The sequence below is a fragment of the Hippopotamus amphibius genome, chromosome 7 (genome assembly GCF_030028045.1).
Source record: "Hippopotamus amphibius kiboko isolate mHipAmp2 chromosome 7, mHipAmp2.hap2, whole genome shotgun sequence".
In the NCBI taxonomy this organism is placed as follows: domain Eukaryota; kingdom Metazoa; phylum Chordata; class Mammalia; order Artiodactyla; family Hippopotamidae; genus Hippopotamus; species Hippopotamus amphibius.
This window is the reverse complement of record NC_080192.1, coordinates 10,228,232-10,358,146: the sequence shown is the minus strand read 5'-3', so window position 1 is coordinate 10,358,146 and position 129,915 is coordinate 10,228,232. Positions and strand designations below refer to the sequence as shown.

Below are 129,915 nucleotides of genomic sequence, written 5' to 3'. Positions count from 1 at the left end.
CGATGCGGAAGAAGGACGTATGTCACTCCACTTGTAGCTAGAAGGAAACAAAAGAAACAAATAAACATTGAACTTGTACCATTTACCAAGTGTGTGATATATATTTTACTGTTTAGTTCTTCACAAGAGCCTTAGCAGGTAGATATTATTATACCCACTTTGCAGATTAGGAAAGTGTAGTCATATGAATTGTGCAGGGGTAGGGGACTAGAAAATTGGAGGATTGGGATTTGAACCCAGAAAAGTCCTCTCTTTCCATCACACTGCTCTCCTTAATGAAGAACCTACTGGAAACCTACCTCCATAAAATCGAATTAACATCTGGGTATTTATACCTCACTCCTGCGGAATGTACCCTGAAATAACTTTATTATTCATTTCTCCTCTTTTTCCATGTAATAACCTCCAAAATAGTCATTCCTCTAGTGTCTCTTTGAAGAATCCAAGATGTACTTGCTGCCTAAAGCACAATTCTCTTCACATCTCTAGGATCTGCCTGCCCATTGAGCTCAGGCTAAAGTCCAAACCTTTTATCCTAGTAGTCAAGACCCTTGATGGTTTGTGCCTAATTTTCTTTGTAATCAGTGTCTTCCTCCTACCAGTGGGTCTTCAAACCATCTGGTCTACTAAGATGTTTACATTGTCAGAAATCTTTTAATTTAAACAGAATCCCTAAACATCTAGAGGTGGCTGTTACTTCTAATTTTTAAATCAACTTTGTTGAAGTACATAGCCCAGCCCTCTGTGTATTGCAAGAACCCCTTGTTATTTTGTATTGGAAGAATGGGATGTGGGTTGAAATGTGGGGCCAGTTAGCCTCACCAGCAGGGTTTTAGACTGGAACTTGGGTCTATGACGTTGTATTCTCTCAGCAACTGGTACCAGCATATTGTAGCTATTTGACTGACTGATTGAATAAATGAATGAATGAGTAAAGATATAGCATATCCTGTGGTTAAGACCATCAGTTTTGGAGCCATAAATGCGTAGGTTTATGGTTTTGAGCAAGTGACTTTCCTTTGCTTATCTTCAGTTTCCTCATCCATAACATGAAGGTAAGAGTAGTACCTATATCATGTGGTTATCACAAGGACTAAATTATATAATGTGAGTAAAGCACCTAGTACAGAGCTGGGTACAGAATTAGTGCTCAAAATATGGTAGCTATTGTTGTCATTATAAAAAGTTTAGGGACTTCCCTGGTGGTTCAGTGATTAAAACTACATGCTCCAAATGCAGGCGGCCCAGGTTATATCCCTGGTCAAGGAATGAGATCCCACCTGAATGCTTTAACTAAGAGTTCGCATGCCACAACTAAGGAGCCCACGTGCTGCAACCAAGATGCAACCTAATTAATTAAAAAAATAAAAAATAATAAAAAAATTAAAAGTTTAGGATGCAGGCTAGGACCCATGCAAATCCTACACAATTGTGGGCACGTCACACTGGCATGAACTTGACCTAAGGGTGCTGCAAGCATTCATACACAAGTCATTTATGTTTGGTCAACCAGCAAATAGAACATGAAGCACTTAATGGGAGACAAAGAAAGTATGAGGCCAAGTTGAAAATTACCTGCACTCTGGTTGTAGAATTTATTTTAATTAACTTTTAGAAAAGACAAATACATCACGTTTCAGCATAATCTCCTCGCTTTTCAACACACTTTGTCCACCTGTCAACAAGCTTCCATACTCCCTCATTAAACAACATTGTAGGCTGTGCTGTGAGCCACGAATACACTGCTGTCTTCACTTCTTCATCAGAAGTGAATCTTCATCCTGGTAGGGCTGCTTTCAGGGGACCAAACAGGTGAAAGTCCGATGGAGCAAGGTCAGGACTATAGGGAGGAAGCTTTAACACCTCAAATCGAATTTTTTGCAGAGTCGACAGTGTGGGCAGTGTGTGGACTGCACACCCTCAGACCACAAAAAACGAATCACTGCATGCTGCTCTTCTTTTGTGCAAGTCACAAGTGGGGCATCCATTTTTGCTCACACTGCAGTTACAAATGAACTGATGTTAACACATTCACACCTGCACGGCAGTGACTGGGGAGACAGTGGCCTTGAATGGAGTCCTAACCACTGGACAGCCAGGAAATTCCCAGTGATGTTGTTTTCCTTAAATGGAGTTAACAGGAAATTAAAACCTCACTTGTCTTTATCAAATGTGGAATAATGAAAACTAGTGTGGAGGAAAATTTAGTATCTAAAACCATGAAATACAGTGATTGTGTGACTTCTTAATGTCATACTAGAGATTCTCTAATAAACCCAGATAAGGGACATCTGACTCTCTGGGAAAATTTAACTTTGACTAACAATTGACTAGGTCTCAGTGATGTTTTATAAATCTGTAAAGTTAAAGGTTAGCTTTTAGGAGACTGATACAGTGCAATAATTTTTGCACATCCAGTGGAGAAGCTAACCCCAAAGGTTATGGTTTTATTACTCTGTAGGGCAGGAAACAGATTTGGATCTAATTTAGCAATTGTATTTCAGCATTCCTTTGCCCATTAACTATTCTCAAATTCTTCTCAAGCCAGCTCCGTCATACTGTTGTTTTCTCTACTAATGATTATTGGTATGAGAATTACATTTTTAATCTCTTAGTCGTATTAATCTTTTGTCTATTGTGTAAGTTCCAAAAATTTTTGGTTAGTTATTTGTTGTTAATTTTACTTATACTTTTTAAATCAAGTTTATTGAGGTATAAAGTATATACAGTAAAATCCCTACATTTTAAGTGTACAAAGCTGATGATTTTTGACAAATGTATACACTCAGGTGACTACCAGCCCAATCAAGAGATATAGCACGGCAATTATATTTTTGACAATTTGAGAATTGATCTTTTAGACTGCAGAAAGAGGCCCCTGCGTTTTCAGGAAAGTAAGTAAATATTTATTTGTAGGCAAGAACAACTGTCTTCAATATTCTTGGTAAAAGAAGGCTTCAACGTAACATGCATTCAGGAAATATGCTGCTACTTCGTTGTTTTTTCCTATCTCCTGGACTCCTGTACCAGATGATCCCTAAAGACACTCCTAGTTCTGATTTGTAAAGACTCAGCTACTGGTCTCTCAAGGCCTACATACTCCTGCCCCAAAGGGCAGTGAGCAGAGGCTTCTGAGATCATCTCAAGAGAGTGAAACAAACCAGACAGTATAGTGAACTACAAACAAACTCGAGATTCTTGGGAAGTGGGGCTTGAAATGAACATAGCTGAAGAGACCAGGACGACTATAAAACATAACTGATGGCTTTTCTGAGTCAGAATTTCCTGCCTCAATTCCCAAGCAAGAGAACATCAAGAGAAATAGGGTAGCTTTTCAGCTGCTAAACCCTCTCAATAACTCTCTCAGGTAAAATTATTCCAGGAGCTTTGTTCTGCCCACAGTTTCTTTCCCTTTGAAGTACTTTCCATTACCAAGGAAGCCTTGGAAAATCAAACAGCCTGTGATCAGACATTTCATAGTCTACAGTGGGGATCCAGCTGCTCTCAGGTCAAAGTTGGATTTTTAAGCAGACTAAATGTGCTGCCAAGCAGTGTCCTAAGTTTCCATTCAAAGGCAACTCTACAAACAGGGAGAATTGGAAGCAGGAAAGGTGAGGAAGCTGCTACAATATAAATGAGATAATAGTGACTTAGACTAGAATGATAGAGGCAAGGTGCTGAGAATTGAGTCTGGGAAATAAATTAAATACACGTTAGATGGTTATAAACAAGGGATCCACGTTTCTGGTGACTGAAGCTTACATGAAGAATAAAGAACAGAAAATGACAAAACCAAAACTAGGTAGGAAGGAGAATATTTATTTAGAACAAGAAATCACATCACAAATTGTGGGAGAAATCTTGCAATTTGTAATTTAAAAAAACTGACAACACAAACATCACAAAATCCACAATTTGTTAATTTTCTTAAACACCTTCATATTTTTTTAATGTTTCATAAACTTTGATCACCTCTTTATATAACAATTTTTTATAATTTTCCACAATGAGAATGGAAAGATAATTTAATGTTTCCTCTAACATATTAGATCAAAAATTTTTTATTATTGACAATTTAGAAAAAATTTCTTCTGAGTTCACAACTATTTTTTAGTAATGTCATCAACATTTTAAGAGTTGTCAAAATTGAGGGCAAACTGTATCAAATTTTTGTCATTGATTAACTGTAAGATTTCAGGAAATTTCAAGCTTTCTAGTGCCATGATTAACCTTAAATACTTATTTCATTGAGGACACTCATTGATCACAGCGGGTTAGGTGTATCTTACTCACAGAATGCCAGCAATAACTATTCACGTTAGAGCGTCTCATAAACATACCTACTAAACTCAAATATCCCCAACAGGATTTCCTTTACCTGAATCCCAAACGCCACTAGACACAAGGGGGAGTGTGACAGAGACGAAATCATTGTAAAGAGAGGTTCTAAGCGATTTCAATAAAAATATTACTTTTGCAAAATTTTCAGAAACATATGACTATGTGAGCACGTTGCTGGATACCCTCCTTGCGCCGGCGAAGAGTCCCGGGGGCTTGATGGGCCCTTAAGCTTAGTTCCATGATGGTGTCACCTCTCGGTAACAGACAACGGGGGAACGCAGTGCAAAAACGCGGCACAAGGAGCGTGGGCACTGCTATTCTAAGGGGCTAAACTAAGGCCCTTGACCCACATATCGGTTCGTGTTGGTTTGTTCCATAACCTGCCCCTAAATCTAGATTTCCTCTGGACTCGAACCCATCCCACAGCCGGGTTCCGAGCACCACCCACAGAGCTCGACGCTGTACGCGAGGGTGGGTCCCACGACGCCCTTCTCACACCACAGCTGGCTTCATCTTTGCCTGCTCCATCCTTAATGCCCAAAGTCGGGGGGCGCCTTTTCTCAGTGCCCTCTCACTGCACTGTACCAAGCCTCAATTTTTACACCCAATAAATTTTGACTTTTGACGGCGGAACGTTTGAAGCCGTTTTTCGCCACAGGCAAATCGCTTGCGGCCTAAATCCACAGTCAGGCCCCCTATATCCGATTTTCCCTTCACGCGAGAGGGAGGACGAGGAAGCCCTCAGCCATCTTTTGAGTGGCATTACCTGTGGTTTCTCTTGCTTTGTCCGTCCTTTATTACGCCGAAATATTTCACGGTCTCATTTCTAAATGTTTACAAGTACTATAAAATCACCTTCCTTGTAGAGCCTCTATTTGAAGAAGGGAGAATAACATATGTTTGTTGATTTCGCCCTTCCCAACATGGCTGCCTCGGCTTGCCGGCGGCTCCGGAAGAGCTTCCGGTTTCCCGGCGGCCTCGAGGGGGCTGGACTTCCGGCGTCAAGACACAGGCGCGCCCCGCTTTTTCCGCTCTCTACAGGCTGGGTTCGCGAGCGCCGCAGGCATGTCGTATCCCGCTGATGATTACGAGTCTGAGGTAACGTGGTTCTGAGCGTGTGCTGGGCTCCGCGACAGGGGCAGGGCTCTTTGAATGCTAGGCCTCTCGGGGAGACGGTGTCTGGGCCTCTCCGGAAGCCGCGGCGGGCCTCGACCAGCCCCAGCCGGCCTCCTCGCCTGCGCGGTCCTCATGCTGCTGCCACCCACAGCTCCCGGCTCGGGATCAGCCCCGTCTCGGCCCGCCCACCTCGTGTGTCCGGTCCCCTGGTCCTCCTCTTTTCCAAGCCCGGGGACGGAGGCTGGGTATAGGGATCTACGTTTGTGTAACTTACGGCTTGGGCTCAGTCTTGTCAAACCCCGCTGATTCCCGCGGTCTCTTGTGCTTTCTTCTACCTTATTGCAGCCGTAACGCAGTGTTGTCGTGGTCTCTTTATTCTCCCTTTTGTCACCGGCGTGAGTTCCTCAAAGGCAGGGATTGTGTTTTGTCCACCTGTGTATCCTTAGAATCTAGAACGAGCCTTTTGGATTCACGAATTGGTGACTGTCTTGTGTTTGTCTCTTTTGTTAATAGGCTGCTTACGACCCCTATGCTTACCCGGGCGACTATGATATGCACACAGGTGAGTCTACAGGTTTGTGTGGCCAGCGGGGTGCTTCTGAGGACTGGTACCTTTTTGAGTGTCTCAGAGCAGCTCTGACGGGCACCTGTTTAAAACTAGGTCTTGATGGTCTGCCTTTGGAGTTAGTTATTAGCTCTCAGCCAGAGAGTGGTATAGAACTTATTCAACCAGGCCTCTTTAATGATCCACCTCAGAGTCTCAGAAGGGAAGGATTACTGTCCTGGCTGTGGTTTCCTTGTTCAGACTATTAGCTGAAGAAGAAAATCTTGTTGTGAAAAATTAAAGTGATTCATTCAAGCCAAGTCCAGATGAAATCTTCTTGGAAGATTTTTGAGGTTTCCTGAGTTATGTTGACTTGGTTTGTTTTGGCACTTGATAAATGCCATGTGTTGTTCCGGGTACTTCATGTGAAGTATTTCATTTAAAGTACCCGTTTTACAGGTGAGAAAACTGAGTGCAGAGAAGTTTCCTTACTTGCACCAAGTCATATCAGTAGAAGATGGCAATCATTCATTCATTCATTCATTCAAAAAATACTAAGTGCCTACTACTTATTCCCCCTTCCCACAGTTTTCCCCCCCTTCTCCCACACACATATAACTCTTCCACATCCTGAGGGTATACCTGGGTACAAAACACACAAGGTTCTTGTTCTCATAGACTTTAGGTTCTGGTGGGGGAAACAATAAGCAAATAATTAACATAAATAAATAAATAGTGGAAAATGTTCTGAAGAAACAGGCCAATGGGGATTGGGAGTGCTGTGGAGAGGATTTATACTTATGAATGTTTAAAGGGGAATTATGCCCAAGTTTATAGGCTTGAGGTTTGTTTAGGGGGTGGCCTTGCCCTTTTGTTATGTCCTGTCTGTGGCTTTGCAGTGTTGATCATATCCAATCTCTAGGAGATCCGAAGCAAGATCTGGCTTATGAACGTCAGTATGAACAGCAGACCTATCAGGTGATCCCTGAAGTGATCAAAAACTTCATCCAGTATTTCCATAAAACTGTCTCGGACTTAATTGACCAGAAGGTGTACGAGCTACAGGCCAGTCGTGTCTCCAGTGATGTCATTGACCAGAAGGTATATGAGATTCAGGACATCTATGAGAACAGGTATGGGCCATTGGCTGAACTGAGTTCTTACTGGTTGAGACTAGCTTAGTAAGGCAGTTTCTAGAAGGGGGTGATGTTTAATCATTTCTCTGTAAAGAGAGTGCCCAAGGGGTGTCTGTGATTCTTTGGGACCTAGGGACATGTTATTTTTTTGGACTCCATACCCAGAACTTGTACAGGGCCTAAAATAACACCATCACTATCAGTAATTATAGCAGCAATTGTGTGTGTGATCAGTATAGATCAGGCAATGATCTGAGTGCTTTTCTTGTATTTACTCATTTACCCTTTGCAGTAACCCATGAAGTAGGTTCTGTTATTTTCTCATTTTATAGATGAGAAAACAAAGCATGAAAGGATAAGGCACATAGCTAGTCAAGTGGATGTGCTGGATTTTGAACCTGTATAGTCTGTCCCCAGAGCCTAATTTCTAAACTGTGTTGGACAACTTCTCAATGCATAACAGGGTGAGCCCAACTCCGAGTGGTTGCTTCTTCAAGGGAACTGCCTTTGTGTAATGGGCATTAGAAGTGAAACGGGTCAGTCAGAGTTGGATAGTCAGGAAAGGTTTCACCAAGGAAATAGGTTGTGAAGCATCTTGGGCAACAGTGTTTGGGTTGCATGTTCAAGGGCTGTTATGGCATCAGACTGCAACAAATACACTGATTTGCTTCCATGTTTGGAGAGGTGGAGGAGGCATAGTGTTCCAGGAAGTGGAAGGGGAGGTGGGAAGCTAAGGGAGGGGGGTGGGGTGTCTAAAAGGTAGTTCTCAAGTCAGGGAACAGTAAGCAGTGAAATATGACTAGAGTTCATGATACGGAGGCAGGAGATGATCCTGAAGAGCGTGGTGGGTGCCTAACTGATGTAAGAAACATGTTTGACTGTATTAAGAAAGGTTGTCTGAGGTGCAGAGTTGGGTTGAGGGCAGCTGTAGATTTGGAGGCTCTGGCCCTGACTCTGGTTCTGTGACTTCTTCCTTTTTCTGAGTCTGGGTACTTATCTGTAAAATGTGAGGGTTGTCTCTTCTTAGATCCTTCCTGTTTTGGAGTTCTAGAATATTTCTGCTTGGTTTTCAGCTGGACCAAGTTGACGGAAAGATTCTTCAAGAATACACCCTGGCCTGAGGCTGAAACCATTGCTCCACAGGTTGGCAACGGTAGGCGTGAGTGCTTTGTGTCCTGTTTGCTGGATGGGATCTTATGACTGGGGGTCATTAGAAAGCTCAGGGTGATCTGTGTCTGTTTCGCTCACCATTGTACTTCCCCAGGATGTGGTGCGTAGTAGATCCTTAGTAAATGACTTGGTGAATGAAAGGTGGGTGAATGAAAGATGAGTAAATGAAGAGGGGACAGAGGTCTTTCACACGTGATGAAAGCTGACGTTGAGATTTTTGTCTTGACTGGTTTCCTTTTCCCTCTGTAATTTTGGGGTCATTACAGTTGCTCCAGAGTGGACTCTCTGGCCTCCTCTCACATTTCACCTTCTGATGGTTGTCTTTTATATATGGTGTGAAGTAGGAAGAGCACTTCATTCTTTTGCGTGTGGGTATCCAGCTGTCCCAGTACCTATTTTCAGAAAGACCATTCTTTTTCCATTGAATTGTCTTGACACTCATGTCGAAATTGGTTCTCATACAAATGTAGGGGTTTATTTTTGGACTCTGAGTTTGAGCCCATTGATCTATGTCTATCCTTATGTTTGTACCACCACACTGTCTTAATGATTGTAGCTTTGGAGTAAGTTTTGAAATTGGGAAGTATAAGTCTTCCACCTTTGTCCTTCAGAATTGCTTTGGGTCTTCTGAGTCTCTTGAATTTCCGTATGAATTTTAGGGTCAGCTTGTCAGTGTCTGCAAAGAAGCCAACTTGGATTTTGGTAGAGATTGTGTTGGGTCTGAAGATCAGTTTGGGAGAGTATTGCGATTTAAACAATATTAAGTCTTCTAATCCATGGTTTTGGCATGTCTTTCTGTTTATTTAGGTCCTTGATTTCTTTCAGCGTTTTGTAGTTTTTAACGTACAAGTCTTTCACTTTTGTTACAGCTAACATTTTTTGAACACTTAACATTTGTATCATCATCTTTACTCAGGTTTAGAACTTTTTTTTTTTTTTAATATGTATGTATTTATTTGGTTGCACTGGGTCTTAGTTGCAGCAGGCGGGCTCCTTAGTTGTGGCATGCAAACTTTTTTTTTTTTTTTTTTTGCCTGCATTGGGTCTTTGTTGCTGCACGCGGGCTCTCTCTAGTTGTGGCGACTGGGGGCTACTCTTTTTTTTTTTTTTTAATTATTTTTTTGGGGGTACACCAAGTTCAATCATCTGTTTTTATACACATATCCCCGTATTCCCTCCCTTCCTTGACTCCTCCGGGGCTACTCTTCCTTGTGGTGCACCAGCTTCTCTTGTTATGGAGCACGGGCTCTAGGTTAGTGGGCTTCAGTAGCTGCAGCACATGTGCTCAGTAGTTGTGGCTCGCGGGCTTAGTTGCTCTGAGGCATGTGGGATCTTCCCTGACCAGGGATCGAACCTGGGCCCCCTGCATTGGGATTGTGGAGTCTTATCCATTGAGCCACCAGGGAAGTCCCTAAAACCCCCTCTTCAGTGTGTGTTTCCATGTTGCTTAGACGTTATGCTCTGTTTAATATTTTGTCTATAAAGAGTATAATATTGTATAAAAAAACAATAGGAGTCCTATAACGCATGTTTTTAAACAGGTAAGGATTCACAGGACTCATAGTATAAAAGATTTGGTAAAAAAATCCCCCTCCCATCTCCTTCCCACGTCTTCAGTTTTTCTCTCTGGAGCCACCTGTTCCCCATTTTCTTGTTTATCCTTCCTGTGCGCATATAGAAGCAACTAGGAGTTACTTGTTCCTTCTTTTACATTGACTAAGTAGATGCTCGTTTGTTTCTGTTTTTTAAATTTATTATATTTGTGGAGAGTATTCTGCAGCTCCAGGATTCCCAAGACCATCCCCAGATTTGATTATTTGCTAGGAGGATTCATAGGACTGGTCCCTCAGCTGTGGTGTGTTTTATGGAGCTACCAGAGCAGATCATTACAGACTCAATGTCCAGGTATTTTATTGGGGGCTGGTCAGGTAGGCACATGCTCTGCCTTGCATATACTGACATTCCAGACTCCCAGAAGGAGAGCAGGTGTTCAGTATAAACCGTGTTGTTTGCACAGTTTAGGGACAGCAGATCACCCTTATGAGGTGGTAGGAACCCTCCTGAAATCTAGGTTCTCAGATGCCAGCCAAGGACCAACTTTACCAGCAGACCTTTCTAAATAGTCTCAGACCTGTATGTTAACTTCTGCACGACATTGATATCCAAACAGCTTTTTTTTTCTTCCCCCTTCTTTCTTTTTAATGGTTGCATCATATCAGTACGGTAAATTCCTTAAAATAGAACGTCTAAGATCCCCATGTATTTGCAGTTTTGATAGTGTCATATCACCTTCCATGGCGCCATTACTTATTTACGTCCTCATTAAGCAGCTGGATGGCAAAAGTACCTAAATGATGAAGGGAAATGGGCCTGAATGAGATTAAGATGAGGTTGAAAGAATAAAATGGGAAATGAATTTTCTCATGGTGTGTGTTTTTGGGGTGTAAGTGTAGAATTTTGATGTTGTTTAATCTTGAAATCACAGTTACTCCTTTACTTCCTCCAAGGGCTAAAACTGCCAGAAGATGCCTGTCGTTTGGTGGATTACTAAAGCACCTCTCTGCCATCTCTTTCAGATGCTGTCTTCCTGATTTTGTACAAAGAGTTATACTACAGGCATATATATGCCAAAGTCAGTGTGAGTATCTAAATGTTGCTGACAGTTTTTAAACTCTGTCTTTTTTGTCCCTGGAACACAGTTGCTAGTTTATATTGGTTCAGTGTCCAAGAGTGGTTGGTATGTTTTCTGAGTGTTCTTTTAAGAAAGGATGGAGGGAATGATTGAACCCAGAAAGCTGGGTATCTGTTCCAGGCAAATGGTACCACTGTGTAGCCTGTCTGTCCTTTTTAATTTCTCCACCTCACAGTTCTCCTGGCTTGGACACTCATCACATGCCCTGGCTTGAAGGATGTCATCCCAATAGTGTGTTCCCAGGCACCTTCGGATGCCTTCACTTGCAGTGCCCTTGCTTTTTCCTTTCAATGTGTTGCCACTGAGCCTCCTGTCCTCTGAGAAGTACATACAGCTGTTGCTGTGTGCCAGGCACAATTTGAGGCACTTGGCACACATCTGCGTGTCTAATCCCCATGGTGATCCTGAAAAGTAGGCAAACTGAGGTGCAGAGAGGTTACTTTTTCTCAGATTCATGCAGCTAGTAAGTGGCAAAACTCCTAGAACCTAGGCCTGTCTTTCTGTGACATCAGTGTTCTTTCTACCATTCTCTTTCAACTTTGGGCACTTGCTGGATTCTTCTCTTCCTGATTTCTAAATTTTAGAGTGCCCTAAGTCTCTTAAAATACTGTCTACACTGTTTACAGGTATACCTTGGAGATGTTGCAGGTTCGGTTCCAGACCACCACAGTAAAGGGCATATCTCAGTAAAGTGCATATCGCAGTAAAAATAGTCCCGTAAATTTTTTTGCTTTCCCAGAGCATATAAAAATTATGCTACCCTATACTGTAGCTTGTTAGGTGTGCATATAGCATTGCGTCTTTAAAAAATGCACATCCCTACCCTAGTTCAAGCATTATTCTCTCTTGCCTGAATGACTGCCTAGCTGCTCACTCTTGCCCACTTAAGTTTATTCTCAACCTAGTAACCATGGTGATCCTTTTGAAACATAGTCGCTTCAGGTCACCCCCTTCCTCATGATCCTACCATGACTTCCCATCACACTTAGAATAAAATCCCAAGTCTTAGTCATGGTCCTGCATGATCTGGCCCCTGACTTCCTTTCCAGTCTCATTTCCTGCATCTATCCCTCCTTTCCTTGGCTCCTAGCCACACTGTGTGGCACTGCAGAGCACAAATCACTCGCTGACATTGTCTTATTTATTTGGGTTTTGTTTGCTTCCCCCACTAGAGGGTAAGCTCCACCAGGACACGGACTTTATCTTGTTTGCTGCTCTAATCCAGTGTCCAATCCCCCATGATGACATGGTTTTTGTTTGTTTGTTTTTTAGTTAAAGTTGTTTATTTTTTATTTATTGTTTTGCATTGGGTCTTTGTTGCTGTGAGCAGGCTTTCTCTAGTTGTGGTAAGCAGAGGTTACTCTTCATTGCGGTACGTGGGCTTCTCATTGAGGTGGCTTCTCTTGTTGCGGAGCACAGGCTTTAGGCGTGCAGGCTCAGTAGTTGTGGCTTGTGGGCTCTAGAGCACAGGCTCAGTGGTTGTGGTGCATGGGCTTAGTTGCTCCACAGCAAGTGGGAATCTTCCCCGACCAGGGATCGAACCCACGTCCGCTGCATTGGCTGGTGGATTCTCAACCACTGCGCCACCAAGGAAGTCCCCCACCATGATGACACGTTAATTGTTGGAGTGTATATGTGCCTTTGTAAATGGAAGAAACGGGCACCACAGTCTCATTAGGGTATTTCTATCTAAAGAGTTCCCAGCTTCTCACAGTTACTCACTTCTCTCCCTTTGAGGACCGCTTGACCTGACTAGAGCTCTGGCCTCGGCACAGGAGCCACCTACCGTCAGTGGTGGTAGGTGGAGGAGTTCTTGTTGCCAAAGTAACGCAGGGGGCTGTGTTTCTCTGGCATCCCCGCAAGCTCTCTGACTACCTCATCTGATAGACGTAAAGAGTCTCTCCTGCCATTGATGCTGTGGCTCAGGTACTTTGCGGGCCGGGCTGAGACTCTTGCCAGCCTGTATAGCATAGCATGGCTTTGGGAAGACCATGGCATCAGAAGCCATAGTATGGCTGGTTTTGCCACCTCTAATCTTTCCTCTGGTCTGTAGATGAAGATTCAGCAGAAATTTGTTGACCCCATGACCTCTTCGCTAGGTACCAGATGGGGCAGTTTCGCGTACATGATGGGGGTGGGGTGGGGAGGAGAGGAGAGTTTTTCATTGAAAGAGCATTTACTGTGTTAGGCACTTTCACTTCACGATCTCGTTTTTCAGAGAGATTAAATATCTTGTCAGACCCCATGGTTAGTAAGCGGTAGAGCTGAGACCACTACTCTATCACAAGTACACCATTCACATTCATCATGTTGTTGCCCAGCTCAGAAACCTTCAGGGGTTCTCAGTTGCCAGCAACATGAAGTCTAGATCAGGGGTCAGCAGGCTTCTATGTACAGGGCCAGGTAGTAAGTATTCTAGGCTTCGAGGGCTATAATGGTCTCTGCTTTATAGCAGCCGTGGACAGTGAGTACATGTCTGTGTTCCAGTTAAAGTTCTTATTTACAGAAACAGGTGGTGGTGGATTTGCTGACCCCCTGGCTTAATTTTTGTTTGGCACTGAAAGACCTCTTCATTTCTGGCCTGTGGTAGCCCAGTGTAGCATTGTCTGCCTTACTCCCCAGCCTTCAAGCACCATGATTTTATCTCTTGGCCTTTGTTAGTCTTGTTTTTCCTGAAACACCTTCCCCTTGCTCTTCTGCTTTGCCAGATCTACATGCCTGGTCTCTAATGGTCATTTAAGGTTTTTGGCATAAAATCTGACCATTGGGGTCAGGTATTCAGTGCCCTTTGAACTGCTGTAGCTCTTACTGTCTTCCCTGTCACTTTATTGAGTGCTCTTTACATGCTCAACTCTCATGTACAGTTGACCCTTGAACAGCACGGGTTGGAACTGCGGGGGCCCACTCATATGCAGATATTTGCCATAAATACTTATAGTACTATAGGATCCACAGTTGATTGAATCTGCAGATGTGGTGGAACCAGGTATTAGGAGGGCTGACTATAGGTTATACACAGATTTTTGACCCTGGAGTGTTGGTGCCCCTAACCCATGTGTTTTCAAGGGTCAGCTGTATTTGTTTTCAACAGTCAGTGGCAGGCCATGAGTAGAATGCATTTAGATTAAATGTGTCCTCCTGTCTCTGCTTTCTTTGCAGGGGGGACCCTCCTTGGAGCAGAGGTTTGAATCCTATTACAACTACTGCAATCTCTTCAACTACATTCTTAGTGAGTCTGAGGTTATGATGAGACCTAGTATGGGCCTTCAGCTCTTTTTAGCAGGTTTTTAATGTGCAGGTGGGAAGAGGGGGAAGTCTTGTGATTCATAGTTCTTTTTAGAGAGAAATCACAAAATGTGTTCTGCAGCCTTACTGAATGGACGTAGTCATTGATTTGAGTCTGACTTTTCTGTGGTCTCCTGCCCAGATGCTGATGGTCCTGCTCCCCTCGAACTCCCCAACCAGTGGCTCTGGGATATCATCGATGAGTTCATCTACCAGGTACCTGGTCAGCTTTGGCCTAATTTGAAATAACTGGTCCAAATAAGCGGCAGTGTTACCATTGTTTGTGTTCTTAAAAAGATACATGGTGTAAAGCCGCCCCAGGGGAGTGTGAAATACCCCGTGGCAGTGGACTCTATGTCATGTTTTTTTGAAGAATCAGTGAGGTCTAAGAGCTTCATTCTGAACTCGGAAGTCAAGAGAACTGAGCTCGTTGACATTCACCATGTTCTTACCTGACCTTGAGAGGTGGTCTAGCAGGAAGAATACAGATTTCCAGACTTTGGAGTACTCCTCTGGGGCTGCCACCTCGTGGCTCTGTAGTGGTGATGTGTTATTTTAGCTCTCTGAGTCTCACTTTCCTCACCTACAGAGCAGAAAGGTTCTGTATCTTGATTGTGGTGGTGGTGATGTGAGTATATGTTGGATCAAAATGAAAGAACACTTTTATCAAAAGGGAAAACTTACCTATCAGAGTGCTGTTGCTAAAAAACATAAAATAATTTATTTTGGAAAAAAAATCTTTCCCATGTTTTACAGGGATGGCACAGCTCTTACTGGGCATTTCAGGAGAAATCAGTTTCTTAGTAAAGCTATTATTTGAGCTCCATGAATCAGAGAGACTTTGAATACAAAGTACTGATCAAGTTGTGATAGGTGAGCTGAGGAAACCTTCCTCTGGCTCTTTTGAGAAAGAGGCTTCCTGCTTCAAACAGGCTTCAGTGCCTTGTGCAATGAAGGCCACAGACCACACTGGCCTTGTTTGCCCTCTCTGGCTCCTTGGCTTGCTGTTTGGCATAAGTTTAGAAGATTGGTTCTCTTGCTGGCTAACAGCAAGTCAGGGAGGATCATCAGTGCTAAGGTTCTTCATTGTCTTAAGATAATCCTAACTCCCTGGGCTTAACTGCTGTTCTCTTAAGGGGTTTAAGTGCTCTTGATTCTCACAGAGACTGGCCAGTGCCTGCCAGGTGTGATTCCTGCAGCCAGCCTTCCTGTGAGAAGTGAGAGCACTGTAAGCTGCTTAAGAAGAGAACACCAGCTAAACCGCATCGGGTGAGGGCCACTTCCCTTCCCCACCACTGTCTTCTTTATTCTTGTTGTTGTGTTTTGTCTTTTTAAAAATTAAAAAATGAATTTTTTTTTTGCTCTTTATCTTCCACCACTCTTTCATTTATTTGTATTGATACAGTAATATATGAATGTGTTGACATTGATAAATTTTTTTTTAACTGCAGATAAAGTGAAAGTGTCTTCCTTCCTTGCCTTTGCAGAGGCATCAGTTACTGTCTGGAAAGAGAGTCATATAGAGACCTGCCTTGTTTTTTTGTGCTGTGTATATATGATGTACCACTCTTCTGGTGTATGTGTTACACATAAGTTTATTTCTAGGGTTGATTAGAAGTAGAATTGTTGGCTGAGGATATTTGCTTTTAAAATTATTTTAAATCAGGTTTATAGAGTCATAATTTGCCTGCAATAAAGTGTATTTCTTTTTTTTTTTTAGAATTTCTTTCTTTTTAAAATTTACTTATTTGTTTTTGTCTGCATTGGGTCTTAGTTGGGTCCTGTGGCATGCAGGATCTTTTTGTTGCAGCGCTCCGGCTTCTCTCTAGTTGTGGCGCAGGCTCCAGGGTGCGTACGCTCTGTAGTTTGCAAGGCACAGGCTCTCTAGTTGAAGTGCACAAGCTCAGTAGCTGTGGTGTGCAGGCTTAGTTGCCCCGTGCCATGGGGGATCTTAATTCCCTGACCAGGGATCTAACCCACATCCCGTGCATTGGAAGGCAGGTTCTTTATCACTGGACCACCAGGGAAGTCCCAAGTGTACCAATTTTAAGTGTACAGTTGATAAGATTTGACGAAGGTATACACCACTACAATCAAGATATAGAACATTTTCGTCACTTTGAATTTTAATAAATAGTAATTACTGCCTTCCCAAAAGGCTGTGTCAAGTTATACTACTATCAGCAGCATTTTCTGTACTGGATGTTATTCTAATTTTTGTCAGTTTGATAGGAAAGAAATGGTAATCATTTTAATTTACATTTTTCTGAAGAGATTGAGCATTTTCCCTTTGAAGTGATCATCAGTATCCTTTGCCCGTTTTTCTGTTTGATGATCTTGTTCTTTTGGGCTCATGAGACTTCCTTCTATATTCTGGATACTATTCTTTGTTTATTGTAAATTTGGAAACATATTCTCCTGCACTCTTAGAGGAAGGTGATGTTTTAGAGTTGAAGAGTAATCTTAGGTCATCTAGAACCTAGATTATGGATCACTGGTTTCCAAACCTGTGTGCGCACCAGAATCAACCAGGGAGCTTTCAGTTCTGACAGAGCAAGTAGGTCTCTTATGCTAGTTAGTCTCAAGGTGATGGATGGAGCCAGCCCAGTGCTGGTCCCAGATAGAACCCCTGCCCCAGACAAATACCTGTGGTATGTACCCTATATATGCCTTACACTTGGCCAGGTTCTGTGGTTGGGACAGGGGTGACTCAGACTGGGCTCCTGTCACAGGTGAATTGATGGTCAGCTCTGGAAGGGAAGACACACATGTGCAAGTACCTACCCCATCTCTGCCATGTATGAGTAGATCAGTTGTAAGCCACCTGATTCTGGTGGCCAGGCTGATGGCACTGTGACACCCAGAGACAGCAAGTAACTTTAGGCTGTGTTTGACTCCAAATTGAATGTTTTTTTCCACAAACTACTTCTCATTTTAGAGATTTTTTGCTTAGCTGTGAAATAGGTATCATAGTAATGAACAAAATTCATAGCTTAATCAAAGATGGCTTTGAAAGACAGATGGGTGTAGCGGGAGAAGCGGCGCCAGTAGCATTGTGCATTTGTGCTGTCCCTTTGGGGTTTACCCCACTGCTGCATCTTTCCCTTCCTCAACAGTTTCAGTCGTTCAGTCAGTACCGCTGTAAGACTGCCAAGAAGTCAGAGGAGGAGATCGACTTCCTTCGCTCCAATCCCAAAATCTGGAACGTTCACAGTGTCCTCAATGTCCTTCACTCCCTAGTAGACAAGTCCAACATCAACCGGCAGCTGGAGGTGTACACAAGCGGAGGTGAGTGCTGCCCGCATCTGTTCCTCGTGAACAGAGGCCGCAGGTAATGCGGAAGAGCCACTGTCTCAGGCTGCTCCTCTTTGGTGTTTGGGTGTAAACAGGAGCTGAGTGCTGATTTGGGTACTGCTGGACTTGGCACAGTCTGTTGGCCGACAGACTGAACTAGCACTTCCTAAGAGCTGTATTTGTAAACACTTCTTCTGCCTCTCCAGGGCGTTTGTTTAGATAAATACTTCTCAGACTTTCTGGTGTGAGGACCACTTTACAGTCTTAAAAAAAATCACAAAGTTTATCTATATACAAATTTTGTTACAGTGAGAAGAGTAGTGTTTTTGCAAACTTCTTTACTGTCTGGCTTCTTAGAAGAGAGCTGGAGTCTCCTGCTTCTTCACTCAGTCTGTGGCAATGTGCTGTTTTGGTTGAAGTATCTGAGGGAAATCTGGCCTCACACATTTTTAGTTGGGACGGGAGAGAAACGTAATCACCTTTTCAGGGAGCCCAGCTCTTCTCTGATTCGACATGAGAACTTGACAGGGCGTAATTTCATACAGGTTAGTTGCAGTGTGGAATCTGAAACCTTATCAGTGAACTTGTACTTGTTATATTAAAGTTTATTGGTCTGTCCTGCAGCATGAATGAATCTTTACTCATGTGTGATTTTGTAAAATACTGATTCATTGAGCTAGCGAGATTTTCTGAAAGTTGACACATTTTATTAGACACTTTTTTGTTTTGTTTTTAAATTATTTATTTATGTATTTGGTTGCACTGGGTCTTAGTTGTAGCAGGTAGGCTCCTTACTTGCAGCTTGCCGGCTCCTTAGTTGTTATGCGAACTCTTAGCTGCAGCATGCATTTGAGATCTAGTTCCCTGACCAGGGATGGAACCCAGGCCTCCTACATTGGGAGCATGGAGTTGTAACCACTGTGCCACCAGGGAAATCCCTAGACAGTTTTTTGAAACCACATCTGTTACTTTCCCCGTTAACCTCATCAGATGAGTCTTTCCTGGGGAGCTGTTGAGTTCGTCATGGCAGATACAAGTTTTATGAAACTCTAATTTTTAATTAAAAGCTCAAGTTTTCATTGGCAGCAAACACTGTCAGTTGTTTTCATTTAACAGGCTCACTTCATACATTTTTGGAAAAATGTCTGCTAAATACCCATGTCTAAATATTCATAGTTTGTGTCATTCTTTCAAGTGAAAATGGGGTTTTATGGGAAAAGAAGGTGGCTGGTTCTTTTATTGCAAGTGGGTGGTGGTAAAGGATACAATGAGGACAGTAGAGTTTGGTGCCACTGCAGTTACTGGAGTTGTTTTTGCACCATCAGTGCAAACGTCAACTCAGAGAGGCAAATAGTATCTTAGCATTATTAGGAAGATAGCTTTGATCTCATGGACTTCCTGAAAGGAGGGGCCTTGCTGAGTAACTTACTGATGAGAGGGGTCTTCTCATATTCTCAGGTTGCCACCCCATCACGTGACTTAACTGATAAATGTAAGATTAGCATAAGGCCAGGTGTGCTGTTTCTTGGTATTCCTTCCAAGGCAGAGTTATTCCCTATTGCAGGGAGCTTTAGGGACTGGCAGTAGGTGAAGAGTTGACTGAGTGACGTTCAAGGGTCAGGCTTGCCTGTCTTCCCCTGCCTTTACTGAATTGTTCATGGTTTCTGTGTGTCTGTCTCAGGTGACCCTGAGAGTGTGGCTGGGGAGTATGGACGGCACTCCCTCTACAAGATGCTTGGGTACTTCAGCCTGGTGGGGCTTCTGCGTCTGCACTCCCTGTTGGGGGATTACTACCAGGCCATCAAGGTGCTGGAGAACATTGAACTGAACAAGAAGGTAATTAATTCCCTGTTTCTTTGGGTCTACCTTCCTAGAGCCAGAAAGTTTGTCTGCTTTAAGAGAAACTCTGAACTAGTAAGACAGATTTCAGGGAGAAAAAAAGAGAATTCCTCCCCAGGTCAGTGGAGAATTGAGACAAGAACTGGAAAAACCACTGCAGAGAAAATCTGAACCTGGACAAGATGGTTTCTCTTTGGTGCTTAATAGCACTTAAAATTTTCAGCAATCTTTTGATTCTATTTTCAAACCAGGATGATAATGGCAGATTTTTACTTTTCAGCTTTCACTAAAGAATTAACAAAAGACTTAGTTAGTTCTGAGGTGGTATAGATAATGCTCTGTTAGCAGTGGTTGTTTTCCTAGCCATAGAAACATGGTACCTTTTTTGTTTAACGTGTGTGTCTTACCTATCCATTCCTTTATAGGGCTTATTTGGAAAAGCAAGGAGTAGAAAGCAAGAAAGAATATAAAAGTGAGGTGTAGAGAATTTTAGAGCTGAAAGAAATTTTAGGGTCACCTGGTCTAGTCCTTTTCTGTTACGGGCAAGAAAATGGAGTCCTCAGGTCACATAATCAGTAAGTGGTACCATCTGTACTCAGAGCCTCTGACTCCAGAGCCAGGGCTTCCTCTCAGTAGTTCAGGGCCTCTGCAGGGAGCTCTCGGTGCTTCCGCTGACTTTCAGACCCTATCTGGGATGAATTGGCCGTGAGACTCATGGGTGTTGCTTCTTTCTCCTTCCACAGAGCATGTATTCTCGTGTGCCCGAGTGCCAGGTTACCACATACTATTATGTCGGTTTTGCATATTTGATGATGCGTCGCTACCAGGATGCCATCCGGGTCTTTGCCAACATTCTCCTCTACATCCAGAGGACCAAGAGCATGTTCCAGAGGACCACATACAAATATGAGATGGTAAGGAGGCCTCTGACCAGCTCACATACCTATGCCAACAGTTTTGGGGTAAATGCTTTCCAAAATTTTGCTATTTTGTATGCTTTTTCTTTTTAAGATGCTGTGGTTTTTTATTTTTTGGCTGTATTGGGTCTTCATTGCTGCGCGCCGGCTTTCTCTAGTTGTGGCGAGTGGGAGCTACTCTTCGTTGTGGTGCATGGACTTCTCATTGCGGTGGCTTCTCTTGTTGCAGAGCAGAGGTTCCAGGCGTACAGGCTTCAGTAGTTGCAGCACGCAGGCTCAGTAGTTGTGGTGCATGGGCTTAGTTGCTCCACAGCATGTGGGATCTTCCTGGACCAGGGCTCGAACCCATGTCCCCTGTACTGGCAGGCAGATTCTTAACCACTGCACCACCAGGGAAGTCCCTCGTATGCTTTTTCAGTAGGCTGATTTCTTAATGGCTAGCCTGTTCTAAGGGTTTCCTTTGTTACACCTATTACTTCAGATCATTAACACTTTGATGATAAGGACAGTATCTTTTGTCTTATCCCCCAGCAGTGCCTAGAGTGTTCACTGTGCTGCTGGTGTTTAAAATCAGTTAGATATGGGTATTGCCCTCGGGTAGTTTGCCTGGAGGAGGATGGATTCAAAACTTGCCTAGAATTGGGAGGAGGTTTCTAAGCAGAATAGATGTGTTAAGACTAGAAGTATGGTCATGTAGCAGCACAGTAAACGATTTTAGCTGGAAGGCAGAAGGTGATTCTGGGATAACCTTTACAACCCAGGTAAAGTATTTAATCTTTATTCTGTAGGTGTTAAGTGCCATCAGAGATTTCTGGGTGACTTGATCATGTCTGGTGTGGGGGGATTGACCTGTCAATGATGTGTAGGGTGGACTGGTGAGACTGAGAAAGGGGTACCGGTAAAGAATCCAGGAGACAACTAAGGAGGACCTGGAACTAGGCCAGAAGTTCGGTAGAGCTAGAGGGAGATATTGGGAAAGTTAGCTGTTGGGTGTAAGACAAAGGGAGATCAGAAGGTCTGTACAGAGTGTACTTGGGAGGATGGTGGGGAACCTCAGAAAATCCATTTCATTCGACCCTGCACCAATCTCTCCCCCCCCACCCCCAGATTAACAAGCAGAATGAGCAGATGCACGCGCTGCTGGCCATCGCCCTCACCATGTACCCCATGCGTATCGATGAGAGCATTCACCTCCAGCTGCGGGAGAAATATGGGGACAAGATGCTGCGCATGCAGAAAGGTGACCCGCAGGTCTATGAGGAACTTTTCAGCTACTCCTGCCCCAAATTCCTGTCGCCTGTAGTGCCCAACTATGACAACGTGCACCCCAGTTACCACAAGGAGCCCTTCTTGCAGCAGCTGAAGGTGTTTTCTGACGAAGTGCAGCAGCAGGCCCAGCTCTCAACCATCCGCAGCTTCCTCAAGCTCTACACCACCATGCCTGTGGCCAAGCTGGCCGGCTTCCTGGACCTCACTGAGCAGGAGTTCCGAATCCAGCTTCTTGTCTTCAAACACAAAATGAAGAACCTGGTGTGGACCAGTGGCATCTCTGCCCTAGATGGCGAATTTCAGTCAGCCTCCGAGGTTGACTTCTACATTGATAAGGTATGGCTGCCCCCTGGGCTAGGTTCTCAGGGAGCTCTCTGTACATCCATTCAGCAATAATTGTTTACCAAGCACCCACTGTTGTGGGCATTCGGAACATATCATTGAGCAGAATTGACAAAGATTTCTGCCCATGTGCTGGTTTTCTAGTGTTAAAAAAGTAAATGGTAAGCGTTATAATTAAGCAAACCATGGAGTAGTTTAGAAGTTGCCATGTGCCGTGGAGTAAGGGTGGTGTTGGAAGGCACGGGTTGTAGTATTAAATAAGATGCCCAGGATAGATTTTGTTGAGGAAGTGAATTGAAGCTACGATTTGAAAGAGGTGTGGAAATTAGCAAGCCGACATCTGGAGGAAGAGCATTCCAGGCAGAGGGAGCAGTTAGAACAAAGGCGCTGAGGTGGGAGGAGCCCAGGCTGCTGCACCGCGGCTGGAGTGGCCTGAGAGGATGCTGGGAGAGGAGGTTGCAGAAGAAAGGGGGAGGTGCTTTGTAGGCTGTTGGAAGTACTTTGCTGGGTGGGAAGCCATTGTCCTGACTTGTACCACCCTAGGTTGGTGCTGCCTGGTGTTGAATTTCTTGTAATGGAATTATGTATGCAGTATGTGCTCTTTTCCATTTGGCTTCTTTTGCTTAACATTATATTTGAGAGAAGTCACCATCCAGCATTGTCACATGTAGCAGTAGTTCAGTCATGCTTGTTCTATGATTGTCCAACATCTACTGCAATTACTGATTGCAGTGTTTCCATTCTTCTGCTGATGGACCTTTGGGTGCTTTTGGCTGTTGAACAGTACACATATGGTTTTGTAGAGTGGCTGTCAATGGTCCATTTAAGCTTTTTTTTTTGTTTTTAAGTGATACGTGTATATATGTTTGTTTATGGAAAGAGTTATTTCTGGAAAGATGCACAAGCAACAGAGCAGTGGTTTCCTGTCAGGAAAAGAGGCAGTTTGAGGAGCATTGTTAGTTTTCTTTGTTAGATTTTACCTTCAAGTTGGACATTTTAATGTCCTGTTGAGTTTTTCTTCAATAAAACATTCTATTCAGACATATTTGGAACCCTGACATGGACTCAGTCTGTTAAAAATCAATGGATCAGTATCTTTCATCTCTTCTGGAATATTCTTAGTAAGTCTTAGATATTGTTTCTTCTCTATTTTCCTTCTGGATTTTTTGTTTGTTTGTTTTAAACTCTGGTGATTCATTTTATTTTTTGGTTGCGAGGCTTGCAGGATCTTAGGGATTAAACCCGCACCCCCTGTAGTGGAAGCACAGAGTCTCACACTGGACCACCAGGGAAGTCCCTGGAGTTCTTTAGTCTATGCTAGACCTCACTGTATCCTCCGTGTCTCCTTTAAACCCTTCTTCCATTTTTTTGTCTCCTCTATTCTGGATACTTTTGATCATTCTATCCCTTTTAATCTTTTCAGCTCTGTTTCTAGCTTTCTCTGTTTTTCTTTTTTTTAATTAGTGATGTAGTGTTTCCTTAAGTACTTGGTTTTTTTGTGTTTTTTTGTTTTGTTTTGTTTTGTTTTGCTACATATGGTTCATTGTCCTTGAAAAAAAAACTTGTTGGTATTCTTTGAAAATAAGGATGAACATTTGTTCCTCTAGAGGGGATTTGCTTTCGCTTCTTTAAGGTGCCTGGGAATATTATTGGTCTGCAACCACCATAGACTGAACTCACAGCCTGAGGTCCCCTGGACCAGCTAGGTGACAAGGCCAGGCTGTAGACTGTCAGAAGAATAATGTCTCAGAGATGGATCTCTTTCTTTTATGCCTCTCCCCCTGCCCTCAGCAAGCTTTGCTTGGTGTCAGGAATGGGACGGCAGTACACTTCTGGATCACCTTTAGCTGAGGATGTAGCTTTTTCGGATCTCAGCATTACAAGGATGGTCTTCTGTTAGACTGGCCCTCTGTCCAAGCTTTTTAGGATTAGCAAATGCCCTCAGTGCAGAAGGGGGTCCTGTGTTTTGCTTATAGAATGGTTTGTTTTCTCTTAAATGGTTCTTTATTCTTGTCAGTTCTTTGCTGCTGTGAGGCAATTAAAAATATCCTGCAATTTTGGTTGTTTTCAGAAAGTATGTTGGTCTGCAACACACATATAGGTATACAACCCTAAGAGACAAACAACTCACAAGACCTGTACCATACATATGTGTGTGTTTATCCCTTGCCAGCAACTGCATTTTTATTTATTTATTTTACTTTAAATATTTTATTTTAAAATTTGTTGAAGTAGAGTTGATTTACAGTGTTGTGTTCACTTCTGCTGTACAGCAGAATGATTGTTATACATATGTATACATTCTTTTTCATATTCTTTTCCATATGGTTTGTCACATGATGTTGAATAGTTAATTCCCTGTACTCTACAGTAGGACCTTGTTTTTCCATCCTATATATAATAGTTTGCATCTGCTAATCCCAGACTCCCAATCCATCCCTTCCCCACCCCCCCTTGGCAACCACAAGTCTGTTTTCTACTCTGTGAGTCTAACAACTGCTTTTTATTTATTTAATTTATTTATTTTACAACTCCTTTTTTTTTTTAACAACTGCTTTTTAAAATTAACTCTCAGACCCGTGTTCCAACAACAACCACCAATCAACACAATATACAAAAACTCACTTTGAAACTGTCAGATTAAAAAAATAATCGTGTATAGAAAAGTAATGTGTCACTCGACTCACTCACCTTTGTGGCTATTGTTTGTGATAATCGTTAACAAAAGGTAGAAAATCAGCTCTAGCACAGCTGAGGTGGGGCTTGGGGAAAAGGGAAAGAAAATGTGTTGGTCTAAACACACTACTTTTTGCTGACAGTTTTTTAAGGATTTTTTTGTTGTTGTTGCATTTGGGTCCTCTTTGCTGTGTGCAGGCTTTTTCTAGTTGTGTCACGCGGGGGCTACCCTTCATTTCAGTGTGTAGGCTTCTCATTGCAGTGGCTTCTCTTGTGGAGCACGGGCTCTAGGTGTGTAGGCTTCGGTAGTTGTGGCACGCGGGCTCAGTAGTCGTGGCTCTCAGGCTGCAGAGTGCAGGCTCAGTAGTTGTGTCCCATGGGCTTAGTTGCTCCGAGGCATGTGGATCTTCTCAGACCAGGGCTGGAACCCGTGTCCCCTACCTTGGCAGGCAGATTCTTAACCACTGTGCCACCAGGGAAGTCCCAACAGTTTTTAAAAGTAAAATTTACGTAACAAATTTCACCACTTTAAAGGGTATAATTTTGTGAATATTAGTATATTCACCATGTTGTGCAACCATCTCTGTGCTCTAATTCTTCCGTGTTTTCATTATTCCCAAAAGAAACCCCTGCCTGTTACCAGTATTCTTAGTTCCCCCTTTCCCCCTAATCCCTGGCAGATCAGTAATCTGCTTTCTGTCTCTGGATTTGTCTATTCTTGATATTTTCTAAAAACAGAATCATGAAATATGTGGCTTTTTGTGTTTGACTTTTTTTATTGAGCATCTTTTCAAGTTTCATTCAGGTTGTAGCAGATATCAGTACCTCATTCCTTTTTTATGGCTGAATAATATTCCACTGTTTGGATACACCACACTTGTTTATCCATTCATTAGTTGGTGGACAGTTGAGCTATTTTCACTTTTTGGCTGTTATGAATAACACTGCTATGAGTTTTTGTGTACAGATTTTGTGCGAACATATTCTCTTGGGTGTATATACCTGGTTCTGGAATTGCTAGGTCAATTTGGGGAGTTTGTTTTTGGAAGCTCATCTAGCTAAACCAGATCCTCTCATTTTAAACTTTATGGCTTTTCGAAGGCTTGGTGTTCGGCAGAACTTGGCTATCCCTGCCATGAACACTCACCAAAGGCAGAAACATGTCAATAGTGGAAGTTTTTCAATGTTTTAAGTCCTAAAAAAAAATAGTACTGATGAACCCAGCGACAGGGCAAGAATAAAGATGCAGATGTAGAGAATGGACTTGAGGACCTGAGGCGGGGGCGGGGGGCAAAGGGGAAGCTGAGATGAAGTGAGAGAGTAGCATAGACATATGTACACTACCAAATGTAAAATAGATAGCTAGTGGGAAGTTGCTGTATAACAAAGGGAGATCAACTCAATGATGGGTGATGCCTTAGAGGGCCAGGACAGGGAGGGTGGGAGTCGCAGGAGGGAGGGGATATGGGGATATGTGTATAAATACAGCTGATTCACTTTGGTGTACCTCAAAAGCTGGTACAAGAGTGTAAAGCAATTATATTCCAATAAAGAGCTTCAAAAAAAATTAAATAAAAAAATAAAAATAAAAACTGTCTATGCCCTGCAGTATCACATCAACTAGCTAAAGTTCTTTTATGCCAGACATATACATGTTCTTTGGCAATATCATTCATTTGCTCCATCCCTCTTAGTGACCCAGCTGAACACACCTCTCCCAAGAGTTAGCAACTTGATTATTACAGATAAAATTTTGCTGTGAGGTTATATTTAAGTTAAATTAATAATGTGATTTAAAGTTCCTGCATGAAAATGTTTTTAATTGCATGTTTTTATTATTGTTCTTCTTACTGGTTCAGGCTTGTCTTTGGCAAAATGCTGCCTTCTGTTTTTTTGCCTTTTCTTTTTTCAGCCTTGACTTGAAAAAATCCTATCAAAGAGATTCAGAAAGTTCTTGGGTCTTAACCTAGATTATGTAGGAATTTACAAGTAAAATGGTGCTCAACAAAATATTTTGAGCTAAAAAACAGTTTAAAATCTAGACTAATTTGCAATTTTATACTCATAAACAATGTATGTGAATAAAATGCCATTTTAAGTGTTATTATTGGGACTTCCCTGGTGGTGCAGTGGTTAAGAATCCGCCTGCCAATGCAGGGGCACAGGTTTGATCCCTGGTCCAGGAAGATCCCACACGCTGCGGACCAGCTAAGCCTGTGCACCACAACTACTTAGCCTGTGCTCTAGAGCCCGTGAGCCACAACTACCGAAGGCCATGCGCCTGGAGCCTGTGCTCCACAACCAGAGAAGCCACCACAATGAAAAGCCCGCGCACCTCAACAAAGAGTAGCCTCTGCTCACCACAACTAGAGAAAGCCCGTGCGCAGCAGTGAAGACCCAACATAGCCAATAAATAAATAAATAAAATACATTTAAAAAATAATAAAATGTTATTGGGGAAAGATTCCCGTTCATTAAAAAGACTAGAAAATAAAAATAAATGAGTTAAAAAGAAAATAAAAATCAGCCATAAAAGGAAAGCTGCTGTTAACTGGTAATGCTTTTCCATACGGCTTTATCTAGCACTTAGCATCACTGCTATTTGCAGGTCCGTAAGTGGCTCTCCCTCACTGCTCCTCTCTGGCTGCTTTTCCCATAGGACATGATCCACATCGCAGACACCAAGGTGGCCAGGCGCTATGGGGATTTCTTCATCCGGCAGATTCACAAATTTGAAGAGGTGAGGAGTCTGAGAGAGTGGTGTGTGGGCTGGAGACAGAGGTTAGGAACTGGGTGGGGAGTTTCACTTTTTTTATTTCTCATTTCTGTTTTTAAGAAAGCCTGACACTGGCGCTTTAAGTTTCTGAGCTAGACTGGCTGGCTGCTTGGGGTTTGGGGAGCAGGGTTGGGCCTGTAGGAGTTGCTGTGTCAGCCTTCTGCGGAGCATCTCTTTCCAAGATCTCCCGCTGCGGGTGGCCGGCTCCCTTCTCCCTCCCTGGTATTTCCTAATATGGGTGGATTCACTGCCTGCTCTTACCCATTCCTCCCCATTTGGCAGTTACTCTCTGACTTAGACAGGTCTGGCCAGTTTCTGCAGGCAGAGACCGTGAAGCTCTATTTTGACAGACTTGGTGCATTCCACCTCCTGCCCTTAGAGAGGTCTCGTGGGTCACTTTTCGTGGCCGTAACTAGAGCCACTGCGTCTTGGTGCTTTCAGTCCTCCAGCAGAGGTCACTGCTGTTCTGTGGTCCATGCTGCCAGACTCCTGCAGGATAATAATACAGCCGTGGCAAGTCAAGCCGCCCTGAGTCCCTTTCCTGTCTATAAAATGGGCAGAGCTATATAGGGTGTGTGTGTGTTGAGTGTGAAGGGCAGATAGAACAGGCTGTGTGAATTGTGCGGCGCCATAAGAACACTGTGGGGGAGGACTAACCGAGGATTTGCACGTAACAGTAGGCACCCAGGCCCACTTCAGAGGCGGCCTGGGAGTCTGACCTGGTGATCATACGCACTGTAGAAGGAAGAGGTTTGGTGAAAAAGCCATATCTGACTTTGCTTTTCTTTCTTTCTCTTCCAGCTTAATCGAACCCTGAAGAAGATGGGACAGAGACCCTGAGTATATTCACACTTGACACTACTCAGGAACCAATTTTGTTGTCACTGTAGGCGGGGAGTGTTTTTGCCACCATGAAGCCTTTACCTAGCTCAGCCAGCGGCCGGTCAACTGAGATGAAGTTTATTTGAATCAGGGACTGAAGTCTTTTAAATAGGTCTCAATAAAGGATCTTCTTTGGAGTCAGATTTATCGTCTCATTGTTGGGGAGCGTCTGTGGACAAGGGCAGCAATACGTAATTTCCCGTGTGTCATGAGATACTTTTTCCTGATGCATCAGTTATTGGTGTTTAACTTAAATTATTTAATCCTTGTATTCATACAGTATTATGCAGTATACAGGACATCTTCATATTCAGTATCTTATCTGCATCTCACAAGAAGCCTGTGAGCATTAATGACCTGCCGTAATTTGCACACGTGCTTGTGGAAGTGCTGGGTTTTAGGAAGGAACTACTGAAGACCTCTTGCTGGGACTGTGCTGAGGAGAATCCATGTACATTACCTGCACTTTTACAGCTGGGGCTTAGTAGTAGGGTCCCCGTTTCATTGATGAGGAAACAGGCTTGGGGAGTACGGTGACTTGATCAAGGTCACATAGTTATAAAAAAAAAAGCTGAGAGTTGGCTCCAAACTCTGTTGTCTTCCGCTGCCCAGCTCTCCTGATTCTTCACACTGAAAACTTTGGTTTATGCCATGGGCAGCCTCTCCCATCCTCAATGAGTTTGGAGCTACTGCTTGTCTGCCGGAACCTTCACAGCCAGTCACAGCTGAGTTGTGTCTGTTTTTCAGTCTCGGCCATCCCTCCCTTAAGTGGGATCTACCGTCTTGGGGGTTTCTTTGAGATGCATCTTCCACACCTCAGAACCCAGCAGCCCACACTATCATCAGAGCTGATTTCTAATCTTTTCTAACGAAGCACAGATCTATGATAATTGAAAACTTCCCTGAAACTGGTTATCTCAGGTAACTCACCCAACCTACCCATCAAAGATCAAATGTTCCTGGAGCTGTGAAACTATATGCAGGAGTAAGCGCTTCAGAATGATGCATTACCTCACTCTGGAGATGGACAGGTGTGGAGTCCTGATTTTATTGAGGAAAGGAAGACAGAGAGTAATCAAATAGCTTGTCCAAGGCCAAAGTAATAGGTAATGAAGACAGGTCTTTTGTTTCCCAAACTTGTGTTTTTACTTTAGAAAGCCCTACCCTAAGATTGGCAGCAAGAGGTGAAACAGCAGCAGATACCCCATCAAAATCTGCATGGTTGGGACTTACCTGGTGGTCCAAGGGTTAGGACCCTGTGCTTCCATTGCAGGGGGCACGGTTTCAAACCGTGGTCAGGAAACTAAGATTCTGCATGCCGCTCAGCGCAGCCAAAGAAAGTCTGCAAGGTCTATGTTAGCTCCCAAGCAAGGGAGTATTCCCTGGAACTTGGAAAGGCGTGACTGGTGAGGCGTCTCCCTGCCACCTGGTGACAGGGTTGCTGTGAATACTCAAACTTCGTGCTCACTTGGCACATGACTGGTCCCTTTCAAGTTCTTTTTAAGTTTTAAGCTTATAAAACTTGAGAGCTTGAGAACATGGAAAGAGCCACTGACTTGAAGGCATGACACCTAGATTCAAGTCTGAATTGTGTCACTGATGTACTGTGTGGTCTCTGGGCTGGTAGCCTTGTCTGAAAATGAAGATGTCTCCCCAGGTTGAGAGATGAAATGAATGTGAAAGGGCTGTGTTGCCCACTGCTGTGCAGCGCACCTGAGGGTCCCAGAGCCGGCGGCTGAGCAGAGCCGGGCCTGCTCCAGGGGCTCAGCATGGGGACGGCCCTGGCTGGAGCTGGGCGAACTGGCTTCCTTCTTATACGGGGTGTCACCTGTCACCTTGGGATGTACACCAGTATGGCTCTTGGGGCAGAAGCTTCTGCTTGCAGATCACTTTACCATTGAGTCCCGTCCCTTGTATATAAACAAGGATAGTAGAATCTGCCTTACCCAGCAGTCGTGAGGGAAAAATGAGATGCTCAGTTATTTACTTTTCCCCCACACTCGGAATTCATAAGCCCTTCTGTATCCTTGTTTCCTATTGATAGGGTAGTTACTGAAAGCCCGCGCACGGCAATGAAGACCCAATGCAGCCAAAAATAATTTTTTTAAAAAAAGGATCTGGAGATGAGTGCATTCCAGATTATCCAGATGGTCCCTAAATCCAATGACAAGTGTCCTTAGACTCAGAGACACAGGGAGGAGGGGACCACATGAAGACAGGCAGAGATTAGAGTGATGCAGCCACAAGCTAAGGGATGCCTGGAGCCACCAGGAGCTACAAGAGGCGAGGAAGTTCTCTCCCCTAGAACTGACACCTTGATTTTGGACTTTTGGCTTCCAGAACCGTGAGAATAAGTTTCTGCTTTAGCCACCAACTTTGTGGTAATTTGTTACAGCAGCTCTAGGAGTCTCATATCATGCGTGCTGTGTATTAGGCAGGTAAGATTTTACGCACAGAAGATTGGGTCCTTTTTCCCACAAGTGAGCCAGCCAGGCACTGCTAGACAAGAAGGAAAGAGAAGTGGGTAACAAACAAAACCCCTACAAGTAACGATTTAAATTTTTAATAAAAAAAAACCCCAATCCCTGTCCTCATGGAGCTTAAATTCTTTTTTCTAATTAATTAATTAATCTGTTTATTTACTGGCTATGTTGGGTCTCTGCCACTGCACACAGGCCCTCTCCAGCTGCAGAAAGTGGGGGCACCTCTTCACTGTGGTGTGTGGGTTCCTCACTGTGGTGGCCTCTCTTGCTACAGAGCATGGGCTCCAGGCATGCAGGCTTCAACAGTTGTGGCACATGGGCTCAGCAGTTGTGGCTCACGGGCTCAGCTGTTCTGTGGCATGTGGGATCCCCCTGGAGCAGGAACTGAACCTGTGTCCCCTGCATTGGCAGGCAGACTCCTAACCAGTGCGCCACCTAGGAAGTCCCAGGGCTTAAATTCTATTGAGTGGAGACCGATGATGAACCATGTAGAGGATGTTGGATGCTGATGGAGAAAAATCAAGAATAGGAGTTACCATTTTGAATTCAGTGGTCAGAAAAATCACAGTGATTGGCGTCATTTGGGCAGAGACCCAAGGGACAAGGAGGCCGCGTTGCAGATACCTGGAGACAGTGTTAGGAAAAGCAAACTGCAAGTGCAAAGGCCCTGAGGCCAGAGCATGTTTTGTACATTGAGAGAATATAGTGAAAAGGCCAGTTGGAGCAGAGCTAGCAAGGGTGGGGGAGGAAGAGTCCAGAGACCAATCAGTGAAGCTCCCGAACATGCGGAGTCATATAGGCCTTGTGGAGACCCAAGGCTGTGACTGAGTCTGAGTTGGGAGACTGTTCTGCATCAGGGAGGTTACACAGCTCGTCCAAGTCCCCAGAGCTAAAGAGGAGTCAGGACAGAACCCAGGTCAGCCCAGTTCTAAAGCCTGTGCTGCCTCTGGGATGCGATTCTTCCTCTAAAAGGAAGGAAAACCAAAAGCAGCCTGTTAGTTAATATGTAATAAGTCCAAATGTTTATAGAGCTCTTGGTAGCTTTCCAGGCACTTCATCTATTACCTTGCTGGAGTTTAAGAAATGGCAGAATCAGGATCCTGCCAAGCATTTGGATGGCCAGGCCAGTGCCAGCCAGGCCTCCTTACCGCCCCCTGGTGTCTGTCTACTCCCTGGTCCCCTGGCCTCATTAAGAACAGCCCATGGGGATTTCCCTGGTGGCGCAGTGGTTAAGAATCTGCCTGCCAATGCAGGGGACACAAGTTTGATCCCTGGTCTGGGAAGATCCCATATGCCTCGGAGCAGCTAAGCCCGTGCACCACACCTACTAAGCCTGCGTGCCTAGAGCCTGTGCCCTGCAACAAGAGAAGCCACCACACCAAGAAGCCTGCTCACCGCAATGAAGCATAGCTCCCAATCGCCACAACTAGAGAAAGCCTGCGCGTAGCAACAAAGACCCAACACAGCCAAAAATAAAAAGAAAGAAAACGAACGGCCTATATAGCCCCCTCTCTTCTTCACCCACCACCCGTACTGACATTTGGCAGTGGTGGCTCGCAGGATACAGACCCACATGAGCACCATGTGTTAACTTGGTTTTTGTTTTTTTTTTTTTTTTGATGTGGACCATTTTTAAAGTCTTTATTGAATGTGTTACAGTATTGCTTCTCTTTTATGTTTCGGTTGTTTGGCTGTGAGGCATGTGGGATCTTAGCTCCCCAACCAGGGACTGATTGAACCCGCACCCCCGGCATTGGAAGGCGAAGTCTTAACCACTGGACCACCAGGGAAGTCCCTAACTTGTTTTGATTTCGCCACCAGAGTCTCATAGTTCATGTCAGTCTCATAGTTCATGTCTCCCGTCTCCATCATTAAAATTATGCCAGGTCAAGGTGTGTTGTGTCCGACAGCCCCTCAGGTCTCGTCTTACCAGGAGACGGGCCATTTTAGGAGCCCGAGGGCACACAGAGCCGGTGTGTGAGCGCCTGGCTTGGGCCGTCTCCCAGCGTCTTGGCCCACGTCCCGCGGCAGTGCTGGGCAGCTGGCAGCCCTCGTGAGAGGGCCGGCACAGCTGAACTCCGCCTGGTACCGCTTGAGGAATGCAGGGCATCAAGCAGCTGCAGTCGGCTCGCAGGGTTTTTATTCCAGCTTGCCTGGAGAGGAAGAAGCAGGTTCATAATCTGCCCATGTATTAAGGGAGTGAGGGTTTATTAGCAGGGAATGGGGAGCTCTGGGTGTTGCCAGTTACCGAAAGTTCTTGTGCCGGCAACAGAAGGCAGCCCAGCAAAGTGTGTGGGATTGGGTTTGGTCAGACCTGGGTTTGAATTCCGACTTCACATGCTAGCTGTGTAACCATGGGTCAAGTTACTTAGCTTCTCAATGCCTCTTTCCTTGTCTATAAAATGGCCGCTTCCCTTGATTAAATTACCTAAAGTACCTAGCACAGCACCTGGCCATGCTGGGTAATAAGTGAATGAAGTCCATTATTATTGGCTGGCCATGACCTTGGAAATCACGGTCACAGATGAGGTGGATCAGCATGGCTACTTCATGGTGGAGCTGGCACTCAGAGCCTGCAGACTCACCCAGGGGCTTTCTCTACTCCCTATTCCTTGGTGGACCCAAGGCAAGTCTGTGTAGAGGCCAGTTCACAGAGAGGCTTAGGCACTTGTCTGGAGTTGTCCAGCCGTAGGGGAGCTGGGCTCAAGAAGAGTGGTGGCAGCAGGTGTGGAGAGAGCCTGGAGGATTCAAGAGTCATTTGGGATGTCACAGAGGGCACGACTTGGCAACTGGCCAGACGTGCAGTCGGAAGGGGTGGGAGGTTCCCTGTCCTCTGGCTTTTGCAGCTGGGGGTGAAACCACACTTGAGATGGGGGTGGGTGGAGTGGGTTTGGAACAGGAAGCATGTACAGGTGGGTAGAGAACTGGGTTCAGACATGAATTCAAGGACCCTGTGAGACATTCGGGTGGAGATGCCCAGAGCATAAGAACTTGGGCAGATGCAGTGAACAGCTGGGGCCAGAACACTGCTCTTCAGATCCCAAGCCTGGAGCTGGTTCCTCACCACACAGACCAGCCTCTGGTGGCCTTGGCTTCCTTTCCACAGTGTGGACTGGACTGCAAGCCCAAGGTGGGGCTTCTCTTCCCTAGTGGCCTTGGCCTTGGGTAGATACTGACTACCTCCTCATCTGCAAAATGAGGTAGTGGGACCAGCTGTTGTCCGAAGCCTGCAGCCCAGCAGTTCTAGAATTCTGGGTAATATTCTAGGGGTAAATGGGCCAGTAACCCCCATGAATACCTGAGAGAAGGGAGGCAGCAGTTGGGAGCAATGGCCTTTGCAGTAAAGAGAAGCAGTTGAATGAATGAATGAATGAATGAATGGATAAATGATGAATGTGTGAGGAAGTGAGTCACAGGGTTCATCAAATGAAACAATATAAGTTTATCAATAAGTGATGGTGTGCCTAAATCCTTTCTAGAAGGCAGACACATAGAATGAATAAATGATGAATGTATTTACTCTCTTTAGCAAATGAAGTGTGGGTGTGCCTACACTGGCTCTTCCTACCAGTGGCCTTTCATGCCCACCTGCTCTGCACACTGGAGAGGGGCTGACTTGGGCTGTTGCTTGGGGAGCCAGGCTCTGGTGTGGGGGAAGGGCATCAGGAAGAGGTGGAGAGGGAGGCAGGGGGTGGCCCATTTGAAGACCCAAAGCCTGAGCAGCAAATTTCCTGATGTTTTTCCAGAAGGAGGCAGGTATGGGAAGGGGCAAGTCATCCCGGGTCCTGTGGTTCCACCTTCCTGTTAAACCTGCAGCTGAAAAACCCAGCTGTCCGTATTTCTGGCCTCGCCCTTGATTAAGGCACCTCCCTCCTGTCCCCACTCCCACTCCCATATCTCTCCCTGGGGACCAGGAGGGTGGACTTCTCCATTCTCTGATGAGGCAGGGGGCCTAGGTCCAGGTCCTGACGCTGCCCTCTTAGAAGCTGGGAGACTTCAGGCAGGTTGCTTAACTTCTCTGGGCCTCTACTTCCTCATCCGCCAAATGGAGAGAGTAGTTCTCCCCACCGCCCTCCCTGGGGTCCTCTAAGTCTCAGCATATAAAGCTGTCAAGTAGGATACAAGTGTTTGCTGTCACTCTTATCTGTCCCAGTTGTGTCGTATCGTGTCACCTGGAGATGAGGTGTGCCCTTGCTAACCTCTGTTCTAGTTACAGGAAAAACAACTCACTCGGAGCTTCTGCAGGAAAGTCTAACTTTCTGTTTCAGAGGGGAAGAGCTGCCTTGCTCACAGTGCCGTGTAGACTGTCAGGTAAGTGGGAGACCAGTCCTTTTCTAGTGTCTGACAGCCTTGGCAGGTGGTCTGACCGAAACCTCTCCAGCTTGACAGCCCCTTCCTTGTCACTCGGTCCTCAGAGGAGAGGTGACCTTCCTGGGACAGGAAGGCTCAGAAACAATTTCCCACCTTGCCTGCGTGTGACTCGCTGAGCTGGTCAGGTTGATACGGAGGGGCAGTTAAGAAGGCTCCAGCCCCCATGACCTCTCCGGTAACCCCCGTGTCACCCCTAAAGAGTCCAAGCATAAATGGGGGCTGGCTTTGCAGACCCAACTCTAAGTCAGGCCCCTCTGGCCACGCTCTCCCTCCTTCCTGCCAAATTTCTGCCCCTGGGCCCCACTGTGGAGCAACAGGACCCGAACTATTAGGCCTAGAACATTCCATTCACACCCAAGCACCAACCCTGTGAGCTTTCAGGAAGAATCCCAGTACTAGTCCTGTTTATGGCCGTCAGAAACGAGCTGGGAGCGTTGCCAGCCAGGGCTGCCGGGGGCTGTGGACATGGGGTCCCTGGGAAGTTCTTGCTCACCAAGCTCACAGGTACATAGCAGTGAATGAACTTACAGTGAAAACGAGGTGTGCAGGAGTGAACCAGACACCACGCTGGCCCCATCCACCGGCGGCACATCCTTGTGGTGAAAGTTCCTCATGAAGTCAGAAAGAGCCAGACAGTGTCCTGACCACATTTTGACAGCTGTGTGGCTTCAAGAGGGCTTTAACCTCTCAGAATCTTATCCTCATTAGTAAACAGGGATAATGTGAAGCTCACAGACTTGTGAGAAATCAAAGAGGTAATGTATATCAACAAAAAAAACACCACATGGAAATTCCCTGGTAGTCCAGTGGTTGGGACTCTGAACGTTCACTGCAGGGGGCGCGTGTTCGATCCCTGGTCGGGGAAATAAGATCCTGCATGCTGTGAGGTCGGTACAGCTAAAAAAAAAAGAAAAGAGAGAAAAAAAGGAAAACACCGCCCCCACCCCCAACACACACACAATGTCTAGCATACGGTTAGTGTCAGTAAAGGTTAGCTATCGGTATTCTTAAGGATCTCACAGTCCACAGTCCAATGGGGAGAGACACATACGCACAAATAAATGCCACACAGTGTGAGCCACTGTTCAAATGCCATTTCCTCCACGCAGCCTTCAGGGATATACCCTCAGTCCCCAGACAGCAGATGAGAGGCTCCTTGTGGAAGCGCTGGGGCACTTTGTCCATCTCTGTGTCACCTCCATTGTCTTGTCTTTCTGTGACTGTTTATTGTGATTGTTTACATGTGTGTCTCCCACACTGGCCTGCCAGTCCCTCCAGGGTAGGCATGTGGAAATACCTCTCTGAAATTGGCAAGGATATCCTGTCTGGTTTCCATCTAATTCAGTGGCTTCTATCTGGGCCTATCAGGGAAGGCTTCAAGGAGGAGGTGATGTCTAGGCTAGGCCTTGAAGCCTGTGCAGGATTGGAACAAAGCCAATACGTGTTTCAGAGGAAGCCCAAAGGGGCGAGGAACAGTGTGGCAGGCTGAGACCTCCCAAGCAGCCTGTAGCATGGAGAGTGAGAGGCAGGGGGATGGGGTTCAGCCACTGCTCCCCCTCTAACTGCCTCTACCACCCTGGGCAAACACCTCCCCTCCTTGGCTCCAGTCTCCTGTATAGTGAGGGACTTTGCTAGCTACTCCCTACGGGTCCTTTCCGGCCTGGATATTTTAGTGGCTTCTTTGACTGCCTCCCCTTCCTGGGACAGACCCAGAAGGCAAAGTATGAGTATTTCCCAGCTCAGAGAGAACTCTCGCAGTGACAGGCAGCACGTGGTCCTCTCTGCTCTGGGGGGTTTCACTGGAGAGTTGTTTCATTTTGGGGTAAGGATGCAAACCTACTTGCCCAATCCCAGACAAATTTTCCAGAATATACAGTGTGTGGGGAGCAGTAGGGTGTGTGGAGAACAGCTTGGAATAGCTGCCTATCCTCAGACATCTCTGGGATTCCAGGAACTGGGACGGGGATGCAGGGTGCTGTCTTGGCACGCTCAGGGCACGCCTCTGGCCCAGCAAGGACGAGGAGAGCTTCGAAGCCTCCCACATGCCTCCAAGCTCCAGCTTCCAGGCCCCACAATGTTCCTATTGTCCAAGCTCTGCCAGGCTGCCCCCACCTCCACCCCCAGCCCCCGGAGCAGCTCAGAGCCAAGGGCCTGGGCAGGGCCCTGATGCCTGGGGCACAGTGGTCAGACCCACATTGATCTTGGAGTCAGAGAAGCTTAGAAAAATGAAATCCCAGAATTACAAGCTCACAGGTACTGAGGCTCCGAGCTGTTCAGACTGGAAGGATAGCCCACTTCCTAAAATCCTGCTCCCTCACCTGTTAGTTTTTTCATTATGAAGGTATACTTGCTCTACCTGACTTACCTGGATTTCTTGTCTTCCAGCGATCTGCTGTGGCCCTGGTGCTGTGTGAGCAAATGTCCTCATGCTTCTTTGGGGCCGCTTTTGTTTTAAACGTAGAGCCCCATTCGCTTCTAGCACTGTTAATTAAACTGCAAACTATGTTGTGTTGGTGTGAGAAAGTTCATTTGTTTTTTCAAGTGACTGGTTAAGATTATGATCAGAGCAAGAGTCTAAAAATTAATCACCAACAAATATTGGATGATTCCACTTATAGGAGGTGCCTGGAGGAGTCGAATACACAGAAAGTATTCTGTGTTGCCAGAGGCGGGGCGGAGGGGGCAGGAACTGGGTGTGAGTGCTAACAGGTACAGAGTTTGGGGGGGTAATGAAAATATTCTAAATAAAATAATGGTTGCACAACCCTGTGAATATGCTAAAAACCACTGAATTGTACACTTCACAAGAGTGAATCTTACAGTATGTGAATTGTATCTCAAAGCTGTTATTTTAAAAAGTTATGCCCGCTGTTGTTACAAATGCAGACCTTAGTGACTTGTAAAAAGTGAGTTGCCACACCCCCATCTCACTCACAGAGTGAACCATTGACAGCATTTGGGTAGATTTTTTTTTTCCCCAATGAGCATTGTTTTTTTTTAAAAAAAAATTAATTAATTAATTAATTAATTTTGGCTATGCTGGGTCTTAGTTGTGGCATGTGAACTCTCAGTTGCGTCATGCACGTGGGATCTAGTTCCCTGACGGGGATTGAATTCGGGCCCCGAGCATTCGGAGCACGGAGTTTTACCCAGTTGACCATCAGGGAAGTCGCATGGACAGATATTTTCCTTTCTTTGTGATGTTTTGAAATTCCATATATCTAAACATGTAAATGTTTATATATACAAATATATATATGTTTCATATATATATAAATTTTGTTTTGCAAGAATGGAATCCTAATATATCTGTTATTTTGCAGCTTGATTCTTTCACTTTTTTCACTTCTTCTGAGGGTGTATTTCCATGACACTTTTTAAAAAAAATTTTATTTAAGCACAGTTGATTTACAATGTTACATTAAATTCTGCTGTATAGCAAAGTGACTCAGTTATACACATATATACTTTTTCATATTATTTTCCATTATGGTTTATCCCAGGATATTAAATATAGTTTCCTATGCTATACAGTAGGACCTTGTTTCCAGGACACTCTTTTTTTGTGTGTGTGGCCACACCGTGGGGCATGTGGGATCCTAGTTCCCCGACCAGAACCCGTGACCAGAGCCTGTGCCTCCTGCAGCAGGAGCGTGAAGCCTTAACCACTGGACTGCCAGGGAAATCCCCCAGGACACTTTTTAACAGCTGGTGGTTTTCTGTCTTCCAGCTGTGTTGAAACTTAATTACGCCATCCCTCACGAACATTTAGGTTGTTCCCAGTGCTTCGCTGTTAGTGAACAATGACCATCTTTGTATGTACATCTTGGGGCCCCTGGGATAGTATTTCTGGAGGATAGAATCCTAGAAACAGGCCTGCTGCATCATACGGTGGGCAAAGCCCCACCTTTTATAGATGTTATCATTGAATCTTCGACAGGTGACATATTTGTCCAGGGTCTCCCAGCAAGTCAGCGGCAGAGAGGAGGTGGTGGGTGAAATGGGGCCAGCCAGGCATCACCTCCCACGCCCGGAACGCACAGACGCATGTGGACCTCCGGCTCTGAGTGAGAAGCACCCCTACCCCACCCCCCACCTCTGAGCAGATGCAGAGTCAGGTGGAGACGCAACAGCCAGAGATTCCCAGAGGCAATGATGACATGCTTTTCCCCCTCAGCCTCTCCAGGTCCCCTCCACGGCTGTTCCTCTCCCTTTCAACTTTCTGAAATTTACCTGGAGATCTCTGTGTGAAAATAAATGTAACCTGTAGCTCCTGGTCATTCACTCACTCAGCCACTCCCACTAGTTTCTACATTAGCTTCTTCCTCCACGCCGTGGGGTTTTTTTCATCCTCAATTTACATCTCCCTCCATCACAGCCCTTTTGCAAATCAGGCTGGCAGGAAGAATGGGAAGTGGAAAGCATGGCACCCTGTCCCAGGGTGCTCCTCCTTCTTCTTTGGGCTTCCTTTTTTTTTTTTTTAGTTTATTTTGTTTTATTTCATTATTTATGTATTGGGTCTTAGTTGCGGCACACTGGATCATTGCTGAGGCACGCGGGCTTCTTTCCAGTTGTGATGAGTGGGTTTTCTCTTCTCTAGTGAGCTTAGTTGCCCCATAGCATGTGAGATCTTAGTTCCCTGGCCAGGGATTGAACCTGCATTGGAAGGCGGATTCTTTACCACTGGACCACCAGGGAAGTTCCCCCTTGAGCTTCCTTTTCCCTTGTCCTTTATCACGCTGGACGAAGAATAGCCACTTTTCTATCTTACCACATCAGCCAGCACTTCCCTGCCAGGATCCTTCCTCTCGCTGTTGCTGGGAATAAATTAGGATTCAAACTACCTGCAATGACATCTCTCACTGGCTTGAATTCAACTTGCTTTCTTGGGGGATGGGTGTCATTCAGCTCAAATGTCCCCACCACAAAGAGGCCTTCCCTGGCCACCCATCTGTTCCCATGGTTCTCTGTCACAGTGTCTTGCTTTATTTCCTTCCAAGCCCCTTTCACCATCTGAAATGATCTTCGTTGATTTACTTGTTCCCTGCCTGTCTTCCCCATGAAGATGTTAGTTCCATGAGGGCAGGGATCATATCTTGTTCACTCCATTTCCCCTTAAGCTCCCAGCCAAGGAGCAGGTACTTGGTCATATTTGTTGAATCCATGTTTAAATATAAATGCCTGCACAAGGTCTGGAAGGTCCGGTTTCAAACTGACAACCATGGGACTTCCTGGTGGTCCAGTGGTTAAGACTCTGTGCTCCCAATGCAGGGGGCCTGGGGTTCGATCCTTGCTCAGGCAACAAGATCCTGCATGCCACAACTAAAGACCCAGTACAATCTAATAAATAAATAAATAAATAAATAAATAAATAAATAAATAAATAAATGTTAAAAAACAAAAAAACCCCAAAGACTGACGAGCTTAGCTACATCTTAGGTGGGTACTGGGGTTCAGGGACACAGTCAAGCAGGAACTTTAGCTTGTTTTTTAATTTTTGGTAAGGAGAATGTATTTACTTCTTGACTGATAATTAAAAAATAAATACACCAAATGATGGGCCCAAATCCCTTAGTCCCAATCCTGAAATTTTGGCATGATTTTGGGCTGGTGACCTGACTTGCGTAGCTGTTTGTGGCTTCTGACCTCACCTGTAAACACAGTCCCACCTCCCACCCAAACCCTGAATTTACAGTCTGCACAGCATTTTTCCACTGATTATCTCACCAGATTACCCACAACCTTGGGATGCGCAGGCAAGGCAAAGATTATTATCCCAATTTTGCAGGGTAAGAAGCTGGGGTTCATAGGGGGTGGAGCTGTCTTGCCTGTGGTCACACAGCTGTGGTCATGCAGGCCCTTACTTCCTATCATGATGAGCTGACTCAATAAGTTTATAAACCCCAAAATGGCTAATGGGGGCCCAGAGGCTAGCCTGGGTGAGCTATTATCATGGCAAAGAGATCAAGGTCAGATCTGAAACTCTTCAGGGACCTGAAGGGAGCCCCTTAGGCTGGTGAAGACAGGAATATAATCCCTCCTGGGTTTTAATGAAGAGTACTGGTGGTCTTTGAAGGCCAAGGTGGGTGCTGGTGTCAGGGTCCTGAGCCCAAGTTCCTGATTTAATGAGAGTGCCTGAAACCCTCCTTTCTTAGAGTTGCTTTCCCACAGGGACAGGGCCAGGGGTGGTGGCGAAGGGCTGGTGAGGGGCCAAGAGGGCTGGCCAGGCAGCCTGGCTCATGGAAGTCCTTTCCTAGGTAACCTGAAAGTCCGTGTTCTGGGCCAAGAGGGTGGCCTCCCAGCCTTGGACAGATCCGGGGTGGGAGGCTGCCCCAGGCTGGCAAGCTGGGGTCCCCTGAGTCATAACTGTATTCTAAGCTGGGACTCAGTGAACCTTTGAGGAGGTGGGATCCCCCAAGTCGGCCTCTTTCCTCCATAATTTACTCAAAAAAGTCCAGGGGACAAGCTGGGTACAAAATGTTTTCAAGCACGTTTACCAGGCACCAGTACCAATAGCTGGCGTTTATGAGTGATGACTAATGGTGAGGCGCACCTTACCCCTCTCAGTCACTCTGTAAAGCAGGAATTATCCTCATTCTTAAGATGTGGAAACTGAGGTTCATGGAGGCACAAGATCACATGACTGAGTGAGTGGGAAAAGCCAGGATCCGAGCCTGGGTTGGCAGACTCCCAACCCCTGCTCTTTCCATTCCTCCAAGGGCTGATGGCTGACAGAGATGACTAGGACCCTGTTCCTTCCTTTGGGGAGTGGTGTGACAGACCCATCCCAGCTAACTATTGCATTGGTCAGAGTGATGTCACCACCAACGGCAGCCTAGTGGAAGCTGATTCATCTCCTGGAGGTCAGGAGAGGCTTCTGGGGAGGGTGCCTAATGCAGGTCTGGCTGGGGGAGCTGGGGATGTTACAAGGCCAGACACCCAATGCCCCACTAGACAAGGGCCTGCTTCCCATAGGTCCTTCCCATGGGACCCCAACCCCCCCCACCCCCGCCACTCTAATCAGGATGCCCCAGTGTGGAGGGGTCAGATCCCTGAGCCCACACGGGGGCTGAGGAAAACTCTGCAGAAGCCGATGTCAGGCTCAAAACATTGCTGAGTGGACACCTGGACTGACAGTGGTGGTTGGGGTGGGGGTGGGTGGGAGCATGGGGTCTCCCCGTCAGGCTCTTGGGGGAGGGGAAGGTGGTAGACAGAACTACCTGGAGATCAAGGGTGTTTTGGAGTGGTGAGACAGAGTGAATGAAGCTAGTGGTCATCCGGGGGTACTTTGGGGTCTGCAGGGGAACTGCCTGATTGGCCTGAGGTGGGGGGAATGCCTCCCCCAAATTTCAGGCCAGGGGAACGTGGGGGATTTGCAGGTCCTTAGGCCAAACAGAGGGAAGCACTCAGGATGGGAGCAAGAGAGCTCCCGGTGGGCAGCGTAGTGGAGGTGGAGGAAGTCACTGTGGGGAGGGGCTCGTTTGCGGTGGGCGAGGGGTTCAGGGGCCATCCCAGAGTTCTTCGACGGGGTCCACGGTGGGGGGGTGGGGAAGGGGTGACCAGGATCGCCGAGGAGAGGGGCGGTGTGGTGCTGGGCCCGTGGCGGGGGGCGGGGGGGGGGGGGTCCGCGTCTAGGGGGCGGAGCCGCCGCTGGGTGGGGCGCCAGGCCGCCGCCCCCTCCCCGCTCCCCGGCGGCGGCGGGCGGGGACCGAGGCCAGCGGGACGCCCGCGCCCGCAGCCGGCCCACTGCGAGGGGAGCCGGCGGCGGTGAGTAGGCGGCGGCCGGCCGCGCCGGGCCGGGCCACTCGGGCGGCGGCGGCTCGGGCAGGTCCGGGCAGGGCCGGGCGGGCAGCAGGCAGCCGAGCCGGGACCCCGCGCCGGAGCCGCAGCGAGGACTCCGAGGCCGCGGCCCCGCCTCCTCCCCGCCCCGCGCCCGCCGCCCGCGGGTCGCGCCCCTGAGCTCCGAGCGGCGCCGGCAGGGCCGCGCCGGAGCCCCGCCGCAGCCGGAAACCGTCCCGAGCCGGGCCCGAGGGGGAAGCCCGGTGCCGGCGGCGCCCGGAGCCGGGCCCGAGCCCCGCGCGGCTGATGGCGGGGCCGCGGGGCGCGCTGCTGGCCTGGTGCCGCCGCCAGTGCGAGGGCTACCGCGGCGTGGACATCCGCGACCTGAGCAGCTCCTTCCGGGACGGCCTGGCCTTCTGCGCCATCCTGCACCGGCACCGGCCCGACCTGCTGTAAGTGCCGGGAGGGCGGGCGGCCGGGGCGCAGGACGGCGCGGGCCCCGGCTGGGGACCCCCGCCCCCCTCAGTGACGCGGAGCCGGGGCGGCGGCAGGCGCCGCCCCCGGAGGCCGAGACGCCCACCCTCCCGCACGCCCCCAGCGCCTCGCGGGACGCTGAGACCCTCTGATCCAGGGCACCCCTCCCCCACTTGGTCTCTTTGACCCCGCCCACTGGAACACAGTCTGGCCCCCATGCTGGTCCCTTTGCAGGGGCCCTGGCCCCGCCCACAGGGCACTGATCTCCGCCAAAGGGACACCGAAGCCCCCAAGGCCTTGACTCTTTGAAGGGGCACCGAGCCCTCCTCCGGGACCCTGGGCTTTTCTTATGCTAAACTCTCAAACGGGCTCTCTGAGCAGCCCCCTCCCCGTGGGGCATTGAGGCCTGTTCCCTCCGTGGAGCCCCCTGGCTTTGATTCCCCCATGCCATCTAGTCTCCAGGGCAATAGCACAGTGCCTGGCAGAGAAGAGACCCTCGGTTAGCAGAGGTCGGATGAGTAGATGGAAACCACCCCACCCCCCACCCCCTTAGGACACAGACCTGCCTCCCCAGGTGTGGGCCCCAAGACATTGTTGTCCTTAGTGGGGCAGGGAGGCTGAGTGAAGACTCCTAGGGTCCGACTTCCAGCCCTAATGGGGCTGCTCCCAGTGAGGTTCCATGGGAAAATTTATTCAGACCCCAGAAAAGTTGACGGCATTTCTATCTCAGTTCCCTCTGCCTTGGGCCCTGGAACCTCTTTCATTCATTCATTCACTCATGAAACCCTGAGTGCATGTTTATCTGGTACCTGCCATTCCTTGTCCTTCCAGTCTCATCTGCAAACTGGGGACAAGAGTCATGGTCCTTGTCTGTCTTGCTTACAGCCCCTTGGACAGGGCTCCCCAAACCTGGCAGGTTTTGGAGTCTTTGTGTGTCTGTTCCACCTCCAGACCTGCGCTCCCCAAAGACAGCATCTGGGAGGCTTTGATGAAGGCGGGAAGGAAGGATGCACTTAGTTTATTCTGAGCCACGTGGTACAATGTCTGTGGGTGGTGGATTGGGCCCTGGGGTGGGCCCTGGAGGAGCGGGTTTTGGGAGTTGTGGACGCAGAAGTGAATGAGGTGAGGTGGAGATGTAGGTGGGCTGCTGCCTGCTGCGGGGCATGTGACACGGGGTAAGGGGGCCTCAGGAGCTGGGGCTTGAAGGATGGAGAAGAAGGGCACCCAGACTGGACGCATGCATTAGAGTGGAGGGCTTGAGGGGTCTTCTATTTTGGCTGGGGAGCAGGCAGTGAGGGAGAGCACGTGTGTGACAGGACTCTGGTGTCAAGCTAAGCCGCACGATGGACCTGAGCCTGCCAGCACAAAGTGAAGGCTGCTTGGTTTCCGGTCTGCTCCTCCGTGTCCTAGGTGTGCAACCTTGGGAAAATCACTGGATCCCTCCAGGCATCAGTTTCCTGGTCTGCAAAGTGGGGTTGATAGTAAGACCTACCTCAAAGATTGTTGTGAGAATTAAATGCGACGATGAACATTCAATTAACATTAGGTATTATAAGTAGTGTTATTAGGCAGGAAGGGATGATGAAAGTGTCTTATTCCTTCATTTATTCCACAAGTGTCTGCAGAGTTATACAGTGCTGGACACTGAACCTGGTAATGGAAATAGCTAGCAACGAACCAAGAGACAAACCCCACACAGTTTCCCAGGCCGGTGGGGGTAACAGATACATAAACAGTGCTGATAACTCCACGTGGGAAGTGCTATGTCAGAGGGCCAGGCTGGGAAGGCCTCCCAGCTGTCACATAGTCTTCACGGAGATAGCAGGAGCCCATTCAGGGCCGAGGGAAGGGCATTCCAGGGCAGAGAGGACCACCTGAGCAGAGATACAGCCAGCGCTATTGGAGCCCATAGCACAGGGCAGGGAGGGCCAGGAGATGTGGCTGGGACAGAGTGCTTGGGGCCTGCTGGCTAAGGAGGGTGGATGGGGCCACGGGGAGGGATGTGGCTTCCCTCCTGAGAAGAGATCCAGAATCAGGTCCAGGCGTTCATTTGCAGGGCAGGCTGGCATCTGGGCTGCCAGCCCATTGCACAGGAGAAAAACTGAGGCCCAGGTCCTACATGAGGCATAGAGAGGACCTCAGTGATGGGAAAGAGAGGATCTCCATGAGAGCAGGGCTGGGGTAGGGGCGAGGGCAAGCACCATCCTCTAAAGTGGTTCAGGCTCTTGGAGCTGTGGGCTCAGGCCTCTGCTGGGGGTGGGTGAGGGCACCGGCTCAGTCCCCCTCCCCCAATCCAGGCATCTTTAAGCTCCCTTGAGGGCAGGAACCATGTGGGTTTCAATTCTGTGCTCCTCATTGCCCCCAGAACCAAATAGAACTTCCCAGGCCTTTGAAAACTCTCAGAAAATATGTTTCCAAAGCCCAGATGTTGATTAGGGACAAAGGTAGGGGAGGGAGAAGAAGTGGAGGAAAAATCGTAGTATTGTGGAGACCTTTACAGTTTTCACACTGTTTCCGGCGTTTATGCATCCAGTAGACATTTATGGAGTACTGGGCACTGTGCAGGGTGTTGGGTGCACAGGGCAAGCACAACGTGACCCCAGCCTTCTAGGAACACTGCTAGGGAGACAAACGGCCCAGACAAGTTGCTTTTGTCTCATTTGGTCTCAGGGCAAGCTTTTGTTGGGGGCTGGGCTGGTGTCACAGTGTCCCCGAGGTTTAGAGAGGTTGCGTAGCTTGCTCAGGGTGACACTGAGCCAGTGGCAAAGCAAGGGGAGGAGTTAGGGACCCAGCTGAGGGGAGAAGGAAGCGGCCTGGCCAGAGGTGGCAGTACCCCTCTGAAGTACGTATACAACGCCCCCCCCCCCGCCCCCGCCCCGCCACTCAGCCTTGGGGGCACCTCCTGGGGTTTGCAAGCTGCCCCTGCCTGCCTTGGCCCACAGTTCACTGTACCTTGGACTCTGCCTGGATAAGTTAGCGGGCTGGTAGGCAGGAGGAGGAGGGCTCTCTTGTGTCTGTGAGGCCTGCCTCTGCCAAGCCCAGTCCTTCCCACCTGAGCCTGGGAGGTGGTACAAGGGCATCCCCCAATTTGCAGATGGGAAAATGAAGGCTGCAAGGACTGCTGACCTGCCTGGGACCCAGCTTTTGAAGGTCATGCTGCCTGCCTGCCTCTGGGCCTGTCTCAGGCAGTCAGTATGCAGTTTTCAGCCATAGAAGGACAAAGCTTCGGGCGGGTGCCCCCGGGAGGCTGCTGAGCAAGAAGGCTGGGCCTCCTCGGCTGATTTCAGCCACTCTCGCAGCTGGAGGGGGAGGTGAGGAGGGGATAAATAAAGCCAGGGTCCCCCGGCAGGCCCTGCCACTTCTCACCTGTCCCAGCTTAGAAACTGGGACACCCTCCACTGCTCCCCCAAGGATGGTGCCCCCAGGAGTGGCCCCGCAGGGTCGGCCAACCGTTCAGTGCCAGCAGCTCTGGAGAACGTATGATTTCCAGGCTGGTTCAGACTTGTTCTATTCCTGGTCCCATTAAAACAACATTCCTCTTTGGGTTGGGTTAGGGATTCAGCAAGTTGATGTGGCTTCTCCAGGTTTGTGACATGCAGTGGAAGGACTAGAAATGTGGATTTCCCAGGGCAGCTTCCTCTTCCCAGGGTGGCTTCCTCTCTCTGGGCCTCAGTGTCCCCTATCTGTGAAGTGGGGTAAATACCCGTTGAGTAGAGTTGAAAATAAATTCAAGATAGGAGCTCAGCGCAGTGCCCAGCGTGAGGTCAGCAATCTGTGGGTGTCCCTGTCGTTAGCAGCGTTGGTCCTGGTCGTAGTTTTGTCTTTGCCTCTGAGTTAGGACATGGCTTCCTGGGGGATAAACTTGAAGCTGGGACTTTTCAGCCCCGCCCCTTCTGAGTGATTTCCAGCCTCTGCTTGGAGGCCTCCAGGGGCCATGAGCTCATCCTCTGCCCCACCTGGCCGCCGCTCTATTAGCATGTGCTTGTTGCCTCAGTTTCCCCCTCCACAACCCACAGACCCCTCCCCCAACCCTGCTGAGGCCCAGGCTGGCTGGGATGAGGTCACCTCCACTGGTCACATCGCTGCCCCAGCCCCTCCTCAACGCTCCTCCCCCGCTTTGCCTCTTGCAGAGATTTTGATTCACTGTCCAAGGACAATGTCTTCGAGAATAACCGTTTGGTGAGTTCCCCAGACTGATGGGAGCGCGCGAGGCTGTGTGTTTTGGGCGGGGGTGTGTGTGTGTGTCGGAGGGCAGGGGTCTTGCAGGGCAGGAGCCGAGGCGAGGGGCTCGTGGACCAGGTCCTGGAGCAGCTGCCTTGCCCTGGGGCCCTGGCTGCTGCTCTCCCCACCCCCTGCTCCCCTCGGGCCCGCTTGTGCCTGAAACACCAGGCCTTCCCCTTCTCCAGGTCACAGTGTGTGGCCAGCGCTGAGAGGGGGCCACAGTCACCCCTGCCCTGGTCCCCCTCATCCCGCTGAGCGAAGCTGGGTCTGTGCAGCGTGGCGCCCACTGGCCCTGCCTCCTCTTCCTCTTTGTGCTTGTGGCTGTTTCTGTGCTCACCCCCCATCCTTGTGGCTGTTTCTGTGCCCACCCCCCCCTCCTTCTCCCACCCCTGTACCTGCCCCCAGCCCACACCTTTTCCCCCTCTGCCCCAAACCTTCCCCCACCCTAACATCTGCCCCCACCCCAGGCCTTCGAAGTGGCCGAGAAGGAGCTGGGCATCCCTGCTCTCCTCGACCCCAGTGACATGGTCTCCATGAGCGTCCCCGACTGCCTCAGCATCATGACCTACGTGTCCCAGTATTACAACCACTTCGCCAGCCCTGGCCAAGGTGAGAGGGGTGCAGTCCTTCGGGAGGGCTGGCCGTGGGGGCGGGGCTGGCGGTGTGTCACACTTTTCTAAGCTGCAACCCGGCACAGGAAGGCAGCTCATCAGTCATTCACTCACTGAAATATTGAGTAAAATAACACCAGGCTGGGCCCTGGGCGTACAGCAGGGAGAGATTGCTGCCCTCGGGGAGCTCACGGTCTGGTGAGGGAGACAGACAGCAAACACATGAGCCAGTCACTGAGCGAAATAACGTCAGAGGAGGGACTTCCCTAGTGGTCCAGTGGTTAGGACTCGGTGCTCCCAGAGCAGCAGGGCGTGGATTTGATCCCTGGTCAGGAAACTAAGATCCCGCAAGCTACGTGGCATGGTAAAAAATTAAAAAAAACAAAAAAATTAATAATATCAGAGGAGGCAAAGCAGGGCGCGTTCATCCGCTGTCTGTGAGTTCACCTCTCGGGCCCCCACCCTCACTTCCTGTTTGCAGACACTTCCCTGGGGCTTTTTCCTGCAGCGGGGAAGTGGTCCTATAGGGCTATTGTGCACCGTCTTCCTCAGCAGTGACCTTCAAGGCCTGAGAACTTAGAGGCTGGGGAATTGTGGGGGGTGGGGCGGGGGGGGATGAGGGGCTGCAAGGGCATTTCTCTGCCCTGAGTCAGGTCACTGGAGGGTTTCTGAGCCTCCTGCCTAGAGAGTCCCCACGTGGGAATCTCTCCTGGGCCTTACCTTCTGCAGAGAGGAAATGGACTCAGAGAGGGGAAACGAGGAGCTCAAGGTCATACAGCAGGAAACCCGAGTCCAGGTGTCCTGACTCCTGCGCTGTGTCACTGCTGTCAGGGGTCCTGTGGGGGTGGGCGCCTTGCCCCTCCCCTGCCACGTCAGTCCTTCCTCCTGCCTCTGCTCTCCATGTGGTTAATCTCAGCCCATCTCTTAAAAAGAAAAGTATTCTAGGAAGTCTGTGGTTTTTTTTTTTTTTCTCTCTTACTAAGAGTAAAACATGCTTACTTTAGAAAATTTAGAACATAGAAAAAAGCATAAAAATTAAAAAATTAAAATAATCTGATACTTCCCATCCCCCCCATAATGCTAGGGATTAAGATTATAATTGAACAAATACCATCATGTGTATTTTTCTAGAAATCACAATGAAAGTATTTCTCAGCTGCTGGGTCTTTGGTGAGGCAGCATGGACTGAATGTTTTTGCGCTGCCGTTTACTGTCTGGGTGACAGTGGGCCACACGGTCACCTCTCGGCTTAGGGTCCCCTTTGCAGTGAGGATAAAACGGCGCATCTCACCGGGTTGATGGGTATAAATGAGGAAGCGTGAACCTGTGTTTGGCCCTTATTTAGGACTCAAGGCTACTATTATTATTACTTTTTTATTCCATTGGTTAGAGTTTAGGTTGCCCACCTAGAATCACAATTCAGTCTTATCTTCTGGAGGGTTCCCTGTGGCCAAACCCCAGTCTCCCTGTACTAAACTCTTCTCTGGAGGGCCACCTTCCCGGGACCTGTGGGGCGGGGGGGTGGGGGAGGGCCCTGGGTAATACTGTTGGTGGTGCCCACTTTGTTCCCGGGTCCTCACCAGGCACCCTGGGGGTGAGGTCACCTTGGTGGCCCAGCTCCCCATGCTGTGCCTGGGCGAGAGCACCCCCTGGGCCTGTGGGGAATTCTTGTCGCTAAAGGCACAGCTTGTGCTTTCAAAACAACTTGGCCCCTAAACGCAAGCCATTTTTATCCCACCTGCTGCTCAACCAGAGGAAACACAGCGAGGTGTTCCAGCGCTGGAGGCGAAGCTGGCTCTTAGCCTCCCCCAGATGGTCCTGTTCTGTACTTTCTGGGCGAGGGGAGGGATTTCAAGGGTTGACTTTCACTGGACTGGGTAACTCTGGAAGCTGGCCGTGGCTGAGACACCACCGTGCCGTGCTGTCTGTTCATCTCGTGCCAGGCTCTGTGGGGGCCGGTGACCCTGGGCATATCAGCTGACCCCTGACCTGCAGGAGCCACAGCCTAGTCTGGAACCAGAGTGTGAGGGAAGGAAGCCCAGAGGCTGAGGGAATCAGAGGAGGGGTACCTCCCCCCACCCAGGGTTCCAGGGGTGGTATCATCAGGATGAAGCCCAGTTTCTTAGCAGGGCCCCTGAGGGCCTCTCCCCACTTAGTTTAAGCCACTTACTACCCCAGCAGTAGTCATAACTGAATTTCTGGTGCTGCTTTGAATACATCACATTCCTTTACTGCTAAGCCTTTCTTCTTGGTGATCCTCCAGTCCCTGTTCCCTCCCTCACACCCTGATACATTCTTTCCTATTCATCCTCTCATCTCCACATTTTGCCTCCTCCAAGCAGACTGCCCTGATATACTCCAGGTATTCTTATAGCCCCCTGCCCTGTGGTGAACATATAAGACTCTGGTCGTAGTATCTCAATTACTCCTCTCTTTTCCCCTGTAGACCATCTGTCTAGTTCACAGCTATGTGACTCCAGCACCTGGCACTTATTCATTTAACAAACATTTATGGGCCTCTACTGTGTGCCAGGTACCGTGCTAGGTGCTAGGGAGAGAGCTGAGAACAGTACAGACTGACAGAGCTTGCAGTCTAAAGAATGGGGGAGGGAGAGAGAGAACAAAGTAATTAATATAATTTCAGATGAGTCCGATGAGGAAACAAAATAAGGTAATGGTATAAAAAGCAACAGGAGGAGGAAGTGGCTGTTTTAGGTGAGTAGTCAGGGAGGGCCTCTCTGAGGAGGTAACATTTGAGCTAAGCCTTGAACAAGGAGGAGGAGGCGGCCATGTGAAGATCTGGGGAGGAATATTCCAGGCAAGGGGCCAGCAGGGGGCCTGTATGCTCCAGGGGAGTGAGGGGGAAGGAGGAGGTGAGGATGGTGGGGGGCGGGGGCGGGGGTGGTGGGGGTGGGGGTGGTGGTAGGGAGTAGGCCCCAAATTTTTGACCATGACTCATGGTAAGAAATATGTTTCCCATTAGAATCCACGTTTATGTGCACATATATCACTGAAACACGTTTCAGGAAATGATTCTTCCCCTTTACAACATGAGATGCCTGCAGATATTTTCTTCTAATTCATTTTTACCATATGCTGTTGCAATCCACTCAGTTGATTTCAGGGTCCGTTCATGGATTGTGACCTGAGGTTTGGTCAATGCTATCGTAGACCGCAGTAAGGAATTTGGATTTATTTATTTATTTTTTATTTTTTTATTTTATTTTTTTGCCGGCCCACACGGCTTGCAGGATTTTAGTTCCCCAACCAGGGATCCAGTGCAGGGCCCCCTGCATTAGAAGTGCAGAGTCCTAACCACTGGACCACCAGGGAAGTCCCTGGATTTTATTTTTAAGAATTATCATACTTGGACTTCCTAGGTGGCGCAGTGGTAAAGAATCCGCCTGCCAATGCAGGGGACACGGGTTCGAGCCCTGCCCTGGGAAGATTCCACATGCCACGGAGCAACTAAGCCCGTGCGCCACAAAAAAAAATAAAAAGAATTATCATACAATAGCATTGACTTTTTTTTTTTTCTTTTTTTTTTGGTATACAGTTCTCTGATTTGGAGGGTTTTATTTTAATCACTGGGTACAGAGTAGGTGCTCAGTAGATATTTACTGAAGTAATGAAGGAGCAGAGTCTTGGAGGAGGCGGGTGTGGTGGAGGGTGGGTTTCTTCTGATTCGAGGGCGTGCAGGCAGGCTTCTGGGCTGCATCTGCCCCCTTGGGCACGGGCGAGGCAGCTCCTCAGTTCAGGGAACCAGCCCATCTTCCTGAACCTTCAGGCCGGCGCCATATGGTTCCTCTCCTTTCCTCCCCTTCACCCACTTAGCCTGGTGGGAAGGAAGCGACCCGTCCTTTCACATACTGGGTGCCTTTGGTTCTGTGATTGTCCTGGTGCCTTATTGTTCACACCGCCCTGTGTGGTGGGAGTCACTGTCCCACTTTGTGGAGGCTCAGCAGGGTTGGGTAGCTTGTCATCGGCACTTAGCTTGGAAGTGGAGGCGTCCCCTGCCTGTGTGAAGCGGGGTCCCACGGCGTCTCTCGGTCTGCCCTCGGGGTGGCCATGGAGCTCAAAGCTCAGGCCAGGTTGGGCCTCCAGGGTCTTCAGCTGCCTCAGGGCCTCGTTCTGATCTCTTGGCAGCTGGTGTGTCATCACCCAGAAAGGACCTGGCACTGTCCTCCCCTCCAGCCGAAGCACCGATTCCCACGGAACCAGGAGACAGGGCTCAGGTAGGCAGATGCTGGGGGTGGGCAGGCGGGGAGGGAGGACAGTGGCCACTGCCGTGTTCAGTGGGTGTTCTTGGTCCCTTTCCCATTGGCTTTGGAAGTAGAGTCTGATAGGCCAGGGCAGGGGGCAGGGGCAGGGGATGGCAGGCCTGGGGGTGGGGCACAGGGCATCTATGGCACTGACTTTCCATCATGGGACTGACAGGACTCACCCATACTATACAGCAAATTCTCCCCTTGATTCCGGTGAAACAGAGCTTTTAACTTCCTAGCGTGATTCCATTTACTCCTCAACAACCCTGGGAGGTGGCAGGTATTGTGTCCTGATGTACAGATGAGGAAACTGAAGCTCAGAGAGGTTTGGTCATTTGTCCAAGATCTCTCAGTTGGGAAGTGGGGGCCGCCCTGCCAGTCCCCTGCTCCAAGATGCTTAGGGGGTGACACCAGCCTTTCACATCTGGACAGCACTTCACAGTGTGCAAAGGGCTTTTCCCAACTGATCCCATCTGCACCTTGCTGGAGGAGCTCTTGCGGGACAGGGAGCCTGGCCCGGAGTGGATGTCCAGTGACCATGTGTGGGGCTGAGACAGGCAGGGGTTCTAGGATTCCATGTGGCAGGTGGGAACCCATGGATTAGAGACGAAAACAGCTTGCTCAAGGTCACAGTGCTTAGAAGCTGAGAAGCTGGGACTTAAATCTCCTTGGTTCTAGTTGGGCAGACAGAGAAGGCAGATGAGATAGATCTAAGAGGACAGTCACCTGTCGGAAGGCCCACCTGCTGGGACAGGAGAGGGGCAAGAGCAGCTCGGGGGAAGGGATTATACAGCTGGTACAGCCAGAAGCTGCCTTTCTGGCGGAGAGGGCCCCGGAAACTGAAAGTCAGGATTTTTCTGTCTCCATCCTGACTCAGTGACCTTGAGCAAGTCTTTCCCCCTTTCTGGGCTTCAGTTTCCTCATGGGCAAAGCAGTGACCGTCCCCACCCTCTGCCCCTCCAGGGCTCTGATGGAATGTGTTAGCACCGTGCACACTTGGGGGATGGCCACCAGTGGGGAATGTTCTTGAACAGGATGGCTGGTGACCCCGACCCCAGCCCCAGTCTGTCTACCCCACTCCCTGCAGGGCGAGGAGTGCTCCTCGGGCAGCCTGTCGGAGCAGGGCGCCCACCGGACCCCCAGCAGCACGTGTGCAGCCTGCCAGCAGCATGTGCACCTGGTGCAGCGTTACCTGGCCGATGGCAAGCTGTACCACAGGCAGTGCTTCCGGTGAGTGGTGGAGGACCCTGGGGGGCAGGGGAGCTTCCCGGGATTCAGCACCACGCTGTGCCAGGCCCCGTGCCAGGTTCTTCATGCCGGAGCATCTGCCGTATCCCCATTTTACTGATGAACAAACAGAGGCCTAGTGAGGGGAGAAGACTTGGTCAGTCAAAGAATTAGAGGCAGAAACGGGGCCAGAGCTCTTAGAGACTAAGTACCTGATGATGATTAACGAGCAGAATATCCTTTAAAAGCAGTTGAAAAAAGAAAGCACTTTTTAAATTTTATTTTTTCTTCCTTTTTTTCCTTCCTTTTTTTTTCCCTTTTGTTTTTTCCTAAAAGAAAGCAGTTAAAAAAAAAATCATAGTAACAACTTGCTTTCAGTGTGTGGGTCCCAGGGGAAGCCAGGTCTAAAGAAAATGGAATAAGAGGCAGGAAAAATATAAATGGCTTAGAGAATGTATGAAAACGTTTTACGTGTTAGAAAAAAAATCAGCAAAGCAAATTGAATAGTCACTGGAAACCAGTGACTGGGAGTTATAGTGTGTATTCAGTCGTGGTTTAGAGAGTGTGTGTGGGGAGGGGGCGGGAGGGGTTGGTGGTGGCGGCGGTGGTGGCGGTGGCTGGACTTGGAACCCCAGGCACCTGACTGCAGAACTGAGGTGTCACGGGGGAAAGGATCTCGAGGAAGGGAACCATTGCACCAACACAGTCACATCTGGCCATCAGGGCAGTGTTTTAAAAACTTCTTATGGTGACATCTGTTTGACACTGTGACCAGTTGTACTACGTACATCCCTAAAATCAAGCTTGATAAACAGATGCACAACTGAAAGTAGAGTTTCATAAAACAAGTGTGGTACATTCTGATATATTGTATCTTATTCTATTTTATAACAAAACAACAAAAAAACCTCCTTGGTTGAAAACCACTGAGTTGATTTCTTGAGCCACTGGTGAGTGGCGGCGGCACCCTTCGTGAGGGGAAACCTTTGCTTCCTCTTGCAGTAGAAACTGAAGGCGTGTTTCACAATTTATGTTGCTGATTTCACGTGGTTTTATTGTTTTACTATGATTCTGACATTTACCATTTTCCTTTTCCGCTGGGCAGTTCTGGGTATTGAGATAGAATCCAGGCTCGCAGCTGGAACTTGGGAGGAGGGGAGGGTACAGCCTCAGCTGCTGGAGGAGGGGTAGCCAGCACCCCGGGCCAGGCTGCCTGGCTAAGTTGACCCCCCCACCCACCCCTGTTCTCCCTGGCAGGTGTCGGCGATGCTCCAGCACCCTGCTCCCCGGAGCCTACAGGAGTGGGCCAGAGGAGGGCACCTTCGTGTGTGCGGAGCGCTGCGCCAGGCTGGGCCCTGGTGGGCGGTCGGGGACCAGGCCCGGACCCCCCTTACAGCCAAAGCAGCAGCAACTTACACAAGAAGCCAAGGATGTGGAGGGAGGTGGCCACAGTGCTAATGCAGCTGCAGGGGCTGAGGCAGACATGCCCAAGGCCAGCCCCGAGGGCCGACCCCAGATCCCCACCAAGCCCCGGGTTCCTGGCAGACCACAGGAGCTGGCCAGCCCCCTAGCCAGCCGCCCCACACCCGCCCCCAGGAAGGCCTCCGAGAGCACAGTCCTGACGCCCCCCACGCCCCGGCCCCGGTCCAGTCTGCAGCAGGAGAACTTGGTGGAGCAGGGAGGCAGCAGCGGCCTGGTGAACGGTGAGCAAGGGCCCAGCTGGGGCTGGGCACTCCCTGGGGTGTGCCTGGCATTTACACGTACACGTGCCCGGGAATATTCGTGGGGCACGCCGTCTGTGCCTGCGTGTACTGTGGGTGTGCTGGGGATGACCGTGGGGCTGAGGTTATTAATTCACGCAGCAAATAGTTACAGAGGCCCCTCTGTGCACACTCTGTTCTCCATGCTGGGCGGGGGGACACCGATCCCTGGCCCTGACTGCCCCATTCTGTGTGCCTGGGGTGTGTGTTCTGTGTCTGTCTTGTGTGCTTCAGTTTCTGGGTGTGTAGCGAGTGCACACCACGTGTGCCTGTATCCCGAGTGTGTCTGGGACTGTGTCCACACTCAGGTGACTTCCCCTGCCACACGCAACCTATGTGCTTGTCCACATCTGGATGTCTGGCAGGGGACAGCTCAGGGGCTGGGGGCGGGTGGGGATGTGTCCCTGGTCAGATGGGCCCCTGGGGCCCCAGGCTAGCCTGCACTACCGTGGAGACCCCTGCCTCGCCCCCTCATTGTCAGAACTTCCCACATGAGCTCCCCGGGCAGCTCGTATCAGTGGAGGCTCAGGCCTGGGGGAGGGAGACTCCCAGGGTCTCCCTCTGGGACTTGTTTGCTCTCCTTCTGTTCCACACTCGTGGAGGCGTTCCTGAGCTGGGCGCTGGGGATAGAGATACTGTCCAGACCTATTTGTGCCTTTGAGGCACTGCCGGTCTTGAGGGAGAGGCAGACAGACACGAGGATCGTGGTGGGATGTAGAAGTCTGTTAAGATGAGGGAGCAGAGGCTACTGTGGGGTTCGTGGGGGACACTTGGGAGGCAGGGGAGGCTTGCAGGAGGAGGCGACCCTGGGGCTGTCCACTTTGGGGAAGTGTCAGAGGGGCACTTGGGTTCCCCCTTCTTAACTGAAATGCAGATGGGGTCTCCATGTGTCCTGGCCTTGCCCCTTTGACCTTCTCTACCTGTCACCTTTGGTGTTTATCTAATCTCCCTGAGTGCTGGGCTGGGGAGATACGAGGGTGCAGGTGAGGTTGCCATGGCCACCCGGAGTCCATGACCTGCCAGGTGGCATGGAAGGGCACTCCTTGGGGAGGCAGGCACTTGGGCTGCTCCCTGGGTGCCCCACCCTACTGCCTGGCTCACAGCTGCCCATGAAGCCCTGTCTCACTCTCCTTTCCCATCTAGGAAAGCTGCACGAACCCCCCGTCCCTAAGCCCAGAGGGACACCCAAGCTGTCAGAGAGGTATGCTGGCCCCGAGGGTCTTTCAGGGCCCTGCTGGGGGGAAGGGGAGTACCCCTGAGGTCTGGGCGCGTAACAAGGTCATGGGACCCACAAGCACACCCTCCCAAGAAGGGGTGGGGCTCATCTCTGGGGGCAGGAGCCTGCGCCCACATCCCCTTCCCTGTGGCTCCCCTGGGATCCCCTTTCCTGTGGACGGCAGTGCCTGGTGGAGACGGCTGCCTCTGGGGTTCCTTCATCCCTCCAAGCCTCCACTGCCTCTGGAACGAGGGAGGCCTAAGCCTCGCTCCTAGAGCTGTTGTGTGAATCGACAGCAGACATCCTCCACGCTGGGACCCTGAGTCACAGGCGAGGACCTCGATTGCAAGCTGTTTTTTGGGAACGGTGCTTCCCCTGTGTGGTCCATGGGAGAGAGGGCAGGGGCGGGGGGCGGGGTGTGGAGAGAGATAGAGGAAGGGGAAGAGAGAGGCCCCCCTCTTTCTGTTCCAGCTCTGGGTCCAGACTGGCTGCACTGGGCTGGGGTGGGAGAGAAGGGTGCAGTGTCTCATCCACCCCCTTTGGGATGCACTCAAGACTGTCCAGGGAGAGGACGCTGCTCCCCTTGCCTCCTAATGGTTTCTGCTTCTTCCCGCCTCCGTCCAGGACACCAGCCCCCAGGAAAGACCCCCCATGGATCACACTGGTGCAGGCAGAGCCAAAGAAGAAGCCAGCCCCCCTGCCCCCGAGCAGTAGCCCTGGGCCACCGCTTGGGCAGGACAGCAGGCAGGCGGAGAATGGGAGTGTGGACGAGGTGGCCCCGAGGGGCTCAGAGGCAGCTGGCCCGGAGCCCAAGCCCTACAACCCCTTTGAGGAGGAAGAGGAAGAGCCCCTAGCTGTGCCCGGTCCAGCCACCGGCCCTGCCCCAACTCACCCAGAGTCCACATCCAAGTCCCTGCACCCCTGGTACGGCATCACCCCCACGAGCAGCCCCAAGACAAAGAAGCGCCCCGCCCCCCGAGCACCCAGCGCATCCCCCCTTGGTGAGTGCTGTTCCTGGGGGCTCTCCAGGCAGTCGGGACTCTGGGGTTGGGCACCTGGGTCAGCCCAGGGCGGGGGGCGGGGAGGGCAAGGGGTGCCGTAGACTCCCCTCCAGGCCAGGTGTGTCACGTAGGTCCTCAGTTAATCCTTGAGCAAACCTGTGAGGTGGGTATCATATCCCATTTTGCAGGTGAGGAAACTAAGGCACAGAGAGGGTAAGTGATTTGTCCAGAGCCTCAGAGTGCTTAAGCAGTGGAGGCAGGATTTGAACCCAGGCTCCAGAAACCATACTCTTAACCCTTCCTAACCCTCCTCACTGGGCTGTTGTGAGAATTAAATGTGTTATCCATTGACGTGCTTAGCAGAGTCAGGCTCCTGGAAAGCGCCCGGCAGGGTTAACGCCAGTCGTGCCCATCTAGTCACTATCCTCTAGCTGGCAGGTGCCTCAGGCTCGACCTGGTTGTGTGACACAGGCGCTAGTGACTCCGAGCAATTCCTCCCCTGTGTCTGTCCTCAGTCTCCCCATCAGGAAAATGGACCTGGGGGGCCAGCTGCCAGGTGCTATGCCCAGCCCTCCCTCTCACCATCTTGCAGTCTTCTCAGGCCCTGTGCACGGTCACCTTCCACAACGAGTGGGGTCCAGCTTCCTCCAAGACCTCAGTGGGAGCCCCTCAGACAGTGGGGCCGAGAGCACATTCGAGATGACTGGAGGCCGGTGCTCAGGTGGTCCAGGCCCCACTTCAGCCCCTGCTGGCGCCCTGGGGCCCTCCAGCTGAGCGTGGTGGGTCAGCTGATTGGAGGTGGTGGGTGGGTGGGGGGCATGCCGCCAACGGGATGAGCTCTTGAGTCGGACACAGCGGGTAGTCCAATCCCAGCCCTTCTCTCTGAGTCTGTTGCCTCACCTGGAAAGCGCCGACGATACTTTGAAGCATGGTGTCCGGCCACCACACGAGGATGAAAGTGGCGTGGGGCAGTGCCTGGCCCGGAGCCGGCCACCGCCGGGGCTGCCCGCCCCTCCCTCTCCTGCTGCCCTCCCTCCCCCTGTGCTCGGGTCAGAGGCCGAGAAGGCAGACAGAAGCGAGGCTTTTTTGCCTTTCCAATTCGGCTCTGCTTTGGGTCAGATCAGACACGGGAGGGGAAGTGGAGGCTGCAGCCGCGCTGGATGAGGAAGTGAGGGCCGTAAGGAAACCAGGGCTACAGACGTGCCACGAGGTGCACGCTAGAGCCCAGCGAGCGTGGGGTGAATTCGGATGGTTCATCTGCCAGTGACCTTGGTCCTGTCACACCTTTGCTGTCCTCTGGGCTCTTGCTTTTCTGGACGTGGAGGACTTGGGTTTCCAGGGCCACCTGCAGCTCCGTCGAGAGTGGAGCTTGTTAGGTGAGGCCAGGAGGCCTGACGGCGCCCTGTTGCACGGCACCCACTTGCACCTTTGTTTGTGCAGCCCTCCACGCCTCCCGCCTGTCACACTCGGAGCCACCCTCGGCTACCCCGTCGCCAGCCCTCAGTGTGGAGAGCCTGTCCTCCGAGAGCTCCTGCCAGCCCCGCAGTGGGGAGCTTCTGGAGCCGCCGGTCGTGCCCAAGAGCTCCTCAGAGCCTGCCGTCCACGCCCCTGGCACCCCTGGGACCTCTGCCAGCCTCTCCGCCAACTCCTCCCTGTCCTCCTCTGGGGAACTGGTACAGCCCAGCGTGGACCGGATGCCTCAAGCCAGCCCTGGCCTTGCCCCCAATACTAGGGGCAGCCTGGGTCCCCCGCCAGCCAAGCCCTGCAGTGGCACTGCCTCCTCCCCTCTTGTGCTGGTTGGAGGCAAGAGCCCCGCGCCTTCCCCTGGAACCTCGTCCCCACAACTCCAGGTAAAGGTGAGTGCTTCACCCTCGCTAAAGGCTGCTGTTCTGTCTCGTGGCCATGGGCCTGGTCTCAGGGCAGGAATGTCCAGGGGCTTCCATTGTTGCTGGCCCTGACTTGTCGGGTGACCTTGGCTGTGCCCAGCTACCCACTCACCACTCCATTCATTGAGACACAGCTCCATCTCTCCATCCTATCATGCATTGGCCAGACCTCCTGTCCATCTATTCACCTGTCCACCTGCCCGGTCCTCCGTGTCTTGAGGCATCTAGCTCTTATTTACCTGCCTAGCCCGTGCATGTGCCCATTTGGGACGCATCCACCAGCCACCATTCACCCACACATCCTTCTGTCCATCCTTCCGTTCACTGAGGCCCTATTTGTGCCAGACGTTGGCACGGTGGCGTTGAGACCCTGTCCTTTCCCTCCAGGGGCTCACAGTCTGCTCAGGGAGACAGGCCTAGATGACTGTTCTCCAAGGCCACCTGGGGTAGAGCACAGAGGGGAGGAGATGACTCCCTTCTTGAGGTCATTTTCCTTCTCCAGAGTCCTCAGTCTCCCCTCCTGTAGAATGGGGAAGATGGTGTCATTGAGTCCTTCCTGTGTGCACGGGCTGATCCGGGTTCCAGAGGTGATGTGGCTGTGGTGGTCTCTGTCCTCCAGGTGCTTACAGCCAGGTCGGGGGTGGGGTACTGGGATGACTGTGCCTTGTGCAGAGTTTGTAGTTGGGAAGGGGTTGGCCCTCAACAGGCAGAGGGCCCAGGAAACAGCTTTACTGGGTGCTTCTATCGTATGCCACTGCAGGGCGTGGACAGCCCCTGCTGCGGGCTCCCCTCACCACGGCCCCTCCCAGGCCGGCCCCACGCACCGTCCCCTCTGGGCGCTGGAGTAGGCACGAGGAGGATCTGCTGGGCACGCACCCTAGGGAGCCCGTTTTCCAGATGACCTTGTGGCTGGTGGAGCCATGCAAAATCCAGGGGTCGGGACGTTCCTCCAGGCACCTAGTTCACGAGGGGGCCTCTCCTGCCACCAGAGTCCGTTTGTGCCACCAGAGTCTGATCCTGCACTTTCTCCCACACTCTGCAGCCCTCTGAGGGCCCAAGACTCATCTAGCCCCAGGTGGAGGGTAGCTCCGGGCCTGCTGTAGTCCCGGTCTGGCCGACCTGACAGAGGCGAAGTCTGGGGAAGAACCTGGACTGTTCGTTTATGCACCTTTCAAATGCCATTTAACCTTCCCTGGCCTGGGCAACCGCCTCCTGTCCAGCTCTCTCACCGCCTGCTGTGTGACCTGGAGAAGGCCCCGCCCCTCAGGGTGCTCTGAGGAGCCCCAGGGTGCCTCGCTGTGGGAGGTGGGGGAGGGAGGTGATTTTGGACACTCCCCCCCTTCCCCCTACAGGCAGCTGCCTTTAAACCTGCTTCCTGTCCTGAGGTGTGTGAGAGGTTGGTTTGAAGGATTTCTGTGGCTGAGGAAAGGCTGAGAACCCTTGAGGGACTCAGGGGCCTTCGGGCTGTTTGGCCCTGCTGGGTCCCTCCAGATGTGATTGTGGAGGGTGGGGGCAGAGCCCCAAGGGGACTTCCTTCTGGGGTACCCCATCCCTTACCCTAACCCCAGGATTCGGAGAGAATTCGAGACAGTGGGGGCAGGAGACAGGGCCCTTGGGCAGGTGCTGCCCTGTGGGGACCAGACTGTCTCCCTGCTGCACCTGGCCCCTACCTGGCACTTACCTTGCTTCAGATCCCAAAGCAACTTCCTTCCCCAGGCTGGCACAGGTGAGGTGAGCAGGGCTCCTCCCTCCTCCCCTCAGCTGTTGGGAGCACTCCATGGCCTCAAGTGGTGCGTGCTTCTGATGAGCTGGGGCAGGTGGTTGGAAGATGCTGGCATTGCCCACGTGGCAGGCAGGGCCTGTCCCAGTGCTAGGCCTGCCCAGCTCTGCTGCCCTCAGAGAGCTCAGGGATCTCCCCAGAGGGACAGAAAAATGCAGAGCAAAGGGGGCAGCAGGGGATGGGGGAGGGGGTCTTTCCTGTGCAGAGAGGGAGCTCCCTTCCTCCTCCCTCTGCTGAAGGCGGGTTCCGTGCTTTTATACTTCCTGGTTGGGCAACCCTCGGTAAGGAGCTGAGCCTCAGAATCCCCGCTGGAGAAAGGGTGGTTGTGAGGCCTGGATGAGCTGCTGTAGCTCTGTCCTGCCCTAAACTGCACGTCCTGACCACTGGCCCCAGTGCCAAAGGGCTGCCCCAGCTTGAAACAGTTTCACTGCAGCTTGGGCTCTTCTGGGAGGGGTGTGCCCTTGACCCAATTAGTTAACCTCTCTGAACTTGAGTTTACCCAACTGTTAAATGGGCATGGCACTACCCACTTTGTGGAGTAGTTGTGAGAACTGAACAGGAATGTAGAAAAGTATCCAGTGTGGCAGCTGCACGTGGGAGGCGCTGGGAAGTGGAAGTGTTTGTTGAATGACTAAGTGCCTCAGAGACTGGGTGCTCCGGGATTCTCTGCCTGACCCCCACTGCCTGCTTCCCATGGTCCCACGTGGTCAGGCTGCCAGGGTCCTACTGCCCCTCCCTGACTTATCTTCTGTCATGTCTCCCTGCCTTTAGTCTTCCTGTAAGGAGAATCCTTTTAACCGGAAGGCATCCCCCACAGCATCCCCAACCGTAAAGAAGGCCACCAAGGGCTCCAAGCCAGCGAGACCGCCTGCCCCAGGACACGGCTTCCCGCTCATCAAACGCAAGGTACTGCTGGGAACCGCAGATACCTGGCTGCCTGGGCCGCAGGCTTCCTGTGGGACTCCGCCACAGGGTGAGCTGCCTGGGCAGCTTCCCGCAGACGTTGGAGGGGGCAAGCTTGGGAGGCCCAGCTGGGCGATTTATGACCTTGCAGCCAGGGGCATTTTGAGCAGATCAGCTGCTCTGACCAAAAGCAAAGCGTGATGTATTTAAATTGTTACTAATAATCATCCAAGGATCAAAGCGTCCACGTGACATACTTCTACTTAAACAGCTTCAAGTTCTCAGTTTCTCTCTCTAATAGGGTCACTTGCTCACATTGGGATATCTTTTCTGGGGTGGCAGAGGAGAGGGAGGGAGTTGCCACGAGAGGCAGAAGTTGTGTTGCCCTCTGGGTGTGCCCGTTGGTGCTGGGAGCAGGGACATGGCGGGGTGCTGGCTGTCCCTACACCCACACCTCGCCACGCTGGGGTGTGGGACAGAGCTGGGACGCTGGGCCTGTGGAGGTCAGAGCTGGCTGGAGAGAGGAGGAAAGCTCCTGGCGGCAGACAGGGGGAGGGCTGGCTGACCTTCAGGTGACCGGGCGCTGTCGGGCAGGTCCAGGCTGACCAGTACATCCCCGAGGAGGACATCCACGGAGAGATGGACACCATCGAGCGCCAGCTGGATGCCCTGGAGCACCGTGGGGTCCTGCTGGAGGAGAAGCTGCGTGGCGGAGTGAATGGTGTGGGAGCTGCGGGGGACCTGGCGGGTGGGACTCGGGTGGGAGGAGCCTCTCCCCCCAGGGTAGGAGCTGCCACGGCCCCTTCGAGGATGGGGACTGCCCCCAGCCCTGGCCTGAGTGGGCATCTGGCTTCTAGAGGGCCGCGAGGATGACATGCTGGTGGACTGGTTCAAGCTTATCCACGAGAAGCATCTGCTGGTCCGGCGGGAGTCTGAGCTCATCTATGTGTGAGTCCTCCCTCCCCTCGGCCCCCGGCTCCCCTGCCCAGGATCCGTAGAGCTTAGGACTGAGATTCTTCACCTTCTTCCCTCATCAGCGACAGCACAGGGCAGGCAGCTGGGGCAGAACTAACAGTCACCTTATTCCCACCCTCCAGCTTCAAGCAGCAGAACCTGGAGCAGCGCCAGGCTGATGTGGAGTATGAGCTCCGGTGCCTTCTCAACAAGCCAGGTGAGGGCGGCCACACCCACACCCTGGACATCTACCCTGGGGCCTGGTGGACAGACAGGGCCCTGATGGGGGTGAACAGGCAGAGTCTGGGAACAGGGCCGGGGACGGGGTGGGAGGTGCTGTCTGGGCCGCAGCAGGTGGTAAATAGGCTCGAGACAAGACAGGAGAGGGAACAGTGTGGCCAGTGTGGGGGTGTGACATCTGCGGAGTTGGGATGACAGGCCTGCAGGAGCAGACTGGCCTGTTTGGTACCCTCCTCCTCTGGAAGCTGTGGGTGGGCTCCTGGGGGGAGGGGTCAGGCTCCGGGGCCCAGGGCTGCCTCCAGGAGCGAGGGAGAGCAGGTGCCTGTCCAGAGGCAGCTCTGGGCACGTGGCCGTTAGGCCAGAGCATGGCAGGACTCTGTTGGTGGGGGCAGGGCTGGTGGCAGGGCCCCTGCACAGCGTGGCTCAGGATGCCTCTGGGAGGAGGGAGTGGGATGTGCTGAGAGTGGAGGGGCAGCGGGAGGCACTGGGCGTGGAGTCACACAGTCCTGCGTCCTGCCGCTGGCTTGCTGGGTGCCCTCAGGCAGCCTCCTTAGCCCCGCTGAGCCTCAGTGGCTTCCTGTGTAGGACAGGAATGAAGGTCCCCACCTGGGAGGGCATTCTTAGGACCAGGAGATGGTGGATGTGGAAACGCTCTGTGTCCTCTGAGGGGCTGACGGCCGATGGTTACCATGTGACTGAGTTGGGGTCCGGCCGTGACGCGGGGTGAGCGCAGCTGTGGGCTGGGAGGGACGGCAGGACTGTGGAGCGTCCAGAGGCCGGAGCCAGCGCTTCTGACCACGTCCTCTGGCCCAGGTGGTAGGAATCGTTCCCATTTAACAGGTGAGGAAGTGGAGAGCCAGAGAGGCTGAGTCCTGTGCGTTGGTGGTGGAGCTGGGCTTCTTTCCAAGTCTTTGGCTCGGGCATGTCCCCGCACACGCAGCCCCTCCTGCCGGCTGGGACAGTGGCCCTGCTTTTCCATTGACCGGGGAACTGGGGAGGCTGAATGAGACCCAGAGGCAGGCATGTCCCTGGGGATGTCACAGAACGTGCCAGCCCTCCACCGCCATCTCTGAGTCACTCCCAAACCTCAGGAGGCTGGGGCGTGGCTGCCACTCAGCAGGAGCCGCAGTGACACCTCGTGGCCGGACTGGGGGCAGCTACTCTCCACCCCAGACCAGCCTGGCCCTGGGCTTTTTTGCCTTGCTTCTCCAGTCCTCTGTGTGGTGGCAGCACATCCTAGGCTTGTCATGCTGTCCCAGATGTTGCCTTTGGAGGGTGAGACTGGTTTATGAGGCCCCAGGGGGGCTGGACATCTGTAAGACACTGTAAGGGCTGTAGCTCAGGGGGCGTGAGGCTGCCTGGGAACAAGCACTGGCTTCACCCTTGCTGTGTGACACTGGTCAAGGACTTCTCTTCCCCAGGCTTCAGTTTTCCCACATGTAGGTCGGGGACAGAACTTCCCCAGGCCCCAGACTTGAGAAGCAGCAGAGTACAATTTGAACTGGGGCAGTGACTCTGAAACCTGCGTTGTCCCCAGAACTGTGCTGGGCTAACGGTTCCAGTTTCAGCAAGAAGAGGCGGTCGGGGGTTGGGGCATGGCTGAGGGGTCTCAGGGTGTTTACTTCGAGTTGAGGAGGCCTGTGATGGCAGATGGCGCGGAGGGAAGGTCAGGTGTGGGCATCCGCCCCCCGGGGAGCCTGTGAGCTGGGTGAGAGGAATACCAAGGTGCAGGTGGGGCCTCGGAGGGCGATTCCATGGGATGGCTCAGGTTCTCGAGAGGAGGCTGGAGGGGCAGCAGCTGTCCGAGGCATCAGGCACACCTCCTGGCAGGGCTCCCTGTCCCCCAAGGGACTCCTCTAGTCTGCCCTCCTTCATGGCATGAGATGAATGTCCCAGTATGCCCTTTGGGTCACATTGCTTCTCCCGCATGAGGACCCCTGGGGTTCCCTGTTATCTCCTCACCCCTGCCCCACTCGGGCCAGCCCAGCAGTGGAGGCTCTCAGCAGTCCCAGCCCGAATCCTGCCTCCCCCAAGAAACCACTAGTGAACATTCGTTGAGCGACTGCATGAGCGTAAGCAGGAGAGCCTGGCGCGTGCTGGTCTCTGTGCTCAGAGCACGTGTTGTGCCGGCCCTCCTGGAGCCCCCCTTGGAGAGTTTTTTTGGTAGGCAGATGGGTATCCTTGGTCTCGTCTGTGACAACCTTCATTTCTCCAGAAATTTTTAACCCCGACCCGTCCGGGCCCCCTCCCTGTCCTCAGGGTGTCCAGCGTGAGGCTGGTCTGCGGCCACCCTTAGCACTTAGGCATTGGTTCCTCACTTCCTGGGACTCACGCTCCCAGTTTTTCTCCTTGGGCAGAAAAGGACTGGACAGAGGAGGACCGGGGCCGAGAGAAGGTGCTGATGCAGGAGCTTGTGACCCTCATCGAGCAGCGCAACGCCATCGTCAACTGTCTGGACGAGGACCGGCAGAGGTGACGTGGCTGGGGGAGGGCTTCCCTGGGGGCGGGGCCTCACTGCCAGCCATCCCAGCGCCCCTTGCTCAGCCTGTGTGGACTTGGAGTCTGGGGGGGCCTGAGAGATTATCTGGTCCTTCCTCTTGTGGGACACTCAGCTTCCCTTTCTCATTTCAGGGAGGAAGAGGAAGATAAGATGTTGGAAGCCATGATCAAGAAGAAAGGTGAGGCCCCTCCTCTGGCCCACTTGAACTCCTGGAGGGTGGGGGGCAGGTTGAACAGAGGGTTGGAGTGGGCGCTATAGGGGTGGTATGTGCAAACTCCTAGCCCCTGTTGTGCCAAGAAGGCCATGTGTAGCAAGGAAGGCCAGCCTACGGCGAGGAGGGTGGGCGTGGGATGCCCTGGTGCCCACAGGGAGGACGGTGGCAGATGGGAGCATTTCCCAGGGTGCGTCTGCCTTGAGCTGTGCGTTCCTCCTTGAGATCTGCAGCTGGTCTAGGAGGGCTCTGTGGGCTCAGACAGCAGTCCCTCCCGCAGATAAGATAGTGCCTAGAATGGTTACGAGAGCACTGGACTGGGAGTCAGGAGACCTGGGCCTAATCTTGGTTCCACCAGTGCCTCATTCTGTGGCCTTGCGGTTAAGTCTGGGCTCTAGTTAGACTGGATTCCCATCCCCGCTCTGGTGCTTCCCAGCTGGGTGGCTTTGAGCCAGCACTTCACCCCTCTAGGCCTCACTTTCCTTGTCCGCAGAGTGGGGGTGATGGAGGCACCCGCCTCCCGGCATGTGCTGTGGATGGCTGAATTAACGTGTGTAAAGCACTTAGCCCAGGGCCTGGCACCTGCACAGAGCTCGGCTGGTGTTAGTCTGTTTCAAAACCCACGTTTTCCTCGTCCATAATAAGTAAGGGGCTGGGCCAGATGATTTCTGAGGTTTCTTCTAGCTCTGACAGTCAGTGTTTGTGTTGTAACCCCCAGAGCTGTGAGCACCAGCCTAGGGGAACCGAGCCTCTTAGAGATAAATGTCTGCCATGCTCTAGGGCTCCCCCATTGCTTTCCCGGGAGCTCATCTCAATTTGATCCCTGCCAAAACACCGGGAAAAGGTAGCATCCCGTCCTAGAGACGAAGAACCAGAGGCTCAGAAAGGTGAAGGGACTTGCCCACGGTTTGAGACAAGGTGGTGGGTGGTGGAGGTGGGCCGAGCCTGTTGACCGGCGTTCCCAGGCCATCCCCATCACCCCCAGCCTGCCCCGAACTACTCCCCCCTCCCTTCTGCAGAGTTCCAGAAGGAGGCTGAACCCGAGGGCAAGAAGAAGGGGAAGTTCAAGACCATGAAGGTGCTGAAGCTGCTAGGAAACAAACGTGATACCAAGAGCAAGTCCCTCGGAGACCAGAGCTAATGGAGCAGGCTGCCAGCTGGGGACTCCGCCCCTCCTGGCTTGGCCCCCGGGGCTGTCCTCTGCCTGGGGCGCCCTGCTTCCCTTCAAGATCAGTCGAGGGGAGAGATGACTTACGGGGAGGGAGCCTCTGGGTGATGGCCTCTCCTTCCTCAGGGTCCTCTGGCTGGTCTGGGCCAGAGAGTTTTCTTCCCTCTCCTGTGAGCCACCGGCAGCTGTGGCTCAGCCCTGCCCAGCCTGGCTCTGATGACCCCAGGTGCTGTGACTGAGCCAGGAGCGAGCAGGGTCTTGGGTCCAGGGAGCAGCCGCAGCCGAGCACACCTGTCCCTCGTCCCACCCAGTACCTGCCCTGTGGTGCTGGGCATCTCCTTGGTCCCTTTCCCTTCTGTACGACATGCAGAGGGGAGCCTTACCTGTCAGAGTCTTTGGGTCTTTCCACCCACGAGGTCTGCCCGTGGTGGACCTCCAGCCTGGGTCTCCCGCCTCTAGGGCTCTGCCCTCTTGACAGGCCAGGCTCAGCTGCCCTGGCGCCTTCCCTCCCCCGTCCCGGTCCTGAGTCCCTGTCTTCCTTTCGGTGCAGGCGGCCCTGACTCTCTTTCTCCTCACTCAGGAGCTCTATTTATGATGTCTCTTAATTAACTTCGAGGTAGTTACTGCATCGTCAGACACGCATGGGCCTGATGGACAAATCCCTCCCTCTGTTCCTTGAAGTTCTAGCAGGTGCTGCCCTCATGTCCCCTCGTTCTGTAGGAGGTCTCCTTGCCCCGGACACCATGCTGGGGTCGGTGGGCGCCTGAGTGCTGAGCCCCCCAGGGAGGGCCTCGGGGAGGCAGGCCCCAGCCCCTCAGCCAGGTCAGCAGCAGGGTGGTGTGTGGCTCGTAGGTGCTCACCCTGGTCCTTTACCACGCTGTAGCCCAGCCTCTCCTGTAGGCGCTCCCCGCCACCGCAGGCTGGGGCCCAGGGGACCCACTCCTGGGCGGGTCATCGCCGGCCTGTCTCCTCACACGCGTCTGTTCTCTCCCGACCTGTTGCCACCGAAGGACTGACAGCCACTCACCCCCAGGGTGGCTGTGGGAGGGGAGGAGCGGGTGGGGACCACCACCTCCCCGCCAGGGAGTGTGCCCAGCAGCTCTTGGTCAAAGCACTGTTGCTATAAGCTATTTCCGGGGTGCCTCTAGGGCCCCCTTCCCTCAGCGCACCTCTGGGGAAAGATGGCACTCTATTCACTTGAGAGGTTTTCCTCACGGACAATAAATGGAGACCACCTCGGCTGCCAGCGCCCTGCAGCCTTGGGGCGCCTTCCCCTCACCAGGCCTGCCTTCTCCCCTGCCCCCACCATGCCTCGCGGCCCCCATCTCTGCTTGCCCAGGAGGGCGTGGAGGGGCCCTCACTGCCTGCCCCCGGGGCAGGACCCCTTCCTCTGCAGGGAGAGGTGGCTCTTGCGCCTGTGCAGCCCCTGGCTGTCCCCTTCCTGACGTGCCTGTTGACCTGCAGCTGGGGTCACCAACTCCAGCGCCTTTTGGGGGCCAGACTGGGTGTGTCCTGAGAGACAGCCCTAACCCTCGGGTGGTGGGGACTGAGGTGAACAGGGGTGGATACGCTGCAACTAGAGGGGAAGTTCTCTCTCACTTAAGTCAACTGTAGCCTGTGGGATGTGGGGCCACTGGGGCCAGATCTTTCCATTTTTCAAAAGAAACTGGAAATCCAGATGGTGTGTGTGTGTAATTTATAAATGTTGGCAACTGATCTTAGTTTAAGTCAAGGGTAGGCTGCCGTGGTGTCGTGGGTGGGCTGACTTTGTCCTGGGCTGTCCTGGGTTCTCCAGTTCGCTGCCTCTGGGTTACGTGCTGGGGCCTTCGAGGTGGAGGACGGCCGTCCTCATGTTGTGCCCTCGGCCCTCAGGTTCTGGAGGGTGTGTGGACACAGGCTTCCCATGGAATGTTCCGGAGCCCAGCCCTTGATCTGGTCTTCTCTGTTCATTTGTTTGGGGCTGCAGGGCCGTGTTTATTCTGCAAACCCAAACCTGGATCACGTGGCCTGAGAGGGTTATGTGAATCCTTCCAAGTGGGAGGGTTGGTTGAAATTTCTGAAATACTTTGATTTATGGGGAAAGGAAGATGACAATACTGGAGAGCAAAGGCTTGTGGTTGTCAGGGACATGGGCACTGCCGTGTGCTATGGGCGGATGTCTCCTCAGCAGCCCTTTGGGGCAGGCCGCACAGGCGAGCCGTCGGAGATGAGGCTGCCGGGCTCAGACCGCATGGGCTGCGAGTGGAATTTCCAAAGCGGGGCCCCTTCAGTCTGGGTCCCTCCTACCCCTTTGGGTTTCTTTCTATGGGCTGTGTGTTTGGTGGAAAGACAGAAAGCTAACTTTTAATCCCGAGGAGGCTACTTGCTAGCTGAATGACTGGTCATACTGTCTTTGTGAGCCCTGGTTTTCATCCAGGGAAAACGAGCCATCGCAGGTGTTTATTGAAAGAATCAGCCGAGAGGAACACTGGCACCTACCGCAGCGCCCGGCCCTGGGTGCCCCGGGACCCTGGGTTCCATTTTCACTTGAAATGTGCAAACAGCTGGAAACCAACTGGGCTTGAAAAATTCTAACTCCCTGAACAAATAAGCCTTATCCCTCTGAAAACAAAATGGTGTGTGTAATGACCTGCATTACATGTGTTTTATTAGCCAGTTAATCATAGTGGTTAAACATTTGCCCAAGGCTGTAAGTCAAATAAGTAGGTCCTAAGACAGGTAGGAAAAAGGAATCATATTCATAACTAAGCTCAGAAAACCTAACGTGCAGAACACAGGGACACACAGTGGGTGAGGTGGTGGGAAGAGGGCCCAGTGGACGTCCTTAGATGCACACCCAAGATGGTGGGACCTGGACCTTGCTTTCACTGTGTCTGGGGCTCTTCCCCCAAGAAGAAATGTGTGTATGTTTATGTGTCTGTGTGTGTCTGTATCTGTGATTGGTCTCAGAGGCTTAGCTGACCCTGGATCCCTGGGCAGAGTCTTGAGGAGAATCGGCTCATTTTCTGAGACGTGGTCCATTTTCTAGGGTGCTAAGTCCGGGGTACCCTAGGTGGGGGCAGTGCTGTACAACCGTTTACATGGCTGAAGGCCAGGGTGGGTGGGCTGACCTGGGAGTGACCCTGCTCGGCAAGGGGTTGGGCTCCAGCATGGAGGTTGGGCTCCCCCGCCCCCTCTGGAGGCAGATTAAGTGCTGGCAAGAGCCTTCCTAAGTTCCTCACTCCTCTTGTGGTCAATGTCTTCCATTTCCTGTAGTTTCTGCAAAGGGCGTCAGGGAAATCTGGGGGTCAGGAAAGGAACTGCAGGAGCCACCACAGACGTGAGGCTAGAGCTGGACTCCCGAGACAGCCCCAGCTGACCCTGTATGTCTGCTCACATCTCGTCCTCCACACTCACAGCGGGCGCATCCCCCCCACCACTTCCCAGTTCCTTCTCCTACCTGGGAGATTTCAGTAAGGATGATCCCTCGGTACTGTCTGCCCTGCCCCAGGGCCTCCATGTCGGCCAGGAATTCCTTCCTCTCCTGGATTTCCTTCACCACTGGACAGGGAGAGGGCCGTCAGTGTACAGGGCAGCGGGGGCTGCGGTTCTCCCAGGAGGGGTGGCAGGGGCAGCAGGTTGCTTCTTGTGGGAACAGGAAGCAGCTCTGTGGTCAGTTTCTCACTTGTTGGTCCTCAGGGGTTCTCCCCTCCCCTGGCTCCAGGCCTCTCCACACACACTCCCCTCCCCAGTGTAACGGGCCCATCAGGGGCTCACGTTCTTCAAACCGGTCCAGCTCAGGGGCTGGGTCCTCCTGTCGCACAGGAGGGGGCTTTCTTTTCCGTTCCTCTGGCTCCTTCCCGGTGGCAAAGATATTTTGGAGTCTTCGCTTCTCCTTCTCCAGATCTCCTGTCGGGCCCAGACGTGGCCTAGTTAAGGCGTGAAGGGCACCCCTATTCATGGTCTGTGTTCCCAGTTGGGCACGCTCACACCAGGGTGCCTGGGTAACATGGGTAGGGCTTCTGCAAACTGGGAACCCTCTACTCTGGGTGCTCCTGAGCTGGTCATGTCACAATAGGGAGGAAGGAGTTGAAAGAACCCAGAAGAGAGCTTTATCAAAACTCACACACTGCCTGGGTGCAGAGCAAGGCTAAGAAAACCCAGTGACTGCTGCAGTGCAGCCTGGGTGCGTGGAGCTGTGGGAGCGTCTAGGCCAAGAGTCATGTCTGGTGCCAAGTAGAAAGGGGATGACTGGCTCCCTGAAATAGGCTGGAGTGCAGAGGAGCTCTGGGTTCCAGGCACTGTGTAAGCTTGAGAGAGCAGTGGCCGTGACACCTGACTGCCAAACATTCATTAGAGATGGGCTGCTTCGTGCCCTGTGGGCTGCGTGTCTCCTAACCCCCCTCAGGCGGAGGCAGAAGAGGGGCTCTAGTGGAGGCCCCTCACTTACGGGTGGCTTGAGGCTTGAACTGCTCCCGGTTGTAGGCCCCGTTGGCTTGGCATATGCTGGCAGGCCGGAGGTGGGAGCGGGCAGCCAGGATGGGAGGCAGGTAGATGGCCGAGGCTGGCTGCTTGGAAGGCAAAACCCTCTGGCTGGAAGTTGGGCTGCACTGCAGGGGGAGCGTGTCTCCTTCTGGGGAAGGAAGGGTCAGGGTCTGGGGGCCCACCTGGCTTTTTTTTTTTTTAATTTATAAAAGTGGTCCCTACCTGTTATAAGTCAAACAGTATAGAAGAGTCTTCCCATCTCCCTGCCAAGCCCCCTCTACAACGAACCGTGGTTAACAATTTAGTGATCTCAGCCCATTCTTTTTGATGCTTACATAAACATGTTCAAAGACGTGTGCATATATCATTTTTAAAACCTTGGAGCGTACTGTATTCTATTCAGTAATAGACTCTTCACTTAACAATCTATCTTGGACATCTTTCCAGATCACTCCATTTATATATAACTTATTTTTTATAGCTGTATATGAGTCCTTAGAATGGATACATTATTTATTCAATAAGTCTCCTAGTTTTAGAAACTCAGGCTATTTACAGTTTTTTTGTTTTTGCAACTATTTCAAACAATGCTGCAATAAACATTCTTGTACATTAAGCCTTTATCCTGGTGCTTTTCTTTCTGTAGATGGATTCCTAAAACCTGCTTGTCCATGGTCTGGGAGGGATGGTTTGGATGGTAATAGACACCAATCCCTCCTACTGTCCATCCCCACTCCCTTGACCCAGATCTGGGGCTCCTCCCCCACGCCAGCCAAGTGTGTCACCTCCTATCTGGTTGCCTGGCCCCTCAAATGCCCTAAAGCCCAGCTTAGCGCAGGCCCCACCCATGTTTTGATCTGGCCGCTGGCTACCTCCCCTGCCTTTCCAGCCTTTTTCTATCATCTACCTGGCAAATACGTATTGAGCATGTACTCTGTGCCAGGCCCAGGACACTGGGGGTAAAGTGGTAAGTAAGACGAAGCTCTGCCCTCATGGCACGCACATCTGGGGTGAAAATGATGAAACAAGTAAAACGAGTATGTTAGATGGTGATGGTGAGAGTACAGGGATGAAGCACAGGGTGCGTCAGAGCAGGATTTACAATTATAAACAGGGTAGCCCGGGAAGGCCTCACAGAGAAAGTGATATTTGAGAAAAGACCCCCAAAGTGGTAAGAGGCCAGCCACACAGGTATTTTAGGGAAGAGCATTCCAGGCAGAGGGAACAGCTGGAGTCAAGGTCTTGAGGTGGGAATGTGCCTGGAGTGTCCGATGAACAGTCAGGAGGCTAGGGTGCAGAAATGGACCTAGCAAGGAGCGGGGTGTCGTGGGAGTAGAGGTCAGAGGTCACAGAGGGCAAGAGACGTACTGGGCCTTGTAGGCCTCTAGAAAGACTAGCTTTTACTGTGTGCGAGGTGGGGAGCCATCAGAGGGTTCATGACCCCTTTAGCTGCCGCTGAAAACACAGCGTTGGGGGTCAAGGGCAGAGGTAGTCAGGATATGGTTTGAAGGTCAAGCAGACAGGACTGCTGATGGGTTGGATGTGGGGTCTGGGAGAGAGAGAACGAGGAAACAAGATGACTCCAACGTGTCTGCCCGGAGGAACGAAAGGATGGAACTGCCATTATTTCCCACTACATTTCCCTTCTCACGCCCTCTACCCAAGGCCACACCATGGTTTATCTCTCTTCTCTGAAGAGATGCTGTGCTTCCTAGAATGTCCCTCCTACTCTCTCTGCTCTTTGTGTCTACCTGTCCAGTGCCAAATGCCACCTCTTCCTTTGGCTCAGTCTCAGCAAATAATTATGGCCCAAGTAATTCTGGGAGTCCAGGTGAAGGAGAGGAATTTGTGGCTTACAATAGAATTTGAACTAAGCCTCAAACCAGCAAGTAGGACTTGGTTAAGAAGAGAGGAATAGAGAGGGGATTCTAGGAGAAGAAACCAGACTCAACACCAATTCTTGGAGGCAATATTTTTAAAAGAAAACTTCTAAGGAGAAAAAAACTGCCAGGCAAACTGGTGACTTGTGTTGGCCTAATCATTAATTCAATTAGTCCTTCAATAAATATTGAGCACCTAGGAGCCAAGGTACCATGGTGAAAAAGGCAGACCCAGTCCTTAGTCTCCTGGAATTTACTTTTAGCAGAATTTCTAGCATATTCTCTTTGTAGTCATGCTATAGGGGACACCAAATGATTATGGAGATTGAGTTATGTGACTCAGCTGTGTTGTGACGCTAGGCTCTGGCAGCCTGAGTTGTCCTAGTCCACATGAGGAAGGAGATCTGACTCGTGAATTTGCCACACAGAGCCTTCTTCCCCTGGCCAGTGCTGGGTAGGCACTGCCAATATTTGTCTCTCTGATTGTCCCATCCTTATGCCTCTGTGGTTGACCAGATGCCTCCTGATAGGCACTTCTTTCTGGAGAGAAGGCAACAGCTATTGGTAGAGTCAAGTAAAGCTTGGCAGGCTTGGACCATCTGGCATCCTCTTAAAGGTAATGTTACAATTCTCTGTTTTGATCCACTACATATTGATTCAGTTAAATCTCAGAAAGTAAGGTTGTTTTCAAGATCTTAGAGGGCCCTTGTTATTGTGCCCATGTACATTCACTTTTTTTGTTTTCCTTAAAAATAAATAATACAATGTGTGGTCAGAGGTGAGCTGTGGAAAGGTTTTGCATAGTTTTCCTAGGTTGGAATCCTGCCAGTAATCTTGTTTCTGCCAGCTAAGCTATGAATGAATAAAACTATGAATGAGACACACACAGTTCTCTCCTCTGGAGAGCTCACATTGTATGTGTGTAAGAGGGCGCAATAGATTGTAGACCTGACAGCATTCAGATTATTTGGCTGGGCAGGAAGTCTTGAATGGGCTGTGATCTGTTGGGAAGGTTGGCTAGAGCCGGACTGCCAGAGGGGCTCATGTGCCGTGACCCACGTCGGGGGAAGAAGCAAAGACCCCGCCAAGTCAGTTCCCCAGGAACAAGGGTTAGAAATACTATTCAGGTTTTTTTCTCTTTTAAAATGAGGTCCACTACTTCTTAATACGGAGAAGCATTAAAAATGTGGCCCAGAATCCCTCCACCCTGGAAGCCTCTTGTGGGTGGCCTCTTACGTTTCATGGTGTCCATGATGTGGCGCTGCTGGAAGTTTGTCAGTTTGGATTCCTTCATCATCACTGCAAGACAAAGTATGTCAGTGAGGCCTCCTAGGCTGCAAGCAGAGGCCCTTGTCTCACGCCACTGGAATTTAATATTGTATTGCCTCCTGCCCCCTTTCTGCAGCTGAGTACTTGGCTGAGCATCTGGCTTGTGGGATCTTAGTTCCCTGAACAGGGACTGAACCCAGGCCTCCACACTGGACCACCAGGGAATTCCCTTCCTTTCCTTTTTTTTTTTTTTCTATAGCACTCATCACCATCTAAGTTCTATATACCTTACCTATTTATTATTTGTTACCTTCCTAGTAGAATATTAGCTCCATGGGAGCAAGAAGTTTTGCTTGTCTTTTTTTTTCTTTTTTTTTTACTCCTGTATTTTCAGTACCTAGAACAATGTCTAAAGCACACAGTGGGCTTAAATTTTTTTGTTGTTGAGTGAATGGACAAGTATTTATTATGCCTGTGCCAGGAGCTGGAGCTATGATTGTAGCCAAAACAGGCATTGTGTCCTGATGGAGTTCATGAACTACAGGGGCAGATGGATGTTAATTCAATGTTAATTCAACGGGACACATTAGGTATCTGACTACAGGTTGTGCTAAGCCAGTGAAGGAAAAGGTATTTGGTAGAGTACTGGCACATAACAGTTGGTTCCACTGTGGTGGTGGTGGGTGGGGAGGAAATAAAGCATCCCTGAGGAAATTGAAAGTGTGATCTAAGGGATGCATGGGAGTTAACTACTCTAAAATTCTTAGTTCTTTGACTTTTGGCCACTTCCAATTGTAGGACCCCTGAACCTTTCTGAACTCCAGGCTTCTTATTTGTAAAATGAAAACAGCAATTGCTAAGCCATAAGTCATGTAGGGGAGAACTGAGTTACAGAGGGTAACTGTGACCACCGATCTCCTTGTGTCTTTTAACGCACTGACCTCTGAGCAGCTCGCAGGTCCCTGGGGTGTAAGTGGCCGGCTTGGGGCAGCGCCAGAACCCTGTTCCTTTGGCCACTGCCTCCACCCTCTCCTGGGAAGCCATGGGAGGGCTCTGAGGAGGGAAAAACGCAACGACACACCCCCTGTCTCCCAGATCCAATCTCTGCTCCTACACCCCAACACCACCCAAAGTTTGGGAGCAAGGGTCGGGTCGCAAGAGAATCGTGATGCCATCTATCAACGTCGCGAAAGTGCCCGATCCTCGCACCCCGAACGGATCCACTGGCAGATATACACACGCGAACAAAGACCTCATCCTGACCTGGCGCCTGCAGCAGGGAAGCCCCGCCGGGAGGAAGGAGCCTTGGGGTAGCGGTGCCCGTTGGGTGATACGCCCAAACGGAAAACTCACCCTAAAGTAAGACCCCGGCTGGGTTGCCCCTCCCCGCAGAGAGCGGCAGCTGGGCTCCGGAGATCGTAACCAAGGCTCTGAAGCAGCACCCGCGCCAGGGCGCGGCAGAAATACTTTAGAGAGCTCAGCTACTGGTGCCCGCAGATCGCCGCTCTGGCTACCATGGTAACGCGTACGCGCCACTCGGCGCCTGCGCACATTTATCTCCCCGCCTGCTCCCCGGAAGTGATTACCTCTAGGTCACGGCGCAGGCGTAGAGTGCGCGTGGCGTCGCGCGAGGCGGCGGAAAGCTGTTTACGAGTCTCCGCGCGGGTCTGGAGCAGCGGCGCGGACGTCATGTCAGACAACGAGGACAAGTGAGTGCGGCAGCGAAGTGACTTTTGCGTAGCCTCGGAAGGGGCGGGTGAAGCGGGAGCCTGGATCGAAGGAAGTTGAGGAGCCAGGCGTCGAGGGGCAGTGTCTGAGGGGACGGGGGGTGCTGAGGGGGCCCGCGGAGCTGGAGAAGGGAAGGGGGTGGGGCGGGAACCGGGAGCATCGACGCGGCCAGAGGCTGGGCACAGAAAGGCCCCGGCTCGAGGGTCCAGAGAGGATCACTGAAAAAGGTATCTTTCAGCCAGCTGCCGTTGAGTCGGCTGCTGTGTCCATACCTAACATTGAGGTGTATTAGGTATAGTCTCTGCTCTCCAGATGGGTCCCTTTCTAGAAGAGGGGACAGGCCCATAGACAGATAATGCGGGGTCGCGTGAATTGCGTGGTAGAAGTCTGTAGTATAGAAGTAATCCAGAGGAGGGTCTGGGGAGACTTTGAGGTGGTAAAGGTCTGGGAGGTTCGCAGTAATCCAGGTGAGAAAAGGTAGTGACTTGTACTAGGGTGGTAGTAGTAGAGGTAGTGAGAAGTGGTTTTGAATCCTGGATTTATTTTGAAGTTAGAGCCCAAAGGATTAGGTGATGTGCAGAGTTGGAGGAGAGGTCTATTCTGAAGATAAAAATAGGGCAGCCATTAGCATAGGTGTATTAGTCAAAGCTGAGAAACAGAGATCATCAGGGGGGTGTCAGTAGAGAAGAGATGACTGAGCGTCAGAGCATCCCAGCATGGCGTGTTGGGGGAAGAGAGGAGAAACCAGCAAAGGAGACTGAAAAGGAGCAGCCAGTGAGGTGGGAGAACACCAAGAGCGTGAGGTGTCCTTGCAGTCAAGTGAGGAGAGTGTTTTGAGTGAGAAGGAGCGGTCCTGTGGGCCAACTGACAGATCAGGCTAAATGAGAACAAGAATAGTCTGTCACATTTAGCAATGTGGAAGTCATTAACCAACTTGAAAGAAGTGGTTTGGGTGGAACCGTGGAGGTGAAGATTTTTGGAGTGAGATGATGACAGAATGGGAAGAGAAGAATTGGAAACGGTGAAGATGGACAACTCTTCATCATGAATTTTGCTCCCAAGGGGAGCATGGAAATAGAGCTCTGCAAGGAGGGAGTAGAAAAGTAAGCTTTGTTTGTCTTTTTAAGATGAGGAAATCAAGTGATTGAATGATTTATTAAATGATTCACTCATTAAGTAGATATTTATCGAGCACCTCCTATGCTAGTAACTCACATGAGACACAGATCTCTGCCCTCTTTAATTCTGGTAAGTGGTGTTCTAACTAACTGGCTTCTTCTTCTTGTACAGTTTTGATGGCGACGACTTTGATGATGTGGAGGAGGACGAAGGGCTGGATGACTTGGAGAATGCCGAGGAGGTCAGTATTTAGCCTTGGGCTCGCCTCTGTACAGCCCAAGCTGCCACATAGCCTGGCCAGTGATGACTGACTGACTGTGATGAAGACTGAATGCATCTGCCTCCCATTTGTGGTTAGGGCACCCACCTCCAGTTAGAGTGAGGAGAGAGCTAGTCCTCAGTAGTGGTGGAGCCCCACAGGGTGAGCCTGAAGGCTTTTGTCTGCTTGGACTACAGCTCATGGCTTCTGGGGCAGTTAGTTTACTGACAGTTGAAATATCCCCATCATTCATTGAGCAAACATGTGTTGAATGTTTATTAGGTACCAGGAGCTCTGCAGGGTGGGGCTACATAAAGAGCAAGGGGAGAGTGACCTGGGATAAAGCTGGAGAGGTAAGGGCCAAAACCAGGCGGATTTTTGTAGCCTAAAGGTAACAGGAAGCCACTGACAAGTTTTGAGCTGGGGAGCGGCATGATCCAGTGAGGGATGAACTGGGGAGGAACAAGAGAGTAAAAGAGAGCCCAGTTAGGGAGCTCTCCTAGGCCACCAGGTGACACCTGTAGCTTGCACTTGGGTGCTGCTAGTGTCAATGATGAGAAAACGGATGAAAGAGATATCTTGGTGGATTAGATGTGGGCCTCAGAGAGTGGGAGATGGCAGGGATGACTCCGTGATTCTAGCTTAAGCAACAAGGTGAATGAGTTACTGGTGTCGTAGATAAAATAGGGCGTCCTGTCCTGTGTGACTGATGGAGGAAGAAGTGCTTTATGTCTCCTGGAGAGAGAGAGAGCCCTTGATTTTTTTTTTTTTTTTTTTTTAAGGCTAGGAAGCTGAAGGCCCTCCTTTTGGATTTCTTGTCTGCCTGGCACTCTGAGATTATCTGTTCACTTAGTCAGAAACCTCCTTCTCTATCCTTCTGATCCCTTTCCATCTCTGTCCTGTTGCTTCTGCCTCCTACATGTGGTTCAGTCCTGTTTCCCTTTCTCCATTCCTAGTGCCTCAGCCTGGTTTAGGTCTTCATTGCTTTTCACTCACATTACTGCAGAAATATGTTGCCGGCTTTCCTGTTTTCAGTCTGCTGTTTGCCTTTCTGCTGCCAGTGTCGTCTTTTTTACCTCTCCACACGATTGATTACTATTGGTTCTTCCTACATGATCTCTCTGCTTCTGCACTTACCATCTACAGAATATTCTCAACAGAATATTCTCAACAAAACATCCAGAGTGATTCTTTTAAATCTGAAGTCACTTTGTCTCTCCTCTGTTCAGAATCTGTATCCAGTGGCTTCTTATTCAGAATAAATGCCAAAAAGATGTACAAGAGCTTACGTGATCTGGCCACCTAATGCCTCTGTGACTTTGGCTCTTCTTGCTGTCCCTGTCATGCCAGGGAGACTCGAGCTCAGAACCTTTGATTGTGCTGTTCCCTTTTCCTTTTCCCTTAGATATGCACACGACCTGCTGCTCAGCCTTCTTCAGGTCTTTATTATATGTCATCTCAATGAGGCCTTCCTTGACCATCCTATTTAAAATTGTCGCATTTGCCCCTTACTCTAACACCACCACCCTGGCACTCCCTGTCTTTTCTCTTTGTTTTTATACTACACATTTCACATACTAATTTTGTTTGTTGTTTATCTCAATCTCGTTATAATGTAAGTTCTGTAGGAGAAAGAATTGTTATGTCTTACTGTTCTATTCCAAGTACTTAGAATACTATCTGACATATAGTAAGCACTCAGTAAATATTTGTTGACTTAATTCTTTATTATAGAGTTTATTCTTCTGCTTATTACCCTGTGTACGCCTTTTGCTCTAATCATACTCCACAATGAGGTGTCCACACCGAGCACATTCTCTGCCTCCTCTGTGCCTGGGCGCGTGCCGTTCAGCCTGCTTGCACTGCCCTTTCCTTCCTCGTTAGCTTGGAAGCTCCTACTCGTCTTTCCAAACTAGCCCACGTCTTGCCTCTGGACTGTATTCCTAACTCCCCATTCTGGGGTAGATGTCCCTCCCCTTCTTGTTAAGTCTATGGCACACTGGCACACTTTCATAGCACTTGTTGTTTTGTTTACTCTTGTCTTTTCCCCAGACTGTGAATTCTTTGAGAGCCACAACTCTTCGCTTTCTGTCTCAGCACCTGTTATGATGTCTGGCACATGACAGATGCTTAATAAGTGGTTGTTAAATATATGAACATGTAAAGACAGGGTGCTTGTTCCTTTTCCTGCTTAGGGTGGTTTGGTGTCTGTGCTCAAGGACGTCTTTGTCTGGGGCCAGCTCTCTCTTCTGGATGAGGCAGCTGGCTTTGGACTTCCCGCTCATGAGTCCTCTTTCACTAGGTCTGAGACTTTGGCCAAGTTAGCTAACTCTCCAAGCCTCTAAAATGGGCATTGTAATCCCCACCTCATAAGGTAGTTGTGAGGATTAAGTGAGGGGTTAACGGGCAGTCGCATGGTCATTGGCACGAAACAGGCAGTAGTGTAGTGGCGGTTGTCATCCTGCCCCTCACCCCCAATAATGCATCCTGAGATTTTCCCCTCTTTTCTGCATTGGTGTCCAGGAGGGCCAGGAGAATGTTGAGATCCTCCCTTCTGGAGAGCGACCGCAGGCCAACCAGAAGCGAATCACCACACCATATATGACCAAGTATGAGCGAGCCCGTGTGCTGGGCACCCGAGCTCTTCAGATCGCGTGAGTGTGAACCTCCTTACCATCTTTTCCATCAGTCAGGCCACAGGGATCTTCCGAGCTGTTGATACAGCCCAGCCTGGTACCTGACAACAGACCCTCCCCTGCTCACACGCTGAACAAGGGTGGTGCTGTGCTTGTGTGCCAGGCACTGTGCTAGACCCCTGCCTTAGGGAGTTTGTGGTCCAGTGGAGAAATAGGACATAAACATTTGAGAAGTCAAATAACAGTACAGTAGAAGAGTAGTGATAAGAATACAGAATGTAATGATTGCCTGTCAGGTAGGGAAGCAAAAGTAAGTAAATAAATAAAATAAAATCAGCCCTAGACCATTGTGGGCTGGTTAGTTGTGGGTGCTGTGGCAGCACCCGCTGGGCTTAAGGTGGTTCTTTACTGAAGTAGACTGTGGCCAGCCCAGAGGAGTGGGAGAGCCCACTGTGTAGAGGCCACACTAGAGACGTGAAAGCACAGAGCAGTGGTAGGGGTTGGGGGATTTGAAATTAGCAACCTTTCCTTTCTCTTCCAACTTTGGAATGAGTTGAAGAATAATACAGTTCAGGAGATAGCCAGCAGACAGGTGAGATCAAAATGTGCAGTGCTTGCATGTCCACCCCGTCAGCCTCAGGCATTGCAGGCATCAGAGGCCATGTCTGCAGGGGTGAGCCTGCCTGGTAAGGTTGTGGGCATCGTGGAGAACAGATCTGAAGGTTCCCTTCCCGCAGGCAGGCGGCTTTGGGGAAGCTGGCACTCTTGAAGAGGCTGGACCACAGATACTGCTTTCCCCACCAGGCTCCCCTGTCAGATGAGTTCCTCCTCCTTTCTGGTGAGAGTAAGTGGGAGGACAGAGAGAGGACAGGTGTGTTGCTGTTGCTGTCATGGAAGGTCCTCCCTGGGGAAACATGAGGCCGAGGAAAGGAGCCCTACCCCAAACTTCTTACAAGCTGCTGTGGGAAATGGTGGGTACCTGGAAGAGGGGGTGCTTCGAGTGGGGAGTAGTGGAAAATAGGCTTGAAAGAAAAGCTGGGGCCAGAGTTGTGACACATGCTGGCGGAGGGGTGCATCTCCCCCCTCGCCCAATTTTCAAACAGCATTGGACTTTATCTCCTCCAGTCCTGTGGAATGAAGGTGACCACCGTGTTCACCTCCATAGAGGGTTTTGTGGGCGGGCAACGTCATTCCTCACCCACTTGGCAGAGTAGGCCTCTTGCCAGCCTGGTTGCACTTCTTGCTGGTCTGGGTGAAATGAGAGCCACACATGATTATTTTGGTATTGTTGGGGTCAGGATCCTCTAGGCCTGCACCACAGGTATGGTGGCCACTGGCTACATTTGGCCACTTAAATTTAAATTAAGTAAAACTAAATAGAGGTCCAGTGTTTTGGTCTCATCAGCCACATTTCATGTGCCTAGTAGGCCCCTGTGGCTACCCTAATGGATGGTGCAGATAGAGGACATTCCCATCATTGCAGAACGCTGATTGGGCAATGCTCACGTCTGCTGCACATGACCCAGCAGAAAGAATAATTCATAAGTTATTTTTCAAACAAATAGACTGTATGCAAGTTAAAGTCTTTTAACATCGAATAAGATATTGTGCTTGCACCTGTTGCGGGGATGCAAAGATGATTAAAGACACCATCCCCCAGTCCTCTAGGTGTTTACAGTCTGTTCTAAATACCCAGAACCCAAGGCAGATGGGATGGATGCTTTACAAGAGAAACAAAGGAGAGAAGGGAATACTGGCAGGGGTGACTGGGGAAGCCTCGTGAAGAAATTAGAATTAAAGTGAGGTGGTTTTGACGGTATCTCAGGTGTCAGAAACAGCACTAGGAAAGGTTCAGGTGGAGGCAGGCATGTGTGGATTGTGGTCGGGGAATGGCAAGTAGCTTGGGGCACAAGACTGGAAAAGATGTCACTGGTTCCTTGCGTGACAAGTTCAGAAGATGGGCATGCATTTGGTGGACCGTATGGAGCAGGAATTTAAAACACTATCAAGGCCCGACGTCCTGCTTTCCTTTGGGAGTAAGACTTGGGCCAGCTTAGTCGGGTCTGTGGTGCTCTTTCCGATTCAGGGCTAGGATGCTGTGTGGCGGTTCCCTGGCTGCTCTCAGCCCTTGGACAGCCAGGGCTGGAGCTTATCCTGAGTACTGGGCCTGCGATTCTGTACTTAGTAGATGCTGAACAGATGTTTCTTGGGTGTTTGTGGATGAAGTCTCACTCCGGTTCATTAGCCCCACCTGGTGGCTGAATGGTTGCCACAGCCACTTTCTGAGGAAGGTTTCTCATGGAGGCCCTGGTGGAGACGTTCAGGGCACACCCTCACACTTCCTGCGCACATAGTAGGGCTGGATGAATGAATGCCCTTGAATTATTTGTATCCTGAAAGAAATAAGGCATATGCAGATCAGGCAAAACATTTTGCCATGTTCTGTAAAGCTTTGTGTTTTGGGGAAGTTTAAATAATTATTAAGAGAGGATGTAGAGAACGTTAAACACTTGGTCTCTGCCCTTGGGAAATTTTCATGTTTTGGGAAGTAACAGATATCAGAATATTTAGCAATACAATTAGTAGATTATTTAGTGTAAACTGGTGGCTCTCAGGCTGGCTGGTTGTCATAATCACCTGGGGAGCTTTGGTAATTCAGGTTCTCAGGCTCCTTCACTAGAGTCTATTCAGAGGGTCTGGGGAAGGACCTGGGAACCTGTATTGTTAGCATACTCTCCTAGTAATTTTGATGATTATCAGGTTTCGGGTCCATTAGTGTAAATCGATAAGGGTGGCTTCCTAGAGGAGGTGGGCCTAGAACTGGCCTGTTTGTTTTTAGAGCCTCTGTTGTGGGCCAGGCGTTGTGCTAGGGCTTGGGGTCCTGGGCCACCAGGTCTCATTTGGAAAACTTCAAACAAGTAGTCAGAGTGCAGTGATAGTGGTGCCGAGAGATGGGTATGTAACATGAGTCAGCAAGTGCTTTCTAGAGCGGAGACATCTGAGCTTCTCGCAGGCCTGTGGGGTGAGGAAGAGCTTGTACGAGAACGCAAGAAGGAAACAACAGGGCACTGTAGTAGTTTGGTATGGCTGGAACATGGGGGTAAATATAGGCAGGTAGCTTGAGAAGGTACTAGAAAGGTAAGCAGGGGCCAGATGAGGTTCTGCCTGCCTGATGGCTGTGAGGCGTCCCGGAAGGGTGGTAAGCAGGTGAGTGCCTGGCCACGGGCCCTGTGTAGAGGCTGGAGGAGCAGGACCCTTGGAGGAGGCGTTGCCAAGACAGAGAAGGAAAATGAAGGGAGCTGGGGCCTGCGACAGGGCTGGGGGGTTGAGTTAGAGTGGTCAGATGGGTGAGCTTTTGCGCCTGTGGGTCCTTGGTGCTGGAATACTCTGCTGTGGCCACAGGCTCAGGGGTCTGTGATGGGCCCTGGGGAAGGTCCTTGGCAGGGAAGCTGACATGATGAATGTCACATGGCCGGAGGTAAAGCTCACACTTGTCGTGTTCATAGTACCTGTCTTCAGGCTCTGGATCACCAGCTCTGTGATGGGAGGTGTTACAGCACAGTAGGGAGGAGCCTTCGGGGTTCAAATCTTGATTCTACCACTTACTGGCTGTGTGACCTTGGGCAAGTTACTGACTTCTCTGTGCCTCAGTTTCCTCATCAGTAAGATGGAAGTAACAATAGTACTTACCTCAGATGAAATCATCTATGTGAAGGGCTGAGAGCAGCTGTGGCACTTACTGAGGCTTTGCTTGTTAGCCAGCAGTGTTTTAGCATCGCTGTTGTGTAGAGGTGGCAGGGCTTTTTGTCTTCATTTTCAAATGAGGATACTGAGATTTGGAGAAAAAGTCAGTGTCTTTGGAGGCAAAGTTTACGTCTAGTCTCCTGGCTCCCACTCCCATCCCCTGGACTGCTGCCCCCTGTCCACCAGCCTGCCTACCTGGAAGGTGCCCTTCCTGGGTGAGGACTGGGATGCTGATCCGATCCTGTTTGTGAAGCTACCCCTGCACCCCACCTCCGCTCCCGCCGGACTTCATGCTGGGCCCTTCTCCCTGTGTTTAGTCTCCCCCAACCCCTGTCCCTGTCCCTACAGGATGTGTGCCCCCGTGATGGTGGAGCTGGAGGGGGAGACAGATCCCTTGCTCATCGCCATGAAAGAGCTCAAGTAAGTCGCCCAGATCATGGTTCACTGCTCCAGAGCCCTGGGAGGCATCCCTTGGATTCTCTGCTGCACCCCCTTCCCCCACTCCCCTGCTGGAGAAGTGTGGTTCTTGTTCCTATAAACCCTTAGTTTGTTTGGGAGTCAGCCCATCAGGGAAGAGGAGGGAGGGGAAGGAGAGGGCAGGCCAGGAGGGAAGGGAGAACACTGATGAGACATGGACCTTGCCTGTCTGTCCGAATTTCCCTGTTCCTGCTGCAGTCGGCCGTACCAACATCCCTCTACTTTAACCCCTCCTCCCTTCAGCCGTGGGGTGGCAGAGCCCTTCCAGACCCAAGTCCCACACTCAGAGATGCAGAAACTTTTTTTGTTGTAATTCCTTTCCTACAAAGTGCGTCATGGTCTCAAGAGGATGCTCCTAAGAGGTCTCTTTCCTCGCATTCTGCACATTCTGTGCCTCTGCTGCGGAGCTGGGGTCACCATCCTCACGCGCCTTGACTTCTCCCCTGCCGCAGGGCCCGAAAGATCCCCATCATCATTCGCCGCTACCTGCCGGACGGGAGCTATGAAGACTGGGGGGTGGACGAGCTCATCATCACCGACTGAGCCGGCATCATCTTCCCGACTGTGCCTCTGCCCCCGTTTCTAGACTCATATTCTTTATACGTGTAAATAATAAATTCTTCAACATTTCAACCCCCTCCGCCTCCAGCTGCCTGTGAGGCCTGCCTGCTTCTTCCCTGTTACTGCCCTGCTGCCTGGAGGGTGTACCCATCCCAGTGGCCCTGTGACTGTCAGCTCTTTAAGAAGCACCAGGGGCCCTGACCCCCTGTGGCTCCCCTGTGTCCCTCCCTCCATCTCGCAGTCCACCAGAGCAGAGGCTGCTGCAGGAGACACCTCAGCTGCCTTCCCAGCAAACAGACGAGCCTTTGTGCCCAGGGAGCTGGTTGCCACGGAAACCCCCAATTTCCTTTCCAGTGGGGACTGGCTGCAGGGGCTTCTCCCTTCTCAGGAGTATCACAGAGCAGGTCTCATCAAGCCACCCATTGTTTCCTAAGGACCTGCCTCGAGCCTCTTATCGTGGGCTCGGATCCCCTTTCAGGAGCCAGTGCCCCAGCAGGAAGCTTGGGGATGCAGTGATCTCCTGCCCTCCCAGAGAGAGCCCTGCCGGGCAAGTCAGCAGCTGGAGCTGAGCACCTGCCTACCCCTGTCTCCCTGCACTCCACCCCCCTCGGTCCCCATTCATCAGGCCACTCCCCATACACCTTCCTCCGTGACTCACCTCTCTGGTCTGCCACACCCATACCCTCTCCTTCCCGGTTTCTGGAAGATGTCCTTTCCCTTCTGTGTGGGGCCCCTGATCCTCCAAGGCCTTCACTAGGATGGGTGCTGGGATGATGATGGGCAGGGGAGCAGGACTTCTGGGTTCAAGGCATGACATTAAATCAGGACTGGAGCTCCTCTGCCTCTGCCCTAGGTCCTAACGGGTCCTGTTCTCGTCCCTCTGCTTCCCCAGTCAGTCGTGCTGGTTCCTCCCTTTCTTGGGGCCCAGTGGGTGGGGGAAACAGATGACAGGGAGAGAGGGTGTATATTGACACCAACAGGGATAGAAGGGAAAATTGGCTCCCTGAATATTCCAGCCTTGACCTCCATTCTGCTGGCAGCTCCCCTTCTAGGAAGAGGAGGAGCGGGGCTTGCCTGACCTCTGCAGGAGGCAGGGCCCCTGAGGGTGGGTGCACCCCGGACAGGGTGGGAGTGAGGAGCATCCCCAGGAGCGGGAGGGGTGGTTGCTGCTCTGGAGAAGGGTTAATTCAGGGAGCAGTGGACTTCGCGCCCCCTTCCACCCTCCTCCAAGCCTGTGGAATCCTTTAATCAAGTTGGGTGCTGAAATTTCAGCTCTGAAATGCCGCCTTTGTGCTGGCATCCAGGCGGCTGCCCCAGAGTGCGGGGGTCACTTTCTCGGCCCCGTTTCTTTAAATGGTCTCTTTGTTCCTGCTGGGCCGCTCAGTATCAGATGTGATTAAAGGGAGATGCGGCTTGGGTGGAGGAGGAGAGAAGGGGCTGGGAGAGGGAGGGGGTTAACCCTTAGGGGATAGGGTGTAGAGGAGATGGAGAAAGGGGTGTGTTCCCTCCCATCTCCTCCTTCCCATTCTGCTCCTCTTTCACGGAGTTGGTCCCTTGCTACTCAGCTGGTCAGGGCAGGTGTAGTCTCCTCAACCCTCTCCAGATACACCTGTTCCTCTCGGTTTACCTGTGGAGCCACTGCTTTACTGAGGCCCGAGCTCATCTGGAATCTCAGGTCTAAGACATGAGCACAAGCTGGGTTTTCCGGCTTCTGTGGGTACATTTGTTCTTTTGGGCTCCTCCCGTATCCCCAGTGACTTTCCAGTCAGTCTCATGAGGTCTTGGAGGTGATGATGTCATCTTCTTGATGTAGCCCCTCCCACCTGCCCTGTCAGCTCCATGTCCACAACCCCACTGAGCACAGGAGCCCACTGGGAATACTGAGCAGACTAGAAATGGACGAATGTCCTGCTTGTCAGTAGAGGGAAAGGATGGGTTGTAAGAATTATGAGCACATAGGTTAGTACGGATTGATCCCTAGCAAAATTCTAGAATAAGCTATTGCATATTTGAAAACACTTGGATAATAAAAAGATCCTGGAGCTGGCATAGGGTTTCTAAGAATCTCACCAAGGGAACCACATTTTCTTTTGTCAACGGTTTCCAGTCTGGTAGATTGGAGGAATGCCACAGATACAGTGAACCTTGATTTTAACAAGGCATCAGGCAGTCTTTCTGTGTGGCTATGATGGAGAAGCATGTATTTCAAGGTGGTGTAACAATTAGATAGGTTCAGAATTGATTGGACAGTCTTTCCCTAATATAGATAATAGAATTTCCCTAATATAGATAATAGAATGGATGGAGAGGTTTTCAGTGGTGTACACGTGGCCTGTCCCTCTTCATTCCAACCTTTTTTTGTTAGTGACCTGTAGGTTTTTTAAATTAATTTATTTATTGACTGCATTGGGTCTTCATTGCTGCACATGGGCTTTCTCTAGTTCTGGCGAGTGAGGGCTACTCTTTGTTGCGATGCGCGGACTTATTGCGGTGACTTCTCTTGCTGCAGAGCATGGGCTCTAGGCGCATGGGCTCTAGAGCGCAGGCTCAGTAGTTGTGGCTCACAGGCTTAGTTGCTCCGAGGCATGTGGGATCTCCACGGACGAGGGCTCGAACCCATGTCCCCTGCATTGGCAGGTGGATTCTTAACCACCACACCACCAGGGAAGTCCTCATTAGTGACCTGAATGAGGATATTCAAGTTTCAGACATAAAGCTCAGGAGAGCTATGAAGTTGGATTCAGGATTCCAAAGGATTTAATGTAGGTGGGGAAACGGTCACATGCAACAAGATGAAATCTGTTAAACATCAGTATAAAATCCTGCATCTATCTACAACACAGCATCAACAAAACACCAGAAAACCGCTTGTATACAGTTGGGTGTGGTCTGACGTGGCCACAGCTTTTATCTACAAGAGCAGGGGTTTGTAGTTACCACTTCGTTTCATGGGAGCCAGCGGTTTCGGTGAATCTGAAGAGCTTGCATGACACAGCTTCCAGATGGCAGTCTGGCCCCTAGAGGACTGGGTGAGTTCCTGGTGCCCCCACCCCACCCCAGGTCCTGATTAGGAGGTGAGGGGCTGGAGCCCACAGAGAGAAGACATGGATACAGGATCTGGGAGTGCTGGTCTGAAGCGGTGAAAGAAACATCACTTCAGATTACAAGCTGAAGTAGGGCAGGTGAAAGAAATGATGGTCAAGGGCACAAGCTTTGGAGTTCGCTGGTTTCAGATACTGCGCCAGCACTTCTTAGTACCCATCTCTCAAAGCATCGGGTCCCCATCTGGGAAACGGGGATGATTGGACCCACTCCCTCATAGGCCTGAAGGAGATAAAGCACTTGGCCAGGGAGCACCCAGTACATGGTAGCTGTTACTGTTACTCTGAGCTGAGTGTAAGGAAGGACTTCCAACCATCGGAGCCGTCATCAGTGGAGCATGGGGAAGAGATTTCCCCTGTCCCTGAGGTGGAGGAGCTCCTGGCCCCAGAGTGCAGGTTGGAATTCTGCTGAGGAAAGAGCTTTTGGGGAAGAAGCCCTGAAGGATTAGATGGCGTGTCTGCCATCCTGGTTTATACTTAGACACAGGCAGCTGCTGTGAGGATTCAGCTAGATCCTGGCATTGGACGTGTGTGTGTGTGAGAGAGAGAGAGAGAGAGATTGGGGGAGGTGGCAAGTGAAAGGTACAGTGAGAGAAGGCTCATCCACCCATTTTGAAGGACCAGGCCTACTGGCTGCAGACAGCAAGACATCAGGCCTGATCTACCTTTCAAGTACTTGTTCCCTGAATTCTTCGCAAGGTCCCCTCTCTGCTGGGCGAGAGAGGGCTGCTTGGAAGGTGTTCTCACTGAGTTCCAGCTGAGCCAGCCAGTGGCCCGCCTGCAGTGTGGGCACAGCTGGGCTGGGGGCAGAGCCTCATCTGAGGCCTCAGTTCTGAGCACACACTGACCCCACTGCGATGCCAGTTGTCCTAACCCACTGCATTGGGAGAGAGGAGACCTTTGGATTATCTGTCCTTTGCATTCTACCCCTAGCTACTTCCAGAAAGCATTTGAAAAAGCACAGGTACAGGGATAAGAGACCAAGAGACAGGCCGGGTCAGGCCCACCAAGCAGGTAACCGGAACCTTTAATTTTATTATGTGGAATGCTTAATGCAGAGTTAATAGGGGCTGGAGTACCTAGCAGAGGGGCCGGGGAAAGGGAGCTACTGAGATAAATAAGAGGAGGGGGCAGTAATGAGTTACATGTGGATCGGGGGGGCTGCAGAACAGGAAAGTAGGGGCAGAACAGAGCTACGTACTTTATTCAGATACCACTGGGAGGCAAAGGGCAAAAGGCCAGGGCAGAATGTACATGTCAGGAGTTTAGTGTCTTCAGCCTGCTGCCAGCAACCAGGGTGCTGGGCCCTGGGTCTCCCTCTGGAGCCAAGGGTTTGGGCCTGAGCAGCTATAACTCTGGGAAGCCCAAGGAGTTGGGGCTGACAGAGCAGGGGTCACAGAGCCTGGGGAGGGGAGAGGGAGTTGGCAGGGAGCCGGGAGGAAGGCTCTGTGAATTGTCTCTGAATCCTTTCTTGGGGTCCCTGCCTCCTCACCTCCTGGGATGTGCCTCAAGGTCTGGGAGGTTGTCATGGAGTAGGTCCTGGGCCCTCTTTCTCCATTAGACAAAGAATGAGGTTATTGGCATGGAATTGGATCAGGGGGCCTCTGTGCCAATTCCTTCCTGTGTTCAGGAGGGGAGGGGGCACCAAAGGGTTGAGGAGACTTCCCTCTGAGCCCCCACCCCACCCCCGCTCCCTCGAGGCTATTCAAAGCTGTCCTCAGCCCCTAAGGGGCAGACGGAGCCTGCTCCGGGCAGACGCAGGTCTCTCGTTGGCCTTGCTCTTAGGCACGTGGCACAGGTGGCACAGGTTATGTCAGGCTCCTTATTCCCCACGAAAGAGGAAACATGGGCACAGGAGTGGCAAGGCCTCCAGTTCTCATCTGACCCTGGATGCTTCCCCTCCTCCCAGAGGAGGGTGAGCGGGGCCTGCTCAGATCCTGGGATCGAGGGTCATTCCTGGGGGGAAGGTGCAGCCCCTCATTTTTCAGTCTGGGGCAACAAGCAACCTCCTTCTCCTCTGCCCAGCCGAGTAGCCCAGGGCTGTGCCTGGGCTGGAGCCTGGATAGGACGGGGTGGGGTCATCAAAGGCAGTGAGCCAGACAGAAGGCCTTCCCGCAGCTGTCGGCCTCTGCAGCCGCCTCCACAGCCGCCACCAGCCCGAGATGGGCGAGGAACAGGGCGTGAGGGCTGGGGGAAGGGGCAGGGCGAGGGTGGTGGTGACAGGGCCCCCCTTTAAGGCCGGGACAGTGTCGTATATACTGGCTGCTCCCAGTGTGTGGGGCTGTGGGACTGGGGCCCTGAGGGGCTAGGGTCAGAGATGGCCGTGTAGAGAGGCCGCTGCGAGGGCCCCATGTAAGAGAAGGCCGAGTAGAGGCCGGAGGTCTGACCCGAATGGCCATAATAGGGTCCTGAGGGCTGATGGTCAGTGTAGTCAAACTGGGGGCGGGAGATGGAGGGGAAGGCGGAGCCGTAGTGGGGCAGACTGAGGGAGGTGTAGGCGATCTGCGAGGTGGACGGCTGGTCAGTGTAGTGTGGGGGCCCTTGGGGCCCCGCGGTCTCCGTCTTCACCTGGGCTTTGGCATCCACACCAGGTGGCGAGACCGTGGGCAGAGCCACGCCTGGAGGCTTGGAGATCCAGGCAGAGTGTCCACTGGCCACAGCCAGGGCGCTGCCCAGCCCGTAGCCAGCTGCCGAGTAGCTGCCCACGTGGCCTGGGTGCCCATTGGGCGGCAGGTATTGGTCCAACTCAGCCACATCAAAGGTCTCCATGTTGGACATTACCTCGTGGCTGATCTCACCGATGTCCACGTTGCCGAAGTCGATGTGAGGCTTCCCGCCCTCCCCCATGGAGCGCCCGTCCCGCTTGGGGTCTGCCTTGCCTGACTGCAGCTCTGTCTTTGGGGTGGTCGGAGGGGTGGGCGGGCCGTGGCTCTGGCCTGGGCGGGTAGGGAGACAGGGAGAGAGAAAGCAGGAACCGAAGTCAGAGGCTGCAGGATTCTGATGGTTCACTTTTAGACAAGATGCCTCCAGGAGACTGAAGACTGATCAGTGCATGACCTTGTAATTTTTCCATGTTTGGGCAGCCCGAGGTGGCATTTAATTATATAATTATATAATTATATAACTGATCTCCAGTTATTTATGAAATTCCCCAATCTTGGGAATGGATCCTGTCTCCTACCAAAATGGAACTCCTCTCTGTCACCCACCTCCTGGAGAGGCCTGCATTTGGAGAAACCTTTCCCATTGGAAAGTTCTTCCTCACACCAGCGGATGTCGGCTTCCCTCCCTGCTCCCACTATTCCTCAGCTGTGGAGCCCTGTGGGGTCTGGCCTGTAGCTCTAGGCACGCCTGCTGTCTCTCAAGTACACTCGGCCTCTGCTGGCTGCTCCCTCTGCTGACTTCTCCTGCCCTCATCCCTTTGGCTGGCTTGCCTGTGCCTCCTCCACCCCTGGACCCTGAACAGTGATGCGTCGCCTCCAACCCCATCCCTCCTTCCCAGGCCACCTGAAGTGGACACCTTCCCTCTGACCCAGGAACCCTTCCCTCTGACCCAGCGCCCCGACCATGCTCTCAGCTCCCATCGCACCCGGCGCTGCCCCATGGTTCCTCCAGCTGCTCTCTCCCTGCCTGTTCGGGAGAGCACTGACATAAGTGACCTGCTCTACCCTGTCCCTTTGTCTGTCCATTTGCTCATTCACTATTCACTCAGCAAATACTTAGGGGGCACTGCTAAGAGCCAGGCACTGTGCCCAGGCGTAGGGGATACAAACGTAAATCAAATGGGTCCCTGTCTGCAGCAGCTCCTCATCCTGGGGGAGGTCCAGGGCCCCACACGTGGCTAGAGGGCAGCACCAGAAGTGCTGTGCTGAGGGGCTGTGTGAGGGTGAGGAGGCCGCTCACCCTGCCCTGGTGCCGGAGGGGAAGGTCTCACTGACGAGGAGTGGCTGAGCTGCTGAAGGGGAAGAAAAAGCCCAGGCCGGCAGTAATAGAGAGCGCTGGTGGGTCTGTAGGTGGTCCAAGGTCTTCTGGAGTGTGTGTGCCTCTGAATCTCCAAAGGCGTGTGAGGGCGGGATGGCTGGACTGGGGATCCCATTGGACAGAGAACGTGTTCAGGGTCTAGGAAACCAGGCGCTCCTTGAGGGCAGGCCTGGGCCTCCTCCAGTGGACCAGAGGCAATGCTGAGGCCTGTGCTGGCCAAAGTGGACTTTGAGTTTGAATCTTGGCTCTGTCACTGACTGTGGGACCCTGGGCAGACCCCCTCATCTTCTCTTATCAGTTTCCTTATCAGTAAAACAAAGATGATACCAAGCAGCTCAGACATGGCCTCCTTCTGGAAGCTTTCCTTGACCAGAGTCAGCGGGGAGCTGGATATTTTTGGAGACCACCTGTGTGGACAGGTGGGTGACACCTCCCTAGAGGTCATGCCCCCTCTGGGTCTCGTATGGGCTTCGTGTGCACTTGTTTCTTCCTGTACTTAATTCACTTGTTTTCATCCCTGCTCACCCCTCTAGACTGTGGGCTCCTGAGGCCAGGGACCATGGCTTCTCATTTGTACGCCTGGTGTCTGCTTCCAGGTCTGGCACAAAGGAAGACTCGGAGCGGGTCTTCTCTGCTCACCGAGACTTGCCATGTGCCTGCCCCCAGGCATGGTGTTCTGTACGCTAGGAATACAAGCGAGGCAGCTGCAGTGCTGTCAGACCCCCGGAGCCAAAGCATCTGGGCTTAGACCTCAGCTGTATGACAAGTAACTCTCAGTTTTCTGTACAGTTTACTCTCTGTAAAAATGGAAGTAATGTGCCACACAGCTGAGGTCTGAGCCCAGGCAGTGTGGCTGCCTCACCACAGTTTAGAGTGATTGAATGAGTTAATACACCGAGGCAGTTAGCACAGGGCCTGGCACACAGTAGGTGCTCAATTAATGTTAGCTGTTATTCTCATTAATGAGAATGAAACAGGATACCCTGTGTCTGGCTCATCCACGACATGTGCTCAATGTCACTGACACGTCTCCCCCCGTCAGACAGGGAGGTGGGAAGGAGGCAGTGATCTCCCCTGCATCTGCTCTCCCATTTCTCAGAATCGCCCTGTCCCACCTTTCCTTGGTGTAACTCCCCCACTGGCCTCCATGGCCTCCTTAACGGGTCTCTTCACCCCAAAGCCGTGCCCCTTCTATCAGTCCTGGCCAGAGCCCTATTGCCCAGCCACCTCCCCTGACACCTGAGCCCCCACTGAGCTCCCTCTGGGCCCCTGCACCCCAGCTGGGTAACCACCCCTGCCCGGCCAGCCCTTCCCAGAGCCTCAGGTCTCAGGCCATCCAGCCTTTGCCTCTCCCCACTGCCCAGCCTCACCCCACCCAAGCTCCCAGCTCCACACTCACCCGAGGGGTGCTCAGGGTTTCCATCTGACATCGGGGAGCCCTCGCCCGGGTGCCGGTGGTCCAGGTGGGCAGTCTTGTAGTGGGCCTGGATGGCAGCAGCCCCGCCCTGCTCAGCCTCTCCGCCTGGGCACTCTGACTCTCCCTGGGCTGCCTTCCCGTTCTTCCGCCTCCGGGGCTGGTACTTGTAGTCCGGGTGGTCCTTCTTGTGCTGCATCCGGAGCCGCTCGGCCTCCTCGATGAAGGGGCGCTTGTCACTCTCGTTCAGCAGCCTGGGGTGGGGTGGTTGGGGGAGACAGCAGAGGGGCCATCATGAGTGTCTGCCCTGGAAGAAATGAGGCCCCGGCCCAGGGTGGGGGCTGTGCCATTTGATTTGTGGACTGGAGGATGTGAGCCCAAGGTGCCACAGCCTCAGAGGGCAATGATCTCTGCCCCCTAGTCTCTCGGGGACTGGAGTGTGAGAGAGGAATCAGCCTGCTACACCTGGCAGCCCCTGAGGATGGAGTTCGCATAGAGCTTACGAGAGGCATAGAGCTTCCTTCAGTTTAAGGAAGGGAAAATCTTTCTCACCATCAGGGCTGTCGGCAAGTTGAGCTGGCTGCCTTGTTACGGGGTGAGCTCCCTGGGACTGGAGGTGTGCAAACAGAAGCAGCACGGCGAGGGGGAAGAGCCCAGTGTCTGCTACTTACTAGCTGTGTGACCGTGGGCAAGTCACTTCTCTGAGCCTTAGTTTCTTCACCTATAAAATGAGGATGATAATACCTACTTCACCAGGTGTGGGACTGGCCAAGATAATGGCTGTGAAGCGCTGCGCACCAGGCTTGGGGATGGGGGGCCGGCACCTTGAGAAACAGGTGCATTTCTAATGTTGCTTGTGGGGTGGGTGGACAGGAGGACCTGGGGTGGAACCCCTCAACTCTGGAATCGGGATTTTTGTGAATTCCAGTGTGGTGGGGCCGAGGGGGCCAGGATGTGAGTGCCCCTCACCTTGTAGGGGCCACTGCCTGCCAGGGGTGATCACACTCCTTGTCCAGGGGGTGACAGAGGGTAAAGGAAGCTAGACTCTCTTCCAAGACCCTGGGCAGGGGCAGGCAGACCTTCTCCCCAGTCCAAGCCCAGCCAATGGAGGGCAGCCCCTGAAGACAGTACCCCTGCCAACCTGACTCCAGCCTCAGGCCAGGGCTAGGGCAGGGGGAGTTTAGGGCTTGGCTGCTTCAGGGTGAGGAGGGCAGGATGGGGTACCTCAAAGAGGGGCTCAGAGGAAAGAACACAGACTCAAAGACTCCGAGACATAAGGGACTCTGCGGAAGCAGCTCTGTCCTTCAGCCCAAAGGGCCTCTCTCTCCAGCTGCTCCCTCCTCTCCCACCCCAGCGGGCGCCCTCTTCACCGAGTCAGCAGAAGGCCGAGCCCTCCCTGCCCAGGATGGGAGGGGGTGGTCATACCAGGCACCTCCTAGCGGGCAGCGGCATTCCTCTGCAGCTTAGCCTCCCCCGGCTGCCCTCCGCCCAGGCTGCCCGGCCCAGCCCTAGCCCAGCTTTCTCCAACGGTCCCTCTAGCTGAGCGATGGGACAGAGACCCCCAGACCTAGGCCTCAGGGGTGAGGGAGTGGGATGCAGCCTTTCTCACCGCAGCTGTGTGCCCCGCCCCAGCCAGCCCAGGGGAGTAGGTGGGGCAGGCCCAAAGGTGTGTGTGCAGTGAGGGGAGGGGACGCTGCACGAGAGGGCGCCTTAGCAGCCACGGCCTAGCACAGAGGCTCCCAGGGTGGCGGGGACAGTGCACTCCCTCTCCCGCCCCAAACCTTCCCTGTGCCCTCTGCCCAGCTGGCAGCCGGACGTGAATCAGCAAGAAAATGGCAGGGGGCACAGAGCCGGGGCACAGGCCAGAAGAGAGGGAAGATTCCAACACTGCATCCCACTGGCGCCTCCCATGCTAGTTGCCAGCAGTACCCTAACGTCCACGGAAACCTAACCCGGGGGTGGGGGTGGGGTCTGCTAGCCCCAACCCCAGTCCTAACTTTAGCCCGATGCTAACCTCACCCCCACACCCAACCCCAGCCGCGCCCAGACCTTCAACCTCGGCTCTGTTCAGGCTCTCTCCCGACCCCAAACCATCCTGCCCCACCACATAAACCCAATCCCAAATTTAATCTTGACGCCAGCGCCAGCCCTCAGCACCACAGCTCTAACTACAGAACTCAGCCTCATTTGCACTTCATTTCACCTCTTGGTCTCCAAGGTCTGGAATAGGGATGGGGAGGGGGTATGCTGATTCCCCACCCAAACTGGAATCCTCAACTGGGGGGGCTTCCGCAGTGGGGCACTGGCTCCACCTGTTCCTGTCAGGGAAAGGACCTGGGGGTCAGGAGAGGCTCCAGCCTGTGACCCCTATTTCCAGTCTCTTGGCTCTATTTTCTCCAGGCAGGTCAACCAATACACCCCCAGCACCATGTGATCAACATCTAACAGTCCTTTCCCAGGAGGGCCCCGAAGGTTAGCGTGAGTGTTGGTGCTCCCCCAGCCACTTAGGAGCCAGGACCTGGACGCTGGTGTGTCTGACCTGGACCCACTTCCAGCGCCCCACACCGTCTGCATGCATGTCTTTCTCTTCTCAGGTGTAGCGCCCCCAATTTCCAGTTCTGCCGACCTAACCATCGCCCTTCCTGACAGCCTGAGAGTCATGAGCCCGGGGGTGGAGGTGGATTTCAGGAGGAGCCCCTGGAGAAACTGGCTCGTGCAGCGCATATACACATGTCTCCTGGGGCCCCCACCCAGGATCCAGGTAGCCTGCCCCCTGTTGGCGTAGCCTTTGTTGCTTGCTATTGTTTGGTCACCCTCTACCCCTGCGGTTGGGTCCTGAGTAAGCAGTGCCTGCTTTCCTGATTGCCCCACCTCAGGTTGGCCCCTGGGGGGCACCCTGGGCCCCTGTGCGCACAGCTTGAGTGGTGGCCAGGAACAAGGGAGCCCAAGCCTGGAGTTCTGAGCTGGGGGAACAGGGACAGACAGGGACAATGGAGGGTCCAATCTTTAATCCTTGGCGATGGCATAGGGGAGAAGTGGGGGGGGGGTCCATCCTTGCTTTGATGCTCTCACTGGGCTCACACTGTGGTCTGTTCGTGGTCCCCAGGGCCTATTCGGTCTACCTGCCTGTCTCCCTCCTGGTTGTCTGTCTCTCACTTGCTCTTGGGGTACTGGCCTGGGCTGAGCCCTGCCACGGTGTGGATGGACCTTGGGCGGAGGAGCTAGCTTTGCCCTCTGCTCCTGGGCAGGGCTAGACCCTCTGAGTCCATGCAGCAGGTTGGCCACTGAGCCCAAGGGCTGCTGGGGTGAGCAGAGCACTGAGAGCCGGAGGGGAAGGGGCACCAGGCCTTCAGCAAACACATGGCCAAGGACGGGGCTAGGGGGCTGGATGGGAATTCCTCTTGGTCTCTTGGGGGCTCTCCTGCTCCTTCCACTACCTTAAGCCTTTGGCCATCTAGGCCAATCTCCACTGGGCTGGGGCCGGCAAGGGGCGGGCGGCAGCAGGAGGGTGGCAGGCTCCTCTGACAAAGCCCAAACTTTTTGCAGCTCAGATGCTCCTCACTCCTGCTCTCCTTTGCCCTCACCCTCACAACCTCCTGACCATGTCTTAGAGTGGAGGGGTGACACACTTCTGTCACCAAGGATGGTGTGTGGGAAGACCACTGGATGAAGAGTTAGGAGACCTGGATTCTGGCCTGGCTGTGCCACCAGCTGTTACATGGCCTTGGCGGTCCCTCTGCCTTTCTGGGCCTATCTAGTGGGGAAACAGGTAACCTCTGCAGACTCGCATCTTCTGGAGCCCCTGTTCTCTTTCTGAGCTGCCCAGGACTTCTTGGGGGGCAGGGTTGCCCTGGTCAACAACATATTCCCAACGGGCCAGCCTAAGCCCCAGAACTGAGGTGAGGTCGACTTCCTCCTGGGAGGCATGTCTTCCCCCAGAGGTCTGGGCTGCTTCCAGAGAAACTGGGACTCTGAGGGACCAAGGTAGGAGACGGGCCAACGTTCCCTCCTGGCCAGGGCTCTCGGCTCCAGGGCTGCAGGGGCAGGAGGTTACTCAGTGCTGGGTGGGGCCCTGGAAAGGAAGATGGCGCCCGCACTGGGAGAGGGAGGGAGGGGAAGAGACCAGTCTGGCAGCTCTGGGACCGGGTGGGAGGGGGAGGCTTCTTTCCACGTGTCCCCTTCCCTGGGGGGTGAAGAAGCCCCCGGCCTGAAGGAGGGGTGGTCAGAAGGGCACAGAGAAGGTAGCTGGGGTGGGACAGGATCCTGCAGTGGCTGATTTATCCTCAGCAGTTCTCCAGCCCTCACCCTTTCAAAGACCTGGATCTGGATTCCTTGTTTGCGCCCCCCACCTCACTCCCCCAGTTCTCCACCTGGCTGCCTCAGTTTCCCTGCCTCTCCAGCCTGGCCTTCAGTTCTTTCCCAAGCGTTTCCCCCGAATCCCCCTGGCCGGTGGCCGAGGCACCCTGGAGGGGCGTGCTGTGGGAAAGGGGTTAGTGGAGGCCTGAGGTGCGGAGCCCTCCACCAGCCCTCCCTCGCTTCCGCCTTCGCTCTCGCCCCGAGGAACCCAGGCCCGAGCTCCTGCCACCGACAGAATTCCAACCGCGAGGGGGCGCCTTCCGGCCCGCCGCCCCGACTGGGGAGCCCGGCCTAGGCCGCCCGAGATCCGAGCGAGCGCAGCCCCGAGGGCGCACAGGGGGGAAGGGCGGGCCCGATGCCCCCGGCTGGCCTTGCGGTCCCATCAGGGAGGTGGCGGCTGCCCCGGGAGAAGGGCCCAGGCAGCGCCCGCAGGTAGAGGGCCCGCGGGAGGTCCCCGGCGGCGGGTCGGGGCGCTCACCTCCAGAGCTTGCCCAGCGTCTTGCTGAGCTCGGCGTTGTGCAGGTGCGGGTACTGGTCGGCCAGCTTCCTGCGCGCCGCCTGCGCCCACACCATGAAGGCGTTCATGGGCCGCTTGACGTGCGGCTTGCTCTTGCTGGCGCCGTTGACGCGCACGGGCATGGGCACCAGCGTCCAGTCGTAGCCGCTGAGCACCTGGCTGACGGCCTCGCGGATGCACACGGGGAACTTGTCATCGTCCGCCTCGCCGTCCTGCTGCTCCTTCTTGACCTTGCCCAGCTCGCCGGGCCCCGGGCTGGCTCGCAGGCCCGATCCTCCGCCGCCGCCGCCGCCGCCGCCGTCGGGCCCCAGAGAGGGCGCGCTCCCCGGGGACAGGCAGCGCGGCTCCTCGGAGCCCACGGGGCTCAGCTCCACCTCGGAGAGGTCCTGCTCCGCCGCCATGCCGCCCCCGGCCGCCGCCGCCGCCTCGGCCGCCTCCCCGGGGCCCGCCGCCGGGGTCCTCGCGAAGAGTCCAACGCCCACCTGGATGGGAAGGAGGGCGCGATGGGCGGCGTGCGCGCAGCCCCGACGGCGGCCTGGGACGCGACGCCGGCACAGCCCTGAGGTGGCGCCCGCCAGGCTCCCCCTAAACCCACTGCAGCCCCTGGGGCCCGCGCACATGCCAGACCCTAGCTCGGCGGCCTCCTAGCTCGGCGGCCTCCTAGCTCCCGCCTCGGTGTCTTCCCGCCACCTGGTCCCAACCGTCTCTTGGTGTGGGTGGGTTTGGGTTTTTTTTTTTTTTTAAAAACCTCCTCTTGGGTGGAGGTTTGTTGATGGAAAGGAAGAAAAACGGACTCTTTATTCTGCTCTAATCCTGGCTCCTGGAATTTCCCACCTTTTCTCTCACCTTTCCTTCTTTCCTCCTGGCTGCCCCCGACGGAGTCTAGAGGAGCTGGGTGGGGGGCAGATGCGGGTGTCAGCCTATCTCCACCCCACGCCCCACCGCAGGGTCCCAGGCCTGGGCCCCGGAAGGGAGGAGCAGAGGAGCGGACTGCGCACTCACTCACCTCCTCGGACCTCTCCTCCAGTCTGGGGCTCGTCCTTAGGAAGTGGAAAACCGTGTCCCAAGGTGTGCGGTCCAGCTCGGGGCTGGGGGGGGGGACGTTGGTGGGCTGGGAGGGAGGGGCTGGGGGCCCTGAGCCTCAGGCCACGGCCTCGTCAGGACGGAGCCTGAATCCTCGCCACCAACCACCCTGGCCGGACAGCCTGAGACTGACTGAGCGCTGAGCTGCTGCCGAGGGCTGGGGAAGGAAGGAGGGGGAGAGGGGGAGGGGGAGGGGAGGGAGGGAAGGGCAGAAGGTGGAGCCTCCAGCGCTTTCCTTCATCCCCAACACTCAGGGCTCCTCCGCCGGGCCCCCCCACCCCAGCTCCCTGCACTGCTGCCCCAGGCCCATCCTGGGAGGTGTAGGAGTGGGGGTGGCCGGGCCAGGAAAGCCAATGGGTGCAGGTGGGCAGGGTCACGACCTGCTGTTTGGGGGCAAATTGGGCTCAACTGGGACCCCCAAGCTCTGCCTCAGGTGGCGGGATGGCCAGTTGGCAGAGGGTTGGGGTTGAACGAGGAGAAGGCAGGTGAAGGTTTTGTCACACGTGTGGGTGCTGGCCTGGGTTGCTTCACGTAAGACCTCTTCTTGAGTGCCAGCCTCTCTCACCCCGCCTCCTACCCCCACCCAGGCTGCCCTCTCTTTCTCAACTTAAACAGCAAGAGAGGAAGATTGCAGGTCCATACCTGGTGAGGCGGGGCACAGCTGGAAACTCCCTGCCCAGTGCAGATGCACCGGCTCGACCTCTGGTCCTCTCTCACTGGACACCCAGCACCGTAAGGGCTGGACTGGCTCAAGGCAGAGAGACAGGACTAAAGTGTACCGGAGGCTGGGCTGGGGTCCTCTTCAAGTAGGTCTGAAAGGCTTCTGGGGTCCCACTTGCTGGGACCTAACTCCCTCCACCTTGAGTTCATGCTCTGTTGGTAGGTGGAATCCCAGTCATAGTTGTCGTGAAGTCCCCCACTCCCCCACCCCGAGAAAGGTGGGGAGCTGCCCTGCCTCCCTCTTCCTCCTCTCTGCTCACTGCTCCCCTCAGCCCCCTCCTCCAGCGGGGTGACCCCTCCATTTTTCTGTTCTGCCCATCACCTAAGGCTTTCCCAGGCCACTCCTCCAAAGATCACCTCTTCTCAAAAGGTGGGTGTTGAGGCAGAGGTGAGGGTGTGCGCGGAGGCCAGGCAGAGCCTGGGCCGCGTCGGCGACCATGGACGGGTCTGAGATCCTCGGCAGCTGGGCGAGGCCCCAGGCGCACCCCAAGGGAGTCCTGTCTGGATCAGGGCTGGAAAGGGGGTCTAGGCAAGCCCTCATGCTTGGGAAAGGCCAAGGGGGTGGAGGGGGTGGGTAGTGGGACACAATGAGGTAGTCACACGAGGCGAAGGCATGTTGGGGGTGGGGGCAGCGGACACTGGGACACACACACACACACATGCTCGCACACACAACCAGCCAGACAATCGGGCCAGTGTGTCTGGGGCCTCGGAGCCCAGTGAATTAGGAGTTTGATAAGGGTTTTCTCTTTCTCTCACTTGCCGGCCTTGGACAATCTCCCCCCAGTTTTCCTCGACGCCACCCCCGGCGCTGCCAACCCTCCTCCCCCCGCCTCCCTTCTCTTCCCTGTGCCCAGACTCTTGTTCGGGGCCTTGAAACAGTGAGCTGTCTTTGTTCGAAATACAGGTGAACGGCAATCATGTGATTAACACACACACACATAAAAAGCTTTTTAACAGCGCCCGCCTGGCCTCAGAACCGCCCAGAGAGGAGCCGCCCTGGATGGACAGAGGGACGGAGGGACGAGCACCCAGCCGGTCGTGTCCGGCTGCCCGCAGCAGTCTCCGACACCCGCTGCTGCCCGCCCGCTGCCCGCCTGCCAGGCATCTCTCGATCCCGGTGGGTCCCCGCTCATCCTTCCACCCCTCGGTTCCTCCTCTCTAGGAGGTGTGGTGCCTGTGGCGTCTGTGACCCGGCCTGAGACCCCCTGGGGCAGGGAGGGTGGCTGTGGAGGGTAGGAAGCCAGGTGTGGGGTCCCACAGCTCCCCTTTTGACTCCCCGCCTCCTCCCCTACCCTACTTGGCCCAGCTGTGCCAGGATGGGGGTGGGGGTGGCAGTGGGCGCTCTGGGTCTGCAGCAAAGCCACGCTGGACAGAAGGGGCCTCTCTCTTCCCCTCCCTGTGTCTCTTTCTCTCTCTCTCCCTCTCTTCCTGTTTCCACAGTGCTGTGCTGGGCTCTCTGCTGAGAGGAGCTGGATGAGGCAGGTGGGCCTGCAGCGGTGCAGGGTACAGTGCTGTCAGATGCCCAGGGCTGGGGGTGGGGGTACCCTGTGCTGTGAACACACTGCCTACCCTGCTGGCGGCTCTGATCCCCTCCATGTGCTGCAGGCCCCTGGGGCCCAGCTTTTCTCCAGCAGGGGAGGGTGGAGGCTCCATATTCATCCCTGGAGAGCAGGGAGTTGGAGAGGGGGAGGGCTCCTGGATGAGGACCCGGGGCCCCTGTCCTTGACAGAACGACCTGCTGGCCAGCGCCCCCTTCTGCTCCCTTCCCTGCTCGGCGTGGGAGGGGTCGTTTTCCTCCTCATTCCTGACCCTTCACCAAGGATGTGGGTGCCCCCCTCGCCACACCCCTGATCCCACTTGCCATTCTGGGTGAGGTGTGATGCCTGGTGGACTCCCTGGCCTGTTCTCTCTCCCCAGCAGGGAGGGCCCAACACGACAGTGTAATGGTGAGGTTCGGGCTTCCTTTGCTGGGCAGAGGCCTCTCAGGAGTAGCAGGGTTTTTCTGTGATCCAGCCTGGGTCCTGTGACGCTGGCCCCAGACTTACTTCTCCGATGGGCCCCTGAGAGGAGGAGAGCAAGTGAAACTCTGTCAACCAAACGTAAAGCCCGCTGATGACCCTGCCTGGTGGAGCTGCTTTGGGTCAGTCGTGACCCTTAACGCCTTAGCTCCCCAAGTCCTCTGCTGGGGGCACTGGTCCTGCTTTGTGGAAGACCCACCCTTGGCTCCCTGTCCTGGGTCCCAGTCCCTGATCTGTCCTCTGGGGCAATGATCACCTCCCCCCGGCCTGCCTCCCAAACACCCTGAGATGAGATGGGGAAATCTCCTATTCAGCCAAGCCAGGGCCGAGCAGGGAAGGCATTTTACCGCCTCTGAGCACCGTGTGGGTGAGATCTGCTTGGGCCAAGCTGTCCTCTCACTCGTTCCTCAGCCCTGGGGCCCGCTCTCAGTTCCTGACCAGCTCCCGGCAGTTGCCTCGAGCATCACTTCTAAATCTTGCTGCACTTTGGGGTCACTGTGGCGTCTTAAAGAAACACTGAAGCCTGGATCCCCTGCAGACCGGCGAATTCTGGATTTCTGGGCATGGGGGCCAGACTTGTTTCCTTTCTGAAGCTCCCTGGGGGGACTTGCTTTCCCTCACTGGGGTCTCTGGAACCCCGAGGCTCTGGTGACCCACTGCAGGACCCCACATCTTCAGGGGGTGGGGGCTCTGGACCCCAGAGCTGGAGGCCAGAACTACAGTGACCCTGGGGTGTGCAGGGAGTTGTGGGGTCTGGCAGGGGAGGGGCGGTGCATCGGGAAGGAGTGAGGAGGGCTGAGGGACACAGGTCAGGGTCAAGGGTACAATACTGACTGAGACAGCTTAGTCTGGGTGAGTGTATGGTCGGGGGAGGGGGGAGTAAACTCCCCACCTCTAGACAGGTGTGTTCTTCTGGGTTTGGGTACAGTGGAAAGAGCACTGGCCTTGGAGTCAGGAAATCCTGCCACTAGTACCCTATGACCTTGGGCAAATGATGCTATTAACCTCTCAGAACTTGGTTTTTGCATGTATAAAATGTCGGTAATTTTATATATCACTGTATTCCAATTGGATGGGAGAGTTAAATAAGAATACACAGGGAATTCCCTGGCGGTCAGTGTTTAGGACATGGCGCTTTCACTGCTGGGGCCCAGGTTCCATCCCTGTTCGGGGAACTAAGATCCCGCAAGCCATGCAGTGTGGCCAAATTAAAAAAACCAAACAAAAACAAAAATACACACACACATATTGGTGCAGGGTAAGTGCTCAATAAATGGTAATTAGAAAAAGTAGTTTAGGGGCTGGGAGGTGCGGAACGCTGACTTCAGGTGCACAAGTGTTTACAGAGTGGCCACCGAGGATCAGCCTCAGGAGTTTGTCATCTGCCTGTTGAATCCCAGCATCAGACCACGGCGGTGTGTGATAAGCTTCTCACAGGGGGCCTCCCCTGCTTGTGCCCCCTCAACAGCAAAGGTCCACACTTCCAGAGCCCCCGTGGGCCGGTCCAGCTCTGGGCACCTCTGTCCCTGGAGTCTCAACAACTCTCTGAGTAGGTGTTGTCGTTATTCTCCTAATAGGAAGGAAACTGAGGCACAGAGATGCTCAGTGATGAGCCTGAATGATAGGGGGGTGTGGCCTGGTGCCTGCAGTTCCCCTCTCAGCCCCGCCTCTGACCAGACTGCTCTACAGCCACTAGACCCCAGGCACAGCCTCCTTCCCACCCCTCAGGGCTTTGAGCTTGCTCTGTGCTTCCCCTCCCCATCGCGTCCCTCCCCCCCCCCAACTTGTAGCCCAGCTCAGAGGCTCTCTCTTCAGGACCACACTCCGGACATGCCTTGGTTGGAATTCTTTTCCTGTATTACTTGCCTGTGGAGGAGAGGATGATGGCTTCATAGCTGCCTCACCTCTTCACTGCACAGCGTGGCATCCAGGCCGGTCTCCACTTCCTTCTGGGAGTTCTCCTGAGGGCAGGGCCATGCCTTCCCCTTGGTCTTGGCTTCTCCAGGCCCCAGCACAATCTTAGGGAGTCTTCCCTGAGTGGAGTTGCCGTTGTAGTTCCAAGGAGAAAAAGATTGGGAGGGCTGGGGTGGGCAGCAGTGGCTTCCTGGAGGTGGAGGGCCTGAGCGCTGGTGGGGGGAGGGGGGAGGGAGAGAACAGCATTCCAGGCCTGTCCCGACAAGGGCTCTCGCCCATCCCTGTCTCTGGTCCAAGCTGAGGGTCGCGGACTTGGGCCAGGAAGGCAGCTCCTGGGGCCTGGTCTTCTTTCCCCTCCCAACCGCACCCACTCCGGGAACAAGGAAGCTGGGGCCAGTGCCCAGTGCTGCCTCGGGGCAGTTGGCCTCTGCCCTCTTCTTAGAAGCCCTGAGCGGAGACTGCTCGTTCCTGTCATCTGAACCCGGCTGCCAGAAAGCCCTTCCTGGTGTCTCCCTGAACCTCTCACGCTGCAGTGAACTTTTGTGAATGTACCCTCTGTGCAGGGCAGGAGCTGGGGTGGGGAGGTGGTGGAGGCCAGACCTGGCTTTGGGGAGCGCAGAGTTTGATGAGCGAGACCTGCATGGAAACCCGGAACCCTGGCATGGCGGAGGTCCTCCATGGCCAAACGGGATGGGAGGGGGGGAGTGTCAGTTCCCAGCTGGGCTGTGGGGGCCGTGTGTTGCCTTGACCAACTTCTTCCCTCTCTAGGCCTCAGTTTCCCCATCTATAAAATGAGAGGCAGGCTAGGTATTCTCTGAGGGCATTTCCAGATTGAATAGCCCATGAATTATATTTCAAAACAAGAGGCCAATGCCTGATCCAGTGTTTCCAAGGTGGTGCCTCCGGGCTCTGGGTGTTCCTCAGACATTGATCAGCATCTCAAGAAAAGGCAGTTTTGTGGGCAAGTAAGTTTGGGAAATACTGCTTTCCATTTTTTAATTTTAGAGATGCAGGGACTTTGAGGGAGTTAAAAGCTCTAACTGCTAGAGTTAAGAAATGGATCTTTGTTGAAAATACTTATCCCAACTCCTCTTTCTCCTCGTCCTTCTCCTAACTCCTTTCCTCTGACTCCTAACTCCTTTCCTTTTAACTCCTCCTTCCTTTCTCCTAAGAGTCAAGAAGGTGGGGTGCTCCCATGAGGAGCCTGGGCATCCCTTAGGGCACAGTCCTTAATTCCTCAGTCCCCTCAGTGCCAGCACAGAGCTCCACCACCCCCACACACCCCTTGCCCCTGCCCTTGACCGAAGCTGCAGCAATGTCTACTCTCCCCACCGCGCGCTGTGTGGTCTGAACCCAGCAGGCCAAGCCCCGCCCACAGGACACCTTGCCTGTTGGCCAAGGCCTGGAGTCTCCCCGTGTCCTCCACCCTTCCAGCAGGACATCATCCCCGCAGGGGTGTGGACCTGTGAGCTGAGTCTTTCTCACCTTCCTCCACGGTGCCTGGTGCACAGAGGTGCACAGTGATGAAAAATGAACGCGTGACTTGCGGGTTGATGAACAGACACAGGCACGAGGTGTGGTGCTCTTGAGTCAGGCAGATCCGGGTTTGAACCTGGCAGCCCCGCTTACTAGCTGTGTGTCCTTGGCAAATGACTGAATGTCTCTGAATCTCAGTTTCTTTCCAGGTTGGGGCGAGGATTAAACCAGATACTGTGTGTCAACACTTAGGACCGTGCCTGGCACATGACGGGGCTCTGTAAATGGGAGCTATTATTACTAGCATCTTGGGGATCTGCCTCAGAGGGTGGCTGCCGGTTGACCTTGGGTTTGATAGTAGTCGTTGCTTCTTGTCCCATCCAAGTGCAGTTGTCAGATGTTCTCCCATCAGCAGGATTGTCATCTCATTAAACAAAAGCAGAAAGGGAAGTGATTGACTGTGACTGGCTGAGGTCACATGACTGTTTGGTCTTGGAACTTGACCTCTCTGCCAGGACTTTTTGCCCCAGGTTTCCTGAGGACCCACCCTCTGCTGTCTGTTGGGTAATAGAGGCGAGCGCTCAGCTTGTGTTCAGGGAGAGCGCTCAGCTTGTGTTCAGGGAGCTTGTGGATGAGCTGGGAATTGGTTCATTCATTCAGACTTTCCCATGCTCCTATTAGGCAACGTGGTACAGACTTGCATGAGGTTGAGGAGAGTGGTGATGGTGGAGGAAAGAAAGGAAGGGTGGGGGAGGGCCAACAGTGGATTTTATCAGATGGGACCCTTGGTGTTGTCCCTGGTGGGGCCTGCTGCTCTGAGTAACAACTGGGCAGCTTGGGGGGAGGGGTTTGTCCAGGTTGCCCAGTTTAGGAGGTGACTGGAAAAACCCAGGTCTTCCCATTCCAGATTCCCTGTCATTTCACTCTGTCATCCAGGGCATTGCCCAGGACCAGGACTGAGGAAGCCAAAGGGCAGGGGACTGGGCTGGGCATGAATGGAGACAAGGACGCCCACTTGAGGTTGGCACTGCTCTTGCAAGGTTACCTCTGTCCCCTGAAAGTGAAAATGGGTGATCCAGTGGGATTTTAATGTTCGTGTGAGCTCGAAGGGGCCTGCCCACAATGAGATTACCTTATCCTTCGTTGATGTCACTTTATAATAAAAAAGGGAGCTGAGTGGTGATGAGCCTGAGACCCAAAGCCAGAGTAACCAGGGTTCAAATACAGTCCTTGCCCTGCTAACCAGCAGAGGGCTCGGGCCAGTCCCGTAATCTTCCTGTGCCTCAGTTTGCTTGTCTGTGAAATGAGCATAGTATTACCTGCCTCATGGGAATGCAAAGGTGAAAGAAAGAAGGAGTGGCAGGGGCTTGGGAAAGTGCCTGGGACAAAAGGCAGGCAAGGTCATTGCCTTCTCTAGTCATCTAGACTGCCGGCTGATGTCCAGCATTTTCCAGGTCGTGTTGGGTATAATAATGTGCCCAGGAAAATCTCTTCCCTTTCTAGGGGCAAGAGTTGCACTTACTCAGGCATGGGACTCAGGCACAGCCCTGCGGGTGCTTTGATTCGAGCGGAAAGTGTAATACATCCTGAGACTGCCAGGCATGGGGATTTTGTATCCAGGTGGCAGGTTGAGAAGTCAGAGTTTGCAAGTCTCCTGTTTGGGGCTAGAACCCTGAGCAGAAGTCTTCGTGCCTCAGCTTCGGCAGGTGCAGTGGGAGGGGCTGCTCCTTACTCTGCCAAGGTCTCAACTCTCGCTGTCTGACCTCGAGCAAGTCTGCCACCCTCTCTGGGGTCGCTCGTTTCTTCATCTGTACAATGCGGGAGTTGGCCTCTGAGATCTCTGGGGTCACTTTCAGATTTACAGTCAGGGATTTGGGCGTTCTATAGGAAAATGCTCACATCTGGTTTTGTCTCCCTGAGGCAGCTGCGACGGGCTGGGCACGTGAGCACATAGCAGGTGCTCAGTGAGTGCTCGTTGAATCTCATTGAGCAGGGAGGGAACCCACTGACAGCCCTGCCCCACCCCTCTTCCCCCCAAAGAGCCTGGCCGCTGGCTTGGGTCACAGCATCCTGTCAGCCATTCACTCATTTGTTCTAACGCGCACAGATGCCGCAGACACGTGTGCACATAGGGGAATAAAACCTCAGGTTGCAGATGGATCAAATAAATGTTTCCTTCTCATGGCTCTTAGGGTCAAAATCCCAAATCTTTAGCCTGGTCTGGCGTGACCTGGCCCCAGTCTCACCCCAAGACTCCAGCCAGAGTGGCCACTCTCCACCTCCCTAAACTCGGGCCTCTGAGCCCCTACAAATGCTCTCCCTCCACTGGACACGCTTCCACCATCCCTTTGTTGGCTTCTCCTTTGAGTTCAGGTCTGCAGAGTCACCTCCGCAATCCTCCAGTGTCAGTTATTCTCTCTGACAGTCCCCTGGCCTTTTCCTTTATAGCACCCACTGCAACTTACGGTTATATGTTTATTGTGAGATTAGTTACTCTTTTTTTCTCGTCCGCGCCGCGTGGCTTGTGGGATTTTAGTTCCCCCACCAGGGATTGAACTTGGGCCCTCAGCGGTGAGAGCGTGGAGTCCTCACCATGGGACCGCCAGGGAATTCCTGAGATTAGTTATTCACTGCCTCTCCTCCCACAAGGATGTCAGCTTCGTGACCAGCTGAGTGCCAGGCACACCGGAGGCGCCCAGTGAATGAATAAATGAACGAGCATGGCGTCGTGGGGAGGACAGGTGTAGTGGGGACTGGAGAGGTGATGAGAGGAGGAGGCTGAGGGTCAGAGGAGGAGACTTGTCTGGGGACTCTCGTGTGATGGAGGCGGGTATCTCGATTCCCAGTCCAGTGCTCTTCTTCCTTCTGGAATGTGGGGCACCTGGAGGGATAGGCCAGGTTTAGAGGGACACCAAGCCCCTGAGGACCTAGGGAAGGGGAGGAGGGGACGGGGCATCTGAGCCAGTTCCCCAGCCAGCTCCACCCCTTCCCCCAGCAGGCAGGAAGGACAGGGCAGATCTGCCAGCTTCAGACACCATGGCCCAGCCCGGGGAGCGGGGGGGACCCAGCCCTGAGCCCAAGGAGGCTGAGGGAAAGAGCGGGGGTGTGTAGGGCGGGGGACAGGAAGCGCCCGGGTCTTCCCCTCCTCTCTCCTGCCCCACCCTCCACCCCCATCTCTGGCTAGAGCTGGCAGCCCCAGGCCTTGGCACTAGGGGAATGGGGGTGGGGAACGGGGGATAGAAATCCCATTCTGGCCCAATGCCTTCCTCTCCCCCATTTGATTTCTGGGTCTCAGGATGGCGACTGCCCTGGCCAGGCTGGATCCAGGGACTTGAGGCAAGAGGGACAGAAGGAAAGGGAGAGGGCACTGCCCACTTTAGCCTTCCTGTGTGCCTGGTGCGGGACCTGGGAGGCCTCACTGTGAGGCCCGGCTCTGCAGGGAACTGCAGTGTGACCTTGGGTGGGGCACAGCCAGCATCCTCCTCATCTGTCAGAGTGGCCTAAACCTGGTGTTGCTGCAAGCTCATTGGGGAGCTTGTTCTAAATACTGATTCCCAGGTCCTATTCGGAGCCATAGATTTGGGTGGCATTTCTTTTTCAAAGTTCCACTGTGATTATGCTGCAGCTGGTGAGGGAATTATTGGAATAGACGGTCTCTAAGGCCCCATCCTCAGCCTCAAATCGTCCGCCTCTTGGGCAGGCCACCCCTCTGGACGTCCGTGGTGCCCTCCTCCCTCCCTGCTGTGTCCAGAGTCAAGGGCCGAGTCCTCCCACGTGGTGCTGGAGCACTGTAGCTGCACAGACTGCAGGGGCCCGTGGGGGCTACGTGGACCTGCTGGAAATGCAGAGGAGCCTGGGAGGGGCCTGAGGAGCACAGCCAGGGCTGCTCCCCCTTCTTCCTCCCTTCTTCTCCCTCCCGACCTTCACTTTCTCCCTTTTCTTCTTCTGTTGCTGCCCCTTGTCCATGGCCTTGTTTTTCTCTCTGCCTTGACTTCCTTCATCACTTCCTGCCTTGACTGTCCATCACTTCCACTTTCTCTCCTTTCTGTCCACAGCACCCGCTCTCTGAAAGGCTCCGTCATTTTGACCCCGCAGTTGGTGTTTCTGTCTCAGTGTCCTTCCCTCTCTGGCCCTCGCTGCCCCGGCTAGCATCGTCTCTGTCCTCACCCTCTCCAGCCCCTGGCTCTGCTCTCAGAATCTCCTCTTTCTCTCTGTCTCTGTCTCTCTGTTTCTCTCTCTCTATTTCTGTCTCCCCCACCATCCCTCACCTGCCCTATCCCTGTCTACCAGGAAGTCTGGGAGGCTGCCAGGGGGTGGAGGGCCCCGGGAACATGAGAGAGGTGGGGGAGAGGCGACTTAGAGAGACTGAGATTTGTGCAAACGAACGATCTCAGGGCCGAGGGCACTGGGCCTCCTGTTCCGACCGTCAGGGTCCTCCCCACCTGGTTTCAGCCCAGTTTCCAGCTTGCTTCTCCCCAGACCACCTTGCCTGGTCCACCGCCATGCCCTGGTCCCCCGCTCCTCCCTCAGGCCTGTGCCGGCACCCCGTCTCTCCCTCTTCCTGTTTCCAGTGTCACTGCTACTGCCTCCGAGGCCTTCCCTCTGCACCCATCCCTGCCCTTGTCCCCCAGCCCCAGCTCCGTGGTCCCATGGCACTGATTCTGGGTGGGGAACAGGCAGAAGAGGGGGCCAGAGGATGAGTTCAAGCCTTCCTGGGGTGCTCCTCATTGAGTCAGACTGAAGGATCTCTACCTTATTCTGGGGCAAGAGGCAAAGGTTGCAGATATTGGTGGCAGAGCAGGTGTTTGGGTCCCCTTCGTGCGTGAGTTTTCCAGCGCCCAGAGAGCCAAGATGATTTGCTCAAGGTCACACAGCACACATGCAGAATTGGGACAGCGGCAGGGAGAAGGTGGAACGTGGAAATGGAGGGGGATGGGGAAGGAGACAGTGTCTTGGTCTAAAAGCCAAGGACCTGGGGACAGGGCTGTGCTACAGACTTGCAGAGGGATGTGGGCTATGCTTTCGTCCTTCTGGGCCTCAGTTTCCCCATCTGAGCAGTGAGGAACTGGCCTTGATAGCCTGTGAAGCTCTTCCCAGTCTCATTGTCTGAACTGGCAGGGGTGTGGGTGGGGGTGGGGACAGGGAATGAAGAGATGGTGGGTTTTGACTCAACAGACCAGTTCCTCCCCGTCCTCCAGGCTCAGAGGATCAAAAGAGGCCACGGGCACCTCTTGTCTCTCTTCAGTGACCTGCCCGGACAGGTGGTGTAGGGCCTCCAGTCTTGTTAACCCCCTCAGGACCAGGGCGGGGCCAAGGGCCTAAGCCTCCCAGCTGCGCCTTGAAGGAGTCTCTCAGGGGGCCAGAGACATCAGGCTGGCCCCGGTGGGGAGGCTGTGGACCCTGGGCCTCCCACACTTCGGTGGTGTGGCCTTCTGGCCACCAGGGCCTGGCGAGAGCCTCAGGCGAGGAGCTGGAGTCAGGCTACCCCACGAAGGTTGGGGTGGTCCCACTCGCCCATCATGGGGACGTCATTCCAGGAGCTGGAGGTGGAGGAGCCCCTGTTTCTCCTCGATGCACTCTCTGCACCCCCACCCCCTGCCGGCCCCATGGCCCCGGGTGTGGGGGCATGCAGAGGAGCGGTCAGGAGAAGGGTTAAGTCAGGAACTCTTGGGATGGCTTTGGCCACGGCTATTCCTCCGGGAGAGGAGAACAAGGGGCCCATTCTGTGTGTGGGAATTAATAGCAAAGAGTCATCTGGGGTGTCATTCAAGCCCTGATCAGCTCCCAGAGGAATGCAAGAGAGAGAGAGAGAGAAAGTAAAAGAGTTGGGGTTGGGGGGGTTGGGGAGAAGAGGCCTGGGGCAGAGATGTCACAGGAAGGGCATCAGTGTCCGGCTGGGAACAGGAGCCCGCGCTGGCGGGCGAGTCCATGGCCCTGAGATGAGAGTCCTGCTTTTCATCACGGATGTGCCCCTGTCCCCAGTCGGGATGGAGACCCCCTTTCCGTCACTCCCTCACCAAGGGTCTCCTCCTTCTGTCTTCCCTCTTTCCCAGAATGGCTGTACCCTCCACCCCCACGTGATGTCTCCCCTGAGGCCTGGAGCTGAGCCCAGGCTGTGGGCCTGTCAGGGCGGGCCATGGGGCCTGCTCTCCTGGGCACCCTCCGTCTGTGCCCCTGTTTGCCTAAGGGTCCCTGGTGTTCCCTCTGGAAACAGCCCCAAGGTTGGTGCTGTGGCCTGCCAGCTTGGGCTCCCGACCTGTACCCTCTGTCCCAGGGTCCAGTGGCCCGGCTCCAGGTCCAGCCCAGACACATTCCTGACTGGTGACAGCAGGCACCTTCAGCTGTGTGCTCGTGGTGGGCGCCCGGCCACTTCAGCCACCACAAGGCCTCAGCCTCCCCTCTCTGTGTCAGCCTTGGCCGTGGCCTGTGGGTGAAGTCCCGCAGGCCTCCGAGACATCTTGAAAGTCATGGCCTAAGGAAGGGCCTTGGAGAAGCTCCAGGTCAAACTCTCGGCTTTGCAGACTTGCAGGCTGAGGCCCAGGAAGGCACCCCCTGCCCTTGGGTCACCTGCCTCTCAGCCCAGTGCCCTGACTCCACCCCACTGAGGGCCTCCCAGGCCACTGAGCAGAGGTTGGGGGCTTTGGGGAGGTCAGAGCAGGGCATCCGCTTCCTGCCTGTGTGATGAGGGTGGAGCTCCTTGGTCTCTCGAGCCTGGGGTGGGGGGCAGGAGGGGGGTGTCGCGTCTATACATGAGGGCATGTAACACTCACCTGGCAGCTCTGTGGTGAGGTGAGAGAAGGTAACGGGGGTACAGTGCCTGACACAATAGCAGGCCACTGAGTGCTGCTGTGATTTATATGGTGATTATCATTATTATTGGAGGTCTGGGCAGCATCCACTGACCTTGGACTGAAAGGCACACCTGCGCACCATTTGCCTGAATCTGCTCCAGGCAGGCTGTGTCCTCCTGGGCGAATCTGAGGAATCCCGTGGTTGTTGCCCCTGGGCTGTGGTTTTGGTGGGGGTGAGATTCCCAGCCCCCAAACCTCCTGGTGCCAGCATCATTTCCACAGCTGGTGACTCATCCCACTGGTCCTGCTGGAACTTGGTGCCTCTCCCCCTGACAGCCTGGTGCGGGGACAGAGTGTGTGGCCGCTGTAGAAGCCCTGGAAAGCTCTGGGCCTCTGTTTTCTCCTTTGTACCAGGGCCAGCCTCCTCACTGTGGTAGACTCTGGGCATGCTGACACTGAAGGAATCTTAGAGGTAGTCCAGCTGGATCTCCTTATGGTAGAGATGGGGAATGGAGGTCCAGAAAAGAGAGGGGCCTTTCTGAGGTACTGAGAGATGACCAGAGCTTGCAGGCTCCCCTGCACTGGGTTGGAGTCTGGATTCCTGGGTTCAGGCCCAAACTCTACCTCGAGGAGCCAAGTGGGCCTGGAAAATTCCTTACCCCTAGCTGGGATGGAGAGAGGATCAACCGAAAGAAAGGAGGGGGAGCCTTTTGCAAACTATAAAGTGCTTGATATCTGGGGGATTATCAGGAGGGCCACTTTGGGTCTCTGCTGGCCTAGAGGCCCTGGGAGGAAGACAGCAGGTGGCCAGACCTGTCCCTGTGCTCGTCTACAAACCCCGTATAGGGGTCTAGGGTCTAGAGGCTGCTGGACTGAGGCGCCTCCCAGAGGGACAGACTCAACTTGGGTGAGAGGTGGGGCAGCCCAAGAGTTCCCTGACCAGCCTGGGAGATGGGCCCAGTGTTTGAAGGTGACATTCTCCAACATCCTCAAAGTGAAGGGCAGGCTGACGAGATCCCACTGACTCTGCTCTGGGCTCAGCCCCTGCCCTTGAGAAGCTCATAGCCTGGTGACCTTGGCATTCATTATTTTAGCTCTAGTTCTCAGCCTAGTGCTCGGCACGTGGTACCTGGGAAACATTTATGGGATTGATGGGGTGATGGTTGAGATAATCCCGCTGCTGGCAAGATGAAGTGACAGATGGAGGTAAGGTCTGCGTCTTGCCTGGAAGCAGAGCAATGGGCATGGAGTGGGTGAGGAGTGATGGCTGGGTCCTGCAGCCGGGAGGTCAAGGACAGAGAATCAGACAGTCCTGAGTTCGTGTCCTCATTCTGCGACCTCCTATTTGTAAACTAGTTCCCTGCTGTAAGCCTCAGGTTTCTTTATCTGTCAAATAGGAATAATAGGATCTAATTCATGGAGTTGTCGTGAGGCTCAGGAGAGGTAACACATGTAGGCTCTCAAGTGCACGCACGCTGAACACACACATACACACTGTGAACAGAGGTCTTTGGAGAGAATGGATATAAGCTATAGAAATATTTTATAGAGACACAGTTGACAGATACAGACAAAAATTCAAGTTGCATTATCTTAGATTCATAGAGACGAAAGATAGATTTTTAGGGGAATTGATAAATTTACTCATTCTGTGGACAATGCCTGAGTGCCTGCTCCATGCTGGCTGTCTGCTGGCCACCAGGACTACAGAGGGGAATCTGGCACTGCCCCTTGACCTTGAGGTTTGGTCCTGAGGAGGACATAGGTAGATAAATATCTAATTCACTGTGCCCAGTAGTGGTCAGCACTGGGGGGAGACAGCACTAGGGGAGATCTTCTTTTATTTTTTTATTTCAAAAAATTTATTTTTATTTATTGGTTGTGTTGGGTCTTCACTGCTGCACGCGGGCATCCTGTAGTTGCAGAGAGCAGGGGCTGCTCTTCATTTTGGTGCACAGACTTCTCACTGCGCTGGCTTCTCTTGTTGTGGAGCACGGGCTCTAGGCACATGGGCTTCAGTAGTTGTGGAGTGTGGGCTCAATAGTTGTGGCTCACGGGTTCTAGAGCACAGGCTCAGTAGTTGTGGCGCACGGGCTTAGTAGTTCCGTGGCATGTGGGACCTTCCCAGACCAGGACTCGAACCTGTGTCCCCTGCACTGGCAGATGGATTCTTAACCACTACACCACCAGGGAAGCCCTGAGACCTCCTTAACTTTGGCAGGGGATGCTTTTTATTAGCCCACAAAAACGTGGGCTAATAAAACTAGAGAAAAAATCACTAGCTTCAAAGTATGTGAAGAAAACAGCGAAATGGAAATTAATCAAAATTTCAAATGAAGAATCACAAAAATCCTTTAAAACTTGTTTAAATCATGATTTTTCTAGTGTGTGATGTGAATACATGTTAATGTGTTTCATAGGATGTGGGATCCATCTGATACCTACAAGGGTCTTATGAAATGATTCTACACACCAGGGACTGAAGGTGCATAGCAAAGGAAGCTGTGTCTGGGACAATCAAGGAGGGCTTCTCAATGGAGGTGATATTTGGGGAAAACCTTAAAGAGAGGGAAGGGATTGAACAGAGGGAAAAGCAGCCTAATGGCAATTGAAGTAGAAGGAGATGCATGAGCAAAGTTATAGAGAAAGGAAAGCACATGGAGAATTTGGGAGGAAAGCAAGAAATTTTGGACTTAGGGTATGGAGAACAGGGGAGGTTCCAGAGTGACACTAGAGAGATTGGCAGGGGACTTTATCTTGAGGACAGTGGGGAGCCATGGGGAAGTTTTAGGAATAAGAGGGGGGTGGCAACATGGTCCGACTTTTTTTTTTAAGTTCACTCTTAAAGCATCATGGAAGATGCATGCTGCGGGGAGGAGAGGGAGGTGCTGGAAGAGACTTGGAGGCAGGGAGGCCATTTGGGAGGCTGAAGTGTTAATCCCAGTGAAAGGTGATGAGGATCTGTGCTGGAACAGGGCCAAGATGGGGAGTGAGGAGGTGAAGAGACTTGAGAACTAACTAGGCAGATTGGAGTGAAAGATGCTGGAAACAGGTGGTAATACCAACACCTGCTATTCTCCAACACCTGCTATTCTCCAACACCTGCTGTTCTCCGAGTGCTCTCTGTGGGCTCGGTGTTTTCATGATGTATCTCCTGGCTGAATCCTGGTAACAAAAGGCAGTCTTGGAAATCTGCATGTATGATGTGATCTTTCAACTAACCAGAGTTCTATGTGTCCTGCACTTTAAAAACTATTAAAAAACATGTAAGTGGTATAAAGACAAATTAGAAAATAGAAACAAAAAGAAGGAAGTAAAACTCACTCTTAATCCCATTGTTCAGAGAGTGGTAACAGTTTGGTATAAATGTTTCCATTCTTTTACCCCTGTGTGCCTGCAGCTATGTGTACATCTGAATGTGTCTGTGTGTCTGTCTGAGCAGTTTGACGCACAGTAGATGGGCTTGTCTCTAGGTGGAGGACACGGTAGATGTTTGGAGTCCATCTGTGTACATGTGTGTATCTGAGCATTTGGGTTTACATCAGCTTCGTGGACGGTTCTTTTTTTTTTTTTTTTTTTAAGTCTTTGTTGAATTTGTTACAATATTGCTTCTGTTTTATGTTTTGGTTTTTTGGCTGCTAGGCATGTGGGATTGAACCTGCAACCCCCCGCATTGGAAGGTGAAGTCTTAACCACTGGACTACCAGGGAAGTCCCTGGTCTGAGTTCTTATTTACTTTTGCTCACTGGATCTGTCAGGGACTGAGAGAAGCTGAGTAAAATCCCTTATTCTTAGGGTGCTTCAATTTCTCCTTGACTCTCCTATAGTTTCCACTTTGCGGATGTTGACACTATGTTATTTGGTGCATAAATGTTTTATACTGTTATATATTTATTATGTTTAGTTTTAGCTTTATAAAGTTCACTTTCTCACCATTTTTAATGCTTTTTGACCTAAATTTAACTTTGTCAGATAATAAGGTTGCAAGCCCTGGTCACTGGTGTTTTCTTGGTATGCCTTCGCCATCAGCAAACAAATACACACTGGAGATATTTAAATGTTTGAACTCCAGAGGCCAATAGAACTGAGTTGGAATCCTGATTCTGACACTCCCTGGGTGTATGGCTGTGGGCAAGTCCCTTAATATTTCAAATATTCATTTTCAGTGAAAGCAACTAATAACTTCACAGCATGGTTGAGACTAAAGAGAAAAGTCTGGTATTAAAAATAAAAGATTGTTGAGTGGGTACCCAGTGTCTGCAGGACCTTGTGCTGCAGGGAATGCGAGGACTTCTGAGCAGCCGCTTACAGGGCCCCAGGGGTGAGAGCACATTCATATTCAGAACAGATAACAGTGCCAGGTGGGGCACCCACTTTTTACATGAGTGGCTGGGAGAAGGGCTGCTGGAGCTTGGAGGGTGGAAGCAAGAAGCCCAAAGGTCTTTGGGGAAGGCCACAGGCTGGAAAAATCTGGAAGGAACTTGGATTTTACTACTTACAAGCACTCCATTTTTCAGCCAATAAATCCAAGAGGTCCGGAGAGAGCCAGGGATGTGTCTGAGGTCACCAGTGGTGAGCAGCAGCTTGGGAACTTGAACCTGATTCCTGACTTGGGGTTCAGCACATAGTGCCAGGCACCCTGGGAGACTGTGGGGAGCAGTATGACAGCAGGGGGTGTCTTTGGCAGGCCCCCCACCCCTTCCACACTGGGTCCCGGGACAGCACCTGGGTGAGGGCACCTCCTGAGAGGGTGGTGGGTGGAGGGGAGCAGGCAGACCTATGCTCAGGGACAAGGCAGACCCTGAGGGGCTGGCAGGGTGGCTGCCAGGCAGGAGGAGGCATCCAGCTGTAGGGACTGGAGTCCCGACCTGTGAGGATGAGCTGCAAAAAGGAAGGCCCGGGCTCGGAGGAGGTGGGGAGAGGTGCAGGCGCCGAGGCAGCAGAGAGGGAGGAGGAAGCGGAAGAATCTGGTGGTCAAAGGGCGGGGGTAGGGGGGTGGGGTCAAATTGGGCTCAAACCGTGGAGCAGCACGGGATCGTCCAAGCCCCGCTTCCGCCAGATGAGGGCAGGAGCAGTGCTTCCCAGGGGTTCTGGTGGGGGGCAAACTGCAGAGTTGGGGCCACAGGGCCCCTGGTTCCCAAGAAGGCCCCGTAAATACTTGCTGAATGATGAATAGCGAACACACTAATGCCTGAGTGAGGGAGAGAGGGAACTAAAGCTAGTTCCGGGGGACATTGTGAATTACAGCACTGTCGGCTCCCCATGACCCACTCCGAGTGTGGTCTGCGTGTTGCCCACTTTCCTTTAGGGCCCTGCCTGCGTTCCCCCTTGTCTCTCTCTAACTCCCCCCCCCCCCCCCCCCCCCCCGTTTGTTTGGCCGTGTCACAGTCACCAGGCATACAGGATCTTAGTTCCCCGATCAGGGATGGAACCTGTACTCCCTGCAGTGGAAGGGCGGAGTCCCCCTGCCCCCTTTTTAATGAAGCCCTTTGTATTTTACGGACCCTTCCGCTCTCTCTCTTGGACCAAGGCAGAGAGAACACCAAGAGGAAACCAGGAAGGATTCTTGTTGTTATAAGATCTGGTTCAACCTCTGGAATTGGGGTAGGGGCGGGGCCCGGACACCAGCGGTTGGGAGGAATCCGGTTGTAGCTGTCAGGTGTGACCAGAAGCTGCGACCTGGTGACCCAGCCACTGGGGAGGAGATGGCAGAGCACATAGGTTAAGAGCAAGGTTCTGGTGTAACCCTGGGCATGATTTAACCTCCCTCTGCCTCAGTTTCCCCATCTATAAAGTAGGGAGAATTATAGTGCCCCCTTCTGGAGGTCACTGTGATCTATGAAAAGCACTTGGAACACCTGGAGCACAATACACATTCCTTTAACACGTGTGGAACACCTACTAGGGGCCCTCAGACTACAGTAGTGAACTAAAATAAAAGTACAAACTCCAACTGAGAGAAACAAACAAAGCCCAAAATAAGTTAATTGCATATGGTGTGATAAGGGGGGAGGTCGAGCCTGGCAAGAGGTGTCAGGAATAGAGGAAAGGGTGGCTCACAGCTTTAATCAGGGTGATTAAGGCAGGCCTCACTGAAGACCTGAGGTTTCTGGGGTAGTTGGGCACAGGGGTGTCTGGAAAGAACATTCCAGACAGAAGGAGCAGCCATGCAGAAGCCCAAAGGTAGGAGTGTGCCTGGGGCATTGGAGGGATGGGAGCAGTGAATGAGGGGGACTGAAAACAGCCTGAGGGACCAGGCAGGAGCCGGGAGACCAGTGAGGAAGCAGCTGAGGTAAATCAGGGGACAGGTGGTGGCAGTGATGGCCAGGGTGGCGCCAGGGTGGCTGTGAGAAGTAGCAGATTCCTGGCTGTGTTTGTTTCTCTTTTTTAAAAATTACTATTTTTTAACAGCTTTATTGAAGTATAGCTGACATACAATAAACTGCACATATTTAAAATGTGCACTTTGATGAATTTTGACACATCCATATGCACGCGTGAAACCATCACCACAGTCAAGAAAATAACATATCCATCAGCCCCCAAACTTTCCTCCTGTCCCTTGGTCATCCCTCCCTCCGCCCCCACCCCATCTCCAGGCAACTAGAATCGCAGGTTTCAGTCACTGTGGATTAATTCGTATTTTCTAGAGTTATATCTAAATGGAATCATACAGTGTGTACCCTTTTTTTTTTTTTTTTGGCTTGGCTTTTTTCACTCAGCATATATTGACAGTTTATTCTTTTTATTACTGAAGAATATTCCATTGTATGGATAGACCACAATTTGTTTATCCATTCATCCGTTGATGGACATTTGGGTTGTTTCCAAATTCTGTCTATTACAAATAAAGCTACTGTGAACATTCATGTAAAGTCGGTGTGTACCTATGCTTTCATTTCTAGTAGGTAAATACCTGGGAGTGGAATGTCTGGGTTTGTATGCAAGGTGTATATTTAACTTTTTAAGAAACTATCAAACCATTTTCCAAGGTGGTTGTACCATTATACATTCCCACCAGCTGTGTATGAGAATCCCACTTCCTCCACAAACTTGGTATGGTCAATCTTTTTATTTTAGCCATCTAATAAATGTGTAGTGATTTTAATTTGCATTTCCCTAATGATGAATCATACTGAACATCTTTTTATGGACTAATTTGCCATCTGTATATCTTCTTTAGTGAAGTGTCTCTTCAAATCTTTTGCCCATTTTTAAAATGGGGTTGTTTATTTTCTTATTGAGTTTTGCGCATTCTTCATTTATTCTGATTACAGTTCTTTGTTATATATACAACTTGCAAATATTTTTCTCCCAGTTTTTGGCTTGTCTTTTCATTCTTTAAATGGTGTCTTTAGAAAAGCAAAATTTTTAAATTTTGAAGAAGTCCAATTTATCAATTTTTGTGCATTTAATGTTGTATCTAGGAAAATTTTTCCTGACTAGGGTCCCCAGTATTTTCTCCTATATTTTCTTCTAGAAGCTTTACAGTGATCTGTTTGGAGGTGTTGAGATCTTGGTTTTTTTGTTTGTTTGTTTTGCATATTGTGTGAGATAAATGTCAAGGTTTTTTGTTTTTTCTTTTTTCTTTTTCTTCTCCTTCTCCTTCTCCTTCTCCTTCTTTTTTTTTCCCTCACAGTGGCTATTCAATTGTTTGAGTACCATTTGTGGAAAAGAGTCTCCTTTCCCTTTGCACTTTTGTTGAAAATCAATTGACCATATAATTGGGTCTATTCTTGAGCTCTCTATTTTTTTCCGTTCATCTATATGTCTTTCTTTATGCTAATACCACACTGTCTTGATTATTTTAGCCTTTTAATAAGTCTTGAGATCAGGCAGTATAATTCCTCTGACTTTGTTCTTTTTCAAATTGTTTCGACTATTCTAGATCCTTTGCATTTCCACATAAATTTTAGAATCAGCTTGTTAATTTCTCCAAAATAGCTTGCTGGGATTTTTATTAGGATTTGATTAAATCTATAGAGCAATTTTGGGGAGAATTAATGTCTTAATATTGAGTCTTTTAATCCATAAACATGTTATATCTCTCCATTTATTTATGTCTTCTTTAATTTCTCTCAACAATGTTTTATAGGTTTCACCTTTTGTCCATTTACCCCTAAGTATTTTGTATTTTTATGCTATATTAAATGATAAGGTTAAAAAAAACTTTTTAGTTTGAAATAATTTTAGACTCACAGAAGTGTCATAAAGACAGTACAAAGAGTCCCTGTATATCCTTCATCCAGCTTCCTCTGATGCCCTTTTTTGTTCCAGGATCCAAGCCAGGATCCCACATTGCATTTAGTTGTCATGTCCCTTAGTCTCCACCCACCTGTGACAGTTCCTCAGGAGTCTTTCCTTGTGTTTCATGACCACGACATTTTTGAAGAGTACTGGTCAGGCATTTTGTAGAATGTCCTTCAATTGGGGTTTTTCTGATATTTTCTCATTATTAATCTGAAGGTATGAATTTTAGGGAAAAACACTACATAGGGGATGTCCCCTTCTCAGCACATCATATTAGGGGGAATATGATGTTGATATACCTTATTAATGGTGATGTCAACTTTGACCACTTGGTTGTGTTTGCCAGGTTCCTTCACTGTAAAGATACTGTTTTCCCTTTTCATACTCTATCTGTTAGAAATGAGTCACTAAGTCTGGCTTACAGTCAAGGAGGGGAAAGTTAAGCTCCACTTCCAGCAACACAGAGTTTATTCTAGGCTTTCTCAATTGCTTATTTGTAATTCCTTTCTCTAACAGTGAGAAATACAGTTCTCAATATCTATATTATATTTACCTATTTTCAAACTTAGTGTACCTATAGAATGGCCTCAGAATTGCCAGCCCACGCCTGGTGAGAAACAAATTTACCAACTAACGTATAGTATATGTATACAATTCTTTTTGTTTCTTGCTTTACAGTATCTAGTAAAAACACCATTATACAAAGTTACTTAGGTCACGTCTTCTCTACCCTTTTAAGTGTTATTATATCATGAATTTGTAATATGAATTTATCCCTAAGAATTTCACATTTTATGGTTTTACTTTAAATGATATGTAAAAATTTTTTATTTCTGTTTTGCCAGAATATAAAAATATAATTGATATTTTGTATATTGATGTTATATTTTGCAACCTTGTTAAACTTATTTTTTATAGTAGGTTTTTTTTTTGTAGTTTATTTAGGATTTTCTATATAGATGATTATGTTGCTTGTGAATAAAGGTAGTGTTACTTTATCCTTTCCAATCTGTATGCCTTTTATTTCACTTTCTTGCTTTATTGCACTGGCTAGCACTTCTAGTACAATGCAGAATAGAAGTGAGATTGGACATTCTGGATATATTTTGAAGATAGAGCTAAGGTGATTTCTTAAAGGATTGGTGTTTAGTGATTATTATGAACACTGATTTTCTTCTGCTGGAGGAATAGTCAGTGCCCACAGAAGGAGCCTGGGGACCCAGCAGAGGTGGTGGGGATGGTTTGTGGAGGGCAGGAACGGTCAGGGTGTTGTCAGGAGGTCCCTGCTTAGCAGAAGTGAGCGGTGGGTGAACAGGAGACTTTCCTATGCATCTTGCCTCTTCCAGTTTGAGCTTAAATGTAAAGGGACTAAGAGGATTCCATGTGATTTTTTTTTTTTTTTTCTTTTTTTTAGGGAAGACAGGCTGAAGTTCAGGCAGGATTCCTGGGTTTGCAGTATGGAAATTTGGGTTGGAATTCTGGCTCTGTAAATGCCAGCTGTGATCCAGGGGGAGTACCAGCCTAAGTCCCATCTATGGGACCACTTTCTGAAGCTCAGGGTGGCTGTGAGTACCACAGTCATCACCACCACCGACAGAAACAATAATGGCCACACCTATTGAAATGTACTACATGCCAGGCTCTTTTCTAAGTACCTTATTTTTATTAATTCATCTTCCCAAGTACCCTGTGAAATGGGTATTTTTCTTATCCCCAAGTTGCTAATGAAGAAGTTGTGGTAAAGTGGCGGAGGAGGGCGTCTGATTCCCAGCCTCTGCTGGGAACTGTCTGACATGCTGGTGCTGCCTCCTCAGCTCAAGCATCACCTCCTCCCGGAACTTTCCCTTGACTGTCCTCCCTACTCCTGGGCACCAGTAGTGTCAGGCCCACTTCCCTGGGCTCCCACACACCCATCACCTGTGCGTCCCCAAATTAGGGACTATGTCTGGCTTATCCTCACACCCCAGCATCCATTGAGGGACTCAACACTGACTAGGACATCAGAGAATGAACCTTTTGCCCTGACTGGACTGCTCGGGCAGCAGCCTGTGTTGCCATCTTATAGACCCAATTGTGGGTCTGGTCACACTCTTGGGGATCACTAAGAAGAAGGCCTCCACCAATGAGGCCGTGACTCCAGACGAAGCCCCTGGCCTGAAGGCATCTTAGAGCCCGCTCCTCCTCCCTCTGCGCCAGCCAGCTCCAGGATGCTCCAGGAAGTGCTGTGCATGACACCCGCCCCCACCGGCCACCTCCCAGAGAAGGGACCATTGTGTCCCAAGGGTTAACAAGGGATGCGAGGAAGGGGCCTTTTAGCCATGATGCCCTCTGACCTTTCATAAATCAGAGGGGCTGGGGGACGAGGGGGCTGCTTGGCAGGACTTGGTGGGGTGGGGGCTTAGAAGCAGCTGCGCGCGACGTTGACATTGTTCCCACCATTCTAAGTGCAACAAATCCCTCTATTGTGTTCCTGGTTTATCTGGTTCCTCTTGTTTATTAGCAGGGCTCCTTTGGCAGCGGTTCCAGCCCTGGGCGGGTGGAAAGAGTGCTGGCACGCACCGTGGGGGGAGGGGGCCGGGAGGGGGCCATCGTCAATGCCCGCATTGTCCCCGCGCTTTTTGTTTCTACTGTAATGACATGTTGGAAGAGAGAGAGGAGGAAAAAAAAAGACGCGAGTTGGGGAGGGAAGAGGAGGACAGAAAAGAAAGAGGGAGCAAGGGCCCTGGTGTGGATTGATGTCTGGGCTTGGGCGGATGTGCCGGCAGCTGGGCGGCCGGTGGATGGAGCCAGGCCGGGGTGCCTGGGGGGCGGCGGCGCAAGGGGCCATCCAGCCCCCCATCCCAGCCTCTGCCGCCTGGCACCAGGTCCCCCCACCATCCTCCAACCCTCCTGGGGCAGCTGTGGGGCCGTGTGAGTGGGACAGGTGCCAGGGTCTGGGGTCCGCATCCTGATATGTCCCTGCCTGGCTGTGCCACCCAAGTCAGGCTGCTGAGCCTCTCTGGGTCTTGGTGTCCGAGGTCTACAAATGAGGATGATGGGGGAAAAAGGCTGCTCTGGCATTTTGAAAATGGTGGCATATCCTCCCAGTCCTGAGTGTGTACTTCTGAGCCTGGGGTGGAGTGGGCATACACACTGGGACAGAGAGCCGGGCACTGCCTGAGAGTGACAGTACTTGAGGCTAGCTTGGCCAGGTGGGCCTCATCTCCCATCTACACCTGGTCCAGACCATGTAGAGCGCTGGGGAGAGGAGCCTGAGCCAGGGAGGGTAGAGCTCTGGCCCCACCTGGTTGGGCTGGGTCTCTCCCTTCTCCGATGGTGGGACTCTGAGCCTTCCAGGTGTGGCCACCTGGGTTGTATCTAGGGGGCTGCTGGGTTGGGAGGAAGCGCTCAGAGCACCTGAAGGAGGCGTGAAACCTTGTGGACATCTCAGGGCTGGAGGGGCCCTCCACTTCCTGTAGGCCTCTCAGTAGCACCAGCCAGCAAGTCACCCGCCTCTGCTGGCACACGTCCAGTGACATGGAGCTCAGGCCTCCGCACGCGGCTCGTTCTGTCCTTGCCCAGCCCAGAGTTTTGGGAAGTTCTTTCTGAAGTCTCTCTCCCTATAGCTTCTGCCTTTCGGTTCCAGTTCTATTCGTTGGAACCGCACAGAACAAGTTAAGCCACTCTGAGAATCGGTTTCTTCACCTGTAAAATGAGAGGGATAGTCCCTGCCCTCCTGCCACATGGTGAAGGCTGCCATATGGCTCTTGTGGAAAGTTCTCCAGATCTTGCTAGGCTTCAGCTAGGGTTTCCTGTCTGTGGGAAAGGAAGGTGGGACTGTTCCTCCCGGGAATAAAGGCAGGAGAGGATTGGCCCAGGATGAGGCCTCAGGCTTTCATCAGGATTGGGACTAGGCTGCAGTCAAGAGTAGCACTCAGTCTGGGGCGAGGGTCAGGGCTCAGGCTGTAGCTGGGCTAAGAGTTCATTCTGGGAGAGGGTAAGGGCCTCTGGGGTCAAGACCAGGATTCAAGCTTGACCCAGAATAAGGGTTCATTCTGGGGTCAAGATCAGGATCATTATGGTTTGGAACAGGGCTCAGTTTATAAATAGTGTCTGAGATAGCTTATTCTGGAGTTAGAGTAACAGCTCAGTCTGGGGTCAGGGCTCAGGCTGTGAACAGGGGAAGTGTTCGTTTTCGGTGTCTGGATCAGGATCCGGTCTGTGGCCAAGATCAAGGCTCATTAGCATTCATTTTGGATTTAGGGTCAGGCCTCAGGTTGTGGTCAGGGTCAGGGTCAGGCCTTAGGTGCAGGCTGGGGTCAAGGCTCAGGCCATCACCTAGGTTTGATGGACAGTCTCTAACTGGAGTCAGGCCTCCATCTGTGGCTGGTTTGGGGTCAGGGCTCAGCTGTGATGTGGATCAGGACTCAGTTGGAGGCTGTAATTTTGACTCTTCGGGGACATCGTTTGCGGCTGAACTCCTGAATATGCATTTTTTGGCATCCTCTCCCTGATGGCTCAGCTCACCAAGGTTTTTCATGGCAGACTCCATCACCAGCAGCTGTCACCAGAGCTGGCAGCACCAAGGTGTCCAGGAAAGCACAGCAGGGGGGCAGCATCTCTCCATGCAGCCCATGGGAAGAGACCAGAGTGTGGTGTATGTGAGCAGGGGTCAGGGTCAGATATGGGGTCAGGGTCAAGATGGCCTGGGCAGGTGAAATCCTGACCCTCCGGGGCGTGAGAACTAGGCTGCCGCCCTCAGTATTCCTAACAGATTCTTGGGGGTGGTTTGGGGTTGGGGGTCATGGCTGATGTGGAGAAGAGTGGCCAGGGTGGAGTGGTGTGGAAAAGACTGGAATAAGAGAGAAAGAGCCATTTCAGGGGCATCTAGCCCTTCCTTCTGTGCAGATGTGCCTCGCATGGTGAATCATGAATGTGTGTGTAGACGTGTGTGCGTGGATATGGGCTGGGATGGTGTCGATGAGGAAATACTTGTGCCTGTGGGCTTGTGTGTATGGATGTACCTGTGTCTTGGAGTGTGATGGTGACAGGACCTGTGTGTTTGGGGGCATGTCTATAGCTGTGGGTGGGGTCATGATGAGGGTAGGATGACACTGTCCTCCACCCTCTCCATCCCTCCATCCCCAAGCTGCTGGTGCCCCTTCTTTAGCTCCCAGCCTCTGCATTCTCCAAGGGTCCTGGCCATCCCACATGACTGGCATCTGAGCCCTTGACAACCCATCAGCTGAGAGCCCATGACCCACTGCCTGGTAGCAGGTGACACTCCGGGGGCAGCCCTCTCTGGAACAGTTGCCAAGAACATCCTCAGGAGGTGGCAGAGGAGTGAGACTCTCTGATTGTGGGTCATGGTTCCGACCCTGGGGACCACACACCTCCCAGATCACCCAAGCACAACCTAAAACTGGCACCATTCACAGGAAACTTCCAAGGGAAATAGACCAGCCCAAGGCAGAGGGGGAAATAGACGAGCCCAAGGCAAACAGAGGGGGTCCTATGGGAGGACAAGGGTGGGCACAGAGTGGGGGCAGCAGCTGAGCTCAGGCCACTGTCAGGGAGGAAGGTGGCATCCCCTTGTGAGGTGGGTGTGGCCTGCTGCAGTCAGGGTCTTCAGTGTCTTTTGAGAAGGTCAGGTGGGATCTGAAGTTTTCCTGCTTATTCACCACACCCCCTCCACTGTTTTCTTGGTTCTTTTTTTTAATAAATTTATTAATTTATTGACTGCGTTGGGCCTTCATTGCTGCACATGGGCTTTCTCTAGTTGAAGTGATCGGGGGCTACTCTTCATTGCGGTGCATGGGCTTCTCACTATGGTGGCTTCTTTTGTTGTGGAGCACAGGCTCTAGGCACATGGGCTTCAGTAGTTGTGGCACACAGGTTCAGTAGTTGTGGCTCGCAGGCTCTAGAGAGCAGGCTCAGTAGTTGTGGTGCATGGGCTTAGTTGCTCCGTGGCATGTGGGATCTTCCTGGACCAGGGCTCGAACCCATGTCCCCTGCATTGGCAGGTGGATTCTTAACCACTGTGCCACCGTGGAAGTCCCTTCTTGGTTCTTTTTTGTTATCAGCATCCTGGGACTGAATAGGTGGAAGATGGCCCCTGGATCTCTCGACCCGCTGGCCTCTTGCGTTCTCCTTCTCCTTTTTCTTAGCCACCCCCCCCCGCCCCGCTCCGCCCCGCCCGCCCAGACCTCTGGGATTTCTTTCTGATCTGAAGGTCGGTTGTGCATTCACCTACCTTGGGGTCAGGGTCATTGTAGGGTGTCATTGTGCAAAGGGACCCGAGTGCCACACCCACACATGTGATCGAGTAAGAGGGCTGCTGTGTGTGTGTCACTCCTGCCCCTTCATCAACCATTCACTGAGCCCTATTGTGTACCAGGCCCCTGGCCAAGCATTCAGGACACAGAGGAGGGTCCTCAGGGAGCCCACTGCTACCTCAGGGGACAACAGCCAACAAGGAAGGGCCAGGCTGGGGGACTGCGCAGCTGGGGACCTTCCAGGTGTGTAGATGAAGAGGCACTGGCCAGGCAGGGTGTGTGTGCTGTGGGGGAGCGGCCTCGGACTTGCTGATAAAGAAGGAACTTGGCTTCAGGGCTGCCTTTGCCAAGCTCCTCCTCGTGGTTGGGCAGGAGGAACTCTGGAAGAAATAGTATAGTTTGAGGGTTAGACCCAGTGGGTTGAGTCTTGGCTCTGGCACTTTCTAGCCTTGTAACCTTGGAGAAGCTAATGAACCTTTCTGAGCCTCCGTTTCATTGTCTATGAAAGGGCATAATGGCTTCTGTCTCCTGGGAGTGGTGTGAAAAAAAGATAGTGTCACCTCTTCCATCCTTTAAATGGGTCCATAAGACTTCCCTACTCCAATGGTCCAAGCAGCTGTCTCTGACTTTTTTTTTTTTTTTGGCCACACCGCACAGCATGCAGGAGCTTCGTTGCTCGACCAGGGATCAAACCTGTGCCCCCTGCAGTGGAAGCGCAGAGTCTTAACCACAGGACCACCGGGGAAGTCCCTCTCTCTGACTTTTTAAATCATGTATCCTTCTCGATAAAATTGTGGGGGCACAATATCCCAAACATGCACACATACTCCTCACTACCAGACTCTGTTTGGCCCCTGACTTTAAATGGCAAAAATCAGATGGCAAGCTTGATTACTGAGGCCATTATTGAAATATGTTTAGTTCCTGAGTTTGGGGTAGGAAAGATATCGCAAAGGATTTCTTATAATCTATTCAGTTCCTAAGTCGGATCTCAAGGTGTACCTGTTTGTTTACTTACAAATGATATGCGTGTACTACTATATTAAACATACAAAAGTACGAGTTTCCAAAAAATGGGAGTTGAAATTAAACTGGAAAGAAATGCTAATATTTTCTTTCTGCACCCCGCTGGGTCATATTGTGTTTCCCCTGGGGTGCCCTATCCCTCTTGGAAGATTCCCGGGCTGAAATGAGGAGTGTTGAGGCGGAAGGATGCATCCAGAGTGGTTACCCCGGGAGGTCTGAGGGAACCTAGTTATAGAAGCCACTGGTCACTGAGACACTTCACTGTGCATCTGTGCCACCACCCCGTGTGCTGGGCCTGGGGCACCAAGGAGGAGCTGCGACATCTGCCTGGAGGGAGGGGGTGACATCTGTTCCTCTTTTTCTATTGTTCCTAACAGGTTACACAGAAAGAAAACTGTTTCTCTCTTTTTAAAAAATTTATTTATTTTATTTTTTTAAGGTTTTTTAAAAAATTAATTAATTTATTTATTTTTATTTTATTGGTTGCATCTGGGTCTTCATTGCTGAGCAGGCTTTCTGTAGTTGTGGAGAGTGGGGGCTACTCTTCCTTGTGGTACGCTGGCTTCTCATTGCGGTGGCCTCTCTTGTTGCGGAGCATGGGCTCTAGGTGCACAGGCTTCAGTAGTTGTGGAGTGTGGGCTCGTTAATTGTGGCTCTTGGGCTCTAGAGCACAGGCTCAGTAATTGTGGCGCACATGCTTAGTTGCTCTTTGGCATGTGGGATCTTCCTGGACCAGGGCTCGAACCTGTGTCCCCTGCATTGGCAGGCGGATTCTTAACCACTGCGCCACCAGGGAAGCCCTAAAAATTTATTTATTTTTTAATCAAAGTATAATTGATTTACAATTTTGTGTTAGTTTCAGGAATACAGCAAAGTGATTCATATATATATATATATATATATATATATATATATTCTTTTACATATTTATATTCTTTTTCAGATTCTTTTCCCACATAGGTTATTACAAAATACTAAGTATAGTTCCCCCTGTGCTATACAGTAGGTCCTTGTTGTTTATCTGTTTTATGTAAAGTACTGTGTATATGTTACTCCCAAATTCCTAATTTATCCCTCCCTCCCCCAGACCTTTTCACTTTGGTAACCATAAGTTTGTTTTCTATGTCTGAGTCTGTTTCTGTTTTGTAAATAAGTACATTTGTATCATTTTTTAAAAATTCCACATATAAGTGATATCATATGATATTTGTCTTTCTCTGTCCGACTTGCTTCACTCAGTATGATAATCTCTAGGTTTGCTGCAAATGGCATTGTTTCATTCTTTTTTTATGGCTGAGTAATATTCCATTGTCTATGCATACCACATCTTCTTTATCCATTCATCTGCTGATGGACATTTAGGTTGCTTCTGTGTCTTGGCTATTGTAAATAGTGCTGCAGTGAACACTGGAGTTTCGAATTACACTTTTCTCCAGATATATGCTCAGGAGTGGGATTGCAGGATCATATGGTAGCTTTTTTTTTTTAGTGTTTTAAGGAAGCTTCCTACTGTTCTCCATAGTGGCTGCACCAATTTACATTCCC

General features: G+C 51.9%; 5 protein-coding genes across 11 annotated transcripts; 3 read left to right on the top strand and 2 right to left on the bottom strand.

Annotated features, from left to right (window-relative positions):
• Positions 1-5,333: 5,333 nt before the first annotated feature.
• On the top strand, positions 5,334-28,416 carry EIF3L (eukaryotic translation initiation factor 3 subunit L). Of its 2 annotated transcripts, none has more exons than XM_057742084.1 (13): positions 5,334-5,439; positions 5,971-6,019; positions 6,924-7,134; positions 8,211-8,290; positions 10,884-10,945; positions 14,159-14,228; positions 14,427-14,500; positions 17,401-17,572; positions 19,260-19,414; positions 20,161-20,331; positions 21,442-21,939; positions 27,281-27,361; positions 28,199-28,416. In XM_057742084.1, exons 1-13 carry the CDS (start codon positions 5,407-5,409, stop codon positions 28,235-28,237), a joined length of 1,695 nt encoding a protein of 564 aa, XP_057598067.1. In that variant the 5' UTR covers positions 5,334-5,406; the 3' UTR covers positions 28,238-28,416. The 2 variants fall into 2 exon arrangements, with proteins under 2 accessions (XP_057598067.1, XP_057598068.1); XM_057742085.1 differs by lacking the exon at positions 5,334-5,439 and adding an exon at positions 5,755-5,852.
• Positions 28,417-42,896: 14,480 nt separating this feature from the next.
• MICALL1 (MICAL like 1) lies at positions 42,897-69,006 on the top strand. Of its 2 annotated transcripts, XM_057743527.1 has the most exons (16): positions 42,910-43,364; positions 47,517-47,565; positions 48,075-48,216; positions 52,365-52,453; positions 53,571-53,713; positions 54,968-55,413; positions 56,614-56,671; positions 57,311-57,687; positions 59,128-59,543; positions 62,125-62,259; positions 62,851-62,977; positions 63,114-63,204; positions 63,354-63,427; positions 65,808-65,922; positions 66,082-66,128; positions 67,181-69,006. In XM_057743527.1, the coding sequence occupies exons 1-16, from the start codon at positions 43,219-43,221 to the stop codon at positions 67,300-67,302; spliced, it is 2,577 nt and encodes an 858-aa protein (XP_057599510.1). In that variant the 5' UTR covers positions 42,910-43,218; the 3' UTR covers positions 67,303-69,006. The 2 variants fall into 2 exon arrangements, 1 of the variants encoding a protein (XP_057599510.1); XR_009054856.1 differs by lacking the exon at positions 63,114-63,204 and having other exon boundaries at positions 42,897-43,364; positions 67,181-67,272.
• Positions 69,007-69,079: 73 nt separating this feature from the next.
• C7H22orf23 (chromosome 7 C22orf23 homolog) lies at positions 69,080-76,450 on the bottom strand. 4 transcript variants are annotated; one of them, XM_057743531.1, is made up of 7 exons: positions 76,296-76,450; positions 75,884-75,995; positions 74,910-74,972; positions 71,759-71,941; positions 71,086-71,217; positions 70,769-70,869; positions 69,080-70,587 (listed from the first exon to the last, which is right to left on the bottom strand). In XM_057743531.1, exons 2-7 carry the CDS (start codon positions 75,984-75,986, stop codon positions 70,516-70,518), a joined length of 654 nt encoding a protein of 217 aa, XP_057599514.1. In that variant the 5' UTR covers positions 75,987-75,995; positions 76,296-76,450; the 3' UTR covers positions 69,080-70,515. The 4 variants fall into 4 exon arrangements, with proteins under 4 accessions (XP_057599514.1, XP_057599513.1, XP_057599516.1 ...); XM_057743530.1 differs by having other exon boundaries at positions 69,080-70,869; XM_057743533.1 differs by lacking the exon at positions 71,086-71,217 and having other exon boundaries at positions 69,080-70,869.
• A 45-nt stretch (positions 76,451-76,495) lies between these two features.
• POLR2F (RNA polymerase II, I and III subunit F) lies at positions 76,496-85,541 on the top strand. Of its 2 annotated transcripts, none has more exons than XM_057743534.1 (5): positions 76,496-76,651; positions 77,961-78,030; positions 80,572-80,702; positions 84,777-84,848; positions 85,235-85,374. In XM_057743534.1, exons 1-5 carry the CDS (start codon positions 76,632-76,634, stop codon positions 85,338-85,340), a joined length of 399 nt encoding a protein of 132 aa, XP_057599517.1. In that variant the 5' UTR covers positions 76,496-76,631; the 3' UTR covers positions 85,341-85,374. The 2 variants fall into 2 exon arrangements, with proteins under 2 accessions (XP_057599517.1, XP_057599518.1); XM_057743535.1 differs by having other exon boundaries at positions 76,497-76,651; positions 85,358-85,541.
• A 3,637-nt stretch (positions 85,542-89,178) lies between these two features.
• SOX10 (SRY-box transcription factor 10) lies at positions 89,179-101,122 on the bottom strand. Its single transcript, XM_057743529.1, has 6 exons — positions 100,996-101,122; positions 100,561-100,791; positions 99,842-100,075; positions 98,797-99,317; positions 93,948-94,216; positions 89,179-91,503 (listed from the first exon to the last, which is right to left on the bottom strand). Exons 4-6 carry the CDS (start codon positions 99,234-99,236, stop codon positions 90,800-90,802), a joined length of 1,413 nt encoding a protein of 470 aa, XP_057599512.1. The 5' UTR covers positions 99,237-99,317; positions 99,842-100,075; positions 100,561-100,791; positions 100,996-101,122; the 3' UTR covers positions 89,179-90,799.
• Between the last annotated feature and the right edge of the window lie 28,793 nt (positions 101,123-129,915).

Bases quoted from the DNA above. Each gene is read 5' to 3' on its own strand.
- EIF3L (XM_057742084.1), top strand. From the start codon at position 5,407: ATGTCGTATCCCGCTGATGATTACGAGTCTGAG. The intron at 10,946-14,158 runs GTGAGTATCTAA...CTTTCTTTGCAG, and splicing joins ATATATATGCCAAAGTCAGT to GGGGGACCCTCCTTGGAGCA. The intron at 19,415-20,160 runs GTAATTAATTCC...CTCCTTCCACAG, and splicing joins ACATTGAACTGAACAAGAAG to AGCATGTATTCTCGTGTGCC.
- MICALL1 (XM_057743527.1), top strand. From the start codon at position 43,219: ATGGCGGGGCCGCGGGGCGCGCTGCTGGCCTGGTGCCGCCGCCAGTGC. The intron at 53,714-54,967 runs GTGAGTGGTGGA...TCTCCCTGGCAG, and splicing joins TACCACAGGCAGTGCTTCCG to GTGTCGGCGATGCTCCAGCA. The intron at 57,688-59,127 runs GTGAGTGCTGTT...TTGTTTGTGCAG, and splicing joins ACCCAGCGCATCCCCCCTTG to CCCTCCACGCCTCCCGCCTG.
- C7H22orf23 (XM_057743530.1), bottom strand. From the start codon at position 75,986: ATGGCTTCCCAGGAGAGGGTGGAGGCAGTGGCCAAAGGAACAGGGTTC. The intron at 71,218-71,758 runs GTAAGTGAGGGG...TGGGCCCGACAG, and splicing joins GTTCAAGCCTCAAGCCACCC to GAGATCTGGAGAAGGAGAAG. The intron at 70,870-71,085 runs GTGAGCCCCTGA...CTCCCTGTCCAG, and splicing joins GCTGGACCGGTTTGAAGAAC to TGGTGAAGGAAATCCAGGAG.
- POLR2F (XM_057743534.1), top strand. From the start codon at position 76,632: ATGTCAGACAACGAGGACAA. The intron at 76,652-77,960 runs GTGAGTGCGGCA...CTTCTTGTACAG, and splicing joins ATGTCAGACAACGAGGACAA to TTTTGATGGCGACGACTTTG. The intron at 80,703-84,776 runs GTGAGTGTGAAC...CTGTCCCTACAG, and splicing joins ACCCGAGCTCTTCAGATCGC to GATGTGTGCCCCCGTGATGG.
- SOX10 (XM_057743529.1), bottom strand. From the start codon at position 99,236: ATGGCGGCGGAGCAGGACCTCTCCGAGGTGGAGCTGAGCCCCGTGGGC. The intron at 94,217-98,796 runs GTGAGCGCCCCG...ACCCCACCCCAG, and splicing joins ACGCTGGGCAAGCTCTGGAG to GCTGCTGAACGAGAGTGACA. The intron at 91,504-93,947 runs GTGAGTGTGGAG...CTACCCGCCCAG, and splicing joins AAACCCTGAGCACCCCTCGG to GCCAGAGCCACGGCCCGCCC.